Raw genomic sequence first — 144179 nt, forward strand, 5'->3', positions numbered from 1 at the left:
TTGGGAGGCTGAGGCAGGGGAATCACTTGAACCTGGGAGGTGGAAATTGCGGTGAGCTGAGACTGCATCATTGCACTCCAGCCCTGGGGAACAAGAGCAAAACTCCATCTCAAAAAAAATAAACAAATAAGAGAGGAAAGAAGTCTGCATTCCTTTGTTTTTAACTCTTTAGGAATATTTAGTAAAAATTCTTAGGACTTTGGGGATTTTGACTGAAAAGCTGCATATATTCACTTTTTAGTGACAAAATCAGCCTGTGGCATTGTCAGAACACCACAAGGCATACCCACTCACACTTCTTTTCATCTCAGCCGATGATTTCACTTTCTAATCCTATACCGTAAACAGTTAAGATCTAGTGTGCTGAGCTCTTCAGAGTGGGAAGTATAGGTTCCTTGTAAACAGAAGCAGGGTCTCTGATTTAGGATTGGTGGGGAGGGAAGACTTCCTGGAGGAAGTGACATCTTCACCAAAAGAATTTGGTTAGACTTCAATGAGAGGTCAGGGCAAGGTTGAGGGAAGAGGCCCAGAACTGAAAAACTATGACAGATTTCGGCACCGGAAGTAAATTCAATTGGATTGGAGGGTGCGTCATTCTATTTTAATTTCATGTACAGCACTTGTCACTTTCCGATCATTTCTTGTTTACTGTCTGTTCTTCTACCCTCAGCCCCTCACACAGGAGGCCTGGCCTGCTGATTGCTCAGTGACTGGCACAGATATGTGTTAATCTTTCCTGAGGGCCAGCCTTGTGTCAGATCCTGTTCTAAGTGCTTCCCTCGCTCCCCACCCCCTCCATTTAACAAAATTCTACCTCTTTAGAGCTGGCTCAAATGCTTTCTTCTCTATGAAACCTCCCCTGTCTTTTTTCCTCACTCCTACTCTCAGAATTAGTTACTTCTTTCAGAGTTCCCTCAGCTATTGATCTTTCCTTGCAGCATCAATTTAATTATGCATAGTGTTAGTTTGCGGTTTCCTTGTCTCCTCCACTCCTCATTAAGTTTTAAATCATATGAAGACAGTGCATTTTTACGTGTCTCTGTAAGCCCTACAACACGTTGGGCAGGCTTTTATACAAAAAACGGGGCTCAAAAATATTTTGAATAAATGAATTAGGGAGAGGTCCATGAACGCCCTCCACTCCCACCCTAATCCTCAGAGCAATACTTCAAAAATCTGACCATTTCAACCTTATTGAAGGCCGATCTTCATTCTGAGAATATAATTCTAACTCCTAAGCACGACGGTGACCTCAGGGCGCTGTGTGAACCTGCACCCACACCCCGTCCAACCACGTCCGTCCCTACACCTCCTCTAAAAAAACTTCACTGCTTGTGGTGGCCTGCACGACCCGCTGTACTGATTCATGCTACAAGGCTTTTGCGTCAACTGCTCCCTCTGTCTGGAATGTCCTTTCTATTTTCCTTGCCTGGCCCGATTCAGGAGGGCAAGCTTTCCTTCTTCGAATCCATGCCCTGATTAAGAACTTTTTAAAAAGTACTAAGTATAAAGTTTATATGGTGCTCCTCCATTTATGTGATGAAAAATGAAAACAACACTAAAGCGTAAAATGTAATTTTTAAAATGTCACACAACTTTACATGCATGCTAGATTTAGAACAACGTCTGTATTTACGGTGTTCTCTGTCTCCACACGCCTCTAACTCTGCAGACGCCCTTAAGAGTGTCTATCGGATCACCCTCAGGTGATCCTCTTCTCGGCTTTTCAGGCACAATCCTATCTCAACATTCACCATCTTAAGATGAGCAGACTGCAAATTTGCCTTTCCCACCAGGGTGGGAGCTGCTGAAGTGGCGAGAACAGCGTTTCCGTCGATCGAGCGCCAGACCACCAGTCAGCTCCAGGCCTATTTTGAGTGAAAGTAAAAGTTCCTCCCTAGACAGCCAGGGCAGTTCTTTAAAAAGCGGCTCCCTTCCCACACAGGAAATACGACTGGTTCGCCTCTATCTAAGGGTTGGCGCTGGGATAAGAGTGAAATATCAGCTGGCCCAGAACAAGGAGATTCTCTGAATTCCCGGACACAATAACGTGACCAAGCGCCGAGACTCCAAGGAAAACTAGCCGAGTCAGCGCGGCTGAGGAAATTACTGACACCGGAAGTCACGTGAGCGACTTCCCCTGAAATCACTATCTCGGCGGTCGACTATTCAGCTTTGCAGGCGCCTCTGGCGGGCTTCGCTGAGATCCGTTCTTTCGGTGCTCGACTTGCCCGTGCTGCTGCCGCCGCCGAAGGAGGGGCAAAGCTCAAGATGGCGGACAAAACGCCAGGCGGCTCTCAGAAGGCCAGTTCAAAGGTAATTTCTGACAGGATTTCGTAAGTCAGCGGATCTACCTCTGTTGTGTGGGGCCTACAGACGCTTCTGGTCTGCGAGAGGCGATTGGGATTGGGGTCTGTGTTCTGGTCGCGACGGTAGGCCCGGGCGCCGCCGCACTGTGGTGCGCAGGCTGAGGCCTGGTATCTCCCCTTAGTCCCAGCCTGGATTCAGCTCGAGACTGGCGTGCCCAGGGGGTGGTGGCGTGAGCACTTCGGCCCGCGCTTGGCATTGGAGTGAATTCAGATTGAGGTCCGAAGCCGTGAAAACGCTCCCCTGTATCTCAGTTTCCTGCGGCCCGAGGCCGCCAGACAGCGTCTGGGAGAGAGGCGGGAATCGATTCCCGGTGCTTAAGTGCTCCTTTTTTCTGGGTTTTGGATCTCAGTCACTTCCGGCCTCCCTGTTTCCCTTCAGGGAATAAATAATCTCTAGGGTCGCCAGCTGTGAGGGGAAGACCACTAGGGCAGAGACGCGGGGTGGGAAATGTAGAGGCGGGAGCCACTCTCCTTTGCAGGGCTGCATAGCCAAGGTTAATGTACACTCTACACGTGGTCTTTACCTTACGGGAAGTAAAAAGCACTTTTGAGGGTAAAGGATTCGTGGACTCTTTCTTCATGTCGCGTGATCCACTGAAAAGAGAAGCCCCGTCAACTTGTAAGCTACGTACGATTAGTAAATTGCATTTGTGTTTACTGGGAACCTTGTGCACGTACTGTAAAACCAGTGAGCTGTGGTAGTTTAGCATTAGTAGGGTTGGGTTCTTAGTTGCCATCTTGGGCAGGACATTTAATCGTTTTTTGCTTTGGATTTCTCGTCTCGAACGTATTAAAAGTAATGGGTACTGCCGCGAGGTAGTTAAACTTCCGATGCTAATGCAAGGAAGTGTGTAACACTTAAAGTTTCTAAGGACTGTTATATCTTAAAGAGTGTGTGTGATTAGAAATCGGTTATTAGAAAGTTGCGTTTACGGTAGGAGAGACCCTTGCGTTTACAGTTCTGAGAAACATAACTCGTTTTCTGTTTTCTACTTGTTTTCTCAGTTTCTAGTAATCCAGCTGTTTATGCCAATTAGTGAATGATGTACACCAAAATAATTAGTTCATAATTAGTAATGGGCTTACTAGATATCCTTTAATTAGATAAAAACGTGGTAAGGGGTCAGTTTTGGCTGCTTTACAAGGTACTGTTTACTCTGTGTCATTTATTTCCCTCCCCAGTACATTTCCTCTTCTCCCCTTCTTTTGGGGAGAAGGGAATAGTGAGGTAACTCGCTCTACCAACTCTTCTCAACAGACTCATGACGAGAACAGGGCCACTTACTGTTAGGGAGCTATTACTAAAGCTAGCTACATTCATAACACGTCATGTATAAACCTCACAATTTTTGTTTCTTCTCAAAGTAATATTTTAAGTATACACTACTTGAGGTCTTGTATACATTGAAAACGTTTCAATGTCTGTGTTCAGGCTTCCTTCTAAAATTGTACTTCTCGTGATTGTGAGTGTATGGCTGTTCCCTAAAGATAAATTCTTGGGTTATCTAGTAATCTTTTCTGTTTATATTGCCTTAGATTATAATTTGTTGATGGTATTAACAGATTTCTTACTGATGTCTGTAAAAGGAATCAGGATATCTTAACTAACTTGGAGGCTGCATAATATAGTGGGAAGATTATGAATTTTGTTAACAAAAAAGATTTGGGTTCAAATCCTGACTTGGTAATTAATTATATTTGCGATAATATTAAGGCAGATGCTTAAACTGTGGAGCCTCAATTTCCTCATTTGTAATATGGATATAATTTTTTTTACAAGGTTGATATAAGGATTAAATGAACTAATGTCTATAAAGTACATAATAGATCTTAGTTTCTTTCCCCTCTCCTTTTTTGTTCTTAGAAGAAATAAAAAGTTCTTTGCTTTCAAAATGTCAGGATAAATTTTAATCCTGTGATTTGGGATCTGTCATAATGACTGCTCAGATAGCTGCTTTTTACTTCTAATACAGAGTTTATTAGAGAAAGTGTAAGGTCACTTTGGCTAATACTACAGTATTTGGAATTTCTAGCCTTTGATCTCTGGTTTGATTTCCCTTCTTCTGGAGAGAACAAATGAGTGGCTTGTATTTTACAGTACAGATGGAGTGAGCAGTTATTTCTGTTTCATGATTCGTCGTTTTCTTTGGTAGTTAAATTACCATTAGTATGGATAGGGATGCTTATTCTAGACATTGGGAAAATGTTAATTTTAAAATGTACAATATGGCAAAATTATTAACATTTCTTAATTATAAAAAGATTAAATTAGATAACCTCTACAACTCTCCTAGTTTTTTGTTTGTTTGTTTGTTTGTTGTTTTCGTTTTTTGAGATGGAATCTTACCCTGTCGCCCAGGCTGGAGTGCAGTGGCGCTGCAACCTCTGTCTCCCGGGTTCAAGCGATTCTTCTGCCTCAGCCTCCCTAGTAGCTGGGACTACAGGTGCCTGGCTAATTTTTGTATTTTTAGAGAGACGGGGTTTCACAATGTTGGCCAGGCTGGTCTCGATCTCCTGACTCGTGATCCACCCGCCTTGGCCTCCCAAAGTGCTAGGATTACAGGCTTGAGCCACTGCACCTGGCCTCTATTTTTAAAATGATATTTTATGTATGTATATTTGAATGACTTACCTTTATTCATAATTTTCTTTACTGAAGAGACCCTTATGCCCTTTAATTTCCTTTGTAATTTTGCTGTACATTGCATTTTAGAGCCCGGCAGATGTAGACATTCAATAAATGTTTTAGAAATGAGCTAAAATTTTCCTATGCATTCGTTTATCACTAGTCTAAAATATTTCTTAGTTGGGGAGGAGTGTTGATGTTATGCTGTAGCTTTGATTTTGAGAGGAGAGAGAGTGAGCCTTTGTTTGCTTATAAAATTGTTAAACATATTTCCTTAGAATTTAATTTATAAAAAATTATTTTTGACTGTCAGTTGTTTGCTCAGCAAAATTAGGATATGAAGAAAATTTCGTATTTTCTTTCCTTCTGCAGTCTTCTGTGCTGGTAGTACTGCTAATATAATGGAATTATGTGCCCTACTGTTTCTCTCTGTGACTATGACTTTTTTTTTCTTTTTTTGCCATATCGCCAAAAATTGAGTTAGAGAGGTGAATGGATAAAATGGAAAATACCCCTGGCTTCCTTGGACATCCAGTGCTAAATTGCTTTGGGAACTGTTTTGATTGACTGCCTTTGCTGACTAACAAAAAGTATCACTTCTAAGAAATAAGTAAAATGAGGATCTATTCAAGGCTTGTGAACTTTAGGTATTTATTACTCCAGTTTTCATCTTTTGTGGTACCTGAAAGTTTATGAAAAGGTCCACACAAAATAACAAACCTTGAAAATTAGGCTTTTCAGTATTTGCCAGTTTTAGTTTAAACCGAATCTTTATTATGATATGGTTCTAACCTTATCTTAAAATGTAAGGTAGGTTTTTTTGGTAGAAGGTTTTGTTTTGGTCTGGAAGGTAGAACTGAACTGAACTTCTGTTTTCTCGATTGATACTTTTTCTAAACTTGAGCCTGCAGTACTGGTGCTGGAATATGCCTGTTGATATGGTTTTAAAAATAATTTATGTTTTTCTGGATTGAATTGATTGTTTTCTGAAAGTCCAATTTTTTTTTTTTTTTTTTGAGACAGTGTTTTCTGAAAGTCCAGTTTTTGTTTTTGAAACGGAGTCTCGCTCTGTCGCCAGGCTGGAGTGCCCTGGCGCAATCTTAACTCACTGCAATCTCTACCACCCAGGTTCAAGCTATTCTCCTGCCTCAGCCTCCTGAGTAGCTGAGACTACAGGTGCATGCCGCCATGCCTGACTAATTTTTTGTATTTGTAGTAGATACGAGGTTTCACCTTCTTAGCCAGAATGGTCTCGATCTCCTGACTTGGTGATCTGCCCGCCTTGGCTTCCCAGAGTGCTGGGATTACAGGTGTGCGCCACCACGCCCGGCCCTGAAAGTCCAGTTTTTATTTTCACTTTTTGGTTTTTATTTCTGAAGCTTTGTTTTCCTTAGGAAGTAAACCTAAGAAAGATACCCATTTGCCTTACTGGATATTGTTGAAAGAAGAGCTCATTTAGTATGCAAGTTGAAAACATCTACCCCTCTACCCCCCACCATTTTTTACAAGGAGCATCATTTTTGGAATAAAAAGAAAAACTTGCTACAAGATATTAAATCAAAAACAGTAATATTGCAGACTATTATTCTAGTATAGGTAGTTTTAACATTTTATTGTACATCTGCCGTGTGCTGGATATTTTGTTGAAATAACATTTTTGAAAGCAAGATACGTTTGTCCGTAGCCCTTGAGGCTAATCGTAGTGTTAGACATCTATTCCCTGATTTTAATTTTTTTCACAAGGCCCTTTCTCAGTTTAGATAAACTATAGGTTGTTCAAAGTGTACTTACAACTTCTCATATAGTATTCGTAGTGTTTTGAATAATTTAAAAAATCATTTTAGGTTTGTTATTTAACTTTATTTACATAGTGCTTATATTAATGGTTTTGTAAAGTTTTTTTTTTTGAAAGATGGATACCTTGATTTGACTTGGATAGTGGTACTAAGCTAGGTAGCTGTTGTTAATGGACAGTGTAGTATGTTGACAGTGTGGAGTGTAATTTTGTTTGGTGGTAGATACTTGTTCTGACAAGTCAAGTATACTGAGACTGTCACTTGCCAGATCTTTTGCTTGATGTTGAATTAGAAAATGTTAAATCAGAATATATTCATTTTTGAGGAGCATGCTGTCTAGTTGAGAGACAATACAGTATGCTTCCTGTGGGAGAGATTGTTAAACTTGTGGAGATGAAAGTTGCTGCTCTTAGAGGGTGAGAGAAGAAACATGGGAGATTAGGAGACAGATACGGGAATGGAGAGCTTACTAGGTGGAATGGCGGTGGTGGAGGAATGTTGCTGTGGATAGCTTGCTAATTTGGAAACTTAGATATGGGGCTTTCACTTGAAGTAAAGTTGGAGCAGCCAGAAGAAAATTAGTTTTGTTCTCAGCCAGCAAGCTATAGGGCCACAGGTAGTGTAGTTCTCTTCACTTTCATCCCCTTAGCAGCCATCACAATGATCTTTCTTCCTTTTGGATTTTCTTGCTGTCCCTCCCCACATTTGTACTGTCTGCTTTCTCTGCCCTAAAATAAATTTCTCTTGGGTATGCTACTTTATTGCCTCAAACTTCCCTTAGTCTGCCTTTTCGTTTCTTGCTTTTGTGTCTTTTTTCTTTTCCTCCTTTGCTCTCCTCTCCTCTCCTTTTTCCTTTTTCTTTTCCTTTCTCCCCAGAGATGGGGGTTCTTGCTGTGTTGCCCAGGCTGGTCTTGAACTCCTGGCCTCAAGCAATCATCCCATCTCAGCCTCCCGAATAGCTGAGATTACAGATGTGAGCTACTACATCCAGCTGCTTTTGGGTCCTTTCATTTGGACAAGGAGTTGTGCCGTAGACTTCAGGAGATCTTTAAGCATCATTGGTTTGTGTTCTTCAGTTAAAAAGCCAAACTCAAGACGAATGTATAGTTCACTTCCAGGTTAAGGAGAAGGAGAGGCTCAGCTTCTGAAATAGTGCTGTATTTACTGTTTACCTTGACTGTTAGCTTTAGAAATTGATTATTCTTTTAAAAAGTGTGTTAACTACTGTTTGAACTATTTTTAAGCCTTAAAAAGTTCTGTGCTGAATGCTATGTAGCTATAGGTGTGTATCAGTGGAAAATGGTTTGCAGTAATTGTGGTTAGTGACATCTTAGGCTAATTGAAATCAGCTGTTGCATTGTCCCTCACCATGCTATTATTACTCTATTTGCAAATTTATCAAATAGTGTTATTTTGAAAGCTGATGTATTTCCCTTTGGAATTTTGAGCTATTGAATGAAATTGTATTAAGTATGTAAATAAATTTGAGTATCATTGACATTATCTTAACAGTGAATTTTCCCATCCAGTAATATGAATCTTTTGAAAAGGTGACTCGAGTAGCTGAATTTTTCCTAAAGTTTTTGTTTTCTTCACAAGGGTTATATACATTTCTTAAATTGGTTTCTAGATGTTTTATATTTTTTTGTTGCTTTTATGATTAGGATGTTTTTGTTACCTAGCAAGTTAATATTGGTATATTAGAAGGCAGTTAATTTTTTTTTTTCAGTCCGTCAGCCTCTTGACTGAACTTGTTTTTCTTTTGTAACAGTATTTATTGTTTTGGATTTTTAAATTTCTAGATCATTGTAAATTGATACATTTCAAGGTATGTTTCAGTGTGTTTCATAGTTAATAAATACTAAACATTTTCTTCTTTCATACCATCTTGACTTTTAAGAAAGATTAGCTGCAAGAAGAAAATGAGGGTGGACACAAAAGGTGGGGACAGAAAAACCATGGACAGGAAGAATGAGTTGGGGCTGGGTGTGGTGACTCACAGCTGTAATCCTAGCACTTTCAGAGGTTGAGGTGGACAGATCACCCTGAGGTCAGGAGTTCGAGACCAGCCTGGCCAACATGATGAAACCCCATCTCTACTAAAAATACAAAAATTAGCCTGGTGTGGTGGCACTTTCCTGTAATCTCAGCTACCCAGGAGGCTGAGGAAGGAGAATCATGGAACTAGGGAGGCGGAGGCTGCAGTGAGCCGAGATCTCGCCACGGCGACAGAGTGAGACTGTCTCAAAAAAAAGTAAGGATGAGATGGGAGGTGTCCCAGTGAGTGGTTGTCCTGGGCTGATTTTTGTCTACGCTAATGCTCAATACAGTGGAGTTCAGAGGAGTAAATTGATTCAGTGTAAAAATCTTACCAGCTGTTCTTAGCCTTTTGTTTGGACAGTGTAAATAAAACAATACTGTATGGATCTATATTAATCTTCCTGATTTGCTCTGTTTTAAGTAACATACGAATCTTCAATTTTCTCTTAAATTAATATTTTATCTTACACTTTATGTGACATCTGGAACTGGGAGTTGGGGTCAGATGAGATATTTGTGATCTCAAGATTCTTGATTTCATTTGAACACTTAACACTTAAATATATAAATAAAAACAAGTAAAATCTCACTACCCTATACCCTCAAAAATAAAGCTCAGTGACAGTTATATTTTGGATCTCCAAGTAAAAATTACAGAAAGATAGCATACATTATTTAATTAATAGCCTTGCAGCTTGTTGTCTTTGTCTTTACATGCATAGTGAAAACAAATTATTGCATACCATGTGTAATCTGATATGTAGATCAATTAACAAAAGTTGAAATTTTAACAGTTGACATTGCTGGAACATATAATATGAACTCTTTCTCATGCCACCAGGCAGCCTGTGACATGCTGTAGAATCATCCCCCTTAAAATTAAATGGTGCCTTGTTGGTGATTTGATAATGTTTTCTTGAACTTCCTGCAGAATTTGTATCCTTTAATAGCAAGGATTTATATGTGGGTTTCTTTATGTGACTTTGGGTGGTTAGAGAAAGGAAGAGAGTTCTTATGCTGTGGATCAAGAAGTTGCTGGCAGTGCTGTGGCAGTAAACAGTGCATCTATGATTAGGAAGAGCTTTTGCATAAAACTTCTGTTGTAAAAATGGTGATTAGGTTTCCAGTGTATACTATGAAGAGGTAGTTGTGCCTCATACATATTCCACTGGCGTTTATATCATATTTTTGGAAATATGAAGGCTGAATTTTAAAAAAATTACTTACCCATTTACTTTGTATCACAACTGCCTTTGCTCAGTTTTATTAGCTGAGGAGAAATTGGCTGGAAGTTAGGAGAGATTAAGTTTGCAAAACATGAGAGACATGGTTTCTTAGTATAAGATATTTTGAAAATACTGATTTTTATTTTTAATGCTTGTAGACGAGATCATCAGATGTTCATTCATCTGGATCTTCAGATGCACATGTGAGTATAAAAGGCAATCTTTCTCTTTTTTCCTTTAAAATTTAATTTATCCTCATATATAACCCCACATCAATGATTTTACTTGACAAATAAGTACAATTATATTGTATGTGCTTTTTTTCTTTTACTGTTTTTTCTAGGCGCCTTCCTTTTTTGTATGTTCTGCTTGCGTAAGTTAGCCCTCTCAAGCCATGTTAGAAAGCTAGTATGTATATTTTCTTATTTTTATTGTGTAAAAATCTGTACACATGTAAGTATGTGTACTTATATATTGACTATGGGATGGCATTATACACACATTTTTCTCACTGCATAGAACATGTGTTGGAAATCCCTGTAGGTAAACTGTTATAACTCTAAGCTGTTCTTTTTTAAGGCATCATAATGTTCTGTGGTGGGGAGGTGCAGTTGTTAAGAAATAACAAATAGGCATATATTTTTCGTTTAAAGCCTTTGGATAACATTTTGGATAGATAATACTGCAAAAGTATTTCTTTATATATGTTATTACAGCATTGTTCAAAGTGTAGTCTGAAGACCCCGGGAGTCACTGAGAATCTGTGAGAAGGGTCTGTGAATTAAAAACTAATTTTGTAATAATACTAAGGCATTATTTATGCCTTTTTCACTGTTTTGGCATTTGCAGGAACGCAAATGTAGCTGGAGGTGCAAAAGCATTTGGTGGGTAAACTGTTGGCACTTGAGCACAAATCAAGGCAGTGACACCAGAATATACTTGTCATTATATTCTTCCCCACCAGACAGAGTAATTTCACTTAAGAGACTAGCATAATTAGAAATAATTTTTACTGCTTGGTGAAGCTATAAAAATTACTATTATTTTACTGTTTTAGTACATCAAGCAGTAAACATTATTACTATTGTCTTGATCTTTTGTATAGTTTGTCTTAATATTCTGTGTGATAAAATAAGAAGTACGTATAACACTTACGCTTACCAAAATGTGATGTTTGAGTTGAGAAATGAAACTACCTGCTTTTTTCATGAAACACCATTTTTACTTGGAAATGACTGACAGGCAAACTATGGTCAATCAGACTTGGGTATTTTGGCAGACATTTTCTTGAAAATGAAGGTAATGAACCTGTTACTTCAAGGAAAATAACTATTACCAACATAAAATTCAGGCTTGTGAGTTAGAGTTATTGAAAACTTCCCCTGGTTCTTAAGAACTTTTCTGATGAAATCAATGGTGATACTAAGGAATGGGATATTTTGATAATGTACAATGAAGTTTGTCAATATCTAACATGGCTTATTTCTGGTTTTCAGTGCTATATATGTATGTATGTGTGGTTTGTTTTTTCTCTTATTTTACTTTTCCTGAAGGTGGATGCATCTGGACCCTCAGATAGTGATATGCCAAGTCGGACACGACCTAAGAGTCCAAGAAAACATAATTATAGGAATGAAAGTGCCCGTGAAAGCCTTTGTGATTCTCCTCACCAGAATCTCTCAAGAGTGAGTATAGATAAGATAAGGTAAAGATAAGAAGGGATAGTTAATGATTTTAATTTGTCCTTGATTTAATTTAGTAGTTGAATATCTTGGTTTTGTACCTGTTTCATCTTATTCTATTTGAAAATAGCATTTTTTTTTTTTTTGTATTTGAAATTACAATAAACTCAAGTTTATTTAGAGAAATCGTTTTAGTTCAAATGTGAGATGTATTTCATTTTAGAGTTTTAAATTTTATTCAAAAAACAAAGTAGTGTTTGGATTTAAAATGGCTAATTGTCTATCTTTCCCCGCTTAAACATTTACTGAACCAAGTGCCAAATACCAGTTACTGGAAATGCGCAGATCATTGAAACTATTCTTGTTCCCAGAAGGCTTATAGTCTCACTTTGGGAAGCAAATAGGAGCAGGTGCTATTCACTCTGATAAGTGCAGTTCCCAGGGCAATACAGGAACACAGAGAAGGAGCTTCTTTACTTATAGATCTGCAAGACTTTTACTATATGTCAAGTAATTTTTTCTTGTGGTTAAATTTGTGACATATGATAACACAGTCATCACCAGCCAGTATTCACCACTGGTAAATTATTTTTCTTGTTTAGTATTTCTAGGCATAAATATATTTTTACTTTGCCTAGATTTATTTTACAAGAACCCGTTTTAAAATATCCTGTTTTTAGTTGCAATATTTTTCGTTTCTGCAAAAATTCTGTAAACTTTTTAATGATTGCTTATATTGTTTATTTGAATAAATACTCCATAGTTTCCTTAGCCACTTCTCTCGGGTATCTGAATTTAGTTCTTAGGGTATAAATAAAATTTAAGCATGGTAAGTTTTCCTTGTATTTCATTTAATTCATATATAATTTTGAGCTTTGTTTAAACTTTTGAAGTTGAAACCAAAGACACTGAATGATGGCAAAACGATTTTCTGTTTTGAGAAAATGTATTTTGAATCCGCTCGTGAAACCCAGTATTGACTTTTGGGTTATATGCTGCTTTATTTTTCTCAAAACGATTTTAATATAACTTAAAAATAGCAGCAGTGTTCCTCTTCCATTCTGCATCTCCCAAGAGCAAGGCTATTTAATGACCAGGGAATTAATTAATAAAGTCTTAATTTTGTAATTGGTTAACTTCTCATTTTAGTAGGAGAGACAGAAACCTTCAGATTTCAGTATTTTAGGTTTTATTTAATAAACATTTCCTACCTTTTAAGTTTATGAATCAAATGAGTAACTGATTGAACGAAAAGGTCTACAGACGATGTATTCAGGCTGTATTTCAGAAGAAAGTTGCTTCTAAGTTACATGAATGAAGAGTTCACTAAAATGTTTTATATTTAAAATTAGTTAATATAGTTTTACTTAAGCTGAAACGTAAAATATTGTAGGTGACACTTTAATCCCAGCAAATAATGAAATTATGTTCATAAATATCAGTATTATTGATGAAGAATGAGGTAATTTACCAAATTATAAAGAAGAAGTGATTTACAGTATGTGAAATGAGGGTTGTAGATGGTAAATTCCTGCCACTGGACAATGGAAATGTATGCCTCCCTTTGTCTACTTGAGGATCTGTGTTCTATCATTGCAACTTTTCCCCAGAAACATCTGTACTTTCCCTCCTCAAATGCCTTTATTCTTGTCCTAAGCATTAGTGTCTGTCTCTTCTATTTTTACCTTTTTATAAACATGACTTTTGCATGTTTTTGACCTTGAGCTATCGAATGAAGACATTCTTTGATGACTACTTAATATCAGAGTCAAGCAAGATAGGCACCTGATCCCCAGCTTTCCTTCACAATGAAATTCTTAAAAAATGCAGTCTATTCTGAAGACTGAGTTATCAGGTGATATGTATTAAAGTTTAAGATAGCATTAAGAATGTATATGTAAAGATAATGCTTTTTATTTCTTAGCCTCTTCTGGAAAACAAACTTAAAGCATTCAGTATTGGAAAAATGAGTACAGCTAAGCGAACTTTAAGTAAAAAGGAACAGGAAGAATTAAAGAAAAAGGTAATGTTGAAAATGTATTTTAAATTATCCTTGGAAATGAATGTGTCTAAGGGGTTAGTAAGTGTGTTAAAGGAATGTTTCCCAAAGATTCTTAACCTCTAGGATAATCTCAGCTCCACCTGTGAGTCAAATCTGTAATACAAGGTATATTCCTAGCAATCCAGCTTCTTGTTCCCTCACCCTGTTTCTTTTTTCTTTGTTATAGTTTTGGCTATTTTCTAATCTTTTTTTTTTGTATAAGTAAAGGGTGTGTGTGTGTGTGTGTGTGTGTGTGTGTGTACACATTGTATCCATTCCCCTTAGATTAATGATAGCATGCTTTATACAGTGCACTTTTTTCCAATTTTTTTAACTTAACATTATATCTCAGAAATAAGTATATTTCACAAGTAGATAGAAATACTCCTTATTCTTCTGTGGCTGTGTAGATATGTAGTCATTTATTCAACTAAAATTCTATTGAGGGCATTTATGTTTTGTTCTTTTGCCATTACAAATACTGCTGTTATGGATAATGTTATGCGTATGTTTGTTTTTATTGCTAGTGTTATCTTTGGAATATATTCTTATAGGTGAGATTTGGGGGTATGTACTTACAAATGAGATTACTGAGTTGAATGGTAAATGCATAAATGTAGTTTTTCTGTATTTGTCATTGTCAAAATGTTCTCTGTAGGGGCAGGAACATTTTGCATCCCTGTCAGTAATGTATGAATGAATGTTTCCCCATAGCAGTGCCAACAGTGAAGTTTCACCAATCTCCTACATGAAAAATGGTATCTTAGTGTAGTTTTAACTTTGCACTTCTCTCATTATGAGTAAAGTTTAACAGTTTTTCTTGTGCTTGTTTCTGTGAACTGTCTGCTCACATCTAAACCATTTTTTTTGTAAGTTATATTAACAGTTTGTTACACATGGTACGATTTTTTTTCTCACTTTGTTGATTGTTTTTTATTTTGCTGCTGGTGTTTTTCTTCATGCAAAAACTATTGTTGTACAATCAGATTTATCAGTCTTTCCCTATGATTTCTGGTTTTTCAGTTAAGTGTTTTGCACTACAAGCTTATAAAAGAATTTCCTCATGTTTTCCTCTAGTACTGTATGGTTTTGTTTTATAAGAATATTAAATTATTTTGTAGTTTATTCTGGTATATGGTGTGAAGAATAGATTCTTTTTTTTGTCTTTTTTCAGATAATTATTCAGTTATCCCATTATCATTTATCAAAAAGTTTATCTATTTCCCATTCATTTGAGATGCTTCTTTTATTGAACACTAAATTTCCACATGCTATTCGATTTTATTCTGTATTTTCTATTATGTTCCATTGGCCCTTCTTCTGTTCATACATGTTTTGGGGACATTTAGAATAATTGAAAATATCAAGATTCAGGCCGGGTGCGGTGGCTCACGCCTATAATCCCAGCACTTTGGGAGGCTGAGGCAGGTGGATCACGAGGTCAAGAGATCGAGACCATCCTGGTCAACATGGTGAAACCCCGTCTCTACTACAAATACAAAAATTAGCTGGGCATAGTGGCGCGTGCCTGTAGTCCCAGCTACTGGGGAGGCTGAGGCAGGAGAATTGCTTGAACCCAGGAGGCGGAGGTTGCAGTGAGCCGAGATCGCGCCATTGCACTTCAGCCTGGGTAACAAGAGCGAAACTCCATCTCAAAAAAAAAAAAAAAAAAAAAAAAAGAAAGAAAGAAAGATTCTTCTGAGCTTTCTTTTCTTTAATGCCACTTGTCAGTAGATATTGCTGCTTCAACTTCTAATACTCATGTTTTTGGTGATTTGAAAAATATTTATATTCACTCATGCCTTGGAAACTTGGTAAACATTACTAGCTTAATATGTTCTCATACAGTCAGTTGTCATACAGTTTGACACTTGAGTTGTCTCTAGACAAATTTACTAATTAGTCTATACTTACAGGTTCTTTTTCTGGTTCTACAAATTGCCAATAGATCATACAAAGGCTGCGCAGTGGGTCCTTTAAAAAAAACAAAAACTAAAACAAACAAATTGGCAGTAGAGGAACAAAGCCTCTCAATTTCATTAATATTTAATATCTGCTAAAGATTAGATGTTATTACATGTTAGGACTGCTTGACCTGGGAAGGGAGGGTTTTCATCCATATTATTCTTTGATGAATTTAACCCTATGTACATTAACAATTTTTGTATTGTGATATTAATATTTTCATGTGTATTTAGGAGGATGAAAAGGCAGCTGCTGAGATTTATGAGGAATTTCTTGCTGCTTTTGAAGGAAGTGATGGTAATAAGGTGAAAACATTTGTGCGAGGGGGTGTCGTTAATGCAGCTAAAGGTAAGTTTATAAAATATAACTACTAATAAAGTATAACTATTATAGTTTTTGAGCAAACCCCATTGAATAACTGCAGGTAGATAATTGTGGAAAGAAATACGATTGCTTTTGAATTTTACATTTTCTATCAGCACCCTCTAGTGGTTATATTAATTAGCAAGATAAATGGCCAAGTGTCAGCTAATGAGATATTGAAGCCAGATAGCTTATAAACATGTTTAGTTCCTTTCAAGTTTTAAGACAGCAAAGCACTAGTCAGAAGTTGTAATATGTGTCATCGTTTTGCCACAAAATGATTAAAATAGTATTATTGAGGTGATAATATTTGAATTTAATTTCATGTTTGTCAGTAGTGATACATCTTAATCCTAAAAGCATTTTACTAATTTTTACTTGTTTTCAAATAAAAAAGTAAAAAATGAAGCGAAATTAATTTTGAAACTTAGTATTTTAAATTTCAGAAGAACATGAAACAGATGAAAAAAGAGGTAAAATCTATAAGCCATCTTCAAGATTTGCAGATCAAAAAAATCCTCCAAATCAGTCTTCCAATGAAAGACCACCATCTCTTCTTGTGATAGAAACCAAAAAACCTGTAAGTCATACTCAAGTAATTGACCATTTATGTTCAGAGATGACACTGCCAATGATACTTCCACTATAAGCAAGACTTTGGCTTTTTGTTTTTCATTTTTGGTTGGGTTGGGGGTGATAGATGTTAAGTTTTGATGCTTTCTAACCCAGTAATTTACTTAGCTGAGACATAATGAATTAGGATACATAGATGATATTCTTTATGTTCTTTGAGCAGGGAACATTTGCTATTTATGCTCATAATATATTGCAAGTCAAACCTTGACTGTATTTTGGGTATAAATGTAAACCTGTGGGGTTGTCTTAAGCAATTCTGAACTGAGGTATTTAAATTATTAGTACGTGTAGTGTATGTTTCCCAGAACATTTATTTTTGGAACCTTCTGGGAATTACTGTCAGAATTGGTGACACTTAAAATATTTTCAGTGTTAGAAAAATATTTTTTCTTTGAGGGGTTAGTTTTCATGGGAGATGGTAGATAGATGTGGGTCTGTCATTTGGAGCCAAACGTGGTGAATAAATACTGCATTGAAAAGTAAGACTGGTTTTTCTCGTGTGGCTTAAAAAATAGCTCTAAAAGCAATGAAAAAGCCAGCTTTATTGAGATATAATTCATATACACTACTACAATTCACCTTTTTTTTTTTTTTTTTTTTTTGGGAGACAGCCTCACTCTGTCACTCAGGCTGGAGTACAGTGGTGTGATTGTGACTCCTGTAGCGTCAACCTCCTAGACGCAGGTGGTCCTCTCACCTCAGCCTCCTGAGGACCTGGGACTACAGGCAATGTAGTCCCATGCCCAGCTAAGTTTTTGGTATTTTTTGTGAAGATGGGGTTTCACCATTTTGCCCAGGCTGGTCTTGAACTCCTGGCCTCAAGCGATCTGCCCACCTTTGCCTCCCAAAGTGCTGGGATTACAAGTGCCTGGCCAAAATTTACCCTTTTAAAGTATACAATTGACTAGGTGCAGTGACTCACGCCTGTAATTCTAGCACTTTGGGAAGCTGAGAGTGGAGGATGGCTTGAGCACAGGAATTTGAGACCAGCCTGGGCAACATAGCAAGACTCCATCTTTACAAAAAGTAAAAAAAAAAAAAAAAAAATTATTTAAATAAATAAAGTGTACTATTAAGTGGTTTTTAAGTATATTCAAAATTGTGCAACTATCAACACTCTAATTTAAGAAAATTTTTAGCACCCCAAAAAGAAATCCCTACCCATTATCAGTCATTCCCACTTTTTTTTTTCTGTTGACTTCAGTCCCTGACAACCTACTAATCTACTTTCTGTATCTTGATTTGCCTGTTCTGGACCTTTTGTATGGATGGCATCACACAACATGTGGTCTTTTGTATCTGGCTTCATTACTTAGCATAACGTTTCATGGATCATCTTTGTTGTGGTGTGTGTCAGTACTTCATTCCTTTTTGTGGTGGAATAATATTCCATTTTATGGACATACCATATATTGTTTATCCATTACTTAATAGATGGATATTTGGATTGTTTCCATTTTTCTGCTATTAGAACTAATGCTGCTGTAAACATTCATGTATGGACTTTTTTGATGTGAACTTATGTTTTCAGTTCTCTTGGATATACACACACACACACACACACAAACTGAGAAGTGGAATTGCTGGGTCACATGGTAACTGTGTTTCCTTTTGAGATACTGCCAGTTTTCAAAAGTGGTTGTACCACTTTACAGTCCCACCAGTAATATATGAGGGTTCCATTTTTCTCATGTCGTACACTAACACTTTGAGACCTTGACCAACAAGGTGAAACCCTGTCTCTATTAAAAATACAAAATTAGCTGGGTGTGGTGGTGCATGCCTGTAATCCCAGCTACTCTGGAGGCTGAGGCAGGAGAATTGCTTGAACCTGGGAGGCGGAGGTTGCAGTGAGCTGAGATCGTGCCATTGCACTCCAGCCTGGGCAACAAGAGCGAAACTTCGTTTAAAAAAAAAAAAAAAAAAGGCCGGGTGCGGTGGCTCACGCCTGTAATCTCAGCACTTTGGGAGGCCAAGGCAGGCAGGTCACCTGAGGTCGGGAGTTTGAGACCAGCCTGACCAACATGGAGAAACCCCATCTCTACTAAAAATACAAAATTAGCTGGGCATGGTGGCGCCTGCCTGTAATCCCTGCTACTCAGGAGACTGAGGCAGGAGAATCGCTTGAACCCAGAAGGCGGATGTTGGGGTGAGCCGAGATTGCACTATTGCACTCCAGCCTGGGCAACGAGAGTGAAACTCTGTTTCAAAGAAAAAAAACAAAACAAAATTTTGTTTTAAAAGTTTATTTTAGTTATTTTCATGGGTGTAAAGTTGTACTTGATTGTGGTTTTGATTTGCACTTACTTGATGATATTGAGCATCTTTTCATGTGTTTATTGCCCATTTATAATCTTTTGGAGAAATGTCTATTCAAATACTTGGCCTGCTTTTTAATTGGGTTATTTGTATTTTTGTTGTTGAGCTGTAAGAGTATTTTACGTCTTCTTGAGTCAAGGTTTTTATCAGCTGTGTGATTTGCAGATGTTTTCTGTTCTCTGGGTTGTCTTTGCACTTTCTTGGTTGAAGCATGGAGATTTTAAACTTTAATGGAGTCCAATTTATCAGTTTTTGTTTCTTTGCTTTGTTACTTATGCTTTTGGTGTCATAGCTAAGAAACCATCACATAATTCAGGGTTATGAAGATTCATTCCTGTGTTTTTCTCCCAAAGTTTTATAGTTTTAGCTCCTACATTTAGATCCATGAACCATTTCGAGTTAATTTTGGAACATTTAGTAGATGGTATAAAGTAGAAGCCCAACTTCATTTTTCTACATGTGGATATTCAGTTGTCCAGGCACCATTTGTTGGAAAGATTATTCTTCCCTATTAAATTATGTTGGCACTTCTAAAAGAAGGATTCCAGAAGCAGCTTAAGAAGCAGTTTTAAATGAGGATTCCAAATATTTTACTTATTGTTCCACTAATTGATGTCCTCCGAAGGTGATTGTTTTGAAGAGGGTGTATTTTTGGCAGTTATTTTCCATGGCAGTTCAGTAACTACTTGTTCATTGATTTCCCTGACTGGTTGTCATTTTAATTGTTTAATTGTATTAATAATTTAATTGTTTGTTATTTTGGAGGAAGGAGAAGGGAAGTTCAGTCATAACAAAAGCATTCTTTCTTTTTAATTTAAATAATTAGAACATATAATTTGTACGGAAATGATATAAAAAGGCTTTTATTGAATCATTGGTTTTGCTTAACCTTTTGTTTGAAGTATAACTTGTCGTATCCTTTATAGCCACTTAAAAAAGGAGAGAAAGAAAAGAAAAAAAGCAATTTGGAACTCTTCAAAGAAGAATTAAAGCAGTAAGTTTTATAGTGTGGAGAATAATTATCATAGGTATATTGAGCTGATACATAAACAGATGCAAGTATAAAGAATATACTGTACCAGTTAGTTATTGTTAGCCAATTTTCTATGAGATTGTTTTAGATATTATGACGATATTTTGTGGGATATCTTTGAAAATAAATTAGCATTTAATCCATCACCTGGGTTGTTTGCATTATGAAGATTCAGTTCAATTGATGTATTTAATGTCCAGAGTCCTGTTTGCAGTGGAAGCAGTATACTCACTGGGATGGAAGTGTGGGGCAATCAGACTTAGCAAGAAACAGATTCAGTGGTTTTAGTGTTGAATTTTCTCCTCACCTTTAAAGTAGGCTTTGTATTCCATTGGTAGTGTGATATATCAGAAATTTGTTCATGGTGGTTGTATAGCTGAGGGACTCTCTAATCTTGGTTATCAGTACCAGTATTTAGTTATATATATTTCTAGTTATTTGATGATAGTAATTTGGTAAGTGCTATTCTTAAATGTGAATGAATAAATTTTGGCTCATTTTAAGTGATTGTAAATATTTTCAACAGAATTCAAGAAGAACGTGATGAGAGACATAAAACAAAAGGCAGATTAAGTCGATTTGAACCTCCTCAATCAGATTCTGACGGTCAGCGTCGTTCTAGTAAGTGACATTTATTTTTAATGTGTATGTTTTTGATTAATTACAGTAGTTCCCACCTTATCCATGGTGGGGGTTGCATTCCAAGGCCTATCAGTGGATACCTGAAACCATGGATATATACTATCCTTTTCCCTACATGTTCATAGCTGTAGTAAAATTTAATTTGTAAATTAGGCACAGTAAGAGATTAAGTAACAGAACAATAAGTAATAGAACAGTTATAACAATATACTGAAATAAAAATTATGTGTAATCTCAGCACTTTGGGAGGCTGAGGTGGGCAGATTACCTAAGATCAGGAGTTTGAGACCACCCTGGCCAACATGGTGAAACCCGGTCTCTACGAAAAATAGAAAATTAGTCGGGCATAGTGGTGCATGCCTATAATCCCAGCTACTTGGGAGGCTGAGGCAGAAGAATTGCTTGAACCTGGGAGCTGGAGGTTGCAGTGAGCCGAGATCATGCCATTGTACTCTATCCTGAGCTATAGATCGAGAGTCTCTCAAAAAAAAAAAAAAAAAAGTTACGTGAATACGTGAATGTGGTCTTTTTGTCTCTCAGAAATATCTTATTGTACCTTGGGTAACAAACTGGGAAAAACAGACGAGGATAAGAGGGGACTACTGTATTCTAAAAACTAGTAATTGTTTTCTTTCCTCCCTTTTAAGTGGACGCGCCTTCAAGGAGAAATAGATCATCTGGTGGTAATACAGTTTTTTGCTCTTTTTATTGTTAAATTGTCTCAACTTTATATTTTGCAGGTTATAATTATTTTTTTCTTTATTTCCCCAGTTCTTGATGATTACGCACCTGGCTCACATGATGTGGGAGATCCAAGCACTACTAATTTATACCTTGGAAACATTAATCCACAGGTAATGTTAAGTAAGATGAATATTGATATGCTTTATGCTTTTGGAAGAAAACTACTTTGTCAGTCAAACAAATAAAATCAAGATTCTGAAGCTGGCAAATCTGATGGAATTGGATAGTCTTTAGAGTTGTCTTGTAAACCTGAGACTTACTGGTATGCCCCAGATTGTCTTGCCACATATTCTTGTTTCCTCTTTTGGTAATGAGATTGAACTCTGAATTTGCAGTGTTTTACTAGGTACTGATTTTATTATTAAATTAGGGTATGACCGGTGATGACTAATATTATTTTGAGACTATCCACTTCTGATGCATACTTGTTTCCTTGTGGAATCCCTTTTTCTTCTCATAGTAGCAAACTACTCTTATAATAGATAAAATTTTATATTAATTCTTTTCCTTCATTGATGCTGTTGATTATGTTAATGGAGAATGTAGTAGTGGTAATACATGATAGACTGTTAATAAAAATTGTATTTTGCATTTTTGCTATTTGTTTCCTCTGCATTTGATTACATGGATAGTTGAGTGTTAGAAGGAGAACAGATGATTAGATCCTCTTTTTTCTTCATTGTCAATAAATATTTCCTCCTTAACTTAAATGTACTAACTACGCCTGCTTGAAAAATGTTACTAAGTGTCTAAATAACCATTATTATAAAACATCTTACTTAGATCCAGGACCTTGCAACAAAGGAAGATGAGGAGTAAAAGTGATTTTGATTTCTCCATCCACTGAGCTTCTCCACCCTGGCGTCTTAAATAAATAAACCAGAATATTTCTAGTGTGAAATGATTTATGAATGCCCCACGCGGGATTTTACTTGTGTAGAGTTCCTGGTACTTGAATGGAAAATTGTAGTATATTGCTATGTTGCTTTTAGTTTTGTAGAAACTACTTTGTTTTCTGAAAACAATTTTTTCTTTTTCCTTTTTTGCATAATAAAAATCTTTTACCCCTTTTAATAGATGAATGAAGAAATGCTGTGCCAAGAATTTGGAAGATTTGGACCGTTAGCCAGTGTGAAAATTATGTGGCCTAGAACTGATGAAGAAAGAGCCAGAGAGAGAAATTGTGGCTTTGTGGCCTTTATGAATAGAAGAGATGCTGAAAGAGCTTTAAAAAATTTGAATGGTAAGAATGTTTTTATTAACCATTTATACAATTCAGGTATTTCTTTGGTTTGGAAATGTATTTATAAAAACTAGGAAGGAATGGACCTGAAATGGAGGGGTTAAAATTAATATTATTTCAACTTACCAGAAAGATTTTATTTGGAAACTTAAGAGTTAACAAAGTGACCTTTCATTTCTTTCTTGTAGGAAAAATGATTATGTCTTTTGAAATGAAGTTAGGTTGGGGTAAAGCTGTACCTATTCCTCCACATCCAATATACATTCCGCCTTCTATGATGGAACATACGCTTCCCCCGCCTCCATCCGGACTGCCTTTTAATGCGCAGCCTAGAGAGCGGTTAAAAAACCCTAATGCTCCTATGTTACCACCACCTAAAAACAAAGAGGATTTTGAGAAGGTAATTTAAAAAATGGACATAAGCCTGAATCTAATTTGTAAATACTAAAGCTGTGGTAGTATTTCTTTTCAACAATTTTATAGAAAAAGTGTGTGTAATTCTGTTATGGCAACTTTTAAAGAAATAAGTAGATGTGTTCCCTGCCTTAGCCCATGGAAACCCTGTATTTGAAATACTAGGTCATATTTTTATTTGTGGCTACCATTCCTTTTTTGACCACTTAAGTTTTTTTTTTTCCTTTGTCCAGTGTTGTATCCAGATTTGCTTAACCGTAGTTTCTAAATTTACTTTGTTCTGAGAAAGTGATACTTTGTATTTGGTTAAGTGACATTTCAATTAGAAAGACTTCCTAAGTAGTTATTGTTTGGATGGCAGCTAGGTCTGAGGTATTAGAATATTTGAGAAGATTATGTGGTTTTGAAAAAAGCTAATCTAGTAAAAGCAAAGGGTGAGTATTTTCTTTTTAGTAAACATAAAACCAACTTAATTTCAAGTTATAATAATTTGTTGGTTCTATTATGAATTAATTACACTTAAAATGACAGGGCTGGTTTTAAAGGCTTGGGAACAAAGTAGCGAACTGTATGGTCAGGCAAACAGTTAATTATTTCACAAATTAAAATCTTTATCTGATAATTCTCAGTGTAGTACCTATTTCAGTGCATTGATGTGCATTCTGGCAGGAATGTTCTGATTCTTTGCATTTGGTGAACATTTATTGTTCACTGAACACATCCATTTGCATTTATGTAATTGCTTAGTGTATAATGACTTCAAATGCAGTGATTGCCTGCAAAACTTGTGATTAGATATGTAGTATTTTCAATGCATATGTATATTTTTGCTTGTTACTTGTTAACAATACTCACATATTCTATGTTTATTATCTGATGTGACTTCATATACAGACTCTGTCGCAAGCCATAGTCAAAGTGGTTATCCCAACAGAAAGGTACATGTTTTTCTTTATTATTACTGATCTAAATATAGACAATATCCCCTTCTGAATTTAAAAAGAAATGGTGTTGAGGAAAAGGTAGTATCTTGACTGAGCAATGGTTCCTTCCCAGTACTTTTTGGGGGGATGTGTCAAATTTAACTAACTTTTGTATACTTTGAAATTTTATGTCAGTATCTTTTTTGTTTTTATTGTTAGCACTGTAGGGAATGTTTATAGTTTGAGTAGTTAGAATGTATTTATTAGCTCTGATTTGGAGTCGTTGGTCTAATAATGATGGACTATTGCAATGGGAAAATAGATGTTTTAAATGTATTGTAAATTTCAGATTATATTACAGTTTGACCCAATCTGTTGTTAATTTTCTCTTGTTTTCTGAATTATCTGCATTTAATATATAACCTTGGTTTGAGTTCTCCTTACTGAAGGCATAGCTTTGTGTTTTTTTTTTTCCCCCAATTGATTTTAAGAAGAAATTCCTGTTACTGTCATGAACACTGGACATACTAGAAACTTTCTTTTCATGATAACAAAGATATTTGGAATTCTTTTATTTTCCTTTCTTCCTTTTTTTCCTCTTTCAACACACTATTAAAGCAGAAGAATTCATGCTGTAGGTATGCTCTTGCTCAGTCAAGCTAAGCCTTTTCCCAAACACAGGAACACAACACTGGTTGAATAATAAATGAACACAAAAGAATACCAAATTCTCTTTGACATTGGCCTTGGTGAGCAACACCAGCTGAACTGTCTGCGGCAGCGGGGGACCAGGAAAACATCATGGGATGGATTGGGAAAGTATACAGTTTTTGACCAGACATTGGTACGATCGACTCCAATAAATGTGGTTTTATTATAACTGAGAGACAATTTTTTTTTTTTGGTTGTTGTTGCCCAGAATAAGATAACTACCATTTTATAATGAAATAATGCACTTTAAACATACCATCTTTTTGTACTACACTGTTTTATTCTAATAGAAAAGTCACCATTTTTAAAATAAACAGAATCCCTTAAGGAAGAAGAATGTGATTACAATTCTTTAGTAATCTTGAAGTCAAATTGTAACAATTAATTGTCAGATTTTGATTTTAAATAATCATGAAACATTTTTAAAACACTTACAAACTTTTAATTTTCTAAAAATAGATTTATCGGTTACAAGCCTGTTTAAAACTATAGTGGGTATTTCACCACTGATAAAAGCATTCACAGGATAGTATTTTTGTAGCATTCAAAAAAAGCACATATCTAGTGTTAGCTTTATATGTGGCTCAGCTTATTTTTAAACAAAATTTTGAGAATGCGTTTTGCCGAAAATCTTCACTCACCATTAGGATGAATCCTTTGTTTTTAAACTTGCTAAACAATTTTTCTCTATCTTTAATACTGAAGTCAAGTTGCTTTTGACTTAATTCACACAAGTTTCTGGATGTGTAACATTTGTTCACCTAGTAATTAGTCTTATACATAAAATTTCCCGTAGCTTTAATTTGGCTCATATCCAGTGGGAGTTTTGGAATTGAATCATAACTTTACATTATCTCCCTTCCTTCAAAATAATGTCATTAACCATATGAATGCTGAAGAACTGCATGTTTGCAGAGCAATTACTTCTATGAAAGAAAAATAATTTTTAAATTAAAAATTAAGTAATGCTTTTAGTTTTTTTGTTTTAACAATTTGAGGTTGAATTAGTAGTTTCAAATGCATAGTTTCCCCTTTTTAAAGATTTAAACTGTGATGCAATTTTTTTTTTTACTTTAGGCTTAAATTTTTTTCACTATGTACAGATTTTCTTTGAAGTAGGTTTGCTTGAAAGCTATGAGAAAATAATTATAGTCATCATGAGATAGATTATTTTATTGTTCATGTACTCTGAAATAGGGCATTATAGGGCCAAAAAAGTCTGTCTTGTTTTGTAACTATATATTTATTTACATTCTAGCAGTTATATGAACATAATTTGATCTGGGAATGCTAAAGGTGTAATTTAGTGTGTGCCTGGTAGCAAGAGCCAATATCCTTTTGCTTTTCCCGATTGTTATTTGCCAACTGTATATGGTGGGGGACTGGTGAAATAAGAAATCAAAAGCAGCTTATAAATAAGCTGAGTCATTTTTGCTTGACACCATAATCAATGTCCAAAATTGTGTTTGGAGTCTAATAAAGTATCACGATTTAAGGACCCAGCTTCAGATTTAAAAATAAAGACTTACTATGAGTTCAGTCAGTAAAATGACTGTACTAAAAAATTACATATGTTTATTTTTGGCAAAATATTGGAAAATAATTGTTACAGAAGATGGGAAGGGCATCTCATCATGTGCCCCATTTTGCAATATTTTGGAAAGAGTAGTACTCCATTCACTTAAGGCTTTGGCAACATAATTTCTTTGTTGATTGATAGTGTATAGGCATATCAATCTCTGTTGTTTTGGAGGGAAAAAAATAATATACAGGCAGAATTATCCATTTCATGAATTGTGAACTAGTTTGAAGTGTGGTCCAAAGGGATGTTGCCTCATTAAAGGTTAGATTTAATAAAAACTCCATCTGGTCTATGTGTACCAGAAAAACACAGGAGTTGGATGGATTTTTTAAATTAAATCAGGCCTTAAACTTGTTAAATAGTTTTGCATTTTTATAAATTATAGCCATGGTTATAACATTTTAGTAGCACCACAAAAGTGCTTGGTTTAGGAATTTTTTTGTTTTAAACTGAGATAGTATATAACTATCTAGATGGGTGTAATAACATGCAGGCTCTTAAGTTACTGATTTTATATATTAATATTTGCAGCTTTCCAATTAGTTGTGATTTATAATTTAATGTTTTGCTTTTGGAAAATAAAATTAAGTGACATTTAGAAAATTAAATATTACTATGAGGCTGTATTGTGGTTTCCTACCCTCCTTCACCTTTCCATCCCCTCCCACTTCCCTACTCCCACTGCCCCACACCCTCTTAATGCACAAAGCATTAACATATGCTCCAGGTTACTTTTTTGGTATTAAATTTGGTGTTAGTCATCAGAATAATCATTTTCTGCACAATTATAGTAACTTAGGTCAAGTGTAGTTTTATATAGTGGTAGGTCTGAATCCATTTTCTTTAACTGTGTTGTTGTTGTAGGAATTTGCTCGCCCTGATACATCGAATGATAGAGTTTGTTGTACGTGAAGGGCCAATGTTTGAAGCTATGATTATGAACAGAGAAATCAACAATCCTATGTTCAGGTGTGCTTTTTTTTAAAAAAAAATATGTAACATAAAATTTCCCATTTTAACCATTTTTAAGTGTGGTATTGAGTACATTCACATTGCTGTGCAATGATCACCACCATCCATCTCCAGAACTTTTTTCATCTTCCACAACTGAAACTCTGTACCGGTAAAACTGTAACTCCTCAGTCCTCTGGCTCCTTAGCCCCTGACAACTGCCATTCTGCTTTCTGTCTCTTAGGAATTTGATTACTCTAGGTAAACTCATATGAGTATAATCATACAATATTTGTCCTTTTGTGACTGGCTTATTTCACTTAGCATAATGTCCTCGGGATTCATTTATATTATAGCATGTCTCGGGATTTCTTTTTAAGGCCAAATAATATTACATTGTATGTTTTTACCGTATTTTGTTTATCTTCAGGCATGCATTTTAAAACTACTTTTAATTTCTTGGAATTAAAAATATTTCCAGGAATAAAGTTCTAAAAGTATAGGATTAGTTCTGCAGTGGAATGAGAAGCAGTTTTAGTAATCAGAGTAGAATGTATTGAGACCAATTTTCTGTAAGATTTTGATTTGGTTAATTAAATAGTATTGTTTTTTAGCATTCTCTAGGATTTCATTATGCTTTTCAATGGAAGAATCATAAGTGAGATACAGTTGAACAAATGGGTTTTAAAAGAAATTGCTTAATCCTCTGAATTGTTATGGTATCCTAAGATACTAACACTTTTTAAATAGTGTAAAATCACTGCTTTTGTAATTATATATTGGGAAAATCTCTCCATTGCCAGATACAGTATCAGTAAAAATGATCATAAGACTCAGCATGATGCATGCCTTCTGAGTATTAATGTCAGTCACTTAGGCAGTCTAGGGCTGGGGTAAGGGAAAGGGGGTAGGTATCGAATGGCAGTGGGTGAGGTTCTCTTTAGGGATCTTTGTTTTATTTATAACTAAATAGGCAAATAGTATTTTTCATTTATTTATACTTAATTGAAGATAGCTCTTTTTTTTAAAAAGAATATGAAGTTTAATGTTTTCTTGTTTGTTTTGTTTAGGTTCTTATTTGAAAACCAGACACCAGCCCATGTTTACTATAGGTGGAAGCTTTATTCTATTCTGCAGGCAAGTATAATCAATTACTTTTTAAATTTTGACTCTGAGTTGTTAGACATTTATAATAACTCTAAATGTTTGTTAGGGAGATTCTCCAACTAAATGGCGGACGGAAGATTTTCGTATGTTCAAAAATGGATCTTTTTGGAGGCCACCACCATTAAATCCATACTTGCATGGAATGTCAGAAGAGCAAGAAACAGAAGCTTTTGTAGAGGAACCTAGTAAAAAGGGAGCCCTTAAGGAAGAGTAAGATATTTTTCATTTCTATTACATATTCAGAAAAAACACTGTAATGATTGCTTTAATCGTCATATTAAAATGTTAACCCTAAAATAAATTTTTTTTCACTTGTGAATGTTTAAAATAGTAACATCTTTCATCATGTGCTTTATAATTTTAAACATCTTAGCAAGTATAGGTGTGTGTCCTATTGTCCTTGACTTTTCTCCTGATAAAATTAGTGATGATCTCTTAAACATGATTGACTTCTTTCTTTAGCATTGGAGTACTTTAGATTCTTACAGAAACTATTTGGGGGTCCTCTAGAATTCGTACTTCTCTGAATGCAGCATAAAGAGGAAAAACTATTGTGTGGCTAGTGGCATCAGATGTTGGCTATGCAGAGCCTCTTCATGATAATTTTCACACTTCATTTGCCATGTATGGTGAGCTGTGAGATGGCTACCATGAAGTGTTTGCTATTATTGGTCTCACAGCAATTGTACAGTGCAGCTAGCTGATTTAAGAAGGAGAAACATATTTATTAAATGTTCAGAGGACATCCTATATACCTCATGGGGAAAAAAAAGGCTAAAAGCATTTTTAGAGTATAGAATTAAATATAGACATACCTAGTTTTATTGTGCTTTGACTCACTGTGCTCTAGAGATACAGTGTTTTTTATAAATTGAAAGTTTGTGGCAACCCTATGTCAAACAAGTCTGTTGGCATTATTTTTCGAACAGCATGTGCTTGCTTCATGTCTGTCACATTTTCATAATTCTCACAATAGCTCAAACTTTATCATTATTATTATATCTGTTATGATAATCAGTAATCTTTGATTATTTTGTGGCACCACAAACTGTGGTCATATAAGATGAACTTAAAGAAAAATGTGTATTCTGACTGCTTCAGTGACCAGCTGTTTTCCCATCATCTTTCCTTCTCTTTAGGCCTCACTATTTCCTTAGACACAATACATTTGGAATTAGGCCAATTAATAATCCCACAATGCCCTTAAGTATCCAAGTGAAAGGAGGAGTCTCACTTCTCTCACATTAAATCAAAAGCTAGAATGATTAAGCTTAGTTAGGAAGGCGTCTCAAAAGATGAGACAGGCTGAAAGCTAAGCCTCTTGCACCAAACAGTAAGCCACGTTATGAATGCAGAGGAAGAGTGTTTAAAGAAAACTAAAAGTACTGCTTCAGTGAACAAATGATTGATTAGGAAGCAAAAGTCTTATTACTGATAGAAAGTTTTGGTGGTCTGTATAGAAGATCATACCAGCCATAGCATTCTCTTATGCCAAAACCTAATCCTGAGCAAGGCTCAAACTCTCTTCAGTTCTTTGGAAACAGAGGTGAGGAAACTCCAGAAGAAAAATTTAAAGCTAGCAGAGATTGGTTCCTGAGGTTTAAGGAAAGAAGCCATCTTCATAATATAAAAGTTCAAGGTGAAGCAGTAAGTGCTGGTGTAGATGCTGTGGCAAATTATCCAGAAGATCTAAGGTCACTGATGAAGGTGGCTACACTTAATTACATTTTCACTGTAGACAAAATCGCCTTTTATTGTAAGAAAATGCCATTTAGAACTTACAGCTAGAGAGGGGAAGCCACTTCCTGGCTAAAAAGTTTCAAAGGACAGGCTAACTCTCTTATTAGGGGCTAATGCAGCTGGTAAGTTGAAGCCAGTGCTCATTTACTGTTCCAAAAATCCTAGGACCATTAAGAACTACACTAAATCCACTATGCCCGTGCTTTATAAATGGAACAACAAATCCTGGATGGCAGCATATCTGTTTATAGCATGGTTTACTGAATATTTTAAGCCCACTATTGAGACCTGCTCAGGAAAATGATTTTTTTTCAAAATACTACTGTTCATTGACAATGTGTCTGATCACCTAAGATCTCTGATAGAGATGTACAAAGAGATTAATGTTGTTTTCATGCCTGTTAACACATTATCCATTCTGTATCCCATTGATCAAGGAGTAATTCTGACCTTTAAGTCTTACTTGAGAAATATATTTTATAAGGCTCTAGCTGCCATAGATAGTGATTCCTCCAATGGGTCTGGGAAAAAGTCAGTTAGGAACCTTGTGGAAAGCATTTACCATTCCAAATACCATTAAGAACATTTGTGGGCCAGGTGCGATGGCCCAGACCTGTAATCCCAGCACTGTGGGAGGCTGAGGCAGGATAGCCTGAGACCAGGAGTTCAAGACAAGCCTGAGCAATATAGTGCGACCCTGTCTGTATTAAACATACATAAATAAAAATCTTAAAAATCCGTTTCAGTTTTTTCTTTGTATGTAAAATAAAGTCAACATTAACAGGAGGTTGGAAGAAGTTAATTCTCACCTTCATGGATGACTTTGAGGGATTCAAGACTTTAGTAGAGGAAGTAACTCCAGATATGGTAGAAATAGCAAGGGAACTAGAATTAGAAGTAGAGCCCAAAGACGCGACTGAATTGCTGTGATCTCATGATAAAACTTTAATATTAGAGTGAGGAGATATTTAGGGATGAGCAAATTAAGTGGTTTCTTGAGATGAAATCCACTTCTGATGAAAAAGCTGTGAACATTGTTGAAATGAAAGGATTTAGAATTTTACATAAACTTAGTTGATAAAGCAGTGCAGGGTTTGAGAGGATTGACTACAATTTGGAAAGAGGTTCTCCTCTGGGTAAAATGTTAACAAATAGCATCTCATGCTACAGAGAAATCCCCTGTGATGAGAAGTGTCACTTGATGCAGCAGACTTCATTGTTGTTTAAGAAATTGCTGCAGCCACCCTAACCTTAAGCTACCAACACCCTCATGAGTTAGCAGCCAGCAACACCGAGGCAAAACCTTCCACCAGCAAAAATATTATGACTTACAGAGCTCAGATGATTGTTAGCGTTTTTAACAAGAGAGCATTTTTAAAGTAACATATACATTTGTTTTTGGACAGACTGCTATTGCATACTTAATAGACTTACAATATGGTATAAACATAACTTTCATATGCACTGGCAAACCAAAAAACTTGTGTGATTTGCTATATTGAGATATTTTCTTTATTGCAGTGGTCTGGAACCGATCTCACAGTCTCTTTGAGATATGCCTGTATGAACTTTACTGCAATTTATAAATCTTAATACTTGTTGCATTGATTCATTGTTTATGAGAGCATTTGCCAGTGAAGTGCAATACTGTTTGAGTGTATTTGCTTCTGAAGGTATATGTTCATAATCACTGTAGTCCTAGGATTTGCAAACTCAGCTCATAGGTTAAATCTGGCCGCCTCCTGTTTTGGAAAATAAAGTTTTATTGGAATACAGCTAATCCTCTTTACATGTTGTCTGGCTGCTTTGGTGCTATACCAGCAGGGGAATAGAGATCATATGGCCTGTAAAGCCTAAAATAATTATATATATTTTTTGAGATGGAGTCTTGCTCTGTCACCCAGGCTGGAGTGCAGTGGCGCAATCTCAGCTCACTGCAACCTCTGCCTCCTGGCCGGGTTCAAGCAATTCTCCTGCCTCGGTCTCTTGAGTAGCTGGAATTACATGTGCCTGCCACCGTGCTTGGCTAATTTTTGTATTTTTAGTAGAGATGGGGTTTTACCATGTTGGCCAGGATGGCCTCATACTCCCGACCTTGTGATTCCACCTTGGCCTCCCAAAATGCTGGGATTACAGGCATGAGCCACTGTACCAGGCCAGTCTTTTCCTTTATAGAAAAAGTTAGTTTGTCCTAATCCCAGGCAAAAGTGCTAAAGTAATAGACTTCCTTCAAAGAAGGGGAGTAAAAAACATGAAAGTTCTTCAGTATCATGGGATGGTGGACTGGGGCACTCTTGAAGACTCTTGAAGAAATGCCCATACTTTTAAATTTACTTAATTTGTAAGCTGAAAACATCATTGGCATCTTTTAATAGTTGTACAGGGTATTCTTTCTTACATAAGTTCTTCAAAAAATTCTAACAATTTTGGGGGACACAACACAAATCAGACTTAATACATTACAGTCTTTAGATTTATTTTATGTAAGTAGATTTTAAAGAAATTAGTTTGTCAGCAAAACCTACAATGGCATTTGAAATTGCATCTAAATATTCATAAGTTAAAACAATTTATGTTCAGACAGAGGGATAAATTGGAAGAAATCTTACGGGGATTAACTCCAAGGAAAAATGATATTGGAGATGCAATGGTTTTCTGTCTTAATAATGCTGAAGCTGCTGAAGAAATAGTGGATTGCATTACTGAGTCATTGTCCATCTTAAAGACACCCCTTCCTAAAAAGGTATGTTATGAACATTTAATTAAGAAAAGGGGAGATAGCTGCCATCTTTTGGGATTAGAATTGGTTTTCTTTTTATACAAAGAACATGACTGATGAAATTTTTCCCATGCAGTTTTATGTTACTTCTGCTTGGAAATTTAGGTTCATTAACATAGAAGTTACAAACAAATTGAAATGTAAATGAATTAACAAATTTCATCCCTGCCGAAGTCATGGTAGTGGTGATACTGAGTTTCATGTAACTCTTCTAATTAGTAGCCATTATTAAATTATAGCTAAACATTAGGCTTATACTAATCTATTTTGTGTTATCTTTTGGTATTATAGATTGCCAGATTATATTTGGTTTCTGATGTTTTGTACAACTCTTCAGCCAAAGTTGCTAATGCTTCCTATTATAGAAAATTGTAAGTATAATGGTATTCCTGAAATAAAGTATTTAAGTTAGGTAAGGAGTTCAGAAAAGAGGATTGTTTTGTTAACATCCTCCAATAATAAGAAATATAGTCAGCCCTCCATATCTGTGGGTTCTGTATCTATATATTCAATCAACCACAAATTGAAAATATTTCAGAAAAAAAGTTCTGTCTGTACTGACTTTTTTCCTTGACATTTTTTAAACAATATAGTATGAAAACTCTACATAGCATTTATATTATATTAGGTACTATAAGTAACCTAGAGACGATTTAACAGATGGGAGGATGTGCATAGGTTACAGGTGAATACTAGGCCATTTTGCAATCAGGAACTTGAACATCTATGGATTTTGGTGTCCATGGGAGGCCTTGGAACCAATCCCCTCAGGGATACTGAGGGAAGACTAATTTGAATTTCTTCATGGTTTGTAGGTTGTTTTAAAAAATTGGCTTACACTTAAGCTAAATTACCAATTTTTGGGAAAGATTTTATATCACTTCCTTAGTTATTGACAGTAGAACAAATAGGTGGTGTTAAAGATAACTTTTTTTTATTGCGTATCTAGCTACTCGTATAATGAATAAATTGAAACAATGTATATACTGGCAAACATAAGAGACCAAAGACATACCATTAACTATTTATAGAGTGTATTCTCTTCTGATCCTCAGTATATTGATTTTAGTTCATTGTTAATGTTTCCTAAGGCAAAAGGAAATTATGTTGCTGTATTCTAATTAATGAATATCTCTTCTTCAGTACCCCAGAGCTCTCCTACTGTGTTTATTTTATGAATTAGGCACAGGGAAGCTTTTCCCTAGGAAGTGACTCTGAAAAGAAATTGAGCGATCTGGGTCCTACTCTTAGGTCTGCTATTAGTTTTTTTTTTTTTTTTTTTGCCTTGGATGAGTCACTTTTCTAAGATTTCTGTTTCATAAAATAAATTGGACTAGATAGTTCAATGTATCCTAGGTGTAAAGTTCCTTGCTAATAAAGGGAGCTAATACTTAGGACTGTTGGGGAGTTTGTAGGAGAAAAATTTAGAGTATTAAGAGTTAAGGCAATTGAGCTAATGGTTTTAAACACCTAGTTCTTGATTTTTAATACATTTTCGACTAATTTGTAAGTATTTTAAGTTCAGGAGGGGTTTTCATTGTCTAGCATACTGAAAGAGAAAGGAATTTTAAACAGATTTTATTTCAAAGAATGCATTATTTGAATTTCAGTTTTGAAACAAAGTTATGTCAGATATTTTCAGACCTCAATGCCACCTATCGTACAATTCAAGGTCATTTACAATCTGAAAACTTTAAGGTACGTTTATTGTTTTACTATTTTTGCCCTAGTGTTTTGAATGAATGGGGGGTCAAATATGAGACATAAATTTAAAACTTAGATGTTACAGAAATTACTGTTTTAATATTCTGTCATTTTTGTTTTTATCAAAAAATCAAAAATTTTAAAGATACTTTGTCAGGTGTTTAATTTTAGTTTTAAGTATTATTTAAATATTATAAATGTTAGTCTTTTTTCATAAAACATCCAGAAGAATCACTTGTTTTGTAATGGTATATGTTGTTTGGCTGGATTAAAGACATACATTTTAATCATGTTTAGAAAGTGTATTCTGTTACCAATTTTTTAATGACTTCTTAAGCTGTAGATCAGTGTTAAAAGCCAAGTGGAGTACTTTACTTATAATTGAATAAATAAATGTGCTTTCATGGAAAGAAGACATTGTTAAGAAAAATTTTTAGTTTGGGAAGATGCCTGACCATTTTTATACTCCCATTTTAAAAGTTTTTGACCTTAAATTTTGATGTAAGTTAGAATTTAAAAAAAAGTTGAGGGAAGATAAAGAGTAAAGTGTTACCTAGAATTAGGAAGTACTTCATTGGACCATAAGGGATTCGGGTCAAAACTTGGCTACTTAGGTTTCCAGTTTTCACAAGTTTCTATGTAAGTGTTTCCTGGAATGTGGCTCTTGTGTAGTACTAATGGTATGGGAGCTGACCTTAGGTGATAAAGAGCAGATAGTTACTGTTTATTTTTCATTTTATTTATTTTTGGGTTTTTTTTTCTTTTAACTAGAAGGTGATATTAATTTTTTTTAAATATGGTAATGACATATAATTATTTTCTTTAAAGTTTAAAAAAATTGTCAGTTTCAAGGCAAATTTAGCAAATCTTGATGGTGATTCTCATGAACTGAAATTTGAGACACATAGCCCAAAATAAAAATTTGTTGTCTGTTTCCTGTTTATTTAGCAACGGGTAATGACTTGCTTCAGAGCATGGGAAGATTGGGCAATTTATCCAGAACCATTTTTGATCAAACTACAAAATATTTTCTTAGGACTTGTAAATATTATTGAAGAAAAGGAAACAGAGGTAGGCACTGTGTATATGGTTTTTAAAATTTGTATCTGGGATGGAGGTTTCTTGGTGATGTGCTATGTTACATATGTGAAGTACATTTCTTTGTGAAAAATGCTATTGTTTACCACTAAATAGTGGGCTTTTACTGTTGGAACCCAGGAGTCAAAAATTACATATAACAGAAATTCTCTATCTTGTGTCCTTATGTGAAAATTGATGAGTAGTGTTTTTATTTAATGATACAAGATTTATGGGCCAGGCGCGGTGGCTCACACCTGTAATCCCAGCACTTTGGGAGGCCGAGGCGGGTGAATCACGAGGTCAACAGATCGAGACCATCCTGGTCAACATGGTGAAACCCCGTCTCTACTAAAAATACAAAAAATTAGCTGGGCATGGTGGCGCGTGCCTGTAATCCCAGCTACTCAGGAGACTGAGGCAGGAGAATTGCCTGAACCCAGGAGGCGGAGGTTGCGGTGAGCCGAGATCGTGCCATTGCACTCCAGCCTGGGTAACAAGAGCGAAACTCCATCTCAAAAAAAGAAAAAAAAAGATTTATGATATATTATTAATAGCGGGAAAAAAGCATTTAATAGAGCAATATATATAACATGACTTTATTTTGTTAAAGATAGCTATAGAAGTAATATGTGTATGAAAAGATGCATCACATAATAGCAGATAATATACATCACTATTCTGGTTTTTTTTTTTTTAACCTCCTAAATTATTACTGAATCCTTCATCTTTAATTCTGCCTTGCTAGTCAGCTATTATGTTTTCACTTTCACTCCTGCAGGATCTTCCTAATTGGCCTTACTGTTGCAACCCACATAGTCCATGTTTCAGTTTCTTAAATGTGTGTTGCCACCTACCATTGGCCTTTATACATGTTCTTTCCTCTTTCTGGGACTTCTCTTTACCTGAGACCCTTTAGATTGCAGCTCAAGCATAAACTTAGAGAGCCTTCTCTGACGTCTTTCAGTGAAACTTACTATGCTAATAGTATGATATGCCTTTTTGCTGTAGCAGTTATCATAGTTACAGATAAGTATATATTGTTGTGATTATCTGATTTCCTGGTTGCCACCCCCTGCCCAAAACAACAACAAAAACCTTTACCAGGCTCTATAACAGAGAACCCAAACTTGTTTTTACTCATCATTTCCTCACATGGTACCTGGCACCAGTGAGCACTTGGCAAACATTAAATAAATACACAACTGACTACTCTTTTAGCAAAGTGGAAGATAGAATATATTCTTACTATGTTCTTACATCGTACCTTGGAGTGTGGGTATCCAGGTATGTTGGCTTGGCTGGATTACAAATTAATCTTATAAGCAATGTGACTTCAGCAAGCAAAGGAAAATGTTATAATAATACACATTTCTATAGGATGTACCAGATGACCTTGATGGTGCCCCCATTGAGGAAGAGCTTGATGGTGCACCTCTGGAAGATGTAGATGGAATTCCTATTGATGCTACTCCCATTGATGATCTTGATGGAGTCCCTATAAAAAGTCTTGATGATGATCTTGATGGAGTGCCTTGTAAGTTCCAATTTCAAACCGATTAAATCTAGCTAATAAGTTTGGTTACCAAAACTTGAATTTCCCATACATGCTGATGTGAAAAAAGGTTATAGTTTCTCATTAAGGTATCAAATTATTAACTTTTTTATTTCTGATTTTTTAAAATTCTAATACCCAGTAATACATTTATTTGTATTAATAAATATATTAGAAGCCTTTTTTCTGATCACATTTTATTGGGACAATCAGCCTCCTATAAATATTAGTAGGTTTTTCTTTTTGTCTTAATTGTCAGAAAATTATAAGCAAAATCTTATGCTCAATTATGCATAATCCTAGGTATCTGGTTTTATCAGTTCTGTATTTATTGTTAATTTTTCTAACTTAACTTCAGTTTTCCTAGCTGCTTAAAATCATTTTGAAAATAGCAACTATACACAGCCCTTTGGTACATTTGAATTATATGTTTAAATATTGAATAATGTATGCAGTTGTGTATTTTAAACATTAGGTAAAGGTATTAAAGATTTGTTTTACTTCTCAACTTCTTCACTTGCTTGATACATTACTAACCTGTATTTTCTTAATTAATACAGAATTTTGCCATCAGATGCAGAGAATTGGTTTAGTCATAGTCCTTGTTCTTAGTATTACTGTTTGTTCATCTATGTCCTTATTTTACTTTGCTTTTTAATAATATAGTGAATACCAATGAACCTAATACTTGGGGTCATCCCCTAGTCATCAGGGTTAATGGCTTATCTTTCCCTAATAGTGGATGCAACCGAAGACTCAAAGAAGAATGAGCCTATATTTAAAGTTGCCCCATCAAAATGGGAAGCTGTGGATGAATCTGAATTGGAAGCACAGGGTAAGTAAAAGTAAAATAAATACTTTAAAATTAAGTACTTAGAAATTAATTATTGGTGTGCTTATATATATATAATTTCCTTTTATGTTTTATAACATGTTTTAACCTTAATACTCAATGTTACTGTATTTCGTGTCTAGTGTACACTTTTATTGTGGTTGGTGTTGCTGTTACAATTTTCTTAGGTCCTTCAGTTTGGAAGCTTTGAGAGTAATAAGATACCACTGCATTAGGTTAAGCCATTTTAGTAGCAAACATAGATGGGAAGCTGTACCTATGTAGAAATGTACAGAGGTCAGTTTCAGAGAAACCAAGCTTTGACCAAGCTTTGACTCTCGCATAATGCTAGACTGATTATATGCCATTTAGATCTGCCTTTCACACTTACTTAGACCTGTATCCTAGTGCTAATAATCTGTAATTGTTACTATTTATAGGTTTAATGAAATACATCTTAACATTCAGCACAGAAATAAGAATGGCATTATTCGTCACTTCATGAATTTGAATTATAGTGTTGGTGTGATGAAAGAGATTTGGCACATAGAAATAGCTATTTAGAGAATTGATAAACATAGATTAAAAAAAACTTCTGTAATACAAACTTTTCAGTTCTAAAGCTTGAGCTTCCACTGTGCTACTGCAAAAATGCTAGTTTACCTCATGGAATTACATCCTTCTTTTTCTTCCATTCAGCTGTTACAACTTCTAAATGGGAATTATTTGACCAGCATGAAGAATCAGAAGAAGAAGAAAATCAAAAGTAAGAATCTAAGTTTCAAATATACTGTTTCTTGTTCATATACACTCCCCTTTTCATGTAGTTGAAATAATAGCAAAGTGGAAAACTTAACTGTTAAAAAAAATTGTGAGAGGATCATTTTTAGTTCTCCATTGGTTTTCCAGTGAATAAAAGAGCTTTTGTTTTCTGGTCTTGATGCATCTGGTTTCATTTTGCTTTTGAGTTTTTTATGCTAGGTTACATTCTCACTGTGTAGTACTAATTGATCAACTGCATTTGTTTCAAACATTTGCCATCAAATACTGTTTTGGGCTCCACAAAAAGTGGTTTTTAAAATGTGAGTAGGAAAGGTTATACTCCTTTTCTTTTGGATTGTACATTGCTAAGAAAAATATTGCATTAGGGAGATTGTGTTATTTAAATGTAAACCTTTCAGAAGAACTAAGAATGAATACAGAGGGGAAAAAAAAACATTTCTTTTGAAATATGGAGAAAGAATAATTTTGATTTTGCTGTTTGTTAATCACCCCAAAATTGTTTTTGTATTTGACACTGATTGTAGGCATCTCTGCTCTCAAATTCTTTTGCAAATTTGCATTGGTAGTTTTTAGGAAGTGCTTGACACTTTTTAAAATTGCAATGGGAGTTGTTTTTTTTTTTTAATGAGTAGGAAGAGATGGTATCACAAACACAAAGCACAGGTTTCTGTCTTTATAAATTTTGCATTCTTTTATTGTTTTCAAATAAGAGAGCTGGTGTATCCTAGCACAATATGGGCATTTGTGTGGATTTAATAAATGGGCATTTGGATTGTTGGGAAAATGTGATCAATCCCCAGGTTATAGAAACACAGTTTGATATGATGGTAAAAACTTGTCTACAATGATGTTTTTCCAGAAATGTTGGTATGATCAGAACAAGTCAGCAGTGATGATGACAAAATATTTACAAAATATAGATGTGGCTTGCTATTAGAAATAGCTATCTGAGGCTGTTTAGGAATGCACAAATTGGGAACAGTTTAGTTCAGTTTACTTTAAAAAAGTGATTTTCTGAACCCTTATGTTCATGATCCTATCATTAGCTACATCTTACCATTTTAGAATCACTGCTTTAAAAGTAGTATATGTACTCATCAAAATAATTGTTTAATTTGGGAGGAAGGCAAAGTAGAAAAGCCATTGAATTGAAAAAAAGTATTGTTTCATTAGTTTTATTTCTATAAAGGTATTAGTGTTTTTGGCGTAAAACTGAAATTTGTGTTAATGTTTGGAATGTGAATACATTTTAGCATGGATGTTGGAATAATCATACGTTGATGGAAGCCTGGATCACTAGGAGTATAATTTTAGATTTTTCATTTTTCTTAGGAATTCCAAATAAATCATAATAATGTAAAAAAGTAGAAAGTACAAAGCAAGGGAAAAAAACCTTTCGCATACAGCTTCTGATCCTTGAAATTTTATCATGCCTCACTACTACTCTCTAGTGGCTGAATCAGAAATGCCTCTTTACTTAAGGCTGATTTTGTAACTAGTAATTACTGTATTTTGTGGCAATATTGTGATTTGTGGCAGAAATGTGATTTAAAAAAAGCACGTTTTGAAGAAAAGTTACAAAAGCAGTTTCATTTGTACTGAATACTGTATGAATTTAGAATCTTGAACTTGCATGTCTTTTAAAAAAAGAACGAGAGGAATAAGCTGGGATAAGATTTGAACCTCGAATTGTGACTAAAGCTAAGGCCAAAACCAGTTAAGAAAAACTGCTTAGGCCTTGAAAAAATTATAGTAGTAATTAAAAATATTTGCATATTTTAAATCATGAATAGAGCTAATTTTAAAAGTTTTAAGTAATATGGTTAAATGTTTAATGTTCAGCCATCTAGACCTTTCTGTGTAAATAAAAACATGGATAGCTATTTGAACATAAATGATGTAATACTATTGTACATACTGTTGTGACACCTTTATCATTTTAATTCCATCTATTTACCTGTTCTGTATTCATCCATGATTAAAATGGTATTATTCCATTTTAATCCATCTATTTACCTGTTCTGTATTCATCTATGATTGAAAACAGACATTTAGGTAAACATACAAGAATGTTTACTAAGGAATATTTGAAATTGCCAAAAAAAAAAAAAAAAGTAACAGACTAGAATTGGTTAAGTAATCAATATCTGCTATATTATTGATTCATAGTAACTGTGACTCAGTTTAATGAAATCACTTCCTTATTGACTCTTAGAATAATTCTTCAGTAAACATCCCTGTTTACATAAACACACATACACTTCAGCAATTTAAAAGCATCTGAAACACTTGTAAAATTTTATGTACCATAAATCAGGAAATTCTTGTGTTTTAAAAAACTTAAAAACTGTATTAGGAAATTTCTGACAAATTAATGAGATATGTTAGGTAAAAATATTCTTTTTTCCCAAAAAGAATATTTTTAAACTGTTGTTTTTGACTTTTCCTAATACTAATATTATAGGTATTGAGTTGTACCTATACAGCGATATTAATGATTTGTGGAGTTCTGAAGATGAAGTTAGTAAAACACTTTAGTAATGTCTAGAAAGGGCCAGTGGGTGAGAAATTTAAAAGTTAGTATCAGATTTTTCTCAGTACTATATCTTTTCTGATTCAGAATTGACTGCACTTTCTTTTTATCTGCCTGGCTTAAATTTTTCTCTCATACAATGAAAGTCTTATTATATTAAACTTTATTTAAATTTTATTTGGAAAGAATTGATTATAACTGTTTTTACATTATGAGGAATAATTCTACATGTATATTAAAAAGAATCTTTCTGCTTATTGTAGAATATACTTAGTACCCAAATACTAACCATAGAAGGGCTTGCAAGGTTCAAGTTTCAAAGGCAAAATAGCGTTTGTTCTGTTATGCCAGTAATGTTGTTATCACAGTCAACATTGTTTGTAAGGAATTTTGTTTGTATATACATAAACATTCTGAGTTTGTTTGTACATGGGCATCTTGTTTTGCCCAGATTTATTTGACAATAATACACACACACACACACACACACACACACACACACACCCCACCTAGTCCCAGAACATAAAACATTTTTTTTTAAACCCATTAATTCTTTGTGCTTCAGAAACACTTCGTTACTCCTGTACTAGTATTGATGACTGACCAGCTTTACACATAGTTGCCTGTTTGTGTTTCCACTAGACTGCTTCTGGACGGACAGGAAAGTTTTTCTTCTTTGTATCCTAAGTGACTTACTCATGACTGTCTTTCAGGTTTTTATTTTCTTCTTGTCTGACTCAGAACCAGTGCAACTTTCAGAATCAACTAAAATGTGAATACTTATATTTGCTAATATATGAAATGTATACATTGCTTTATTGTTAAGGTTATGTGCTAAACAGATAAGGTCTTTACTAGCTGCATTGATTATTTCCTAATAACTCTGTGACTCAAGCTCATGTGTTTTCTAGATTGATTATAGGCTCTGCTGAAATTATTAAAGGCACACATAAATCTTTTTTTATTTTTTTAAATTTTCATTTTAATAGTTTTTGAGGTACAAGTGGTTTTGGGTTACATGGATATTTAGTGGTGATTACTGAGATTTTGGTGTACCTGTCACCTGAGCAGTATACACTGTACCCAATATATAGTCTTTATTCCTCAGCCCCTCCTATCCTTCCAAGTCCCAGGAGTCCCTTGTATCATTCTTATGCCTTTGCATCCTTGTAGCTTAACTCTCACTTATAAATGAGAACGTTTAATATTTGTGAATATTGTTACTCACAATATGAGTGAAGTAACTCAGGAATGGAAAACATAAAGCTTCTTGAAATCACTCTGAACTGTGAAGTATGCAGAAACTGTTGATTATTCATTTCATTTAACTGGTACAAGGAAAGTTTGTTGCAAATGAAAGGCACACAGATAACATTAACGTAAGCAGAATCTATTAAAGTATGCTTATGTTGAAGCTCAAACTTTTTCTGTGGAGGAAAGAAGTGTTTTATAAAATTGTCTATAAAATATTGATGGAATATTTTGCAAAACATGCTTGAGGTATAAATTGTATTATGTTTTGCTTATGTTATTTAAGCTCTAAGACAGTGAAAAATAAAATATGTGGACTGTAAAATATGGTACACTCTTGCTGCCTTGACATACAGTGTATTCTGCTTATTTCTAAAGTCAAGAAGAAGAAAGTGAAGATGAAGAAGATACTCAAAGTTCCAAATCTGAAGAACATCATTTGTACTCTAACCCAATCAAAGAAGAAATGACTGAGTCCAAGTTCTCTAAGTACTCTGAAATGAGTGAGGAGAAACGAGCCAAACTTCGTGAAATTGAGGTTAGTGTTGCAGTGAAAAATAAATTACACTTTACTGGCTTTTCACTTTCTCCACCAAACTGAGCTTCCTCTTTGCATCATACTTTAGTATATACTGTTCCCTCTGTCTGCTTAGAACTCCTCATACCAGGTGACTTTTCTTCAGGCCGCTTAGTTCAACAATCTGTTCACTCACAGTATCCTTTTCTTACCCTTTTGGATTTGCTTGCTTCTTTCTGTTTATTTCTTTGTGATTTTACATGTATTGTGGGGTATGTATGTGAATGTGTATTTTTTTCGTTTGCTTACCTGCTTGCTTGCTTATTTAATGTCTCTTTTCCCCATTAGGCTGCACTTTCTATGAGGGGAAAAGACTATGTCTGTTTTCTCTTCATCATTGTTATCTCTAATACATGGCACATAGGAGATCCTCTGAAGAAATGGATTCTAATATATATAGATTTTATATATATGTACACACATATATAATACATTATGTGTTATACTGTGAGAAATCCATTTCATTTGAGTGTTGATAGTATGTAACTAGAAAGAAGTAAAATATTTTCTGGCATATTCTAGTTATGTTTACATTTTATTATATTAGGCTCATTTTTAATGTCTGTACCTGTAATATGGAGGAGAGTAGACATTGAGTGGGTCTTAATACTAAAAGGTGGGGGAATGTGCAGAAGAGCCCAAACTACCTCAGGCAGACATTTCCCTCCCTTTTCCCCCCCCTCCCCTGTCCATTTTTTGTTATTATTGTTGTTGGTGGTGTTGTTTGGAGATAGGGTGTTTCTCGGAGTGCTGTGGTGTGACCTTAGCTCACTGCAATGTTATACTACCAGGCTAAAGGGATTCTCCCACGTCAGCCTCATGAGTAGCTAGGTCTACAGATGTGCACCACCAAGCCCCCCAACTAATTTTTTTTTTTTTTTTAATAGAGGTTAGGTCTCACTGTGTTGCCCAGGCTGGTCTCGCCTTCTCCTTTTTAAATGCCTTTTGTTTTGTCCAGAGCTATTTGGACATGTCAGAGAGCGACGGGCTTTGTAATGCCCTCAAGGGGATGAAATATTCCCAGTAAATGCTAGCAGTAGTTTAGCAGTCGGTCTCGAACCTCAAAAGAATTTATGAGAGTGAATTTTCATACTCTGTACATTCATCGAACAGTATTTTTGAATGCCCGCGTATGTCAGTACTGTTTCCCTTGCTAACTTACGATACCTGTCACATTAGTTACCTCACTGCCACTTCTCCACATAGTCACTGTTGGGCTGATACAAGTTCTTGCCCACCTCTTTATCAGACATCACCAAACTGAAAAGTAAACAGAGACAACATTTTGTTTTAACCTTATATATAGTCAGCATGGTGTCATTTATAAGTAGAAATGAAGGATTTTCAGAGTTGATTAGTTGATTTATTTTTTCCTGGGATGTATTCGTATACATTTTAAATATGATTTTTAGGGGGATAAGATGTGTGTCAGTGAACACTCTCACCTGTGCACCTTTTCATCCTATACATGCCCCTCTTTTACTCCTCTCACCTTACTAAACGCTCTGCCTTGAGTAGAAACAGACTTGAGTTAAATAAAAATATATTTTCTTGATAATAAAAGCTATTCCCTTATAAATGCCCGACTGTTCAGAATGTTTTATTTCCTTATTAACTTGAAGAGAGGAAACCATATTATTTAGCCTTTTTCTGTTAACTTAGGTGGTTTTTATAAACCTTATTCTTTCCATATATGTGACACACGTGCATGCACATTGCATACATACACATATGCATACATTTTCATACTTTATGTGCTCTTTTGTAATCTGACCTCTTCTTTGTGTATTCAGTGATTATTTCTTCTGGTTTCATAGTGACTGCCTCTCACGACTTAGTTGTCTTTCTGTGATTTGGACTGTGAACTAAGTCCTGATTTTAAAATGTATATCTTGGTTTCATTTTAGAATTATCTAATACTTCTCCCATATATCCTTTGAGAGATTTAGTCATAATGGAATAAAATTTCACAACAGGTGGCAAACTTGGACTAGAACTCAGGGCTGATGAGCAAACTAGGGCTTTTCCTAGCTCTCTTCTCTGCCCCTAAATTTGGATATCCATTTCTAGATTTAGAATCCAGTGAGTACTAACCCTTTTATTGGAGAACCATTAAATAAAGAATAAAGTTCTAAATTAGTTTCTTCAATTAGTTCTATTATATACTATGGTATATATACTATAATTTTCCATCCCCACTTGTGTCCTAATAAAGATACCTATAGCTGAACATTTTTAAGCATAGAATAAACAAAAAACAAATGATTCGTGTTACAAAATTCTAACATCTTTTGTAAAAGCACAAAAATCTTGTAGCTATATGATATTGTGGTGGCCAGAAGCAAGTTCTTAATCTTTCAGATACCACTGAGAGCAGTGCCTAGGTTGGAGTTACCTTTTCTCGTTCTACTATTGTCCCCATTTCTATCAACAAGGTTGGAAGAGTAGAATAGTGGGTGAGGAACCAAGTGAAGGTCTTCTGTCTTGTTGGAAGAGAGAGATCACGTTCTTTCCTCTTGCCTGGGGAAAGAGTGAATAGTTGAGTTGGAAGGTGATACCTGTGTGAGGCCTGAAGGCAACAAGTGATGGATGGTTAACAAGCCATTGCATGGGCCACTTCGTTTTGTGTTGAGACCCTTGATCATTTGTTTTCTGTGTGCCTTGGACTTGTGCTTGAGCCTCAGTTAGACTATATCAGCAGGAACTATAAGTAGGGATTGTATAGTGATTTTTAAATAGATTATCTTAGGAATCCCTTTTCTCCCCTAAATAACATTCAGGTCTGTTGTTTGACTCTTGGACACTTAACTCTTAAACTTATTTTCTACAAATACATTCTGTAGAAGAGTCATCTTGGTCATGAGGGGCTTCACACAGTGATGAACTTAGTTGTTTATGTTGCCCACCCCACACCCCGTTGCTTTCTCAGCCTTCCATCTTGTCTTTTAAATGTAGTCATCCTTAAAACACACCGACTTTTAGAGAGCTTTGAAAGAAGAGAAGGAGAGAACATCAAAGCTCTGGTTATAAAAGATTCTGATTATAGAAGTGAAAATATGTCTGAAATCCCAACACTTTGAGAGGCTGACATGGGCAGATTACTTGAGGTTAGGAGTTTGAGACCAGCTTGGCCAACATGGTCAAACCCCGTGTTGACCATACAAAAGTTAGCCAGCCATGGAGGCTGATGTAGGAGAATCGCTTGAACCCAGGAGACTCTGGGAGGTGGAGATTGCAGTGAGCTGAGATAGCTGCCACTGCATTCCAGTCTGGGTGACAAAGTGAGATATCATCTCAAACAATAAATAATTTCTTTTTTTAAAGTGAAAATAGATGGTAAAAGGACAAAATTGGAGAACTTATAAGTAACATTCATGAAGTCAAAAATAGTGAAAATACCGCTTGGGGCCAGGCATGGTGGCTGACGCCTATAATCCCAGCACTTTGGGAGGCCGAGATGGATAGATCAGTTGAGGTCAGGAGTTCAAGACCAACCCAGCCAACATGGCAAAACCCTGTCTCTACTTAAAAAACATACAAAAATTAGCCACTTGAGAAGCTGAGGTGGGAGAATCGCTTGAACCTTGGAGGTGGAGGTTGCAGTGAGCCAAGATTGTGCCACTGCTGACAGAGTGAGACTCTATCTCAAAAAGGAAAAGAAAAGAAAAAATACCACTTGGAATGGGGTGGGAAATGTTTTTGTAGCTTGTTTCTATTCTGTTGGAAAGACTAATTTATAGTAAAGGGATTAAAAAGCAAATGAGGTCTTGTTTTTGAAGTATAAATAGTATGCTATAGCAGCATTTAGTCCATTTAAAGGACATACCAGTGTCTGAATAAAACAGGATAAAATGTTAGCATCTACAGGAATTTCATTAGACAAGAATGCTTCCTCTTTCTCTTTGAGTGGAACGATATTGAGCAGATTGGCAGCCCAGTGGTACCATCCAAGATCCATGTGCTTTCTACAACTTGGAGGATCTTCCAGGTCCTTTCACCTTATTTGCCCTCCTTTAGAATTCAAGAAGAAGGTATTTTCACCCTTGTAAATTTTTTGGATAATTTAAACTCCTCTAAGCCTTAGGGTAGTTTTTATTTTAACCACTTTGTGGAGTCTTTATTTTTAAATTCAAAATAAATCATGCATTTATTCTTTTTACTATTTTTATATAGTACAAAATTTTTAGATACTTAAACCTCCAGAATAAAAAGTAAAATTCTCACTTATTGCAAGTTTTTTTCTCTCCCTGTAACTGAATTTACTAGTTTTCTCAGATCTTTATGCGTTGCAATATATAGGTGTATTATATGTATCTGTTCATGTGTTAGCCAGAAATCTCTGGGTAAACACGTAGTTGTTCTGCTTTTACAAACAATGTTGCAATGAGTATCTTGTACAAATACCTTTGTGAACTTATATAGGTATCCTGAAGGATAAAAATAAGAGATGGATGTTTTTCTGGTCTGGTTTTTTTTTTGTTTGTTTGTTTGTTTTTTGAGATGGAGTTTTGTTCTTGTTGCCCAGGCTGAAGTGCAGTGGTGCGATCTCAGCTCACTGCAACCTCTGCCTCCCGGGTTCAGGCAGTTCTCCTGCCTCAGCCTCCTGAGTAGCTGGCATTACAGGCATGCGACACCACGGCCAGCTGATGTTATATTTTTAGTAGAGATGGGATTTCTTCATGTTGGTCAGGCTGGTCTCGAACGCCCAATCTCATCATCCACCCACCTCGGCTTCTCAAAGTGCTAGGATTACAGGTTTGAGCCTCTGTGCCTGGCCTAGTCTGTTTTAATCAGTATTTACTCTTATTGTCTTATAAAGTACTCTCCAAATATGATTTAACCTTTTCTTTGTGATTTGAGGTCTGGTGATTGCACTGTGAGTGAAACCTTCAGACTGTGTGCACTTTTGTGTGTTTGGTCTTACACGAGCTGAACCAGAATGTCATGGCCCCCTACCCCTGCCTCTTTTTTAAAGATGTTTATCTGTGTTCTGTTGACTCTAATATCTTGCTGGTAACCTTGCTTTAGCAACCTTGCTTTTCTAATTTATGGAACCAGATACCAAATTTTTTATAATTGTATTGAGAGAATAAATGGCTTCTTACAGCCATGAAGCCTGTTTCGTGGTTTTTGAGTCCTCTCGTGATCACAGAAAGCTCCTATCTGATCAGTTGACTTTTGCGTAGTTGGGCTTATTTGACAAGTGGCCCTCAGGTGAGGTTGTATTTTGACTGAGTACTAATTAGTTATTATGCTGTAGAAAAGAAGCAAAACAGTGCTTGAGAAGCTAGAATGATGAAAATACTTATTTTTAAAATGTTTAATTTCACAGCTCAAAGTTATGAAGTTTCAGGATGAACTGGAATCTGGAAAAAGACCTAAAAAACCAGGCCAGAGTTTTCAGGAGCAAGTAGAACACTACAGAGATAAACTTCTTCAACGAGTAAGAAATAAATATACCCAATAATACACATTTTTTTGAAGTTATTTATTTGACTTCCTAGAATATTGGTATACTCAAAGGTGATTTCAAATTGCGTCCTTTGTGTGAATTTTAGAAACATTTGAAATTTGATATTTTGAAAGCATTTCATTTTGAAAAGGAGTTGAAAGGCAGCAGCACACTTTTATTCTGGGTCCTACCTGTGGACAAGAAGATTAATTCTGCTAAAAGCATGCTTTCAAAACTGGAAAACCCTCAGGATGAGTCATATTTGTGACAGGGAGACACCAACAACCCTGAGAGGTGGTACAGAAAGAAAAAGATGGAGGCAGAGTTTGGGAAGTTCTGATGTTGAGAAGTTTATTTCATTTCCCATGGTTTCCATGGAGGGACAGCAAGTGGTAGAATACTTCATTGGTGAGTTCTGAGTGTTTGAGGGACTTTATATTCTCATGTATCATAAAATATATAGGAATATGCAGAGAATTTTAGAACCAGGAATCCCAGGAATTTTGTTGGGACTGCTATTGAAAAAAAAAAACCACCCCAATAATAGATTATATAGAAACTGAAATAGGAAAAGAGCCATAAAAAGGGAACGTATAATCATTATGAAGCTGTTAAGGTACAAAACTGGCAATGGGGAGCAGTCTGGTAAAGCAACAGTGGTGCTGCTCAGACCTATGAAATTCTGGTGCTGCTCTCCTAGGCCAGTCACTGCAGCTTGCTTTTTCTCTGAAACTGGGTTGATATTTCCAATTTTGTAAGATTGTGAGTTAGATAACAGCTACTATTATTACTGTTACTCTTTGTTAGAGAATTAGAATGTTTAAAATATTACATGTATTTTATTTGTATTATGGTTCCTATAAAATAGGCATCTCAATCAGGAAATCATTTTCATTATCAATCAGGAAAATGCAACCTACAGGTCACCAGAGGAAGTCAGTCTCCTCAGCAGCACTCTTTAAAAGTTGCATTCTGTATATTTGGAAGAAATATAAGTAAGAGTTTGTAAAAGATGCTACTTACCTATTCTCCATGGGTCCCTTTGGAAATGCTGGCAGGTTATTGATCTGCATAGAAGATTACACCTTGAGATGGTCACTAGTCCTGATGGTAGCAAGCACAAAATGAATAATACTTATATTACCACTTTAGTCTCCTTGCGCTCTATGATTATAATAGGAGAGAAGGAATAAGGTCCTTGCCTGATTCTGTATATAGTTGTATTAGAACACAGCCATGCACATTGACTTGAGTATTTTATATGTGGCTTCCACTCTGCTGTGGCAGAGTTGAGTAGTTGTGACAGAGACTGTATGTGGCCCACAGAGAGTATTTACTGTATACTGGCTCTGTTCAAAAAGTGTTTGTCAACTTCTGGAATAGGCACTTTTCACCTTTTAAAAATTAGAAGAATCAACTAACACATTAACACATAGCTTTCTTGATGCATATAAATCAGAGAAGTTAAATTCCTGTTAGTGAAGAACTAAGTTAGTTTTGTGGATTTATTTTCTGTAGTCACTCCTTTAATTATATACAGAAATCAGAATTTCAAATGAGAAGTGGCAGTTGTAGCATCTGGGGATAAATTTTTGTTTGTTTGTTTGTTTATACAATTGTAGAGTCATGTAGTCAGTTTGTATTTTTTATAAGTTAGGATTTAAAAACTGCGGTGTAATTGGTACTTGTTTCCCACTAACAGAATTTTGATGGAAGATTATTGTGAATAACCATTTTCCTTTTCCAGGCTTTTTTCTTTGGTAATAGCTCTTTTTGATTAAATCAACTTGCTTATAGTTAGAGGGATCACTTTCTACTGACTTTTTTTGTAACTTACGATAGAAAGGGCAGTACATTGTTAGCTTTTTCTGATTCGAATTTTTCGGCAGGTGGAACAGTGTGGGAAGAGCTCTGACTCTACAGCTTGGTCTCAAATTCTGACTTTACTCTCTTGTGTGACCATGGACGTGATGTTTAATCTTTCTGAGTCTCCATTTTCATTTCTAGAATGAGGATAATAGTAATTTTCTTAGGGATGCTTTAAATGATTACATGAAATGGTCTGTGGAAAGTTGTTTAGTACATTGTTTGGCTTATGGTAAGCACTCAGTAAATGTTTAGCTGCTGTTGCTAGGATTAGTTTTATTCAGTATAAGCAGAAGAAATGACTAGTTTTTTTGGAGGAGTAGATTTTGTTTTTTTAAAACAGTATTGTACTTTAGTAATTTAAGAAATTATTTTCTATAAGAGAAAATATCGTTATATAAATGAGATCGTTATATAAACCCAGATTAATATTTTTAAACAACTTAATATTTTCTTTAAAAAATAACAGGAGAAAGAGAAAGAGTTAGAAAGAGAACGAGAAAGAGACAAGAAAGATAAGGAAAAATTGGAATCTCGCTCCAAAGACAAGAAAGAAAAAGATGAGTGTACTCCAACAAGGAAGGAAAGGTATACCATTTTTCATATTTAATGTATATACTGGTTTCAGGATTTGCAATGGTGTTTTATAATATTTTCATCATTGATGACAGCAAACTGGAAGTGTTTGTTCATGATAAACTTGTTTGAATCCTGCCTGCAGGAGGCAGAAGTAGCTGATAAGTGGGGCACTTAGTTGGCACTTGACTTAGTTAACTGGGGCATCATGCCTTTACATGGTTTATATGGTATCCTTAGCCTTAGTTCAGTGTGAGAATTCAGTTACAGTATTAGATATCAAACCTGAGGCTTAAGTAACAAAACAACTTGCTAGATCTTCCTTGTTGCATCCAGTCTTAAGTATTTTTTCCAGTCTCTGTGCTGAGGCTGCTACTTGTAAACTTGAGTCTCAGTCTTATCTTGAAAGGAGATTGTATACATAGGCCTTAGCTCACTTCAAGTCTTCTTTCTAATGAAAAGCATTTCTCTTTGTTTTTATTTTTTACTCTCACAGTTCCTAAATCTCTGATTTAGTAAAGAAAATTGCAGAACTGAGGGTTTCCTAATAAAAAGACCAAGCAATTGTAAATAAAAGTCTAGCTTAGTCACACTACAGATGTTTACAAATAACGAGTTATGCCAATTGGTTAAAAATCTGACCTTTTTTTGTCTTTTATTACTATTTTGACATAATTTTAGATTTTAGGAAAGTTGCAAGAATAGTATAATTGATAGATAGCCTTCACCCACATTACCCAAATGTTGAAGTATTTCTACTTTTGCTTTATTCTTCCTCTTCTGTCCCACCTCCAACCATTTAAGAATAATTTGCCAACATGATGCCCCATTCTCTTAACCACATTCATTTAACCACAATAAAAATAACAGTTTAGGAAATTAACATTTAAAAAAACTGATATTCAATCCAGAGACCTTAATTAAATTTTGCCAATTGTTTCAGTAATATCTTTTATTGCAAAAAGAAAATCCAATTTAGTTGAATTCATTTGTTGTCTCTTGGCAGCCTATCTTTAAGACTTACTTGTTCTTGCTACAAAGGACTTTGAATATTGTTAAAAGTAGCATTACATGGTTAGTGAGAACAAAAGTTAAAGTAAGCTGGTAGGAATTAATAGCTAATTTAGTAAAGGAAAATGAATACCTGATCCTTTGCTCATTTATGGAATGTTTTGGGGGCTTTGTTCCATAGGAAGAGGCGACACAGTACATCCCCCAGCCCATCTCGCAGTAGCAGTGGTAGACGAGTGAAATCCCCATCACCAAAATCGGAGCGATCAGAGCGTTCAGAAAGATCTCATAAAGAGAGCTCACGGTCCAGGTCATCTCACAAAGATTCTCCTAGAGATGTTAGCAAAAAAGCCAAAAGGTAAATGCAAGTCATTTTTGCTAATATTTCAGATACCAATTTCCTTGTCATTTCACCAGCTTTTGAAAATAATTTGGTTGGCATACTTTTTTTTTTTTAAGGATTTTAGAAAACCAAAGACATACACTTTCATTTTTGGTTATTCCTTCCCACCTCCTCATCCCAATCTCTTTCATGACTGAAGTACAAGGCTTCCAACAAGTGAGGACCAGCCAAGAATTTTAAACATCATATCCAATGTTTCCTGTGGAATAGGGTTAGCTGCTTTACTTTTCATTCTGTTCTTTACTTTCTATAGAATATTCTTTGATTTTTGTCAAAGCTGAAAGAAACACACATTTTTTTTTTCCCCATAGCAATATTATTAGCAAGTTCTTGGGTAGAGATTTTTGGAAATACATATTACAAATACCATTTTTAAAGTATGTAGTATTTTATATACTTTTTTAGTTCCAGAAAAATGATTCAGAAATGTTTTATTTATCTGGTGATACATTGAGGAATTTTCCTGAGAGCTAAAACTGCTTTATGTGCTAGTACTTTATTATTATAACTATTTTTAGTAAAATCTTTGTAGAATAGATAGCCTTCTCCTTTTCTAAATGGCACCTGCATATATATGTATGTGTTATATATGTATGTGTATATATATGTATATTTATTGATTAGAGTAATCTTCATGAATAGCACTTAAAAAATTACAGTGTCTTAAATGATACCATTGAATGATACTGCAGTAGTTGTTTGCTTTAAGATGATAAACTTCAAAGCTGCTGTGTTTTTTAAATTTTGTGAATGATCTTAAGTGCAACTTTGAACTTTATCTTGTAGATTAAAGGTTCAAATTTGGGGATTAACAGTCATTTGAGGAGCTTGTTAAAAATGCAGATTCTCAGTTCCCACTTATAGAGATTTTGATTCAGTAGAGCAGTGGTAAGGCACACAAATCTGTCTTTATAAACAAGTGCTCTACTGGTGATCATTGATGCAGTGCATAGTAAGTACAAAATAAATACGTTTGTGTGTATGTACAATAGACAGAGTTTAAATTTTAGAAGTTTTTTGTCTTCAGTGATTTTTCACTGTGCTCTGTTAAAGATAATTTTTGATAGTTTAAGGATAATCAGTTTTGATCACATGAATACTTTGATCAATTGGGATTTTTTTGTTTGTTTCCTTAGATCACCATCTGGTTCAAGGACACCTAAAAGGTCTAGGCGGTCACGATCTAGATCCCCTAAAAAATCAGGGAAGAAGTCCAGATCCCAGTCCAGATCTCCACACAGGTCTCATAAAAAGTCAAAGAAAAACAAACACTGACGTAAATTTTTAAGATGCTGTCACTTATTGGAAATGCCATTTGTTTTGTGCCTGAATGGTCTGTTTTTTAAAAAAACAAAAAGAAAAAATCAAATGAAAGAGCATTCCTGGGGTTTTTTGTTTGTTTGTTTGTGAATGCATGTGTAAACTCATGAGTAACTGCATCTGTAGATCTGTCATTGTTTTATATTGTGTAAATTACTTTCATTGTGGCTATTTCTCAAGGTGAAATTTTATTGTGCTAATGAATTTCATCAGAAATGTGTATAATGGATCTGCTGGCAGTAGTAGTATTTTGTTTAGGATGTTGTGACTTAGCAAAAATAATACAGACATCTTCCCCCCTTTTGTAGCTTTGACAATTTGAATTAGATTTCAAATAAAATCTGAACAGAAAACTATAATGTTGTTTTTTTGCCCCACTGGTGATACTGAGTCCCTTAAAGTCCTACTGAGTTTCGCACTACTGTTGTGTTTCATATACCTAATGCACTTTATAAGCTCCAGTGTTCAAGTAGCTTAAGTTTTATATTTACAAAGATGACTATCCAAATTAAGGGACCTGAAACTCCTATTTGATGGTTTGCTAACCATTTTCTTTGATAAGTTTCTCTTGGGTAATACTAATACCCGGATATCAAAGACTAGGTAGATATGGCATGGTGTTTTGTTAGTGGGATGCCTGGATAAAACATTTTTTCACAGAAGCAATATGTATTCCATACATCCAGCCCATGTTGTGAGTAACTACTTACTTTTAGGGGAAAATTAAATATCTTCTTCATTTCCTCTTCTATCATGAAAGAAGTTTATTTGTAAAAGAAATTTTCTAACAAGGTTTGGCCATAGGATTCTCTTGTATGATAGTTGACTTTTTATAATCTTCTGTAGCCTGTCTTTCAAACACTGGCATCAAAATATTTTTTTACAAGTTTCTGTTTAAACAGCTTAGTTGGTTTCCTCCTCACCCCCAAGAGACTTGGGTTTAGTTATAGCTTTAAGTAAAATTTTAAAATAAAATGTTTTTCAGGAAACTTAGTATCTAATGGTTTATAAATTCAAGGTTCAAAAAGTTGATTTAAACCATTTGCAGAGTTGAACTCTATTATGAAAATAAATTTGCTACGGTATGAGGAAGAAATAAAACTTGTGTAATGGTGGTCGTAATATTGCTACGATTATAATAAAGGGTTATGTAGAATTGAACTGACACTATTATTTGTGAATCTTGATTTCAGTTTTTTATGTAGGTACTTTATACAGTGGTTTGGTTTTTTTTTCTCCTCCCTAAAAGAGAAAGTGGAAAATATTCTAACAATGGATTATTTTGATTTAGTTTGCTTTTTAATAAAATCTTTTCAACTTGTTTTACTTAATCTTGCCTAGTCACAAATTAAGATGCTGTATCCATGATTTGGAGAGCAGCTATATTAGCTGAGCAGTGAGATACACTATTTCCAAACTGTGCACACCTATAATAGCTTTGGAAATGAGCCAGTCACTGTTTGACTTAATGGTTCTTATCAGCATGCAAATATTGCTTGAAAGTTATTTCCTTATCATTCACTGTTTTGTTAGTCCATTTTGTTAGGAAACATTAATTCCTAAGATTTGTTCAGAATAATGAAAAGTGAACATTTGGTGCTGATACTCAAAAACCTATAAATGTAGACATTTAAAAAGTAACATTTTTTTCTCCCCTGTTCATTGCTTGGGAGCATGGAATTTTATAACTACCTTACTTTGCAAAAATAATGGTAGTGTTGAATTGGTGGTGATTTTGGCATTCCATCTTACACTGGTATCTAGTATAGGCTTAGAAAAAATTGGTCAGGTGATTTTTCCAGTCAAGTTGCAAGGGGTGCTTATTTCTCTCTCTTTCAAAAAAAGACATCCTGGAGAAGCAGGATTGAGTAAAAAATTTTAGGTCAGTTTTGGGTGCTTATTTGTAGTATTTCTCCTACTGCAGTGGAGTTTAGCAGTTCTTTTTATGTGGATTCAGATACATATCATAGTTTATCTTATAGTGGGTGAAACTGACTTTGTTTTGTGAGGATTTCTTAGGCCCGATAGAATATATATTCTGTGAAGTTTGTTCATGTAAGTATTAGATTGTATTGGATTTTTTTTTCTTGAATTGCAAATGGTATTATTAGATAGGTTAATTCCAGTTTTACTTCATGACATAATATCTAGAGTAAACCTACTTAATAACCCCATGGATTCTATGAAAGTTTAATGGGATCAGAAATTGGTGACTTATAAGGGGGAAGATATTCTACCATGTTTTTAAAATAGTTCATTATTCATGTTTCTTGTCTAAAGAACACTTGAGTTACAGAGCAAAATTTCTATAGGTTGATTAGAATGTTCATAAGCATGGTCTTCCAGTTACAGGAAAGACCATGTTCCATCTATAGACACCTACTGTCCTCTACCATAGCCACATGCCAGAGTGGTTATCCATGATTCTTATAAAGGGCGTGACTTAGGCTCTTTACCCTCCAACTTAATGTTTATATATAGGGATTGTTTACTAGGTTAATGACTTTAACTCCCCTCTTTTCTATAGGTGAGAGAAAATGAGTAAGTGTTGGTCTGTTTCTTACCAAAGAGAGATAGACTTATGATGGAAAATGATCATGTCTGTGAATTTCATCTTTGATATTATAGTTCTTTATTACAGATAGTAAGCATATAGGAATTTCTGAGCTATAACATGTTGAGAAGTTAGAAATTAAAGAACTAACACAGCAAAAAGTGCTGACTCAAAAGATGCTCTTGTTTGGCTCAGAATGTTTTTGGCTTTTCTGCTAAAGGTGGCAGAAATTACACAGATCTGATTTTTCTTTTTTGAGACGGAGTCTCCCTCTGCCGCCCAGGCTGGAGTGCAGTGGCATGATCTTGGCTCACTGAAACCTCTGCCTCCTGGGTTCAAGCGATTCTCCTGCCTCAGCCTCCTGAATAGCTGGGACTACAGGCGCCCACCACCATGCATAGCTAATTTTTTGTATTTTTAGTAGAGACGGGGTTTCACTGTGTTAGCCAGGATGGTCTTGATCTCCTGACCTCGTGATCTACCTGCCTCGGCCTCCCAAAGTGCTGGGATTAACAGGCGTGAGCCACCATGCCTGGCCTTGATTTTTCTTTATTACAGACCATTCTTGTGGGCTTACCCTGAGTCTTTTAACCCAATTACTGAATCTTAGAGAGAATACTTGCTTATTTATGACTTACGTAGTTCCCCCAAAATTTTAATATTCTTGAGCACTTGGAAATACTTTTGAGAAATTTTAACCATGATTAAATTTAGGTTTATTAGAAATATTCTGTACATATTTGCCTCCATGGTGGCATAAGTTCTGAAAAATTATATGACCGTGACAATAGTTTATCATCATTATCATTCATAATAAGGGTAAATAAATCTCTCTATTGCCAAAGTGACTTAAACTGTTCTGATGACCACACAGTGTGATTTCTTTAGCAGAGAAGGTTGGTTTTAAAAATAAATAATGCCACTTTTCTAAGATTGTACAGTTTAAAAATAAAGTTTGTTATTTTTGTTTATTGTTTTCCTCTTCTATTACGTTTTAGTGAAAAGCCTAATCACAGGAAATTGTGCAGATACTAGTGAAGATACTAGTATAAGTTTAAAGGAACATGTGACTATAAAAATCTCACATTTACAAAGTGCTTGGTCTCTTCATATTTCACACGCATGTTTTAGAATAGATTTTAAGGAGTGTTTAATTCATTATCCTTTTGACTTTTAAAATTTTTGTTATCAACTTCCTAGGACTTATAATATACAAATAAGTACAAATCCCAGGGGAAGTGTTACGATGATAGACTAAAAGGTGGGAATGTGCTGCTGTTCCGTGAGCCTTGTTCATTGTTGAAAATTTGATGCCTCTGTTTATTCAGTACCACCTCATGGAGCTTCAATGTAAATGGATTATATGTATAATTGGTAATTTGTATAGTTTTGTAGATTGTAGATTAAATGCACTCATCATGTCACATGTAATTGTGCTTGGAGTATTTGTGTTTTATTCTTTTACTTCAATGGGTTCTTGTCTGTTACATCTCTGGTGATTTGAAATATCAGGAAAGACAGTTTGTCAGAAGTTAGAATAATATAGTTGAAATCAGCTTGGCTAAAATATTCTACAGTAAGACAATTTCTTTTGGGTGAATCGATTCTTATAATTCAGTTACTTTTGATGTAAGGATTAGGTTTATTGTTGAGCTGCTTTCCAGATCAGACTGTCACTTTTTAGTTTTTCTACATAAAGATTATATAGTTGCAAACAAAGCTTGTGAAATTTCCCTTTTGTTGCTTCTTTTAATTACTTTAATAAAAGTACATTGTTTTCATAGCAAACTTAGACTGTTCATGTAATTTTCTCCATATTGTTTTTCCAATGCAAGCTCAGTAAATATCTAGTTTTTCAGCAGCTTTCTCTCAAGTGAAATAAGTGATGTGACATGTTTATCAGTTATGGTTAAAATGTTACTACATCTTACATGTTGAAACTATGATCAGATATTTTCATGCCAGATGGTTCTCTTGGTTAGGAAATTTCATTTCCTTGTTGGTTCCCTTTTTAAAAAGTTACTCTGTTTATTTCATTGAGAAAAATTGTCAACATTGTACAAAAGTAAAATAGTACAGTGAACATTACATACCATCAACCTGCAGATAACAACTTAGATGTATCTCTAAATATTTTGTTTTTAAAACATACCTGCAGTGTCATTGTCATATTAACAAATCATTCTATCTTATTTAAAAAGACAGTTATTTTAATTGTGATAAAATACTCATAACAAAATTTGCCTCTTAGCAAAGTGATGTTAGGTATACTCATATGATTATGCAGCCAATTTCCAGAACTTTTTTGTCTTGCAAAATTGAAACTCTGTACCCATTAAACAACTCATTTCCCTCTTCCTCCCCTGTCTCTCAATCTCATCATTCTACTTTCTGTTTCTGAGTTTGAGTACTCTAGATACAGCATATAATTGAAATCATACAGTATTTGTCTTTTTTTGCGACTGCCTTATTTCACTTAGCATATCATCGAGGTTCATCCATGTTACAGCATATGTATATTGTTTCCTTTGTAAAGCCCACTGTTTCTTTGAAGTTTCTATTTTCTTATGGAATTTGAAAATGATTTAGCCAAAGTGGTTCATTAGTATTTTCTATTTTGAGTAAAACTTCAAAAGAGAACATATAATACCAAGTGTATATGCCAACTACTCCACTTTAACTATTTTCACTTTTTGTGCTCTCTATTCTCTTTAATGGTTACATATGATGTACTTTGATATCAACCCTTCATAGCATAGGGTACAAAATATACTTTTGAAGCAAACTGATTTTGAAATTGTAGTGAATTGGTACTATTAATTACCATACTTGAATGCTTTTTTAGTTTTATTTATTGCCTGATGAAAAGTAAACTTAAAATTTTAACATGTAGTAAACTCAGTGATTGGATTAAATATTCATTTTTGTCACAGAGAAAGGAAAAATAGCTTTTTTGATTTTTTTTCCAAGTTATTTTCTCCCATCCTTAGGAAATATGGTGTATCAAATTGTTTGGGAATAAATAACTTACTTTTTGATTTCCAAATGAGATTTGGCATGGCACAGTGTTGAAGGAAGAGGAAAGGCCTGGGCTGTGGAGTCACATTTGGATTTGTATACCAGCCATTTGTCTCTACTAGCTGTGTGATCTTCTGAAATCTTTTTTTTTATCACCTATAAAGTGGGGATATTAACCTTGAATGGTTATTGAAAGGATGAAAGTACATGTACATGGCACACAGTTGTCATACAGTGGTGCTTAAATAAATATTCAGTATTCCTAAAAACTAATGGTGGGAACATGTTATAACTAAAACAAGATAAAGAATAACATTATAATTCCATAGCATTGATACCTTTAAAAGATTTCTTTATGTTTGATTTGTATTCCGTTAACAGATTCTATAAATTTAAAGTTGGTGATAATGTTGGCATATATATTGCATATAGAATACCACTTTGTAATCTGCTTTCCCAGTATTTTAGATGACATTTAATTCTTCCTCTCCTATGAGAAAAACTCTTACATAGATTTTAAAATATACTTTTTATTAATTGTCATTTATTATTGTGAATTCCACTAACAAAGTTCCTGGAAGGAGGAATCCCATATAGGAAAATCTAAATGTAAACAGTTGAAATAGGGGATATGTGGAAAAAGCCTGGAGAAAAGTGTAAAGTATGATGAAGCACTGGATTCTTTGTCCAAGTTCAAAGTAAAAGAAAAATCTGTACAGATTATCAGAGTAGAGCAGCAGTATGCAATTTTTACAAAATGGGTGGACAGAAAACAGTATCCTGTAAGAAAATTAAGAAGAGAGCTAGTATTGTGAGTACAATTGAATTCCCATATTTTGTGTGTATTTGCAAATTACAGTTTATATTTTCAGATTATGCAAGAATAAGAAATGTACCCTAAAATTACTTTTAGAATACAGAGTTCAAACTCTGCGGAATTTGAAAAGGAAATTACAGTTTAAATTCAATTCAGAATCAACCACTTTTTAGTAACGTCCTTGGACACATGAAGTTCTTTGGCGTTCTCACAGCTGCACAAACTAGAATAGCACAACTTTGATTAAAAATACTATTTGAGTCCTCCATATAGCTGAAACATTGACTTTGGGAAAGAATAAGCGCCTTGCTATATAGTTAGCTACCTAGGCCACTAAACGTTCTTATTACATGAGGGTGGTATTAGATGATTGATATTGTTTGGATGTTTATCCCCTCCAAATCTCATGTTGAAATGGAGTATTTCCAGTGTTGAAGGTGGGGCCTAGTTGGAGGTGTTTGGATCATGAAGGCACATCCCTCATGAATGGCTCGGTGTGGTGGTAGTTCACGTGAGTTCTGGTTGCTTGAAAGAGGATGGCACCTTCCCCCTCTCTTTTGTTCCTGCTCTTCCCGTATAATATGCCTGTTCTCCCTTTACCTTCCACCATGATTGTGAGCTTCCTGAGGCCCTGACCAGAAGCAGATGCCAGCACCATGATTCCTATACAGCATGCAAAACCGTGAGCCAGAATAAACCTCTTTTCTTTATAAATTGCTCAGCTTTGGGTATTTCTTTAGAGCAATGCAAAATGGCCTAATTATTTTTGTTTCAGCATATTTTGTTTTATTGCACTGTGCAATAGCTATTGGATGTGAGGGGTTTATTAAGAACACTTAGGAAAATGCTTTTCAGATGGCTTTTGGCCATGCTAACATTTTAATAAAGGATCTGTCATATCCTTCATTTCTAGGAAAGTAAGCAGTCTCACAGGATGTAGAAAGGTATCAAAAACCAAAAAAAAAAAAATTCTAAGTAGCTATTTTATATTTTCTAATCACAATAGCATTTAGCTAACAACTTAAACTGTAAATTTCAAAATTACATATTATGTATAGCTTACATATTTCATAGAATGCTTATCCTTAGCTTTGGATACATCCTATCTTATTTTAAGAATGTGTTCTCCCCAGAAAATATTAAGCATGTCTAATTCTGTGCCAAATACTATATATGTGTAAGTTCCACAAAGTAAAAATATCAAATATTTCTCAAGAGACATCTAAAAATACTGTTTTAATTTTGAACTGATTTCCCTGAAAATGTGTAATTTGACTTAAATAGCAGGTATGTTAGAGAAAGTCTCTATGCAGGGAATGATCTTTGTACTTGTTTGTTCTCATGACTGACATGACATGGAACTTGTAAAGACTCAGAATATTCTTTATTTGCATGTATTTTGTAATAAAAGTGTATTTTGTCTATATTACATAATAAAACCATGACTAATATATGAAAAATGAGAGAACAGTTTGGTATTAAGATAATTACCGTCCACTGTATATTTCAGAGCCTATAATGCCATTCATAAGTTTCAGAATTCAACTATCTAGATCAGTTAGTGTATTTCTAGAATAGTTTATCTTAAAACATTATTCATGACTATCAATCAGCATATATACTCGTACTGTCCTCCCAATGAATGAAATTGGGAGCACAGTATCAGTATATGTGCTGATTGAATTTCAAGTTCCATAGTGAAATTCAAAGTATAGCTACACAGATCACCACTTCATAGCTTTTCTTGTGTCTTGTATATGTCCGTATATAACTTGGATTATAGGGAAAAAGCCTTGAAGTTATTTTTAGTGTACTCCTACCTACCCTTCTTTATTCCAACCTTGGGCCCTTTGTCAGTTTATATTGATATGTCCTTGCATAGCACCCACTGGGGATCCAAGGACCCCTGAGGGCCTTGCAAAGCTTATGACTGTATGGAAAATGGTTTACCTCTGGTGAAACAGACCCTTTTGATGAAAATAGAGGAGGATGTAATCAACTTTTGAAGAAAATAGAGAACTTGCCCTGCCCTACTTGCCTCTTCTGATTGCCATGCAATGCATTTATTCTCCCCACTTTTTCTCTGCAACCTTGAGTTCTTTCCTTGCAGAGTATTGGAGAGAAGGTAAATGTGATCAGCTGCCTGGTCTTGGGTAAGATGATATTTCTCTCTGTTAAGTTTGTACAGGTCCTTACTTTTGACTGAAACACTGCCCAATGCAAAAAGAAAGACTGGGGCAAAGAGGTGAAATATTAGATATAATTACTTTCATAATATTATATGTAAATGAATCTAGTTGCCAAACCTCAGGATCTTTGAGTTCTTCAGATATTTTGTGTGGAATGTGATTTTTTCTGTAGATTAATTTTGGACTGTGATCATCTTTAATGAGTCCAGATGAGCTCATACAGGGCTTGAAAAAAAGTTGACAGAAGCAGAGTGCCTCCTTGAAAACCTGGCTCTTCGTACTATGTGGCCCAGCGGGACTTGCCCAACCATAGAACAAAATACCTGGACTCCAGAGACCCAAAGACTCCCTTCAGCCTTCAACCATTGCAAGACAATCATTTACCAGCTGAGTGGTCTCAGTCAAGATGTTTAACCAAGGTCTTTTGAGCCCATTTTCTCATTTGCAGCCTTTACAGGATTCTTCAACAAGTTGACCTCCTATTATGCACCAGGTACTGGTGATACATGGTGGTGAATAGAACAGAAAAAGTCCTTACTGTCTTGGGACTTACATACAAATGGGAGGAGCCAGACAGAAATTTGAACAAGGTAATTTCAGATGGTAAAACGTACTGAAAAACAATAGGGTGGTAGGATAGAAAGTGAGGGAGGGGTACTTTTCTTAGATAGCGTGGTCAAGGAGAAACACTGTTGATGAGGTTGCTAGGGCACCAAGTGTTCCAGGCCAAAGGTGCTGGAAGTAAGCATGTTTAGAGGGAGACCATGTTGGCATGTTGAGAAATGGAAAGCAGTCAGTGAGGTTCAAGTGCAGTGAGGAAAGAACAGTGTAGTGTAAGATGAGGTTAGGTAGGGCTTGACTTTTTTTTTTATAGTTACCAGTTACTTGTGTGTGTGTGTGTGTGTGTGTGTGTGTGTGTGTATATACATTTTTTTTTTAATTGCATTTTAGGTTTTGGGGTACATGTGAAGAACATGCAAGATTATTGCATAAGTACACACATGGCAGCGTGATTTGCTGCCTTCCTCCCCTTCACCTATATCTGGCGTTTCTCCCCATGCTATCTCTCCGCAACTCCCCACCCCCGCTCTCCCTCCCCTATTTCCCCCCAACAGACCCCAGTGTGTGATGCTCCCCTCCCTGTGTCCCTGTGGTCTCATTGTTCAACACCCACCTATGAGTGAGAACATGCAGTGTTTGATTTTCTGTTCTTGTGTCAGTTTGCTGAGAATGCTGGTTTCCAGGTTCATCCATGTCCCTACAAAGGACACGAACTCATCGTTTTTGATGGCTGCATAATATTCCATGGTGTATATGTGCCACATTTACCCTGTCCAGTCTATCATTGATGGGCATTTGGGTTGGTTCCAGGTCTTTGCTATTGTAAACTGTGCTGCAGTGAACATTTGTGTGCATGTGTCCTTACAGTAGAATGATTTATAATCCTTTGGATATATACCCAGTAATAAGATTGCTGGGTCAAATGGAATTTCTGTTTCTAGGTTCTTGAGGGATCGCCACACTGTCTTCCACAATGGTTGAACTAATTTACACTCCCACCAACAGTGTAAAAGTGTTCCTATTTCTCCACATCCTCTCCAGCATCTGTTGTCTCCAGATTTTTTAATGATCGCCATTCTAACTGGCGTGAGATGGTATCTCAATGTGGTTTTGATTTGCATTTCTCTAATGACCAGTGAAGATGAGTACTTTTTCATATGTTTGTTGACCTCATGTATGTCTTCTTTTGTAAAGTGTCTGTTCATACCCTTTGCCCACTTTTGAATGGGCTTGTTTGTTTTTTTCTTGTAAATCTGTTTTAGTTCCTTGTAAATTCTGGATATCAGCCCTTTGTCAGATGGGTAGACTGCAAAAATTTTTTCCCATTCTGTTGGTTGTTGATTCACTTCAATGACTGTTTCTTTTGCCGTGCAGAAGCTGTGGAGTTTGATTAGGTCCCATTTGTCTATTTTGGCCTTTGTTGCCAGTGCTTTTGGTGTTTTGGTCATGAAGTCCTTGCCTACGCCTCTGTCCTGAATGGTTTTGCCTAGATTTTCTTCTAGGGTTTTTATGGTGTTAGGTCTTATGTTTAAGTCTTTAATCCACCTGGAGTTAATTTTAGTGTAAGGTGTCAGGAAGGGGTCCAGTTTTTGCTTTCTGTACACGGCTAACCAGTTTTCCCAACACCATTTATTAAACAGGGAATCCTTTCCCCATTGCTTGTTTTTGTCAGGTTTGTCAAAGAGCGTATGGTTGTAGATATGTTGTGTTGCGTCCGAGGCCTCTGTTCTGTTCCCTTGGTCTATATCTCTGTTTTGGTACCAGTACCATGCTATTTTGATTACTGTAGCCTTGTAGTATAGTTTGAAGTCTGGTAATGTGATGCCTCCCGCTTTGTTCTTTTTGCTTAGAATTGACTTGGCTATGCGGGGTCTCTTTTGGTTCCATATGAAGTTTAAGGTGTTTTTTTCCAGTTCTGTGAAGAAGGTCATTCATAGCTTGATGGGGATAGCGTTGAATCTGTAAATTACTTTGGGGAGTATGGCCATTTTCACGATATTGATTCTTCCTAACCATGAACATGGAATGTTTCTCCATCTGTTTGTGTCCTCTCTTATTTTGTTGAGCAGTGGTTTGTAGTTCTCCTTGAAGAGGTCCTTTACGTTCCCTGTTAGTTGTATTCCTAGGTATTTTATTCTCTTTGTAGCAATTGTCAATGGGAGTTCATTATTGATTTGGCTCTCTTTAAGTCTGTTATTGGTGTATAGGAATGCTTGTGATTTTTGCACATTGATTTTGTATCCTGAGACTTTGCTGAAGTTGCTTATCAGTTTCAGGAGATTTTGGGCTGAGACGATGGGGTCTTCTAGATATACAATCATGTCGTCTGCAAATAGAGACAATTTGACTTCCTCCTTTCCTAACTGAATACCCTTTATTTCTTTTTCTTGCCTGATTGCTCTGGCTAGAACTTCCAGTACTATATTGAATAGGAGTGGTGAGAGAGGGCATCCTTGTCTAGTGCCTGATTTCAAAGGGAATGCTTCCAGTTTTTGCCCATTCAGTATGATATTGGCTGTTGGTTTGTCGTAAATAGCTTTTATTATTTTGAGATATGTTCCGTCGATACCTAGTTTATTGAGGGTTTTTTGCATAAAGGGCTGTTGAATTTTGTCAAAGGCCTTCTCTGCATCAATTGAGATCATCATGTGGTTTTTGTCTTTGGTTCTGTTTATGTGGTGAATTACGTTTATACACTTGCGTATGTTGAACTAGCCTTGCATCCCCGGGATGAATCCTACTTGATCATGGTGGATAAGCTTTTTGATGTGCTGTTGCAATCGGCTTGCCAGTATTTTATTGAAGATTTTTGCATCTATGTTCATCATGGATATTGGCCTGAAGTTTTCTTTTCTTGTTGAGTCTCTGCCAGGTTTTGGTATCAGGATGATGTTGGTTTTATAAAATGATTTGGGAAGGATTCCCTCTTTTTGGATTACTTGGAATAGTTTCAGAAGGAATGGTACCAGCTCCTCTTTGTATGTCTGGTAGAATTCAGCTGTGAACCCATCTGGACCTGGGCTTTTTTTGGGTGGTAGGCTCTAAAATGCTGCCTCAACTTCTGCCGTTGTTATTGGTGTATTCAGGGTTTTGACTTCTTCCTGGTTTAGGTTTGGGAGGATGCAAGTGTCCAGGAATTTATTCATTTATTTTTAAGCAAGGGAGTGAGTGACCTGATGTAGTTTCAAAAGACACTTCAGCTGCTGTACAGAGACAGAATGGGAGAAGGACAAGAGGAGAAACAGGGAAACCATTTAGGAGGTTCTTGGCTGTGAAGATTAAATGGGATCATATAAATACAGTATCTAGCATGCCCCAAGAACATAGCAGCTGTCTAATAAATAATTTAACTCTTCATCATTTCCTTGTATCTTGTGATTCCTTTCCCTGCAGCAGAGGTTATATTCACCCTAAGATTAACTTCACTTGACTGCTGTCATACAGAAATCAAACCAGTAGATGATCAGGACATTAGCACTCCTGTAGCTCTTAGGCTGGTATAGGAGGAAATTATAAATTATGTAGACTATAGAAGCATTCTTTAATGTCTTTAGTTCACTGCCATCCACTGTACAATTACCTACTGCACTGTAGAGTGTTAACAGATGTTACTTGGAAAAAGGAGTTGTATGGTCAACTAAGTTGGGGAATTCTGGGCTAAATAGGCTTCTTTATAGCAGTACATCTCAGAACCTTGAGTATGTACTGTATATCCCCAGGCGGGAGACATTATGTATTTTCCAAACACAACTGATCTCAGGGGTCTAAGGTTCCACAAAATACTTTGGAAAACACTTTAGAATTAGGATTGGGCGACTTTGTTTTCAGAGTCTGATGATGTAATTAATGGGTTGGCTATGTGTGTCAGGGTCTTTTGGTACAAACAGCAGAGACCATCTCTAGCTAAATCAAGAAAAAAGGAGTTCATTGGAAGCCTATGGAGTCTCAGAGAATTGACAGTGCATCTGGAAAGCCAGATGTGGGAATCAGCAGGACAGGAGACGGGCAGGATAAGGAAGCCAGAATCACAGGTGGGGGCAGTCTGGCCAGGCTTCACCCTTCAGCCTCTCTTCTGTCTATCTTCTGGAGGTTCCAGTTATAGGAAGGGGGCACGTGATGGACCTAGCTTTTCATTTTACAAACTTTTAGAAAATGTAACTTTAATGACTACAAATGATCATTTACTGTAGGTTACTTTGCCAAGACACCGTTGTTAGAAACTGAGTTGCTTCCCTTTTTTTCTTTTCTAAGTAATGCCATGATGAACATCATGATGCAGAACATTTTTGTTTTCATTCATTTAAAAATTATTGGAATTGTTGGGTCAAAGAATATAAACATTTCAAAGCCTATGTGATGCATGTTGCCAACTTGCCTTCCAAAAATGTACCGTTTTTGAAATCCTCTAATGTGGGGAATGGGTGTTTCACTGCATCTTTGCCAGCACTGGGAATTTGTGACACGTCATTTAAAAAAGTAATTCAAATTGGATGCAGTTACTTGCTCCCAGCTGGGAAGATTTCTGGGATATATAAAACAGGGAAATTTTGGCAGGCCATAAAGATGACTGAAGTAACTGGTCTAGTCATCCGAAGAAATTTGTGGGTCTAAAACAATCCCATCTGCACATGCCATACTGCATGTTAGCCCTGTCCCTAGATCACAGATGCCTTTTGACAACCAAGACAGAAGGCCAAAGAATCCCAGTATGAATCTATTGTAACTGAGTTTTTTTTTAAATACCTCTGTGCTATTTTTAGAAAAGAGAAATTGTATAATATAAACTTAAATGTAAGTCTTTGGGTATCTTCAACTGTTTTCAGTTTTTATATGTAATTTTAGCAGGTTAGTGTTTGTGTGTGTGTAAGTGTATGAGTGTGGGGCTATGTCATGGGATGAGGATTGGGGAAGATAGATGGGAAGACATTTCTGATAAATTTTTAAAAATCAAGCCAAACTGGCTGGGTGCAGTGGCTCATGCCTGTAATCCCAACATTTTGGGAGGCCAAGGCAGACGGATCACTTGAGGTCAGGAGTTTGAGACCAGCCTGGTCAACATGGTAAAAGCCTGTCTCCACTAAAAAATACAAAAATTAACCGGCTGTGGTGGCGTGCACCTGTAATCCCAGCTACTTGGGAGGCCAAGGTGGGAGAATTGATTGTGCCTGGGAGGCAGAGGTTACAGTGAGCCAAGATCACACCACTTCAATCCAGCCTGGGCAACAGAGTGACACCCTGTCTCAAAAAAGAAAAAATAGTAATCAAGTGTCCTCTTCCAGACAAGGGGCCACCTAAGAAACATTTTTCTACTGTTTGAACTACTACTACTACTACTATTATAGAAACATTTTTCTATTTGCTGGCATATGGTTACAGGGAACCTTGTCCTCCCCTGTGACTCTTCAGCTGGAATGCTGTGGGATCCTCCTGCACCGGGAGTTAATCTGAAACTGGACCTTAATGTTCTTGTCCTCTAAATCTTATCTTGTGAATCGTACCTCCCCTAAGCTTCCCACCCCCATCATCATGGGTGAAGAGACATCTCTCACCTTCTGGGCCAAGGAGGAGCCCAGGCTTTTAGTGTGGGTTTGTCCCTTTCCCAACAAGAGTCAGGTTAGGAGTGAACCTCCCTTAAGCCTCTACCTCCGTCACCAAAGGTCAAGAAGAGACCTTCACTAATTAAAAACTGTTATGAGAAAACTACAGACACTCAGCCCTCCCTTCTCTCCTTTTCCCCCTCACAACTTCTCAGAACCCCTCCTATGTTATTTTCCTACATTCAACCAAGAATTAGCCCAGTCCTTCATCTCAGGACATGCCAGTTATCACGAGAAGCCCAGACACAGGTTACGCCTCACCTCCGACATTCTCATATCCTGTTCTTAGCAAAATGCTTTATATCTTCAACCTCCTTTCTGAATGTTCCTATTACCTTCTGGTGTGATATCTGGACTCTGAATTTTAGAGGAGAACTGGGGAAGGCTTGTGACCTCCATGTATAATCATGCTTGGAAGTTTTGAGTTCCCATGTGCAGGTGCAGCTAAAAGGCTCCCTCCCTTTCCGTAATAGACATTGAGGTCTTCATGGATCAGGTAGTCCCATGCGACTATGATTTCAAGGGTGATGAAAGATCCTAGACAAATTCCAGGGCATTTTCTGGACACATGCGTTTAAACTGGGTCAAAGCATCGTGTTACCTAGTACATAAGACAGGAATACACTCAGGAGCTAATGCATTTGCATTCAAAAGGGGGCCTATTGTCTCCAGAATGACTCTGGGTCAGAGTCAGGCAACTTGGGTTCTTTCATTAATTGGCTGTATGAGCTTGGGCAATTTACTATCCTTGTACATCATTTTCCTTGAGTCAAATCACTGTTTCCCAGATACCAGTCCACTGACCAGCTACATCAGAATCTTACGGGGTGCTCTCAGAACTCACACTGCAAGCCCCTACCTCTGAGATTCTGGTTCAGTAGGTCTGAGTGGGGCCTAGGACCTGATTATATATTTTTTCTTTTAATTATGGAAAATTCAAACATATACAAAAGTAGAAAGACTAGTATAACATGATATCCACATCCACTTTAATTTGTACTAAAATGCCATATAAGCTGGGTGCGGTGGCTCATGTCTGTAATTACAGCACTTTGGGAGGCTGAGGCGGATGGATCTTGTATGAGGTCAGGGGTTTGAGACCAGCCTGACCAACATGGAAACCCGGTCTCCTCTTAAAAATACAAAAATTAGCCGGGTGTGGTAGCACAATGCACCTGTAATCCTAGCTACTTGGGAGGCTGAGGCAGGAGAATTGCTTGAACCCAGGTGGCGGAGGTTGCTGTGAGCCAACATTGCGCCATTGCACTCCAGCCTGGGTGACAGAGACTCCGTCTCAAAATAAATAAAATTGCATAATACATATTTTAATTGTACACATTTTTGTATGTTTCTCTATAAGACATAGACTTAAAAGTATCCATAATACCATTAAGCACCAGAAAAATTAACAGTGGGTACTTAATATTATCAAAATCCTATTAGTGTTTGTTCTCAAATCCACAGTTGTCTTACAGGGTTTTTTGTTGTTTTTTTTTTTTCAGTTTGTTTGAAGTATTTCAAATCCCATGCATTATGATTGGTTAATATATCTCTTAAGTGACTTTTAACCTATTGATGTCCCTCAGTTTCATTTTTTTCCCCCTTTAAACTTGTTACAGAGACTGGGTGGTTTGTCCACGAGACTTTTCCAGAGTCTGGATTTTGCTGAAAACCACACCCACTGCCCCCCTCCCTGGGTTTATTTTTTGTAGATCAGTAATTTGATTAGAAGTTTGATCAGATTTAGGTTCAAAAATTTTGGCAAGACTACTTCATAGATCATACACACTTCTTCAGGGCCACATAACGTCTGCTTGTGTCTCTGTGACATTTATAGCCATGGATCATCATTGCCTGAGTTCCCCAATTCATTAGGGTCACAACTGGTGATTCCTAAATTTATCATTTCTTTTTCCCTATTACTTGATGATAGTACAGAGAAACTTCCTCACCTACTATTGACTTACTCCACAGTACAGTTCATGTAAGAAAGGCAGCCTCAATGCTTGACTTTTCTCCTTTATTTTCCAGTTTTCAATGTCACTTTCATGCTGGGATATTACTACTGTTCTCTAAAGTGACCACTAAAGTTTCATTATTATTTCTAATATTATTGTAACCTCATGGATTTTAATGTATTTGATGTGCTTTAATCCATCACAGTTCTTATCCTTAGAATTCCCCTCTTTGGCCAATGAGAGCCTCCTCAAGTTGGCTCTTGAAGTCCCTTTGACACATGACATTACTCTTTCATAGCTTGTTTTCTGAAATGACAAATTCTCCAGGCGCATCTTGTACATTTTTTACTCCAGACCTAAAACAACCATTTCTCCAAGGAGCTTTAGTGGAACTCATATTATTAAAAGACTCTTCAGGTAATTCTGATGTGCAGCCACATTTGGGAACTGCTAGGCATCTGAAGTTCGTTCCAACTCCCACATAGCTGTTTTGTTTTGTTTGTTCCTCTTGCTAATTAAAGTGCCGAACATATATTTGAAATGATGGTTAAACACTAATATGAAATGAAAAAATACTTCAATGACATATTCTTTTTCTCTGTGCACTGCACTTTAAATTGGTACAGCGTTTTCAATGCAATTTGACCAAATGTATCATGCTTTAAATCTTTTCATACACTTTGACCCAGAAATCCAACTTTTAGAAATCTGGTCTAAGGAAATATATTTTTTTTTATTTCGAGACAAGGTCTCACTCTTGCCCAGGCTGGAGTTCAGTGGCACACACAGCTCACTGCAACCTCGACCTCCCCTGGCTAAAATGACTCTCCCACCTCAGCCTCCTGAGTAGCTCTGACTACAGGCATGTACCACCACACCCGACTAAATTTTGCATTTGTTTTGTTTGTAGAGACAAGGTCTCCCTACATTGCCCAGGCTGGTCTCGAACTACTGGGTTCAAGCAGTCCTCCCGCCTCAGCCTCCCAAAGTTCTAGGATTATAGGTGTGAGCCACCATACCTGGCAGGAAACAATTTTTAAAATACAGAAAAAGGCATGCATCAGAGCTTATTTGAAAATTGTAAAACATTAGACATAGCTCTAATATCCAAAAATGGGGAGCAGTTTGTAAGATTGCTAAGAATGTACTGGAAGGAATATTATGATGCCATTAAATGATGCCTGGGAGGACTATGCAGCTGGTTGCAAAATTGTATTTATGATACTATGTTAAAATATGCATATGGAAAAATGTTTAAGGTGGAGTATAGAAAAATGATAGTAGTAGGTTAGTAAACTCTACAGATGATTTTTCCCTACACTCTGTTCTTTTCCACAATTTTTCCAAAAATTACTTAAAACCTAAGATTCTATAATTCTGTGATATTACACGATTAACTGACTTGCAGTCCTTTGTCATTTAGAAAGAACAGGACTTAGGAAAGGAAAGGGCATGGAGCATAAGTTAGAGCCCAAAGTTTGGGGCATTACCTGGGGAGTAATGGGACTGGAGGAGGAAGCGCTGGGCTCAGAAAGGCCCGTGGGCATGACATGGACACCACTCTGCCTCCCCTGAAGTTTTCCCTGAGCGCATGTCTTTGTTATGCTTATCAACTCATCAGCTACCAGCAGGGGCTTGGAATCTCTGAAAGTTCCTTGGTCTCCCTCTTGGACATCAGGCCATTTCCTCACTGGGAGTACTGTGGATTCATTTTCACACCAAGAACATCAATGAATGCAGCTTGCTGGGGATGACTGTCCGGCCTGGCATGCTAAGGAATTTGGTAACCAAGGGAATCAATAACAAATTTGTTTGCACTTGTACTTCTAATGATTTAGACTTTGAACAAGCTCCTTTGGATTGTGTTTATTGGTATATAAGGCATCTTTTCTCCAACCCTTCCTCACATCTGGAAGCCTTTCCCTGGCTCTCTCTCTCTTGACTGGAGGTGGTGCCTGAGGTGAAGCTGAGTGGGAGGAAGGACAGAAGCCCGGGACTGCTAGCACCCTCCCAGGCCCCTTTGACCCCTGTCTGGTGGCATCTACTCCACTTAGCACCCTAGCATTGCATCCTCATGGGAGCAATGATGGTTGACGGGTAAGGACAACAAGGCAGACGGGAGCCACATTACAGAGGACTTGGAATGCCAGGCTGAGAATTGTGGACTTTCTTCTGTAAGAGCCACAAGGGGCTTTTAAGCAAAGGAGTGATGTGATCTGACATATAATTAGGAGAACCACTCTGGTGCAGACTGGTGAAGACACTGTTGTGAGGTGAAACCAGTGTGAGGGCTGCCAAAGCCAGGCCAGGTAAAAGGTCACAGGTAGTAATATGGTAGAATGGTAGTAACATCCCAGCATGAGAGTGACAGAGCTGGTTGTAGCAGAGAGGATGGGATGGATTCAGCCGTGGAGAAAAAGGATGCCGTTAGTTACCAAATTCTGTTGCCTTTTCCTACTTGGCATGTGGCTGCTGTAACAACCACAAACATAGTGGCTTGAAACAACATCTGTTTGTTTTCTTCCAGTTCTTAGAGGTCAGAAGTCTGAAAGTGCTGGCAGAACTGCTTTCTCACGGGGGCTTCAGGAGAGAATCCCTTTCATTGTTGTTTCCAGTTTCAAGAGACCACTTGCATTCCCGGAGTGGAGCTCCTTCTTCTGTTTTCAAGGACAGTCACTCCAACCTGTTTCTGTCTTCACATCTTGTTTTTGTTTGTTTGTTTGTTTGGCTCTCTTTCCCCACCTGTATAACCAAGTATCATCTCATACTAAGACTCTTACCTTAATCATTCCTGCAAAGGTCCCTTTGGTACTTAAGGCAACGTACTCACAGGTTCACATGGAGATGAAGACATGGACATTTTGGGGAGCACTTATTTTGTCTACGAAACCATTCTTCCCAGTCCGGCAGGAGGAATGGGATCTCTTTTTCAGGCCCGGTCCGTAAAACCTCCCTGGTCTTCCAAGGTCTTTCCTTTTCTCTGTGCCGAAGACCCAGAGGGGAAGCAGAGCCAAAAAAAAATGGGGGTGTCTGGGGCTCTGGATGACCAAGCAGAGGGCTGGCTATTCACCATCTGAAATTTTCACTTTGCAGTTTGTACACTCTAAATTTTTAACATTTTTATTATCTCATATTATTTCTAAGTATGTGTAGATTTTTTTTTTTTTTTTGAGACAGTTTCACTTTGTCAGTCAGGCTCCTGGAGTGCAGTGGCACGATCTCGGCTCACTGCAGCCTCTACCTCTTGGGTTCAAACAATTCTCTTGCCTCAGCCTCTCAAGTAGCTGGGACTACAGGCGCCCACCACCACACCCAGCTAATTTTTGTATTTTTAGTAGAGATGGGGTTTCACCATGTTGGCCAGGATGGTTTTGATCTACTGACCTCATGATCCACCCCCACTTGGCCTCCCAAAGTACTGGAATTACAGGCCTGAGCCACCGTGCCCGGCTGTATGTGTAGAATTTAAAAATACCACCGAGGAACATACACATTGAGCCTAGTTCAGTGAAGAAGAAGCCTCTGTGTTAAGCCGCTATTTAGTCAAGATAAAAATTAGGCTTGGAGTCTCCCTTGGAACTCTCTGTCTTTGAGGTGTCAAGTGGGCATCCTAGTCCATATCCAAAGTCCAAATGTGAAAGTAAGAATACATCTGCTACCTCAGGGTGAAAAAATTAATAAGGCAAAAGATCTAAAAGAAATTTTGGCTGGTGTGGTGGCTCATGCCTGTAATCCCAGCACTTTGGGAGGCCAAGGTGGGTGGATCACCTGAGGTCAGGAGTTCGAGACCAGCCTGGCCAACATGGTGAAACCCCGTCTCTACCAAAAATATAAAAATAAAAGAAATATATATATATATATATATATATATAATATTTAGCTGGGTGTTATAGTGGCTGCCTGTAATCCCAGCTACCTGGGAGGCTGAGGCAGGAGAATTGCTTGAGTCTGGGAGGCAGAGGTTGCAGTGAGTCAAGATCATGCCTTTGCTCTCCAGCCTGGGCGACAAGCAAGACTCCATCTCAAAAAAAAAAAAAAAAAAGAGGCCGGGCGCGGTGGCTCAAGCCTGTAATCCCAGCACTTTGGGAGGCCGAGGCGGGTGGATCACGAGGTCAAGAGATCGAGACCATCCTGGTCAACATGGTGAAACCCCGTCTCTACTAATACAAAAAATTAGCTGGGCACGGTGGCGCGTGTCTGTAATCCCAGCTACTCAGGAGGCTGAGGCAGGAGAATTGCCTGAACCCAGGAGGCGGAGGTTGCGGTGAGCCGAGATCGCGCCATTGCGCTCCAGCCTGGGTATCAAGAGCGAAACTACGTCTCAAAAAAAAAAAAAAAAAAAAGAAAGAAAGAAAGTTCATAAATGCTTCTCCTCCTTTCTATTTTTTAGTTAGATTTTCATAGGAGCTGATTTCTGGGGAGAACAACATATTTCAGATGCAACAAATTCATCTGCACTCAGGCTTAGATTAGGTACCTGAGAGGCTTTGTGGCAGTGGGGGTGGAAAATGGCAGGGATGAGACCCTGATGAGGTAAGAGGGGAAGGGCTGGAGGAACAGGGTAGGGGTTTGGGGCAGCCCTCACTGCTGGCCGATGTTTCTGGATGAAAACAGCTTTGGTTAAGATCTGAAGTATTTTTTAATTCTACACATACTCAGAAATAATATGAGGTAATAAGAATATTAAAAATGTAGAGTGCATAAACTGTAAAGTGAAAATTCCCAGTGGCGATGGCAAACAAGTTTTTTTTTTTTTTTTTTTTTTTTTGAGACGGAGTTTCGCTCTTGTTACCCAGGCTGGAGTGCAATGGCGCAATCTCGGCTCACCGCAACCTCCGCCTCCTGGGTTCAGGCAATTCTCCTGCCTCAGCCTCCTGAGTAGCTGGGATTACAGGCATGCACCACCATGCCCAGCTAATTTTTTTGTATTTTTAGTAGAGACGGGGTTTCACCATGTTGACCAGGATGGTCTCGATCTCTTGACCTCGTGATCCACCCGCCTCGGCCTCCCAAAGTACTGGGATTACAGGCGTGAGACACCGCGCCCGGCGGCTAACAATTTTTTGTTCAGGTTTCCTGAATTGTTTTTCTGTTCATGTACACACACACACACACACACACACACACACACACACACGCCTCGTTTTCAACCTGCCTTTGATACTTACTAGATATTGCTATACTTCCTTATTATTACCTATAAATCTGTCTCATTCTTTAACTACTATTGACAGACATTTAAGCTGTTGTTATTTTTATTTTTTCTTATTACAAGCACCGTTAACAGTGAATAGGCTTTGAGCACTGGGAGAGCACTTCAGGGAATCTATCCACTGAAGAATAAATCTCTTTGAGTGAAATTGCTGCATTTAACAGGTATTTAACATTTCCTCCAAAAATATCATACCAATACCCTTTTCTTGAGGGGCAGAAGTTATAGAGTCAAGGAGGGGCTTGAAGCAGAGAGAAGACGGATACTTGTACGAAAACCTGAGGGAGGTCAGGCACGGTGGCTCGCGTCTGTAATTCCAGCACTTTGGGAGGCCGAGGTGGGCGGGTTACTTGAGGACAGGAGTTTGAGACTGGCCTGGCCAACATGGTGAAACCCCATCTCTACTAAAAATACAAAAATTAGCAGCTCAGCTGCCACTGCTGCTGCTGTCAGACTGGATTCTCGTCTGCCCCCGTCCCTGCATGGCTGACTAGCCAGACGGAGGGCACAGGCTGGGCCTGAGTGCAGAGGAGTCCTGGAATGCAGTGTTGGCTCCCCTTTGGCATCTCCAGCGGGATGTGGACTCTGCTCTCCTATTGGGGAAATTTCCAAATATGGGAAACTGATTTGGTCACTGGTATATGCTCAAATCTTTTGACCATTTCTTTCTTGGGTTGATAACTTGTTAACAAATATTTCTTTCTAAAAAATCCTTCTGCAACATCTATCTTTAGGAATTTCTGGGAAAAAAAGCATAAGAAGTGGAGAGCCAGCTTATCCTCAAGCCATACATTTAAAAGTAAGTATATACATTTCTCAGACTAAAATATTTATGGTCAGCTGTATGTCACACAGGGTTATTTGGAAAATTTTGGTGTGTAGAATTAATAAGGAGCCCTAGAATGCCTTGATCTCTCATTTTCTAGCTGTCAGGCATGATCCCAGAGGTGCAGGAAAAATAATTAAACAGTGGAGGAAAAAAAATCTCATTTGCTGTGTTTTGATTTTCAGAAAAGATACTGTTCTAAAAGCCATAACCTCAGGAAACTAAGAAATAGTTTCTTATTTTGAATCAATTACTTTAATCTGTTAGTTTTCCTGTAATTATAATAAAAACATTTAGCTGAGAGTGCATTGATCTGGTAGAGTTTCGTACCAATCGCTTTAAATTGCACAATCCCGTTCTTCCTACCACATCAGTTAAAATGTATTGAACATTCATTACAACCTATCATTAAGGAGATGTAGAAAGACCCAATCTTGAAGTGTTTAGCAATTAGGTAAAGTGGGTTGGTTCCCCCTGAGAGCGCAGCATTTAGCTACCACATTTCATGGAGGAGCAGGGCTGTTTAACCTCCCTGCCTATAAAGAAGTCAGGCAAGGCCCTCACCACTTTATTTCTGGCTTGATAATCTAGTCAAGCTCTTTCACACTTTCCTAATGTTTACATGCTGGATTTCCCTGCTGCCGGGGCCCACCACCATTCTATATTCTATTTTCTTTCTTACCATTCCCTATTCAAACTCCACACCTACCTGACAGCCCCTGGGCAGTGGCCTCCGTCAGCATGTTTTATGAGAAAGGGGAAGCAGCTGTCCTGTCCTTAGAGCCTCAAAAGACCAGTGTTAGCCAAATGCAAAACAAGAGAAAAGCCAGAAAGCTTCCAGATCAAGACAACAAAATCCAAAGATGCCTAGGGGGACTCCAGGCTTCTGGATGGAGTGGAATTTGCTAAAGTTAGAACAATTCTATGGTCCACTCTCAAGGAAATGCTTCCATTAGTTCAGTGATAGGCTTTCTTCCGGAAATCATGTAGACTTGCATCTGTGGACCCAGTGACCAATGTTGTGTGAAGAATTAGTTTCTGTGATCGTTAAGATCTGTTTGTTAAGATGTGAGTTTGTGGAACTGTTGTATTGAAAGATAGGAATCCTGAGGACTCATAAAAACAAACAAAACAACCCACATATTTTCGCTTTGGGAGGCTGAGGCTGGAGGATCACTTGCGCTTAGGAGTTTGAGACCAGCCTGGGCAACATAGTGCAACCCCTTGTCTACAAAAATTTTTTAAAAATTAGCCGGGCATGGTGGTATGCGCCTCTGGTTCCAGCTACTTGGGAGGCTGAGGAAGAAGGATCGCTTGAGCCCAAGAGGTCAAGACTGCAGTGAATTTGCAAGTCTTCTGTGAGGGGTCTATACCACCCTGTGAAATGTGGGAGTCCTTAACATCTATTGAGTCTTAGGTAGCTTTGACCAAAACTGACCCATTTCATCCTGTTGGGTCTCTGTATGCAAAATATCATTTTCATCACCATCATCATTATCATCATCACTACATTGCCCAACTTGTTTTGTATCATATTTAAGGTAGCTTTTGAGATTCCAAAAGCAAAATCGCATTAGAGAAAGTGGGTAGAGTTTTGGAAGTAGTGATGTAAAAAATAAAAAACAAGTATGGCTATATAAAAACAAGGTTAAAAACCACACATCAGCAGCGGGCCCAAATTTGGCTCTGAGCTTTCGAGTCAAAGCAGGAGGAGTCCAACTGGTCTTAGAATGAGCCAGAAGGACTTTCTTTCGGGGTCAGGTAATCAGTAGATTGTGATGATGACAGCATTTCTCATGTGTTTGAATAGTATTTTTAAAATCTAGAAAATTATAATGCTATTAATTTCCTCTATTGCTTATCCTTCCAAGAAGCTCCAACGTGAAATAAATGAACATGAAAATTCCCCAAAAGAACCAAATCTGCCCAATAGACACAAAATTATTTCTATCTTCCATGCGGAGTTGTGAGCTACTCTGCCTGTGAACATTGTTACAGAGGCTATTTTCAGTCAAGAGGAAGTAAGAGTCCTCTTGTGGTGAACAGCAGGTTTTGTTTTTTTGTGTTTTTTTTTGTAAGTTTCCTGAGGCCTCCCAAGCCATGTGGAACTGTGACTCAATGACACCTCCTTCCTTTATAAATTATCCAGTCTCAGGTATTTCTTTATAACAGTGTGAGAATGGAGTAACACAGTTCATAAATTAAATTGGGAAATGTTTCCTCTTTATTTCATGAGAGAGATTCTATAAGATTGCTGTTATTTCTTCCTTAAATGTTTGATGGAGTTCAGTGAGGCCATCTCTTCCAGGAGTCACCCATGTGAAAAAGTTGTGTTTTCTTTATTTTTTATTTTTATATTTATTTCATATATATATTTTGCCACGTTTTAGGTTTTGGGGTACATGTGAAGAACATGCAAGATTGTTGCATAGGTGCACACATGGTAATGTGGTTTGCTGCCTTCCTCCCCGTCACCTATATCTGGCATTTCTCCCCGTATTCTCTCTCCCCAACTCCCCACCCCCCCGCTGTCCCTCCCCTAGTTCCCCCCACAGACCCCAGTATGTGATGTTCCCCTCCCTGTGTCCATGTGTTTCATTGTTCAACACCCACCTATGAGTGAGAACATGCGGTGTTTGATTTTTGAACAGCAGTTTTTTTTTTTTTTTTTTTTTTTTTTTTTTTTTTTGAGACGGAGTTTCGCTCTTGATACCCAGGCTGGAGCGCAATGGCGCGATCTCGGCTCACCGCAATCTCCGCCTCCTGGGTTCAGGCAATTCTCCTGCCTCAGCCTCCTGAGTAGCTGGGATTACAGGCACGCGCCACCGTGCCCAGCTAATTTTTTGTATTAGTAGAGACGGGGTTTCACCATGTTGACCAGGATGGTCTCGATCTCTTGACCTCGTGATCCACCCGCCTCGGCCTCCCAAAGTGCTGGGATTACAGGCTTGAGCCACCGCGCCCGGCCTTGAACAGCAGTTTTTTAATGGGGTAGAATCCATTCCATAATCACATCCAAGGGGTGGGCATGGGATCCAAGCAGGCTGATGGGAATTCCCTCGCTGGAATTTGAATTGCAGAGTGATGCAGAGACAGAAAATGCCCGGATGTCATTCATCTAGTTCCTGCACCCCGGTGGGCTGCAGTCCAGTCTCTGAGGCCCCCTCCACCCCTGGCCAGACCCACTGGCCCTGTCCTTTGTGAGCTTGGACCTTCTGCCTTCTTCCCTCTCCTGTGAGACTACGGCCTCCCCGACCCCGCTCAGTCTTCTATAACATCTCTTTTTACTTACGATAATCAGAGACTCAGTTCCCGTTTCTTGCAACTCAAGTATTCTGACTGGTGTGCTCTCAATACAGTTTCAGAGTGGAGTACAGTCAGTGGGATGGTTTTAGGTGGCACACAAGGAACATTTACATTTCTCAGTTATGTAATTATTTTAATGCACATTGGGAAAAACTATAAACAGCCCATCAAACCCACAATGTCATGGGTATTATTGCTTAGAATGACTTCAATACATTTATTTAAGTCCAAAAGTGAGTCATTTAAAAGAAAAACACTACGTGATAGTACAGGTGTCCCCAGTTCTGGGGGAAAAACAATCTCAAATGTGCTGTGCAAATAGCTTGCAGCGGCCAAGAGGACGTCACATTTTTGTAAGAGAGGGAGAGCTAGATCTGAGTTTTGAGGACTTGCCTCCACCATCCTGGGACACAGTGAGAGACGAGTGGTTGGGGTGGTCAGAGCTGGGGAAGAACCTTCTGCCGTGGCCCAGAGAGAAGGACCAGGCATGGACTCGAGAGGAAGGGGTGGCTGCTCCAAGCCCCACACACGACCCTTCATCCTCCTCCTCCTTGGCTGGCGGGCATCAAGCAGATCCACCAAGGTCTGGGGGAGGAGGGACGCTTCGGGAGCCCTCCCTGGGTTTTTTTTTCTTTCTCCCTTTTCCCTTCTTCCTTCCCCCTTTCCTTCCCTTATCATTGAGTGTCCCCTATCCATCCCCCCTTCCTCCACCTGAGGCCTGTCTGGCTTCACTGGCTGAGCAGCCCAGGGTGGTGGCTATGGCAGGTGTGGGGCTTTGGAGGCCGCCCTGCCCTCAACAAGGGGACAGCTGTGGAGCACCACTCCAGTCCTGCAGCCTCTCAATGGAAACTCAGGCCATCAGGAGGCCCTCAGGCTGCTCTCTGATTTTCTTCCATTTGTTAACCTCTAAACTCAGGCCACAGATAAGGTGGAGGAGCCCCTAACACGTTTAGGCAGGCTCTTTCCCTGTCACCCCTCAACGCCCCCCGCCATACACTAACCTGGAGGTCGCCTGGGTACTTTGCTAAGTCACGGAATGGGGAGGGTCTGACCCTGTAGCTTCGAGCTGGAACACTCTCCCCCACCTACCTGGCTCTGGTCCCTGCTGGCTACCCATCCTTTCAGGGCACAGTGGATGCCGACCCCACAATTCCCAGTGGCTTCTTTAGCACAGACATTGTTCTGTCTATACCAAGACCCAGAATCTGTGCTAAAGATGCCACTGGTTTTATCGTGGGGCTTTATCTTTTTTTTCTATTTTTTTTGAGACTGAGTCTCGCTCTGTCACCCAGGCTGGAATGCAGTGGTGCCATCTTGGCTCACTGCAACCTCTGCCTCCCAGGTTCAAGTGATTCTCCTGCCTCAGCCTCTGGAGTAGCTGGGATTACAGATGCCTGAGTAGCTGGGATTACAGATGCCTGCCACCATACCCAGCTAATTTTTTGTATTTTTAGTCAAGACGGGGTTTCAGCATGTTGACCAGGCTGGTCTCAAACTCCTGACCTCAGGTGATCCACTTGCCTCGGCCTCCCAAAGTGCTGGGATTATAGGCGTGAGCCACTGTGCTGGCCTGTGGGGTTCTATCTTAATTCTGCCTTTAAGGACCTAATAAATCACTTTACCTCTAGTTCCTCAGCTATACAATTAGTGAGCTGTGTTATCTGAGCTCTGTGCCACTTATTTATGGTTGCTAACAAACCACCCCACACCTTAGTGGCTTAAAGCAACACTGGCTTGTGATTTCACAATCTTGTGGGTTGACTGGGCTGTTGTTAGCAGGCCTTGCCTGTGTGCACTCAACAGGTGGGTCAGCTGGGGGTGAGCTCATCTAGGACACCTGGGGCTCTCTCCCTCCACGTGGTCTTTCATCCTGGGCTTCTTCAGCCCACGGTGGCCACAGGTGTTCCGAGAGGATGAGGTTGGAAGCTGCAAGGCCGGTGAAGGTCCAAGCTCTGAGGCTGCGCAACCTCACTTCCGCTGAATTCTCTTGGTGAAAGCAGCAGACAAGACCGGCCCAGACACAAAGAGTGGAGAGGTGAGCTACACCCTGTGATAGACATGAGAGTGGCTGCAAACCCTGGCCCTGCCCCATGGGGCTTCCGTGGGTGTTGATGGGGTGCCTTTCATGGAATCCAAATCCTTTTTTATCCAGGCTGACAGCCTAATGCTTAAGCGTTCGACCGTGACCAGGTGTCCCACACACAGAAAACGTGTATATCCTGGCAGACACCTTCATCGTTCTTGTCCCATCTGTGTCCCGTTCATTCCTACCAAGACAGCCACTCTCTAGGAGAGCCCTGACCAAGAAAGAAGTTAGGTTCAGGTGTGTCCCACAGAGAGACACACAGGAGGCCACTCAACAAAACACGTGAGCTAACAGAAGCAGTGCATTCCACAGCCCAGGGAAGAGGGTGGCGCACCTCTCAGGACTGATAGGAAGTGGGGAGCTGTGGGGACAAGGGAGGCCCACCAGTGGGCGGGGAACGAGAGAGCATGGGTGACCTGCAGACCCATGTCTTTGGGGGTCCAGGGCATTACCTAGATGGGAGTTCCAATTGGTGTGTTCAGAGCAGGCAGTCACGAGTTCCCTGGAGTCCCGCTGTGCCTGAGAGGTGGCCACTGGGGCATATCTCCGCAGTGCATGTGTTGTGTCTGGTCAGTGGGGCGCATCAAGTAGGTTGTATCTAGCGGTCCCATGGGGAGGTGGTCACCAGGAGGTGGTTGTATGAGCCAGATATCTGAATTGACCACATTGAGGAAATGGGAGGAGTCAGAGAACTGGAAACTGTCGAGGGTGACTATGCCCTGCTGCTGGTGTGGGAAAGTGCTTAAAGCTGTGTTCAAAATGGACGCAGAACCAACACAAAATTATAGGAACTCACTACAAATGGCAAGGCAACTCATTGCATTTTTTGAGACAGGGTCTTGTTCTGTTGCCCAGGCTGGAGTGCAGTGATGCAATCACGGTTCACTGCAGCCTTAACCTCCTGGGCTCAAGCGATCCTCCCACCTCTGCCTCCTGAGTAGCTGGGACCACAGACATGCACCACCACTCCTGGATAATTTTTTTAAAACTTTTTTTTTTTTTTTTTTTGAGATGGAGTCTCGCTCTGTCACCCAGGCTGGAGTACAGTGGCGTGATCTCGGCTCACTGCAACTTCCACCTCATGGGTTCAAGCAGTTCTCTGCCTCAGCTTCCCAAGTAGCTGGGATTACAGGTGCCCACCAACACGTCCAGCTAATTTTTGTATTTTTAGTAGAGATGGGGTTTCACCATCTTGGCCAGGCTAGTCTTGAACTCCTGACCTCCTGATCTACCCGCCTCAGCCTCCCAAAGTGCTGGGATTACAGGCGTGAGGTATTGGCCACTGTGCCGCCAACTATGATTTGAGCCTTGTAGTAGAGATGTCATCTTTTTTAAAAAAAGTTTTTGCTTGTTAAAGAGAAATTTTTCAAACATGACAGCCTAATGCATTTTCCCTTAAATTCTCCCAGTTTCCTTTACTTCTATGAGATCATATCCAATGGCCAGTCTTTGGTTTATATAATATATATTGTATTTCATTTAATTTTGCTTGCTTAATTCTTTCATATGGAGTATGTAGGTGATAAATCCTTTGGTACTTGTTTGCCTGGAAATATCTCTATTTTACTCTAATATTTGGGCATAAAAATGTAGAAAATGATTATTCATTGGATGATTAAATATATCACATGATGGTCTTCCAGAGCCCAGTGCTGCTTTAAAAAAGCAGATTTTTGTTCCATTTTGATCATCTGATTTTTTTTTCTGGAAGCTTTTAAGATTTTCTTTTCATCCTTGGAGTCAGGAAATGTTAGCGGGATGTGTCTAGATGTGGGTATTTTTTTAAAATCTTGTTTGGAACTTGATGAACGTGTTTAATCTGAAAATTCATGTCTTCACATGAAAGTTCAGCGGCACTTCTTTTATTATCATTTTGATTATTTCTTCTCTTCAGGTATAATTGTACACTTTCACTAGAATTTACTATTAGATAGATGTCAAACTTTCTGAATATATTTTCTGTGACTCCAATTTTCTGCCATATTTTTTCTTTATTTTATTTTTCTTAGAGACTGGGGTCTTGCTGTGTTGCCCAGGCTGTACTCGAACTCCTGAGTTGAAGCAATTTTCCTACCTCAGCTTCCGGAGTGGCTGGGACAATAGGGACATATGACCATGCTTGACATATTTTTTCTTCCTTTCCTTTCTCTTTTTCTCTCTTTTTTTCTTTATTTTCTTTCTCTCTCTCTTGCTTTCTTCTGTATCTTTGGGAGACTTTAACTCTGTTTTTAAAATCAACAATTGGGTCTTTAATATTTCCCATTATTCCCTTTTAAAAAATTACTTTGGTGGTCATATTCAAATTGTTATGCTGTCTTTTTTTTTTTTTTCTGATTTATCATTTTCCACACACCCAGTAGCTGACATGAGTTTGCCTTTTGGATGTGGAGGTCTGAGTTTTCCTGAAATTGGAGGCTTGTGCTTTCTTGTGAGTGGGTGGAGCATGCGGAAGGCCAGCCTTCTGGCATATTGACAAGAAAAGCCAGGCAGGTGGCCAGGAGCCCCCCTTGCCAGTATGGAACCTCGCTCCTCCGTGGAGAGCTCCTGTTGCCAGCTGCCCTCTGTTTGTCCCAAACGCCTTCTCTGCATTCCGATGATTTGCTCCGGAGCAGCCCTGTGTACCTGGCAGAGCAAATCTACACCTTACACCTCACTTTGCTGTCTGGTACTGCCTTGTTCTCTCTCCTTTCTCGTTTCATGTCTGCTGCTGCAGCTGCTGCTGGCTTTCCTCATGGCTGGGGAAGGGAATGAAGTCCGCAGCTATCCTTGGTCCTCCATCAGGAGCCAGAAGGCTGCAAAGTTTTTATCTTGTGTTGTTCAAAACTCTGCTACAAAATCCTCCCTCATGAAAAACTTTCCCACCAAGAGTCTATCAAGTTCACCTGCGCGCTGTATCTCTATGGTAGCCAATACGCCTTGGCGTCTAGCTGCCCAATTAGCAGGAAGAAGATGCAGCTCCTGCACATTCTTTGGTTAATTAGATCTGCTATGCAATCATTCATTTGATGACCATCCTAATGAATCTAATAAAAGCCTCTTCTGAAGCCGTCTATTCTTTGTACCTTAAGTACTGTACCTTGCTCAGCTACGGTTGGCGCCAGAGCTAACAGACTCATTATCTTCCAAAGTCTGATGTCTGTTTTCAGGCTCCACTGGTTTCATTAGATACAAAATAAAATCACTACCTATTAAAATTGCATTAAAGCACTAACTTAAACTGACAAAAGCTTAGAAACATAGAGCCTGAGCTGTTGTTTGGCTTCCTAGAGATGGGAAATTCCTGCCTTTTGCAGACTGAGTGGATCAGGCCAGCCCGGACTTTATGGCCTAAATGTTCCATTTCCCTCGGCTTAAATGGGAGCTAGCAGTGCCAGCTGTCAATAAAATGACTTGGTTTCTCATCAAGCAGTGATTCAACTATATTTTAATGGTTCAGTGATGATTTTCTGATTTTCAGAATCAAATGAAGTAAATGAAAAGGTAAGAAGAGAGCTGGGCGCAGTGGCTCATGCTTGTACTTTGTACAAGTACTTTGGGAGGCTGAGGTGGGCAGATCTCGAGGTCAGGAGTTCGAGACCAGGCTGGCCAACATCGTGAAACCTCGTCTCTACTAAAAATACAAAAAATTAGCCAGGCGTGGTGACAGGTGCCTGTAATCCCAGCTACTTTGGAGGCCGAGGCAGCAGAATCGCTTGAACCCGGGAGGCAGAGATTTCAGTGAGCTGAGATTGTACCATTGTACTCCAGCCTGGGAGACAGAGTGAGATTCTGTCTCAAAAGAAAAGAAAAAATGGAAGACAGATGGTTTTCACATGCCACTGTAGTGCCTTCAGAAAAGATCATGAAAGGAAAAGTTGATGATTTGGGACTACCAATAAACAGGCCGGTAGAGTGGTTATACTTCTAGCATCAAATGGAATCAATGTTACTTTCTGCACAAATTTAAAAAACAAAAAACTTGTGGGGTGGTTCATACCTGTAGCCCCAGCACTTTGAGAGACTGAGGCAGGAGGATTGCTTGAGGCCAGGAGTTCAGGACCAGTGTGGGCAATGGAAATGTATCCCATTTCTACAAAAAAATTTAAAAATTACTCGGGTTTGGTGGTACACACTTGTGGTTCCAGCTATTCAGGAGGCTAAGGTGGGAGGATTACTTGAGTCCAGGAGTTTGAGGCTGCAATGATACATGATTGCACCGCAGCCTGGGTGACAGAGTGAAACTCCCACCAAAAATAATAAAAAACAAAAACCATACAAATGAACAGAACAATTTGGTTCTTGTTAAAAAAAAAAATAGGAAGAGAAGGTTAAGTGTCCATGGTTTTCCAAAACCAATATGTAACCCCATGTATGCAGGGGAGTGAGGCACAGTGGACATCTAGGGCAGGCTTTGGAAGTATGCAGCTGAGTTGGCAGCTGCACAGGGAGAAAGGCATTGGCTGAGAAAAGAACTCTGTTCCTGGTGTGGATCTTGTGACCTTCAGCTAGTCATTCTGTGGACTTTAGGTTTCTCATCTGTAAAATGGGCCTGTTACCAGCCAACTCTGTGTACAATGTGTGTACGTGTGTGCACATGTGTGCATGCATGGTCATGCCTGTGTGAGTGTGTGTATGCTTGTGACTTTTAAAAGCTTCCCTCCAAAGAAAATTGCCCCTCCCTAAATTGAGTACCACTGTTCTAAGCCATTCTTCCTGATGCAAGCTGGTAAACGCTCCCTTCCGATCTCACATTAGGAATTTTGTTTTGATTACCTTTAAAGACTCTTTGCAGCTCTGGCAGCTTCTGAATCTGTGCTTAGGAGGATGGAATGGTCTGTGCTCACTGTAAGGTATATTGCCGAGTTAAAATGAGGAAACTGAGGCCAGTGTGAGAAAATGAGAATCCAATTTATTCAGCTCTTGGGCGAGGTTTTGTGGTCCGGGAAGGGGCCAGAGAAGTCACACTGGGCTTCTCAGGGTGTGGAGTTTTATAGGGAGTGGAGGTAATTGATTGGTCTTTAGGGAAACAAAGAGCAGACAGTTTCATTGGTGAGGAGGGTTGATTGATTATTAGGGAAACAAAGAGCAGACAGTTTCATTGGTGAGGAGGGTTGATTGATTATTAGGGAAACAAAGAGCAGACAGTTTCATTGGTGAGGGGGTTTGATTGATTACTAGGGAAACAAAGAGCAGAGAGTTTCATTGGTGAGGGGAAGTCAAGGTGCTGATGGGGCAAGCTGCCATTGGTTGCCAGGTGGGACTACTGGTGGGCTGACCGACTGGGGAGGTCAATGTTAAGCTGCTGTTGGACAAATCTTTGGCGGGCTTTTTAAATTTTGAAGGGGTCGAGTGAGGAATGCAGGAGTGGGTGTGTGGAGCCTGCATAGAGAGACCAGATAGGAGTGGGTGTGGGGAGCCAGCATAGAGAGGCCAGCATGGGGAGAGATAAGTGTGTCAGCATGGAGAGGCCGGCACAGGGAGAGATAAGTGTGTCCATTTAACTCCTGGTGAGGCAGCCGGCCTTACACTCACAGACTTTGGAAGATAGAAAACTGCTTCTCTTCCTTCCTTCTTCCCACACTTCCTCATCCCCTGATCCCCCATGGAATCTATCAGCTGACTTCTAAGGCTGTGTCCCCAAGGCAGGAATCTGGGAGGTCACAGGACACTGTCCCTCACTGCAGCTTTCTGTGAGCCATAGCATTCTAGAGAAGTCATGCAGTTGAAGAATATAATTCAAAAATAGATAAACTGATAACAAAGCCACTGGCTATTGACCACTCATTGTGTGTCAGGCACTGTGCTAATTTCTTATACATACATTTCTTAAATCCTTATGATAACTAGTAAACATAATGATCCCATATTATAGAGGAGAACACAGACTCAGACAGGCTAAGGAATTTTCCCAAGGCCTCAGAGCTTCTAAGTGGCTGAGCCAGGATTGATGGCAAACAGAGTTGCTTGCCATCTGGCCAAAGAGGCATCATAGAGCAGACTGTTTTTCAAAATATGGGTTATAATCCATTAATACACCATGAAAATAATTCAGGGCTTAAGAATAGCATTTAAAATAGAGTAGAATGGAAAGTATCGCAGTGCATCTTATGCAACACGTAATATTGTTTTGTGAAATTTTGATGTGTGTTGTGTGGGTTGTGACATAAAATCAGCTTCTTACTGTGGGTAATTATAGAGTTTGCAAAACTCTAGTCTGGAGAAGTTAATGAATGAGATGGAATGAAAAAGGCAAGGTGTGGGGTGTTTGGGTATTTCCCCTGTAGAAATTGACCTTTTTTTTTTTTTTTTTTCAAAGTTTTATCATTTCAAATACCCTCTTTACATCTCTCAGTCTCTTTTCCTTTTGGTTCCTTCTTGTTCTAAAATCCTATGACCCTTTGAGAAACACAGGCAATTAATTTGTGTTCTGGCAGGGTAGAGAATGACACAGTCACTGGGCACCAGGAAGCTTTGCAGGGCACTTTTCAAGCTGGTTTTTCTGGGTAGAGGGACCAGCATCAACAAAGGCATGGAGAGGGGACTCCAGCTGCTCAGGAGTGGAGCGGTAAGAATGCTCAGTGCTTCCCATCCTGGGCACAGGAAGTTGAGGAAAATATTGCTGGCAGTGAAGAAATAATGAAATATTCAGATCAAGAGACTGGATTGATAAAAGTGCATTTAATTCTGGAGGTGCAATGCCTCAGAGACCAGGTAGGTAACCACGAAAGGGTGAAGTGGGCCTGGTAGGGGTGATGGTGAGTTACATACCATATGGGCCCTCTGTGGGGCAACCACTATTCAGCTCTAAAAGATTATCTTATGAAAATACAGGTCCTCAGTTGCTAGATCTGCAGATCTTTCAACATGAGCCAGAAATCTGAATTTTTACATTCAATCTCCTGACTTGCAATGTAGACAACTGTATTAGTTAAGACAAAGCTGCTATAACACATACGCCTCAAAATACAGAGTCTGTAAGAAGATAAAAGCAGTATCCCAGGCTGGCCGGGTAGCTGTGCTCCACATGGTCATTCGGGGACCGTGGCTCCTCCATTTGTTGCTCGGCCATAGGGCATTGTCCTCATCTACATGATCAAATCTGGGTCACAGGCTGTCTGTGTTCCCATGGCTCTCTTGAGGCCAGCCCTGAAGGAGCTGACAGTTAATGGAGGCCAGCCAACCACACTCTGCAGCTGGGCAGCACGGCCGTCCTTGAAGGGGTATCTAGGCAGCACACTTCTGTGTCTGTTACTAAATGGTCCATCATGTCAACAACTCTGTTTCTATATCATCATTTATGATAGTTACATAGACTTTGGTCATATGTATATAATCATCTGCTGCCTTGTTTTTGAACTTCTAGATCATTCCCCTTATTTGTTATTAGAAGCAACATTGTAATGAACATTCTTGACTAAAACTTCAGACGCATCCCTATTATTTTTGTTGCATATTTTCTCTCTCTCTTTTTATTTTTATTTTTTGAGATGGAGTCTGGCTCTGTTGCCCAGGCTGGAGTGCAATGGTGCAATCATGAACCACTGTAGCCTCCGCTTCCCAGGTTCAAGCAATTCTCATGCCTCAGCCTCCTGAGCAGTTGGGACTACAGGCACCTGCCACCACACCCGGCTAATTTTTGTGTTTTTAGTAGGGACAGGGTTTTACCATGTTGGCCAGGCTGGTCTTGAGCTCCTGACCTCAGGTAGTCTGCCTGCCTCAGCCTCCCAAAGTGCTGGGATCACAGGAGTGAGCCACCACGCCCAGCCTGTTGCACATATTTCTGAAGTAGAATGTTGGGCAGAGTATCAGTGTTTTTGCCTCCAATTTCTTTTTTCCCCTCCCTATTCCCCCTTCACTCCTTCCTTCTTTCCTTTCTTCCTTTCTCCTTCCCTTCGTTCTTCTCACTCCCTCTTCCCCTTCCTTTATTCTTTCCTTGTCTTATATTTTTTCCTTCTCTTTTTATTTCGTTTTGTCTAATAAAATACACATAAGAAAAGTGTGTAAAATGTACATTCTAATTAATACTGATAAATAATCATGTACCACCATCTAAGTCAACATATAACATTGTGAGTTTCCCCAAAGCACCCCCATATGACTTTCTCAATCCTACATTTTTTTCTCCTCTGTGTCAGAGGAAACCACTATCTGAGTTTTGTGGAAAGTGTTTCCTTGCCTTTTTAAAAATACAATTTTGTCATCTATGTATATATCCCCAAGCAATATGGTTTACTGTTACCTGTTTTTGAACTTCATATGAATGAGATAACACTCTATGTTTTGCTCCTTTTACTTAACACTGGAGTGGCAAAATTTATTCATGTATTTGTTTATCCACTAGTTCAGGGGTCCCCGACCTCTGGGCTGTAGACTGGTACCGGTCTGAGGCCCATTAGGAACTGGGCTGCACAGCAGGAGGTGAGCAGTGGGCTACTGACGGTACTGCCTGAGCTCCGCCTCCTGTCGGCAGCCTTAGATTCTCAAAGGAGAGCAAACCCTATTGTGAGCGGTGCATGTGAGGGATCTAGGTCGCGCACTCCTTATGAGAATCTAACTAATGCCTGATGATCTGAGATGAAACAGTTTTGAAACCAACACTCATCCCCAGCTGTGGAAAAACTGTCTTCCATGAAACCAGTCCCTGGTGCCGGAAAGATTGGGGACTGCTGCTCTAGTTAATTCTTTTCCATTTCATATTCCATCATTTGACTGCACAATGTATTTATTTTTGCTGTTTGGGTTTTATAAACAATGTAGTTTTGAAGGTTCTGATCTAAGCCTTCTGGTGCACATGTCCACAGATTCTCTAGTGAATATGCCCAATGAATGAGGAATAGTGAATGAGCCAGAATTGCTGGGTTTTAGGGTATCAAAATTCTCAAGTTTGCTAGGAAATGCCAAAACCATTTTTTCCAAAATAGCAATAATTTATGATTTCCACTAGCAGTGTATAAGAGTTCTCATTCTCACTAACAGTTGGCACTGCCAGATTTTTTACATTTTTGGCAACTTGGTGGTGTGTAGTATCTCTTTGTGGTTTTTGTTTTTATGTTTTTGAGGGATGAAGTTTCGCTCTTGTCGCCCAGGCTGGAGTGCAATGGTGCAATCTCGGCTGACTCCAACCTCCACTTTCTGGGTCCAAGTAATTCTCCTGCCTCAATCTCCTGAGGAGCTGGGATTACAGGCACTGGCCACCATACCCAGCTAAGTTTTGTATATTTAGTAGAGAAGAGGTTTCACCACGTTGTCCAGGCTGGTCTCGAACTCTTGACCTCAGATGATCTGCCCGCCTTGGCCTCCCAAAGTGCTGGGATTACAGGCGTGAGCCACGACGCCCAGCCTTCTTTGTTGTTTTTAATTTTACCTGCCTGATTACTAATATGATGGAGAACCTTTTCATGTCTATTGGCGATTTCATCTTCTTCCTTTGTGAAGATCTTCAAATCTTTTAAATATTTTCCTATTATGTTACCTGCCATTTTCTTATTGATCTGTGGAATTCTTTGTGTAATGTGGATAGAAGTCCTTTGTCACTTACATATATTGCAATATCTTCTGTCATTTCATGGTTTATCTTTCCACTAGTTCTTTTTTTTTTTTTTTTTTTGTAAAGATGGAGTCTCACTATATTGGGCAGACAGGTCTTGAACTCTGTCCTACTCAGGCTGTCTCTGTCCTGCCTTTTTTCAGTGCCTGCTTTGCCACAACTCAGGGTCCACATATATAATGGCAGCAGTGGCTCGTCTGGAGCAGCTGCTGCAAAGACTCCAGCTGCAGTGGTGGAGACACAGCTGGGGCTGCTTGCTTGGCAGAGCCAATGGGAGCCCTGCCCCGTTTTAAGTTGGTGAGGCAGGAGCCCTGCACTGCTGGGTACACTCCTGTAGCCACTCCCTGCACTCCTGTAGCCACCCAGCCATGGCTACAGACTCAGGCATCCCTGTGCTCTCGGGGTGCTGGGAAGACCCCTGGTGCTTCTGCAGGCTTGGAAGTGCCTGCTCCCACTGCCTGGCCTCTCCCTGCTCCTGGCGCCTGCTCCAGTTTTGCAGCAAACTGTGGCCAAGCCTGGATGCTGTCATAACCCGGCTGGGTGTGCGGGTGCTTGGGGTGGCACCGACATGCCAGCCTCCTGCTGCCTTGGCCCCCTCTGGACATTGGGTGCTGACGAGTATAAAAGGGAGGCTGAGCTAGGCCTGATGGTGGTCTGGCACAGGCCTGCAGGTGCCCCTCAGCATGAACAGCCTAGCCTGGGTGCTGTGAACAGTGGCAGGAAGCAGACAGGCTCCTGAGTGGAAAGGGGTCGGTTCCCAGTGAAACCTCACTTTTAAGCCAGGGATGGCCTGAAGCCTGGGGACCAGGCTGCCAGTTCTGTGGACTGGAATGAGAACTAATGGTTCTTTTTCTGGGCCAACCCATGGCCACCCATGGACTGACAGCACATACTTCCTTCCCTCTGAAACCTTTAACAAACAACCCCAGACTCAGCCAGGCTCGAGTAGATGACAGGACAATCTGCCTGTAGAGAAGAGCTACTCACTGTGGGTCTTCTCTCCGCTGAAGGCTGCAGAGACAACAGGATGACCTGCCTGCAGATAGGAGCTGCCCACTCCAGGTCTCCCCTCTTCTGAGGGCTCCAGAGATGTTGGAATGGACTGCCTGCAGATGGGAGCTACCCACTTTGAGTCTCTTGAGAATCGTACTGTTGCTCAATAAAGCACCTCTTCACCTTGCTCACCCTTCAGTTTTCTGTGTGTCTCATTCTTCCTGGACATGGGACAAGAGCTTGGGACCCACCAAATGGCAGGCTTGAAAGAGCTGTAACACAAACAGGGCTGAAACATGCGCCCCTGCTTGTCATGTTGTGGGCAATGAGAAAAAGAGAAGATGCAGAGAAGAGTTGCAGCCCTTTGGGGAGCCCAGACCTAGGAGCTCCCTAAGCCAGGGCTGTGCCACCCTCTTTGGGGCTCTGTGGTTCCTGGTGTCTCCAAGCTTCTTGGTGCCACCATGTTACCCGATGCCCACAGTGGAAGCTGCTTGCGGTACACCTGGTTCAGCTGCAGCCCTGGAGGGAATCAGTACCCAAACTAGTGCCTGGAGATGCCCACCTCACCACAGCTGGCATGCCTGGCTGTGTGCAGTAGCCAGACCCCATACTCGCTCACTCAAACACCCATTGCTGCCCTGTGCATGGCTTGCCCTTGGCAGGTGTGGGCTCTGGGCTGGTAGTGCGAGCTGAGCACAGCTCCAGGTCAAGTGGGTGGAATGAGCCCACTGGGACCAAGGAAAACTCAGACAAAGGCACCACCAGCCACAGAAGTTTCCAGCTACCAAAGTGACACCCCAAGGATTCTGAGACATACACATGAGTCTGTGATGGAGCTGCCTGTTCTAGTGTAGTCCGTGGTCAATTTTTTTGTTTCTGCAGTAATGTCATGTTGTCTTAATTAGGAGAGCTTTACATCAAGTTTTGATATCTGAAAAAGCAAGTCCTACTTTTTTTCTTTTGAGGTTCTCTTGGCTTTCCTTGGCCCTTCACATTATATATCCATTAACTTTTTTAGTCAATAGTGTGTTGATCTAAATAGGCAAGTTTGTCATTAGTGGAAGCAGAACATTCTTAGTAAAAAAAACTTTTTAAGATTTTGATTGTCATAGCAAATGGTCCTCTGGAAGAGGTGATACCAATATGTACTCCACTAGCAGGCTGTAACAAGATTTGAAATGGAAAATGACTATATCAGACTATATGTGTATTTTGTGGTTTAATTTGGGGAAAAATGTCTACTTCAAGCCTCTAGTATTTCTGAAAAACATACGTTGAATGTGAATCTTATTAGGCTTTGCCTGTTTGGTGAGTAAAAATGCCAAGCCTCATGAGAAGCAGAACGTATTTTCTCTTTTATTGTAACTGCATGGACAATACCTGCTATGGACTGAATCGTGTCCCCTCCAAATTCATATGTTGAAGTGCTGACCTCCAATGTGGTAGTATTCAGAGATAGGACCTCTGGGAGGTAATTAGGGTTAGCTAGGATCATGAGGGTGGGCCTGCATGATGGAATTAGTGGCTTTATAAGGAGAGAGAGAGAGAGAGCAGTCTCTTTACCACCTGAGGACAGAGAAGGTGGCTGCCTGCGAGCCATGAAGAGGACTCTTACCAGGAACTGAATCAGCAAGCAGCTTGAGCTTGGACTTCACAACCTTCAGAACTCTGAGAAATAAGTGCCTGTTGTTGAAGCCACCTAGCTTCTGGCATTTTGTTAGAGCAGCTCAAGCAGACTAATATAGTTCCCATGTAACTCTAAATTTAGAAAATAATTGATTATAAATTATTCTGAAAAGAAGGTCTAGATACACTTAAAAGCAAAGCAAAGTAAGAGTTTTTAAAAGTCTTAACAGAAGCAAACTGTATGCATATGTGGTTTACATAAGCACTTCCAAAGAATTCTCTGGTTTTGGATGCATAGAGATTGCTATCATATTTTGCAATGCTCATGAGCCAGGAATGGAAGTATTTAACATTAAGTTAATAAGAAAATAACATGAAAAAGTTGTTTAGTGAGCTGGAGTCAGAGCTCCAGGTTGAGTGAAACTGCTTTAGGTTTCATAGCCGTAAACACAAACCTTTAGGTACAGAGAAGCTAGTGACTGCAGGATTAATATTAGACATACAACCCTCAACCAAAACCCAAACTTAAAAGCCAACTAGTGGCTCCAATAAACAGTGTGGTTCATGACCTAGTATAAACCAAAAGGATGATTTGGCATGCAAGATGGGAAGCGTAATACGCAAATAAAAAGTCCACTTCAGCCTCCATAAACGACCAAACCGACTGCAGTCAAATCACATACAAATCGGGTGCTGTCTACTTAAATTGTGTAATTGGAACGCAGCACATGGGAGAGGAAATCATAGGGTAGAATTTGTGTTGCGCTAGGGAGACACTGAACCGAACCGCTAGAGGTTAGTGGAGCAGTTAAACTGAGAAAAGGTACAAAATCAATTTTACAGCCAGGATGTTTGTACATTCCTTCATTCATTCCCTCAGCAAATATTTGTTCAGCACACTCCATATGCAAAACACTCATGCTAAGTCCTGAAGTGGTTTTAAAGATGTACATGACGATACTAGAAAATGTTCACATTAATTTGTTATGCAGCAATATGTCTACCTTTGAATCATAATAGGTCCCATAATATATCACCCTTGTCTTTGAGAGACTTTTAATATCTGAGGCAGAGTTTCTTAAAGACTAGGAACCCTGCTACTTACTCATGAGATAGTTTTTAGGAGAATGAGAAATGATTTTCATTTTAGTTTGGGGCATTCTATCTTTAATGCTTTCTCTAGCTAATCTCCCCTCCTTAAAAAAAAAAAATAAAACAAGGAACATGTCTAAGCCTTTTATAGGCCATAGTCAAACTAGAATTTTGTGACTTTTCTGTTTTTGTTTTACTTTTTGGTTACTTTTCATTTCTGGAACATGATAATGGTTTCACTTTGTGGGGGTGGTATATAATTTTTATTTACAATAAACATAAATTAGGTCTTGAACAGTGAGTCAGATGAAAGAAAATATTAACAGGACAAGTGGAGTCTGCTCATGGTGAAAGAGAATGAAAGTGGTAGAGGAATGAATGACGTTTAGGAACTCATACAAAGAGAAATAAGACAAGCACATGCATCTCTATGACATAACTAACTCAGTGGTTCAGACATGAGCTACGGAAGGAGCTCTGGACGTTAGCCACCTCTTTTTCCTGTAGTAATTCTGTAAGTCTCCCTGGAGGAGGGTTTCTTTGGCTGGAGATTGGCATGGGACCAAGGGACTTTCCAAATGGGGGAAAAGACCACGAAAGGCTGAGAGTCAAGGTGTGTGCTGCTGCCATGGATGGTGGTTCCTCAACTGAAGTGTGCACAAGAATCAGCTGGACGGGGTTTCCAACAGGCTCCCAGTACCCAGCCTTGGACATATGACTTATGGGAGGAGGGGGAGTGTTTTAAACCTTATTTTGAGAAGGTCTTTGGATCACTTGAAAGAGACTATGACTGGAGAATAAACACAGAACTCGAGAGCAGAAAGAAGCTCTTGAGTGTGTACTCAGCATTCCTTTGGCCATCACTGGCTTGTGGTACCATTGGGCTAGCTCAGTTTATGTATCTCAGTTGCTTATGTATCATATGTGGCATGTTTGTATATCTCTTGTGTTACCCGTGAGGCTTACCTGCTTATTTGCTATGAACTAGGTGGCATTTCTGTGGGAGAAATAGGGAGGAGAATGCTTGACATGGGAGGATAGAGAGATTTTCTTTTCGTAGGTATCTGTTCAGACTCTCTGTATGAGCAGTGGTTAGGCATTCAGTGGTCCTTGGGAGATACTGAAATAAAGATGCTAAAATTCTGCTGGGCCTAGTTATTTATGGGCAAATTTAGTACTGTATGTTTAGTCTTCTTAAAATTTCCATCCTTCTCTCATGGGAGATATAAGGACTAGTATCTGCTTTGAAAGTAAGCAATGCAAGCTGATGACATTATCTGCCTTCCTTTGATAGCAAGAATCAGTGACGTGGGGGGTCTTGTAGGTAAATCAAGACTTTGAATCAGGAGGAACCACGGGATTAGAATAAATGTGAGCCCAAACAAATACAGTGCATATTCAGCACTTTGCTGTAAATAACCAGATGGATAATATTCTACTGGGGGATTACAGTGTGGGTAATTTAAAAGGATGTAAAAGATTGCTGACCCAGGCTGGGACCACGGGCAAGCTGTGGGCACGTCCGCAACTATTGAGCACTTATTTCTAAGGGTTTCCAGCAGAACGCAAGTAAACGACTGCCTGCCTAGGTGAAATGGGAGCTTCATAAGGGTCGTAAACACCAAGCTGATGGCCGTAGTGGCTGGCCAAATCCAGCTGTTTAAGAAACAATGCCATTCAGCCAAAATATAGCAACTGCCACCATCTCTCTTAGGTTCCTCTACACAGCACTCTATGCAGAAGGGGCACATTTGAGAAATGAATACCCAAGAGCCGTGATGTCATGACACCAGCAAAAATCTCCAAATATGTAAAGATGTTGTGGCTTCCACATCATTGTGGACAGAGCTAAACAAGCCAAAAGCTTCCAGAGCAGTGCCATGCATATTAACAGAGAAGAATTAATTTTCACCAGCAGGAGAGCGCTTCCTTCTGTCATCAGTGACTAGTATTCCTGCTTTGTTGGTGCTGCCACTCTGCCAAGCACAGTGTAAACCACAGAGTGTCATGATGTCGTCCATCAGATCTGCATCCTCTGGGCACAGGGTCCAGGCAGTGGTAATGGCCGTACATTTGCATGGCTCACTATAATGAGTATATAGTGATTAACTACAATGACAGGTCAAAATCACACCAGTCTCCTTGTTCTAGGCAGATGAGATACTGGGGAAAAAAGAAAGAAAATACCCATCATTAAAATAATGATGGGAAAATAAATCTAGATTAACCCAGGTGCTTGTCATAAAAATCAAAACAATATCTCACTACAATAAATTCATAATTTTTTATGTTGCATAAACATTTCATCAAACCAATTAGATCCTGAAATAACAAATGGGACATTGGCTGGAGATTAAGAAAACAACATATTTTCATAGAAAGACTAGGGGGTTTAGGTATTTGTTGAATTAGAATTTGACCTGTGGCGTTACAATGCAGATTGTCTCCAAAACTGTAAGTGGGGCATGGATTTGCAGAAGAGACTTTTCTGCATAATAAGTTGTGTCCTAACAATAAAATCTTGCATAAAAATCGACAGCTAACAAGGCAAAGGCAAAGAAACAGTTCCCCAAATCAACAAAACATTTTGTGCTCTAGAAATGGATGTGACAGAAACTGTACTTGAGCTGAAAGGTTGTTCCTTTGAAGTAAGTAGAACTACATGTAATGTTGTGACTGAGAAGAGAGAGACCTGTAGAAGGATGAAGATAGATCATCTGAAAACGAATGAGATGTTACATTTTGAACAAAAAATGCATCCAACTTTTCAGCATGTAACTAGGCAAGATCAGAGTCAAAATATAAAGAGTTGACTTAAAACTTTGTGAATATGGCCGGGTGCGGTGGCTTACGTCTGTAATCCCGGCACTTTGGGATGCCAAGGTGGGCGGACCACCTGATGTCAGCCTAACCAGCATGGTGAAACCCCGCCTCTACTAAAAATATGAAAATGAGCTGGGCATGGTGGTGGGTACCTGTAATCCCAACTACTCAGAAAGCTGAGGCAGGAGAATCGCTTGAACCTGGGAGGCAGAGGTTGCAGTCAGCTGGCATTATGCCACTGCACTCCAGCCTGGGTGACAGAGCAAGACTCTGTCTCAAAGAAAAAAAAAAAAACTGGGAATTCGGAACTCAGCAACTGTGATAGATGATGGAAGGGGAAAGAGACTAATAATAAAACTGAGGAGATGCAGAATGAAACCGACTACATTGAGTGCTACTTTATTCAGTGTTTTCCCTGTTGGATTTTTTATCCTGTGATAGCAAATGATGTCTGTCTGAAATTGTAGGTTCCAGTTCACTCACCAATACACCATAGAAATTACACACATAAGCACAGAGATCACCTGTGGAAAATGCCATGTCTCTGCATAATAGTTTGTAAGTTACAAGGATAAGAGCTAACATTGCCTAGGATAGAATTTGCTTCCGTGTATGGCAGCATGCACTGTGAGACTCATGACGTGCCCAGAGCACTTGTCTTTCTTCATACAGAACCAATGTCACAATGTGTTACTGCTGTAATGAAGTGTGGCTATGATTTCTTTTTCTTTCTGGTTAATGCAAATAAAGCAGCTATTTCTGTTGCTTTTGGTAAATGTGGAGGTAGAAAGGTGATGGGCTAATATGGGGAATTTTTTTTTTTTTTTTTTTTTTTGAGACGGAGTTTCGCTCTTGTTACCCAGGCTGGAGTGCAATGGCGCGATCTCGGCTCACCGCAACCTCCGCCTCCTGGGTTCAGGTAATTCTCCTGCCTCAGCCTCCTGAGTAGCTGGGATTACAGGCACACGCCACCATGCCTAGCTAATTTTTTGTATTTTTAGTAGAGACGGGGTTTCACCTTGTTGACCAGGATGGTCTCGATCTCTTGACCTCGTGATCCACCTGCCTCGGCCTCCCAAAGTGCTGGGATTACAGGCGTGAGCTAATATGGGGAATTTTTAAGCATTATTTTACTTATTTTCACAGGCCCTCATACAGTTGTACAGGTTATATCCTGCACCAAATCTCCAGTGGTGCAGTGAATGCCACTGAAATCCAGCCTGCATCTGCCCTCTGCTTGTATACCCTGGTGTGGGCCTGCATAGGAGAGAGGAGGGAGACACATCTCTCTCTTTTTAAAAAAGTATTATGAAGTAATTTATTATTTTATATTATGATGCCATTATTCTTTATTTTTTTTTTTTTTGAGATGGAATCTCACTCTGTTGTCCAGGCTGGAGTGCAATGGTGCAACCTCCGCCTCCTAGGTCCAAGTGATTCTTCCATCTCAGCCACCCGAGTAGCTGGGACTACAGGTGCCTGCCACCACACCTGGCTAATTTTTTTGTATTTTTAGTAGAGACAGGGTTTCACTATGTTGGCCAGGCTGGTCTCAAACTCTTGACCTCAAGCGATCTGCCTGACAGCCTCCCAAAGTGCTGAGATTACAGGTGTGAGCCATCACACCCAGTCCATTCTTTAATTTCAAGTTTTATTTTAGATTCAGGGGGTACATGTAGGTTTGTTACATGGTACATTGTGTGATGCTGAGCTTTGGGGTATGAATGATCCCATGACCCAGGTAGTGAACATAGTAACTGATAGGTAGTTTTTCAGCCCTTGTCTCCCTTTCTCTCCCCACATAGTAGTAATCCCAGGTATCTACTGTTGCCATCTTTATGTCCATATGTGCCCAGTATTTAGCTTTCACATGTGAGAACATGCAGTATTTGGTTTTCTGTTCTTATATTAATTCACTTAAGATAACGGCCTCTAGCTGCTTCCATATTGCTGCAAAAGACACGACTGTGTTCTTTTTATGGCTGTGTAGTATTCCATGGGATACACCCACCACATTTTCTTTAACCAATCCACTGTTGATAGATTCCTACTTTGATTCCTTGTCTTTGCTTGTGCTTTGACGAACATATGAGTGCATGTGTCTTTCTGGTGGAATGGTTTATTTTCCTTAGGATATATACCAAGTAATGGGATTGCTGCGTCAAATGGTAGTTCTGTTTTAAGTTGCTTGAGAAGGCTCCACACTGCTTTCCACAGTGGCTGAACTAATTTATACTACCACTGAGAGTGGCAGGAGGCGGCTCTCTCTCTCTCTGTCTAATAAATTACTCTTCCACAAAAATCTTTGACTCCACAATTTTATTCAGATGGTAAACTCACTGCTCCTCTGGGGCTCCTTTCCCCGTTCTTTGGGGTTAGGCCAAGAACCTACGAGCTCTGGGTATTCCCCCAGTAACATCTGTGGTGAGTCAGCAAGGAGGCGTCGGACTTCAGAGCAGTGAGTGGTACCGGACCCCTTTCACTTGCTAATCTGTCCTTTCCCTTCTTTTAAATTCGTTAAGGAGGTAGAAACTGGGCATCTGTCGGCCATTTAAGAGTGACTAGTGCAGCTGCCGGACTTAAAGACACGGGCGGGTGTCAGGTTTTCTGGGAAAGGGCTTTCTAACAACCCCCGGCTCTTCAGAAATGGGAGCGTTGGTTAGCCCCGAACCAGCTTCCCTTTCTTACTGTTCTTTCTTTCTCTGGGCCAAGCCAAGGGTTGGTAGGAGGAAAGGGCAATGGTCCCAAACTCCCGGTTCAGTCCAGTTGAGGCTGTGGCCTTGCTTAGGCCTCCTAAGAAAAAGCTCCCTATGTGAGCCATGCCCAGCCTTTCAGACCCCAACCTCCTGGGTCCAGATATCCATGAGGCAAACTTCTTCCTGGCTCTTTCCTTTAAGATATTTCCTATACATGAGGCTATTACTCTTCTTGCTAGGACTTTGAGGTTCTTGGGGTGGCAGTCCAGGGATTCTTGCCCATGGTGCCCTCGGTCTTATGCCTATGAGGACCTCCTACAGTCTAAATACACAGGGCCAGTTCCCTTAGTCCATTGTGCTGGGTTATGTCCTAATAGAGCCAGAGTCTATCAGTGGGTACTGAAGGCTATAGGACATTTTGATGTTTGTCACCTGCAATTTCCCATTCCAATAGAATCTGATAATGTACAATTTGTCTTGCCTAGGATTGGCTCTCTGTATGGCAGAACTTGTCTATCTAGAATACCATAGGCAGTCCTGGTCTGAGGCTCAAATAGTTAATTATAGGCCCCACATCCCTAGGGCATATTCCTATGATGGAGAGTGGGGTGGGGGAGAAGGTTCGGTCGGAGGGCATTGTTCTGGCCTCGGCCATGCCCCCAGCCATTACCTTCTTTAAGATTGTTGTGCTTGGAGGCCCTTCTCAAGCAGTTTATTCTCCTGGGGCAGTTTTATGGTCAGGCCTATGTTAATTAAACTCTTGCTGGGGAATGTTGGCACCCATCGCCCAAGGCTGGCCTAGTTCTTCAAGGATGCACTGGTATATGGCCACTAAAGTAATAAGGGTCCTGACTAATAGAATAATCCCTAGATTTGGACTTCCTCACTGTCTTCAAAGCAGTAACGGCCCTGCCTTCAAAGTGGCGGTGACCCAAGGAATTTCCAAAGTGTTAGGAATACAGTATCATCTCCATTGTGCTTGGAGGCCTCAGTCCTCAGGGAAAGTGGAGAAGATGAATGAAATTCTTAAGACACACTTAAAGAAACTGGCACAGGAAACCCACCTCTCGTGGCCTTCTCTATTATCAATAGCACTCTTAAGGGCTTGAAACTGGCCTGAGAAAATAGGACTCAGCCCCTGTGAGACGCTTTATGGATGGCCCTTTCTTACTCACGATCTTGTATTAGACAAGGAAACAGCAGATCTAATAAAAAATATAACCTCCTTGGCTAAGTACGAACAGGCTCTTAGGACCTTACCTGAAGGACACCTAGGGAAGAGGGAAAGAGTCGTCCTGCCCTGAAGACCTAGTGCTTGTTAAGTCTCGCCCCTCAGTCTCTCCTTCTCTAGGCCCATCCTGGGAAGGATCGTTTTTGGTTATTCTCTCTACCCCAACGGCAGTTAAGGTGGTGGGAACTGATTGGTGGATTCATTACACTCGGCTGAAGCCTTGGCCACCTCCTGAAGACAATCATAGGCCCTCCACTCCACAGCCTGAAGTTCCAGGAGACAACGCTTCATACACCTGTGAGGCTTTAGAGGACCTACATTTGTTCTTCCGACGAAATCCCCAGGAAAGTAACTACTCATGATTCTAACTTACATCTGGGATTAACAGGACTATCACTCTTAACTTTACAATTTGCGACTGAACTCTATGCGGTCGCCCCTACGGACTGGCCTACATCTCATAAACTGTCCTTATCCGTGGCTTACTCTCCTCTTCTGCCTCTGATATTATCACTCCCTCACGATGACCTCTCTTGTGGTTCTCATTATCTTCTCTTTAGCCCCACTCCTCCTGTCAACTTGTGCACACCCTACAGGTAACTGTAAAGCTCAAAGTACTAGCTAGAACCTTCCTGGAAGAGGCGCTCATGATTTCTCACTCCAAGACTGGTTCCAGAGGTACCGTCAACCACCTCCTTCTTTCGTATCATACACGTATATGCACAAAAATTGCTATACCTCTGCTTCCCTGTGCACATACAACTCACACACCTACTGGATGGGAACAATAACTGGGCCTAACTGTCCAGCTGCTAAGGGAACCACCACCTGCTGGACATATTTCACCCACATCGGAATGTCAGATGGGGATGGAGTTCAAGATCAGGCACAGGAACAACATCATCAGGAAGTAGTCTCTAGTCTAAGCAAACTGCAAAGTACCCCCAGTCCCTACAAGGGCCTGGATCTTTCTAAGTTACATGAGATCCTTTGTACACACTCTCGTATACTCAGCTTATTTAACACCATCCTCACAGGAATACATGAGGCTGCCTCCAACAATCCTGACTGTCGGATGTGCCTTCCACTATGCTTCAAACTATATATCCCGGTTCCAGTTCCACACTCACGGAACGTAACTAACTCTCTCTCAAATCATATGGGGCTCATAGGTCTCTTGGTCACCAATCCACAAATTCCATCTACCTCAAACTTCACTAGTATGAATTCTACTAACAACTCCAATGCTTCCCTGTGCCAAAACTGGGTTGCCTTATCGCCAGGCCTCAACTACCTAGCACCAGGCTTATTCTTTGTTTGTGGCACCTCGGCTTACTGCTGCCTGAATAATACCCCTCTGGAAATATGCCTCCTCTCCTTCCTAGTGCTCCCCATGACAATCTACACTGACTCTCAGATGCAGAGTCCTCTCTTGCCAAGGCCACACCATACTCAAACCCCAATTATCCCTTTCATAGTCGGCGGTGGGGCAGAATGATAGAAGGACTTGGTACTGGCATTGGAGGAATTACTACCTCTGCTCAGTTTTACTATCAGCTATCTCAGGAGTTAAATGATGACATGGAAAAAGTTGCCGATTCTCTCGCAGCCCTGTAAAAGTGGCTTAACTCTTTAGCTGCCATGGCTCTTCAAAATAGAAGGGTCCTGGATCTGCTAACAGGAGAGCAAGGAGGAACCTGTCTCTTTTTAGAAGAATGCTGCTACTTTGTAAACCAATCAGGTATTGTCTTAAACAAAATTAAAGAACTCAGGGATAAATCAAATGCAGGGCTAAAGACCTCCAAGAAACAGGATCGTGGAGCTTGTTTAACAACTGCCTGTCCTGGCTCTACCCTCTTCTAGGCCGGTTTATAACCATTCTATTATTGCTGGCCTTCAAGCCTCTCATCTTTAACCTTCTTGTCAAATTGGTTTCTTCTAGAATTGAGGCCATAAGGCTACAAATGGTCCGCCAAATGGAACCCCGGATGTCTTTGGCTCATGAGTTCTATCACGGACCTCTGGATCAACCTGCACCCCTGAAAGACTCCCTCTGGAGGAAACCCTAACTGCAGGGCCCCTTCTATGCCCCAATTCAGCAGGAAGTAGTTAGAGAGCGATCAATGCCCATGTCTCAACAACAGTTGGACTTTCCTGTTTAGAGGGGGGACTGAGGGACTGTGTTAAAGAAACTTCTCTCCCCAGGTCCGCTAGGGGAGGGGTTTCAAGTGCAGGAATTTCCCAGCTCCCTGCCTTAGGTGGCTGGGGCTCTTTGAACACCTCCTCCATGCAGGCCAGGTAAAATTCTTTGTCTGATCTTCCTACATGTGGGAAAGCCAGGTGGGGCTCTTTTGTCCCAAATTCCTGCCAAAAGCTCTGGGAGGAGGAGGCTCTGTAACTTAGGGTTGTAGACCAAATAGCCAATCCGGTATCAGAGTCAAAGATCAATCACACTGGAGGAAGTTTGAAAGAACTCCTCTCACTGGACAAGAACATGAATGGGGAGGGAATAACTCAAGGGTTAAAACTTCAGCTGCTCCTACATGAATGGATTTCCCTCTCTGGGTTTTCCTTCCACAATAGCATGGGAGCTGTCTTCTGTTTATCTATCTGTCTGTCTGTCTATCTATCTATCTATCTATCTATCTATCTATCTATCTAATAAATCACTCTTCTGCAAAACTCTTTGGGTCCATGATTTTATTCAGATGGTAAACTCACTGTGCCTCTGGGATCCCTTTCCTCATTCTTTGGGGTTAGAGAGGATAAGAACCTACAAGCTGGGTACTCCCCTGGTAACAGGACTTCTGACCCCTCTCTCCCTGTGCAAACTGGTAAAGGAATGGTAAAGATCACTGTAAAGTTTTGAAAAAACTGCATGAGGTCTCCATCTTGTTTTACATCCTTGGGAGCTTGACCTTGTAACTCTGTGGCAGTACTTTTTTTTGGTCTCTGCCATTTTACAATGGCAGTCCAAGTTCAGTTCTGGCTTAGGAAATGAGTACTTTCTAGTTAATGTCTCCCCTCCGTGAACAGCTTCCAGCTTCCTTAAGTCTTCCTTTGTTTGAGCTGCCTTTAAAGATTCTAGATTTTGTAAAAACTGCTTAGCACCTATTTGAAATTACCTTGTACGCTCGTGGTGAAGTCATAACCTTAGTTGAGGCTTGCTGGTTTCACCTGTAAGGTTACTTTTGGTAAAGTTCAAAAGCTAGAAATATTGGCCACTTTGCTAAAGTTGAGTAACAAGGGATTTAGAAGGATTTTCTTAAAGAGTGTTATGGTTAAAAGCTTAACTAACAGTAGATATCTAAGCTATAGGTATATTTAAAAGATCTTTATGTTTTTTTCTCTTCTTGGATCTTGTGTTGCTGGAAAATGTTTTTTCTCTTCAGTTGACTGAATTATTTTTCTCCATTTAATCTTGCCACTCAGTGCACACACAAGAAGCCCTAAGGTAACTTCTGAGAGCATAGGACTACTTGGGAAAAACAGAGAAACTCTACAGACTCTGTTTAGGTAAAAATACCTCTGTTTTCCTCATGACATCCCAGGAATTAAAAGCAGATATATCCCTCTCAAAATCTGTTCTTGTCTTCCAGCTATGCCTGTTTGTTAGGCCCTAGAAACTGCATGGTTTCCTAGCCCTGTTTCTTTAAGGACTCCACCCTCCAATTAGGAGATTGGCAAATGAAAAATCTTACAACTACTAGATCTTCTTCTATGTAGTTATATATGTGTTGTATGCGTGATGTTTATAAAAAAGAACTCAAGTGCTGAGATTACAGGCTTCTCAAAAAAAAAAAAAAATCTCTAATTGATTGGCCTAAAGAAAAATAAGCACTTAGATCAAATTTTTTTTTGAAGAATCCAAATAAAAGCTATAATGCCTTTTAGTTCATGTGACTTTAATCCTTGAGAAATAAAAACAGCTTTAAAGATAATTGGTAAAATACAAATGTCTTCAAAATGTAAATATGTGGTGTAAATTATGGAGGTCAGACACTAGGTTTCCTAAATGTTTTAAGGTTGTAAACTGCTTCTTTGGCTTTTGAAAATTTGTTCAACTTGCCTGCTTTACAATTTGGTAAGGCTTGGGGACATGGAGTTAACCACACCCCTAACTACGCTGGGAAGCATCAGATCTTAGCTTCACCTAGCACATAATTAAAATAACTTACCAGGTTTTACATTAAAATTAAAAATTGCTAAGAGTTACCATTATAACATGTAATTGAGACTGTTGAAATTAGGTTTACATGCAAGGTGTGTAAGAAAAGTAAAACATGTTAGTAAAGAGTATAAGAAGGCATGAAAATATAGATTTTTGCCTAGTTTAGAGGGTTAAAAGTTTTTTTGAGATAGAGTCTTGCTCTGTTGCCAGGCTGCAGTGTGCTGTGGCATGATACCAGCTCACTGCAACCTCTGCCTCCTGGGTTCAAGCAATTCTTCTGCTTCAGCCTCCCGAGCACCTGGGACTACAGGTGTGTGCCGCCATGCCCTGCTAATTTTTGTATTTTTAGTAGAGACGGGGTTTTACCATGGCCAGGATGGTCTTGATCTCTTGAGCTTGTAATACACCTGCCTCAGCCTCCCAAAGTGCTGGGATTACAGGCAGGAGCCACCACACCAAGCCGAAAGATTGTTTTAAATTAAATAAGATAAAGCTAAAGGCTTAACCAAGTTGTGGAAGGTTTGTAAAATTTAATCTTGTAAGAGAAACTCTATGTATGAACATATTGACTAAATTCAAAAGGATACTATGTGGTTTTTCAATAAATTGAGCATTGAAATAAAAGCACAACAAGATTTTCTTAAGGCAGTAATCTGCTCTTTAACAAAAATTATAAAGAATTATAAAAGATCTATAAGAATCTCACCTTATGACCAAACTAGTTAAGTTAGGATATAATTATTTATAATGTTTTAGTACAAAATTGTGGTTGACGTTAATAGCAGACTAATGCAAGGGCACAATTAGACTTTCTTCTGAACAAGACTTTCATGTAATAGTAAAATTAATGAAAGGTTTTGCCTTTTAAAAAATTCTTGAGTCATCATTTTGGCTAAATGACTTGTGGTAACCTGGAATTTTATTTCATGCTATCAAGTGTTTTGAACCTTTAGCATGTTTGATAGGCTTCCCAAAATCAAATTTCAGCTTCAAAATTGTCTTTTCTAATCCCTAACTTTTGGATGCTACCCAGGGCCCCTAAGGCATCCAAAAGAGAGGCAAATAGGATTATTTGATGTGTTTATTTATGTGGGATTGCCAAAATAAAAATAAGGTTTAACCTTCTTCAGGTTATATTTTAGTGAATAATATTAATATATATCCCAAAATTGTATGGGATTTCTAAAATTATAATGTCTGAGTATATGCTATCGATTATAATTAAGGTCATTATGTTAAGTTATTGTAAACCCCATAAATAAACAAATTCCTTTGTCAATCATATTTTTGACTGTGACTACCCAAAGACATTGTGTCATTCACAGACAATTGCTGCCTTGTTTTGTTTCTTTTCAAACTATGGTTTATTATCAGCTATAAGACTTTGACAGGTGATTTCAAATGGAGGTTTTTGATAGAGCTTTGGAGATTATAACTTTGAAATAGAGGAAAATATACAGGACTCATGAAGAGCTGAAATGTTCATGAATATCAAGCCAACAAGAGTAACTGAATGGACTGAAATAATATAAAACCTAAGGAATCTTTTTAAACTTTTTGCTTGAAACATTGCTGATCTTTGTTTTGTTTTAAGACCCAAGGAAAGTTTTCTTTTGAAGTATCTACAGCTTTTAACAATTGAGTAAGCTATACTCCTATGAACAAAATTTGACATATATTTGTTTCTCTGTGCCTGGTTTCTCTAGAATTTGGAAACTATTTGTTGAGTATTCTTAACTATGGCAACATAGCTATTTGCATCAGTACAATCAGTAAGAATCCATTTTGTTTTGTAGTAGGATGCAATTGGAGAACCTGGTTATTTTGCCAAGGCTTTGACTGGAAAGGGCATGCTTCCCTTTAAAACAAGCTTGACTTGAAAAGCCAATAAAAGCCTCTTGGGAAAACTGGCCTCATACCTTCTCTACCTAGTCCCTATGCATGGTTCCTAACCTGTGGTGAATAAAGAATGTCAGTTTCTAGCAGGCCCAGGAGCCCCATATTATCTTGAGACCTCAAGAAGAGAGGAATTTATTCTGGGCATAGTGGCTCATGCCTGTAATCCCAGCACTTTGGGAGGCCAAGGTGGGTGGATCACTTGAGGTTAGGAGTTCAAGACAAGCCTGGCCAAAATGGTGAAGCCTGTCTCTACTAAAAATAAGAAAAAGTTAGCTGGGCATGGTGGAACACACCTGCAGTCTCAGCTACTCAGGAGACTGAGGTAGGAGAATCGCTTGAACTCAGGAGGCAGAGATTGCAGTAAACCAAGATTGTATCACTGCACTCTAGCCTGGGCAACAGAGCGAGACTCCATCTCAAAAAAAAAGGAGAGAGGAATTTACCCAACTCATAGGTATTTGAGGGTACAAACTCATGGCTGGGCTTAGCTTTAAAAGGTCTTATCTGAGATTCATGAGCGAAGTTCCATCAAAGCCAGTTTTTTTTTGACAGAATCTCGCTCTGTTGCCCAAGCTGGAGTGCAATGGCATGATCTCGGCTCACTGCAACCTCCACCTCCTGGGTTCAAGCAGTTCTCCTGCCTCAGCCTCCCTTGTAGCAGTGAGTACAGATGCCCACCACCACACTCACCTGTTTTTTTGGTATTTTTAGTAGAGACAGGGTTTCACCATGTTGGTCAGGCTGGTCTTGAACTCCTGACCTCAAGGCGATCCACCCGCCTCGGACTCCCAAAGTGCTGGAATTTCAGAATTTTGAATGTCCATGGGTAATGTAAATATTTGGGTCAATATTCTAGTTCTGGGCAATTATCTTGCAAATCCTGTCAGGTGACAGTAAATACGGTGTGGTACGAGAGCTCAGGAATGGCTGAATACAGATACAAGCTATAACACAGGTAAGCTGGGGCATGCCAGCATGACCAAGTGGGGCCTGGGAGGGGTGTCGCTGGCTGGAGATCCCTGGCTTGCAAAATGACCAAGAAGAAAAATCCTACATCACTACCAACAGTATACAAGCATTTCCTTTTCTCTGGAGCCTTGCCAATATCTGCTATTTTTTGACTTTTTAATAATGGCCTATTCTGGACCCTTCTCTCTAATTTTCACAAGTACATTGCATGGGCTAGCAGCTGCTCCAGAAGAAGCCTCTACTATCCACCTGATAAACTCATACAACAGAAAAGGCAGGGGGGCTCAGTTCACCCACCTGGATAACACTGAGTTATTTACTGTGGAGGTTTACTCAACATTAAATACTCATGTGGCTGCTACCCTGCTTCCAAACTTGAATGTGGACCGATCACTCAGAGATCTTGTTAAAATGCAGATTCTGACAATGAGGGCTAGGCCCCTAAGATTCTGCAGTTCTAGCAAGCTCTCAGTTGACTCCAGTTCAGCTGATCCACTGACTACAGTTTGGATAGCAAGGCCAAGTCGATGTCAAGGACAATGAAACTCACAGGTAAACTGGCTGTGAAGGGCCTCTTCCTCTCTGCTGATAACTGAAATCTCTCCATCTTTCTGCCCTTACAAACCTCAACCAGATTCCTCCCTGCCCCTCAAAAGGACCTCACCAAACCAAGTCCCCAATGTCCTTATCAAGAAAGGGGTAAAGAAAGTGATTAGCATCTCTTTCTCGTAGATCCTGAATTTTCCTTTTAACTGGTTTTGTCTCTTCTCTAGGAAAAAGAGGCTCTTAGCCCTGTGCTTTCCCTGGGGGTTGGGGCGGGAATTATTATTTCCTAACCACTCAGTGCCGTGCCATGACATGTGCTTTACCTCTGAGTTCTCTCCAGGTTTCCTCGCCATTCTATGAGACAGGTATTAGCTCTGTATTACAGATGGGGAAAACTGAGGCCTGAAGAGATTATGGATCTTTTCCAAGAACACAGAACCAGAAAGTAAACCTGCTGGGAATTAAATCTAGGGTTGATTCCAAATTCTGTACCTGAGCCGATCTTGTTTCTAAATTTCAAGGAACTTAATTTTTTCTTCTGTCGATAAAGAGATTTTTCAATTGGCAACCTTTTAAATCTGATTCTGCAGTACCTGATGTAGAAATGACATTGAAGGCATGGGGGTATTACAGTAGACATCGCTTTATTTGTTTTGAACAGAATTCTATTACTGCAGAGCCATATGAATGTCTCTTGGAGTTTCTACTAATGTGACATTTTCTCTGCTTCCTCATGACAGTTTATTTTGGTGACTGGTTATTTATTTATTTATTTATTTGAAATAGAGTCTTGTTCTCTCACCCAGGCTGGAGTGCACTGGCATGATCTTGGCTTACTGCAACCTCTGGCCCCTTAAGCGATTCTCCTGCCTCAGCCTCCTGGGTAGCTGGGACTACAGGTGCCTGCCACCACACCCGGCTAATTTTTGTATTTTTAGTAGAGAAGAGGTTTCACCATGTTGGCCAGGCTGATCTTGAAGTCCTGACCTCAGGTGATCTGCCCGCTTCTGCCTCCCAAAGTGCTGGGATTACAGATGTGAGCCACCACACTGGGGCTGGTTACTTATTTTTAAAGCATTTCTGATCATCTACTAAAAGCTCAGTGTTGAAGCTTCTTGAGGCTTTCAAATGTTGTATTTCAGAATACAGTGAGGCTCATCTCTCCTGAGCCATTAGGACCAGGTTGGAGAGCAGCCGGGAATGTTCACAGTGCAGGGGGATGGCCATCTCTGTGAGTGGGTACAAGGAGGTCTGGCCTCTAAGCACCCAGTAGTCAGGGGCAGGCCCCCATGGAGAGAACAGGCTTGCTCCAGGGAGGAATTCCCACAAGCTGGAGCTCCAGACAGAGGTGAGGGTCAGTGGTCAGAGCAAGCACACTGGACAGGGCCAGTTTCAATCCTATCTGGTGGGTTATAACTCATGAATCATGGGAAACAGAGGGGAGAGCCCAGTGAAAAACTGAAATAATTTTCAAAATGCTTTAAGACCACTTTCTAGTTGAGGATAGCGCAAAATGCAGCTTCTACTGCTGTTGGGAAGGTTTGGCATGGAGCTGTGGAAAGGGGTGACAGAAACTAAGTCTCTTGTTTCTCTGCAGGAGTTTCTCCAAGAAGCCTCTTCCTAGAAGCTAGTCATCTCTACTTACTTTGGCATGAAAATAGCTTTGCAAAGCATGCTCAGATGAATCAGCAGGCCAGACCTTCAGAGTGGTGCATATAGTCCACACTAAATTGCCTTTAGTGAACTGAGCATTGATGTTGTGCCATTTGATTGCATTGATTTGGTTTATAGGAACCAGCACATCCCTAGCTGACTCTACAGTTGTTTTTATTGTAGAGATATATTTAAGAACATAGTCTACTTTCTATAGCACATAATTCTTTTATAAGAGGCTAGAGTAATTCAGTCAATAAATATGTATTGAGCACTTATATGCCAGACACTGTGCTATTCCCTTTATTGGGAATAAAGCAGTGAATAAAGAAATCACATGAGTGAAGCTCACATTATTGAAGGAATATGATTTTTTTTCTTGAGTCCCTATGTCAGGCAAAGCTGTGAATCTCTTAAGCAATTTTCCAATTTTTGTTTTTTTTTTTTTTGAGACAGGGTCTCACTCTGCCACCCAGACTGGAGTGCACTGGTGAGATCTTGGCTCACTGCAACCTCTGCCTCCCACTTGAAGTGGTTCAAGCAATTCTCCCACCTCAGTCTCCCAAGTAGCTGGGGTTATAGGCATGCACCACCATGCCTGGCTAATGTTTGAATTTTTTGTAGAGACAGGATTTCACCATGTTAGCCAGGCTGGTCTCAAATTTCTGACCTCAAGTGATCTGCCTGCCTTGGCCTCCCAAAATGTTGGGATTACAGGCGTGAGCCATCATGTCCAGCCAATTTTCTTTTTTTACTATGATTACTGGGAAACTCAAAGCTGTTTTGTTGTTGTTCACCTCTAGCAAATGCAAAACCTTATGGAATGAATTGTTACACAGACCATACCCCTGGATTTATGTTATTTTCCCTTTAATAATTTTGTTTTGTTTTTTTCTTTGTGAACCATCTCACATACCTAGTATCTTTAAAAAAAAAAAAAAAAAAAGATATGGGGGCTATAACTAAATAATAGCAAAAGAACCCAGAAAGTCCTTGGGACAGACTTCAGGAGATCATGATGATGAGATGCGGTTTCCGGAAGTAAATCCAATGAGAAGCATATACTTGGTATTGTAAAGGCAATCTTGGCTGTCAGGGGTCACAAGGGAGCAGCCCAGCCAGTGACAGTGATGATCAAGCCCAAGGAAAGGTGTGAATGGTGAGGCCACTGATGTTGATGTGGGGCTGAGACAGAGTCCTTAGGATGACTGGCTCTCTAGAAACCAGAATTTAAAAGTGGGGATTCAAAGAGAAAGCCCCGTTGTAAGGACAGATGGAGAACAAGGCACAGGGATAAAAGCATGAATGAAACCAAATCTGTAATTAGGCAGAGCCAGCCTACCAATTAGAATTTTTTTTTTTTCTTGAGATAGAGTCTTGCTCTGTCACCCAGGCTGGTGTACAGTGGCACAATCTCGGCTTCACTGCAACCTTCGCCTCCCAGGTTCAAGTGATTCTTCTGCCTCAGCCTCCCACGTAACTGGGATTACAGGTGTGTGCCACGACGCCTGGCTAATATTTTTGTGTTTTTAGGAGAGAAAGGGTTTCTCAATGTTGGTCAGGCTGGTCTCAAACTCTTGACCTCAAGTGATCCACCCAGCTTGGCCTCCCAAAGTGCTGAGATTATAGGCGTGAGCCACTGTGCCTAGCCAGAAAGTTTTGATTGTAAATAACAGAAATTGACTATGAGGAAAATAAGTGGGAGGAGAAAGGGATTTGGGGAAGCATTTGGGGTAGCTCACAGACTTTAAAGAAAGAACAAACAATAGTCTTAAAAGGGGTAGGGTCCCATCTGAGAGAATAACGAGCCATTGATTTAGCGCTCTGCTGTTGGCACGAGAGGGCAGCAACCATTTTCCTTCTTAATGAATCTCTCTGCTAAAGATTCAGATTGCCTGACACACAGCAGGAGCTCAATTCATATAGGATGACCGAATGAGTGACTGAGTGAATGAATGAATGAATGGAACTTTCATGGAGAGAACATCTAATTGGTTGAGCTTGGGTCATGTACCTGCCCCGTGAGAGGAGGGGAGGAGCACTTTGGCTGAAGGTCCCATCAAATCCATGTACAATAGGATGCATTGGTTCAGATACTTTTTCTACAGAAAAGAAGAATGGATATGGGGCAGGCAGAACCCAATAGGATGCCTACCCCAGGGAACAGAGCAATGGATGGCAGACTAGAGAAGTCAGTGGTTACAGCTGTGGTGGCGGAGCATCTCCTGGTCCAGCGAGCTAGCTCCTGTTCTCTAATATCTGGAAGGAAAAAACTGCAAGCAGCAGCCACAGGCTTTGTTACCAACCTTCAAGGCTGGGGTGAGACCTCGGAAGTAGACAGCTGGGCTAGGTCTCAAAGGTGAAGATGCAGAAAGGTTGAGGAAGTCCAGGGGGAGTCTGGGGAGGAGAGGGTGACGTTTGAACAAAGATAACACCAGAGCGACACATTTAGAAATTAGCTACATACGTTCTTAGAGAAGCAAACCTGTGTGCCCTTCTCCCATAACATTCTTTTTGTGCTTCTCCTTTGTTTTCTTTTTCTTATTCCCCCTCCCTGCCCCCTGCTGCCGCCGCCGCCTCCTCCGTTTTTGATACAGAGTCTTGCTCTATCAGGCTGGAGTGCAGCGGCACCTACATAGTTTGCTTCAGCCTTGAACTTCTGGGCTGAAGTGAGCCTACCACCTCAGCCTCCAGAGTACCTAGCACTACAGGCCTGTGCCACAATGCCCAGCTAATTTTTAATATATTTTTTAATAGAGATAGGGGTAAGGGGTGGTGGGAGGGTATTGGGCGGCGGGTCTCACTATGTTGTTCTGTCTGGTCTCAAACTCCTGGGCTCAAGCGATCCTCTTGCCTTGGTCTCTCAAAGTGCTAGGATTACAGGAGTGGGCCACTGTGCCCAATCTGTGTTTCTTAACAAATTGCTTTTTAAAGTCTATGTTAAGGAAACCTCTTCAGGTTTTGTAAACCAGGCACATCCCAATCAGGTAGACAGCATAATCACGTTCGCTGGGCTGGACCGCATCTGCACTCAGGGCTTCTGCACTTGTAGTATGGTCTGCATGCAATTCTCATCCCTTAGTTTTCATCTGGCTGTGTCCTCATTCTTTTCAAGGGTCACCTCCCCTTTGCAAACCTCACTTTCTTAATTTAAAGTAGCTACTTCCAGTCATTCTCCATCACATTAATCTATTTTATTTCCCCTATAGTACTTACCATTCTCTAAAATAATCTTATTTGTTTAAATGTGTGTGCACTGAATATCTCCCACTCTAGGTAAACTGCATGAGGATAGGGTCCAGGCCTGTCTCTTTCACTCCTGCATCCCACATAGCTAGACGAGCACCTGGCACATTGTAGGTGTTTACTAAATATTTATTGTCATCCTTATATTCCTGGGATAAACCCAAATTGGTTCTCATTTATTGTCATTTGTTTTGCTGATATTTTATTTAAGAGTTTTACGTATGTATTGGCCAGGTGCAGTGGCTGATGCCTGTAATCCCAGAACTTTGGGAGGCCAAGGCGGATGTATCACCTGAGGTCAGGATTTCGAGACCAGCCTGGCCAACATGGCGAAAACCCATCTCTACTAAAAAAATACAAAAATTAGCTGGGTGTGGTGGTGTGTGTCTGCAGTCCCAGCTACTCGGGAGGCTGCACCTCAAAAAAAAAAAAGAGTTATATATATATATTAATCAGAGAACAGGAACAAATTTCTTCTCTCAAATCACTCTGTAGTTATCATCCCCTTTAAATGAGGAGATACTTCCTCTTGTTCTCTTCTCTGATAGAGATGAGATCGAAACAATCTAGTTCTTGAAAGTTTGGTGGACTCTCCTTTAAATCTCTCTGGGCTTGTTTTTCTCATGGGAAGATTTTAAATGACATCAGTTTATTATCACAAAAATATTCAGGTAATAGTGTTGTTATAATTTATAAGTACTTTTTTCTTTTTTTTCTTTCTTTTTTTTTTTTGTAAGAGTCTCATTCTGTCACCCAGGCTGGAGTATAGTGGTGCAATCTCAGCTCACTGCAACCTCTGCCTTCTGGGTTCAAGCGATTCTCCTGCCTCAGGCTCCCGAGTGGCTGGGACTACAGGTGTGCACCATCATGCCAGGCTAATTTTTGTATTTTTATTTTTAGTAGACACAGGGTTTCAGGCTGGTCTCGAACTCCTGACCTCAGGTCATCTGCCCGCCTCAACCTCCCAAAGTGCCAGGATTACAGGCATGAGCTCAGCCTCTTTTTTTTGAGACTGGGTCTCACTCTGTTGTCCAGGTTGGAGTGCAGTGGCACCATCGTGGCTTGCTGCAGCCTTGACCTCCTGGGCTCAGGTGATTCTCCCACCTCAGTCTCCCGAGTTGCTGGGACTACAGGCATGCACTGCCACATGAGGCTAATGTTTTCGTAGTTTTTGTAGAGATAGGGTTTTGTTGTGTTGCCCAGGTTGGTCTCAAACTCCTGGGCTCAAGTGATATGTCCACCTTGGCCTCCCAAAGTGTTGGGATTACAGGCGTGAGCCACCATGCCTGGCCATTAAGTAGTCTTATTTCTTTTTGAAATTGTTAAAGCAAGTTTTTTTTTCTTTCTTTTAGAACTTTATCATTTCATCTAAGTTTCTAAACTAAATTAAGTACAGTGGTTACTGTTGGAGGTTTTTGGGCTGTGTAATGGGTTCATACATATTCATTATATTAAAACATAGGACATTTAAAAGGGTCACCCTCGGACTAATGATGGCAGCATACCTGAAATCAAGGATTATGAGAAACCTGAATCTATAACCTCAAGTTCTGTTGAAAATGCATATTTGTTCAAAATACGAGGGAATCAATCTATCTTGGTGCCTAGGGGCAAACGTTTTCCAAAGGTGAATCTTCTAGGACTCACACGGATAGGCCCAAATGGGAACTGCTCAGGTAACTCAGCCTTGCATCTTTCCCCAGTTCAGACTCTGGAAGAAGGTCCTTGAAGATCTCTTGTCATTTTCCACAGTCTGGGTACTGGGCCTACAGCACCCAATAAGGTTAGGCCCCCTATTTGTCCAGGATTACACAAAAGGCAGCAGAGAAGACACACACTGAAGGAGCATCCTGTGGGGGATGGAGTTGTGACAAACTAAACGGTGAGCTGAAATTAAGGCTAGCCCTATGGCATGACTGGCTCTTGTGCAAGTGACATTATGTGACATATATGCAAGTGACATTATGTGACATATTTTAGCATAGTAATGATCCAGATAGATCATTACTATGCTAAAATAAGTAGATTAAAATGAAAGGAATTTCCAAACAAATTTGAGAAGGAAGGCATGATCAAGTTTTCAGATGTCATTAGCTGTAACCAAGTTCAGAATTAATCACTACACCATGCAAAATGGGAAAATACTTGCAAACGAGAAGAGGGTGGAGATGCCAGAACCTATAAATTTATGCCAGCTGAGCACTCACTGGCGGGGCGTCTGGCAATTGGATTTACTACTTTGCCAACACCAGTAAAGTGTTACGAAATTGTGACAAAACTGTTTCTATGCAAACAATTGTTTTTATAAAGGGTCCCTACATCTACTAATGCAATTAAGTTTTTTTTCTGGGTAAGCACAAAGCCAGAAACTAATGAAAAATATTAGAAATTATTTTTCTTGGAATCATGTTGAATATTGAGATTTACTTTCCTCCCCAAACCCCTCTCTCTCCCATCAGTCTTTTCATGCACCAGTGTAACTTTAGTTTTCATGGGAAAAGAGGTGACCGAAGAAGGGGCAGGGGCATTTGAGAGAGCAGGCCAAGGGAGGCTGGGGATCCAGAAAAGGAAACATGGGGGTCGTTCAGCTAAACTCTGCCACTTTCATCTTTTTGTTGTTGTTGTTGAGGCAGTTTCGCTCTTGTTGCCCAGGCTGGAGTGCAATGGCAGATCTCGGCTCACTGCAACCTCTGCCTCCTGGGTTCAAGCCATTCTCCTGTCTCAGCCTCCCCAGTAGCTGGGATTACAGGCACATGACACCACGCCTGGCTAATTTTTGTATTTTTAGTAGAGACTAGGTTTCCTCATATTGGTCAGGCTGGTCTCGAACTCCTGATCTCAGGTGATCTGCCCGCCTCGGCCTCCCAAAATGCTGGGATTACAGACGTGAGCCACCGTGCCTGGCCCACCTTCATCTGTTAACAGGGATTGTTGCCTCTGTCTCGACCCGCTCCCAAAGGCAATGCTGTGTGCGCCCTCTGATACTCAACTACTCAATTTCTGGAGGCTGTTACAGCTGTCCCCATTATACAGATGAAGTTGAAGCTATGGCTTAGCGTTCTTGGGGAGGGAGAGAGGGAGTGAAGAGAGGTGGAGAGAGAAGCTTTTCCTCAGAACCTATTCCTCACAACCTATTTGAGAAAGCTGGATATAAAATTTGAGCTCTACTGTCCCTGTCCCAATCCCCCCTCCCCGGGAGAAAAAATTAGCTGAACTTTACTCGTGACATTATGAATTTTTTTCTGGAAAACAAGGATAAATCAGGTTCTTTGAACATTTTTCTCCCCTGAAACTGAATCCGTAAAAAGAGAGTTAAAAACCCATGGAAAACCAGCGAAGTCACTTTTCAAGTCTTTGTACTCAAGGGATTCTGTAAGACTCAGGGAAGAATAACGGCGCAAACAGCAATATTTCAATTTCAGAACAGTCCTCTGGCAGAAAAGTCTGCCCAAAATGGTACAAAGATAATTGTGCATTAACTTTGATAAATTTCTAAAAACTCTATCGGGACAGGAGGCAACAAAACTCCTCCAGATCAGCGAGTGCTGTTTATCAGCGGGCGCTGAGCCTCAGGACCCGCAGCGATTCCCTTTTCGGCACTTGGAGGCCTGAACTCAGGTCTAATCCTCCGTGTGCGCGCTCTGATACTCAACCACTGTCAATCTCCGGAGGCTGTTATAACTGTCCGCATTCTACAGATGAAGTTGAGGCTACAGCTTAGTGTTCTTGGGTAGGGATGTGGGAGGAGGGGCGAGAAGCTTTTCCTCATAACCTTAAAAATACCTAAACCCAAAGCAACTGAAAAATGATTTTCTTTCAACAATGGTGTTTCCTTTGGGGTCAAGTTCTTTGATCTCATCTACAAAACCTAGAAGCGGGACAAGTATTTCACTGCAAATTAGAACAGGGCGTTCCCCTCCCCCATCACCCCAATTCCACGTCAATCACAGTGGACGCAGCACCGCGAGCGGAAATGCGGAGCATCTGCGGGGGGCGCAATGAAACGAGCGCAGCCCCGGCCAGATGTCCAGTAAAGCGGGAAGACGCCCCGCCGGCACACCCTTCCGGAAAACTGAAGCGTCTCCCCTGACCCCCAAGGTCAGAAAGATTTATTACTTCCTCCGAGAGAGAGCAGCCACAGACCGCTAGAGAGGGCGGGCGGGGTGTCGGAAGCCAGGGAACGGCGTTCCGCTTCTTCCCACCGCTTCGGGGCGCGGGGGTGTCCTCAGTGCTCGGAGAGGCTGGCAGCTTTGGCCCCGAGGGAAGCGTGGAGCTGACGGCCGACCGGGGATTTCTGCCCAAACTTTATCATCAACTCTTTCTGAGAGCAAAAACATGAGGCCGAGTCCGTCAGCTGCACGCAGAATCCGAGTCTCTGGCAGCTTTCGGCACCGAGGCTCTCCAAATCCCGCGTTCGCATCCCAGCGCTTTGCGCGCAGAGAGCTACGCCCTCGGACCCGTGGACCGCGACCCCAGCGCGTCGCGGTAAAGCGGGTCGCATCTCCAGCCCGCGAGGGGCGGCGGTGGGAGCCGGCGCGGCGTTGGGGGCGGGGGCGGGGCCGGCGAAGTGGGAGGGCTGCGCGGCGGAGGGGAGGAGCCGCGGCGATAGACGGCGGCGCGCACCAACCGGGCGCCGGCTGGCAGGAGCCGCACAGAGGCTGGCCCGAGCGCGTTGCGGGCGCCCGGCGTAGGGGGAGTCTGGTAGCAGCATCCTCCTGGGCGCCGCTTTCGCGCGGCGGCGGCGGCGGGGTCTTTCTCTGCTTACATACCTCGTTGGCCAGGAGCTGCTGGTACCGGGGGCGGGGCGGGCCGCGCTAAAGACCTGGGTTCCCTTACCTAGAGCTCTGTGTTCAGGGTCCTTTGGGCCAGTCGGAGGCTGCGGAGCGGCGGGGGTTGCCTGTGCTGGCTGCCCGGGCATCCTCCGTCTGATGGAAGCAGCCGCCGCCGCCGCCGTTGCGGAGTTGTTCTGTGCCCGGTCCACCGCCGCCAGAGAGATGGGAAAATTCGCCGCGCGGAGGCCAAAAGCGAGAAGGGTTGCGCCGCTATTCCGGGAGCTGGGTCCCCTATGAGCCACCCCCAGCCAGCTTCGTTCCCCCGAGCAAGGCAGGAAGCTGCGGTCCGGAGAGAGCGGAGGAGACGTCGCTGGAGCCGGGTCGCGCCGGGTTCGCTGGAGCGCGGTGCGGGGCTCCGGGCCGGGGAAAGTTTTTCTTCCCGAGCCGCAGGGCACCCGCTGCCCGGAAACTCTGCTCAGGGATAAGTCGGCTGAGTCCCGCGGCCCCTCAAAGGCGCGGGGACCCCCCAGCGGAAGCGAGAGAGGGCGAAATCGAGGAACGAGTGATAGCCTGACAGTCCGCCGGGCGGTGATCCAGTGCCGCTCTCGGGCGCGCCCCTGGCTCCAGGTGAGCGGAGGAGCCGGGCTGAACCAAGGGTGGGCGTTACTTAGCAGGAGGCTGGGAGGGAGATTGGGGCGCACTCTCTCACTCTGCTTCCGCTCGCAGGTCCTTCCCGGAGCCGCTGCCATGGGAGAGTCAGCCTCGGGCGCTGGGGACCAGCCGCCGCGCCCGCCTCGGAGTCGCGGCCCGAGTCCCGGCGCCCGCAGCCAGCCCGCTGCATCCCCTTCCCGGGCTGCAGGGCTGCCTCCGCCGCGCTGCCGGCCCGGATTGTGCCTGTGATGAGCCGCAGCCCGCCGCGAGCTCTGCCCCCAGGCGCGCTCCCCCGGCTGCTCCAGGCTGCGCCTGCAGCCGCGCCGCGTGCCCTGCTCCCGCAGTGGCCCCGGCGCCCAGGACGCCGCTGGCCCGCGTCCCCTCTCGGAATGAAGGTGTTCCGCAGGAAGGCGCTGGTGCTGTGTGCGGGCTATGCGCTGCTGCTGGTGCTCACCATGCTCAACCTCCTGGACTACAAGTGGCACAAGGAGCCGCTGCAGCAGTGCAACCCCGACGGGCCGCTGGGTGCCGCAGCGGGGGCAGCTGGAGGCAGCTGGGGGCGCCCGGGACCGCCTCCGGCTGTCCCACCCCGCGCTCATACCCGCTTGGACCTCCGCACTCCTTACCGCCCTCCTGCTGCCGCCGTCTGGGCGGCTCCTGCAGCCGCGGGAGGGATGGCGGGGGTTGCAGCTCCTCCGGGCAATGGCACTCGGGGCACCGGGGGCGTCGGGGACAAGCGGCAGCTGGTGTACGTGTTCACCACGTGGCGCTCGGGTTCGTCGTTCTTTGGCGAGCTATTCAACCAGAATCCCGAGGTGTTCTTTCTCTATGAGCCAGTGTGGCATGTATGGCAAAAACTATATCCAGGAGACGCTGTTTCCCTGCAGGGGGCAGCGCGGGACATGCTGAGCGCTCTGTACCGCTGCGACCTCTCTGTCTTCCAGCTGTATAGCCCCGCGGGCAGCGGGGGGCGCAACCTCACCACGCTGGGCATCTTTGGCGCAGCCACCAACAAGGTGGTGTGTTCGTCGCCACTCTGCCCCGCCTACCGCAAGGAGGTCGTGGGGTTGGTGGACGACCGCGTGTGCAAGAAGTGCCCGCCGCAGCGCTTGGCGCGTTTCGAGGAGGAGTGCCGCAAGTACCGCACACTAGTTATCAAGGGTGTGCGCGTCTTCGATGTGGCGGTGTTGGCGCCACTGCTACGAGACCCGGCCCTGGACCTCAAGGTCATCCACCTGGTGCGTGATCCTCGTGCGGTGGCGAGCTCACGCATCCGCTCACGTCATGGCCTCATCCGTGAGAGCCTACAGGTGGTGCGCAGCCGAGACCCACGAGCTCACCGCATGCCTTTCCTGGAGGCCGCGGGCCACAAGCTTGGCGCCAAGAAGGAGGGTGTGGGCGGCCCGGCTGACTACCACGCTCTGGGCGCTATGGAGGTCATCTGCAATAGCATGGCTAAGACGCTGCAGACAGCCCTGCAGCCCCCCGACTGGCTGCAGGGCCACTACTTGGTGGTGCGGTACGAGGACCTGGTGGGAGACCCCGTCAAGACACTACGGAGAGTGTACGATTTTGTGGGACTGTTGGTGAGCCCCGAAATGGAGCAGTTTGCCCTCAACATGACCAGTGGCTCGGGCTCCTCCTCCAAGCCTTTCGTGGTATCTGCACGCAATGCCACGCAGGCCGCCAACGCCTGGCGGACCGCCCTCACCTTCCAGCAGATCAAACAGGTGGAGGAGTTTTGCTACCAGCCCATGGCCATCCTGGGCTACGAGCGGGTTAACAGCCCTGAGGAGGTCAAAGACCTCAGCAAGACCCTGCTTCGGAAGCCCCGTCTCTGAAAGGGGTTCCTGGGAGACCTGATGCCCTGTGGTAATACCTATAAAGAGGATTGTAGTGTGTTTAAACAAACACAATCCAGACTCAAATGGAAGAAACCCACATATTCTATTATAGATACATAAATAACCACACAGACACTTGCTGTCAATGTTTTGAGTCAGTGCATTTCAAGGAACAGCCACAAAACACACACACACCCCTCAGAAAAGGCAAGACTTGAACGTTCTGACCAGGTGCCCCTCTTCTTTCCTTTGCCTTCTCCCATCCCGTTTCTCCTGTTTCTTACCCTGTCCCCTACCTGCCTTCCATTTTGAAGTGGGATGCTCATGAAATCAAGTTCCAGTAACCCAAATCTTGTTTACAAAATTTTCGTGGTATCTGTGAACATGTTAAGAGTAATTTGGATATGGATGTGGGGGTGGGGGTGGAGAAAGGGGAAGTGGTCCAGGAACAAAAAGCCCCACTGGGCATGATAAACCAAGGAGGCGTTCTTCTAAAGTAGACTTTTGTGTAAAAAGCAGAGGTTACATGTGAGTATTAATAAAGAAGATAATAAATAATATTCTTTTTTATATTTGCCTCCATTACTTTGGATTCATCTGTATAACTTGTCCTCAGCTTCAGATAGAATCTCCTTCCCCTCTCTCATTTCCCTTTTTCCAGTCTCTTTCCTGAAAGGCAGCTAAACTGAGTGGGGGGGATTTTTGCCTCCTTGGTAATAATCTGGGGGAATGTTTTCTCACATGTAAATCTCAGCCTGTCAGGTGCCCAGGAATGAAGCAAATCTTTGAACTCTAAAGGCAGAAACCAAACAGGGCAGTGGAAGAAAAAGCACATACTGATTTCTTCAACTTTGAACACAGAAAGGAAGAAGCAACCCCTTCAGGACTTGAAGGCATTTGCTTTTCATTCCTCTTGTGTTAAGATGAGGAACCTTGAAGCAGAGACTAATGTTTTGGTTCTGAGGTTGGTTCAGAAGAAGGATTTTTTTTAAAAAGTACGTAGTTTGTAAAAGTTCTGATGATTAGAACACAGACCTCAGGAAGTAGCATGAACATATTGCTGGCAATGGTAGCAGCTTCTTTGGTTAGCAAAGTGACAGAAGTATCTGGAGTGTTTTTCTGACTCTGACACAGTATGTGGAGGTGGATGAAGGCAGCGAAGTTTCATCTGAGAACTGTAAGGGCTTTCCCTCTTCTTCCTTGCTTCCCATTTAAATGAATGCAGGAGAGAATATGAATTTATAACGCTTTACTTGGGATGCCTGTGGAATATGTTGCTTTTCTTTATCATGTTTCCTAAAAGTAAATTTGCAAAGAAAGTAACATGCTGCAGACAGTATAAGGCTTCAGCCAAGAGCTTCTTTTAGATATGAAAATGAATTGTGGTAAAGAGGAAATGAAAATGAACTAGTATGTAGGATTTTGAAATTTGGTATTTTCCAAGGAGAAAACCATTAAATTTTCCAGTAGCGGTTATGATGTTGTTGTGCCCTGAACCCATTTGGTACTGAAACATTCTGCAGAATGTTATACTATGAGAAGAAATTATAAAACCCAAATGGGAACAACAGACTGTGGTTGTATATTACAGTAAATACAGTACAAATTCATGGTTTTACTATAATTTTTTATGAGAATTTTGAAAGCCAATATGTATAGGTTAATGCTGAGAATTTTAGGGAAAAGATGATAAAAATAGTATGTACGTGGGGAATATTTTAAGATGATTCTAAGTATAATTACCATTGCAATGTGAAATCTAACTACATTGGTAAGAATTCCAAGATAAAGAAGCATAGAGGTTTAAAAAAGAGTGTATTTAGAAATGGATTTTACAACACAATCTAGAATGATTATTTCTTGATTTACTAAAGTAGTTTTTGGTATTATGTTTCTGAAGCCAGACTACAGCTATACTACATTAATCATATTTTCCATATTTTTGTGGTAGTGCCTATGCTGAATTTTCTTTAACAGCAGTCCAATATTTGTAATAGCTTTAAGAATACTTTAAAATTAAATGAACAAAATAAATATTAATGTTGGATGACTATCGATGAAACAGATTTAACAGGAAATTGGGAGAGCAGCATTGAAAAGCAACCATCCTAAATAACCATTTATAAACAAATTTTGCGTGGCATTAGAATCAGCTCTTATCAATCACTGTGAAATTCATGCCTAGTTGTTGAATGAAGGATTTTTAAGCAGTTGAATTCATTCTTCTTTCAGCATATCTAAGGACTTGGACCATGTTAAAGTAGAATGATGATGTTTTTGGATCTTGTATTTTAAACAATATTAGATGCTAGACAGTCTTTGCAGCTGCCAGAGCATTTGTGGCCTCTGCTTACATGAAATTTTAAGCTAAACACCAACAGATCCTCTGCTTGCTCTGTTTGAACAGGGTTTCCGTTCGTAATCCACTTGTTTTGTAGCAGCTGCATTCTCTCCACCCTGCCACTCCTGTGCTCTGTAATTTGAAAAGGTGAATTGTTTCTCCTGGAGATTTGTACCTTGCTGCCTTCTAGGAAAGTGAGACAGGTGTTGTTCCCACTAAGGGCTGAGATAGTCATATCAGTGACACTCAGCTTCCGAAGGTTTGAGAAGGAGAGAGATGCATTTTTGGTGTTAACAAGCTTCTGTCAGCCCCTAGCGCAAGCAGACCTGTGCTATGACAAATTGCAACAGAGCCTGTGACCATTTTTGAGGCAGCAAATATGAAAGAGATCTTTTCACATTTCCCAAGCTGGCAATATGTCCGTCAGCAGGAGAAAATATTCTTTAGAGCAGGTTGTCAGAGTGATTTTCATTTTCAAATTCTGCTCAGTTGATAGCACGCCTGACTTACTCCTTGACTTTGGAATGCCTTTGTTAATCAGGAAGCTGTATTTATAAAACAAAGTTTACCCAGTGCATTTAGTCAACAAATTTGAGTTTGGAACAAGGCAGAGGCACAGGGTGGGGGCTTAAGTTTCAAGGAGCTCAGAGCCACTCAAAGACCTCATTCAGACAGACAGTGGATACCTTGCAGGCAGGGACCAGAGCAAATCTCTACCCTTTAGTGTCCACCACATAGTGCATGATAAATATTTATTAAATAAGCAAATGAAATATGCAACTGTCAAATTTTGAAAATGGGAGGGAGAGAGTGGAAGAATGTATTACCCGTCTGGAAAATGCCAGCCTGTTCAGTAAAGTTTGCTGAAGGAAATAAGCCATAGGCTCTATTTAGGTGGGGAGAGTGAGCAATAGGAATATCTTCAGGATTTCCAGGGCAACAATTCATAGACTAATATATCCCACCAATGAATTAGAAAAAAATGCAGAATTTCTGAATGTGGAGAGGTAAACGTTTCGAAGTAAGGAATTTCTTACTGTTTTCCCAGTTGCATGAACACCTTAAGGGTGGGGATCAGAACATACTCGCAGAGAAAATGTTGTCCAGGTGTCTAAGGGAGGGCTAAAAAGTTGTTTATTTTTACAGAAGTCACGTGGCACTTGTTTTGAGTGCTGTGAATATATAGTTTGATGGACTGTGATGTATTAGGTTGGTGCAAGTGTGATTGCAGTTTTTGTCATTGAAAGTAATGGCAAAAGCTGCAGTGAAACCTGCAGTTACATTTGCACCCACCTCATAGATTTTCTGCAGCTGTAGGAATGGTTTCTTTCAGGAAGTCTGTCCTATTGTGGATGCTGAATGAGACAGTGGCTGCCTGTTCCCATGCATTTCTGCTTGGCCACAGCCAGTTCTGTCCAGGATTTCTGTTGCACACGGTACAGTTGCAGCTGGATTACCTGATTGATTTGAAATTAATGTGAATTTGGGGGAGGCTATTAAATTAATATTCCTTAGGTCTTGAAACCCAGACTCTAGAGATGACTCTAGGAAGAGCAAGAGGGAAACGAAAAGGCGTGTCTCATCATGTAGACATGGTAAATAAGGACAAGTTGTCACTTTACCATCCTCCACCAACTTTCTTCCCTACACACAACACACATGCACACACACATACAATTGAGTTTCTGCATTGTCTTGAAGAGATCTGGATGAGAGAATGTTCTAATCCCAGTCAACAGATATGTGGTGAGACACACTTTTGATCTCAGGCTTCTGGAGAGTGAGTGGCCAATTGTTATGTTAGGAAGTGTGACAGTGCTGTGTCAGGATCCAGTGGGGTTAGGTAGAAAATGACAACCACGATTTGAGGAATGACTTGAGGTGTGTGATGCGATGTCCCGAGGTAAATGCGTAGTTTACAGACCCCTTTTGTCCCTCACCTTGAGGAGACCCTTTTCAAATCTGTCACAGCTAAGAAAACAGTTTGTTTAGATACTTTCCCTGCTTTCTGGACATTCAGTTGCTACTTTTGCAATTCAAATATGAGCCACTGAACTGCTCAGGTACAGGCTTTGGTACAAGCATTTAATAATTGGAATTACAGGGCCTGACTTTTATTACATCTGATGCATTTCTGCACATCCTTAATCAAATTATGCTAAGAAAATGTTTAACTTTGTGTAACACATTAAGTTCATGGAATTGGAAACTGTATGAACCAGTGTTAGGGATAGGGGGTGGGTAGTATTGTTTACAAATGAAGGAGCTTTGAAGGAGCAGGAGCCTGTCTGTACATGTGGTAACAGGATGATAAAGGATGGCCAAGGATAAACCCTAACTTGTGGTCACAGCAGTTATCTGTAATCAAATGTCAAAAGTATTTTTGAGCTTCTTGAACTTTCAGGTTTGTAATAGTCACCCTGCCAAGTGAATGGCAATGAAAATGATCACTGGGACTAAAAGCTATACTGAGAACCAGTTTGTAATGGCTCCCATCCCAGGTGTAAAAACAGGGCTTGATAGAAATTCACCTTGAAGCAGTCTTCTAGACAGGATCAACTACATAATTTGCAGGGCTCAGTGCAAAATGAAAATGCAGTGCCCTTGTTGAAAAAACTGTTAAGCCTTTCAAGATGGCAGCCGCAGAGGATGAAACCAAGTATGGGGTCCTTCTGAGTGTGGTGGCATCCTGTGTAACTGTGCAGGTTGTATGTCCCCGAAGCTGGTCTTGTCTCCAGATGCAGAGGATGAAATGTCTAGCTATAGGAGACAGGAAATAATGGTGTCCTACAAATTTTTGGAAAATGAGTGCAAAGGTGTGAGTTATTGTGTGTAACTATAATGAAAGCAAAGATAAGCAAGTGCGCTTTGCATGATGAAATTCCAAAGAGGTCAGCATACACATGACAAATAATCCTTGATGATTGCAGCAAGAGATTAACGATGCCCCCTCAATCATTGGTTGGGCTTGAGAACACTCAGGATTGATCCAGCTGGAGACTGAGAGAGCATGTGCTGTTCCTGGGATTCTTCTCACAAGAACAGGTCAGATGTCCTGCAGAAGGAAAAACATGGTGTCCTTGTCCTCCAGCCATTCCCTTCCTTCTGTAACTTTTGTAGGGCTCTCCCTTGATTTGCATAGTGTGTAGTAGAGACAGAAAGTCTGTGCATGGAAAAGCAAAAGGTCAAGTCACAATAAGCTCAAGGAGTAAATGTACAAGATGTGCAAACCGATACGCCTCTTTGTTAAGTGTATTCAGCTAAGACTTTTTTAAAATCACAGGCTTGATATGTCCCAGCTTCCTCCACATAACTTCTCCACTCTCTCTACTGCACTCTCTGCCTCGCACTTCTTCTTCACTTTGTGAATCTCATTATTGAAGACCCTGGATCTTTTTGAAACTTTTATTCATCAGCCCCACTCCAAGATGCAGAAGTGCTTTTCTGTCCTCCTATTCCCCCGATGCCTCCTGCATAGATCTGTCAGTGTGTGCCGCTACAGATTGGAATTATTTGTTTATAGGCCCATTTCCTCTCCTAGGCTAGATCTCTCAGGAGAGAAATGACTAGGTCTTATTTGTGCGTGCATGTGTCTCCCCAATACCATAGCAGTGTCTGTGAAAGGTAGACCTTTTAGTAAGCTAAATAAAAGATGTAGCCCCAGAAGCCAGAACAGAAGGGATTGAGGGATAGATACTTAGAGAGGCTTTAGAGTTAGTACAACTAATTTCCACCATGTCCTGGACTTCATATGTAATGGCGCAGACAGAAGCTGAAAAAGCAAGGCAAATTAGTATAGACAAAAAGGAATACCAAATAATGCCCATGGAAGGCCTCAAATGTCTTTCCACATTCATATTTCAAAAAGAGAAACAAATTGAAGCCCCTAAATGAAAGGTAACAACTGAATTACAGTCCAGCACATTTATTTATTTATTTATTTATTTTTGAGATGGAGTCTCTCTCACGAGGCTGGAGTGCAGTGGTGTGATCTTGGCTCACTGCAACCTCCGCCTCCTGGGTTCAAGAGATTCCCCTGTCTCAGCTTCCCGAGTAGCTGGGACTACAGGCACATGCCCCAACACCCAGCTAATGGTTTGTATTTTAGTAGAGACAGGGTTTCACCATGTTGGCCAGGATGGTTTCTATCTCCTGACCTTGTGATCTGCCCGCCTTGGCCCCCCAAAGTGCTGGGATTACAGGTGTGAGCCACTGTGCCCGGCCTCCCACTCATTTTTTAAGAGTTGAGTCGGAAAATGTATTACTGTTATGAAGGCTGAGGCTGTATATCTTTTTTACATGTAGAGGTCATGGCCAGTATGATTATCTTTTAACCATTTCAGGAACTGAAAAAAAATTTAAGAAACAATGTAGAGGTCTAAATATTACATTTCCATTTTCAGATGTCCCAGTTGCTCTGGCAAACTCCCAGTCTTTCTATGAATGAACTAGCTCCTGGGAGGAATTAAAATCTCTCATTTCTCCTACTGGTGTTCAGAATTTTTACATGCAGGATGGTATTACATTATTCATTTCTAAAGGAAAATAGGAATGAAAACACATCTTCTTTCTGAGATAATAACATTCATATCAATAGTTTTTAGTCCTGTTATTTAGCCAGACCTACTTGCTGGTGAGACCAATATTCTCCCAAGATGTGGGTTCTGAGTTCACATTATTTAGGTTAAGTCTTCACTTCTCATTTATATTTTCACATTTCCCAAGTGACTTCTTCATGTGCTGTGCTCTTTATAACTTTCTATTACCATTTTCATTTCAGTTTCAAATGCCCTAAATAGCAGGAATGAGGATGTGCCAGTCACTGTGCAAAGCATTTTATAAGTGTGATTCCGTTGGATTCTCATCACAATTCTATGAAATAGGAATCATTATGGTCCCCATTTTACGGAAGGGAATATAGAAGGTTCAGATGGGTAATTTTCCTAGGTCACACAGCTAATGCATGGCAAAGTCTCTCTCTTTTTGCTTGATACATCAGACTACCCTGTTTCCATTTAAGGGATACTAACAAAATAGCAAACCCTTTTTGTCCCAGTCAATGCTTTCTGAGAAACGTGCTGAATGCCTGCAGCATTATGCCTTCAGCCAGGGAACAGGTGTTATTGGTATCTTTAAAGATGTATTTTTGTGCTGCAAAAAAAAGTAATTGTTAGTTTAAGTTCCTTTGGCCAAATTTCCTCTTAGAATGACTTTTGTTTAGCAAAACACTGTAACAGGCTGTTTTAGTGGTGGAAAGAAGCTCTGTAAAGAACCCAAACAGGAAATTTGGGGGTTGGGGGAAGGAGAGCTTGAAAGGAGTGGGGAAGAGGAAAAGGGTCGAGTAACAGGGAACAAACAAGACAGGATGCTGGAGCCTAAGAGGGGAGATCACAGCAGCTCTCTCCAGAAGAGAAGAGACTGGCCAATGACTGAAAGAGCCAGGGCCCAGGGTTGAGTTGTTTGCTCACCTGTGCTGCCATATAGCCAGCTTGGTTGCTCCAAACGTCCAGTAAAGGTGCCCACCTAGCCTTGAGTGAGTGGTGCTTTGAAAGTTGAAGCGATCAAGGTATTAGGAACTGGCATGTTTTTGCCCCATTGCCGAGTGGAATGACATGGGGCAAAAACATGCCAGTTCCTACAGGGAGGTGAAAGGTAGAGAGGCAAATGCAAGTTCGCCAGAAGGAACTCGGGAGGTACAGTTGGTCCATGGGAGTGTTGGTTTACCCCAAGGGGGAGGGAGGGAAGTTTCTCCCCAACTGTGAGATGATGATTCTAGGCAATCTTGTTTAAATTTTACAGGGCAAGGTGGCCTCATCAAAGCTTAAGGAGCAGGGGATGTCTAGGAGGCTAATATACAACTTGTGATTCTAAAGGCTACACAGGCAGGACTCAGTGAGCAGGTGGAGACGTAGCAAAGTTAGGAAATGTTGGCATGCCATAACAGCTGTTGTGATAGTGTCAGCTCAGTCATTTACAAGTGTGGAAACTGAGGTGCAGACAGGCTGAGGGATGTACTCAGCATCCCATTCCTAGTTAGAGAAAGAGCACAAACTAGAAATTACAGCCTCTGATTCCCAGTCCGGAGCTCTCTGACATGCTCTCACCCTGAGACTTTTTATTTCCTTGGTTCCTGCCCATGTTTTGGTCATTCCAGTATTTATCAATGTCTTTATGGAATCTCTGGGGATCAGAGAAGAAGTGCCCTTTGGGATTTTCATCAAGCTTTAGTAGGAGATGAGGTTGAAACTAAAGAAGACGGCTGAATAGGGTCTGAGAGTGTCAGTTCAGGTTTTTTGGTGCACAATGGACTTGACTAGATTGAGAAAATCAGGAAATTAACTGAAAAAGATGGGAGAGTCCACAGAATTGAAGAACAGCTGAGGAACCAGGTGGGATTCTCTGGTTTCCTCCCTCCCTCCCTCCCCCAATCCTTCTGTCCCTTCCTTCCCTCTTCCTTCTGTCTTTCTTTCCCCTTCCTCCTTCCCTCTCTTTATTTGCTGTCCTTCACACATTTAGAATTCAGAGTCCTGGAAGAGAGAGTTGGATCAGCTGAGGCTGATGTTTGTGCCTTGGCACCTGAGCAAGATACTTTGCCTAATAGTCAGGTGTTTGTGCCTTGGCACCTGAGCAAGATACTTTGACTAATAGTCCCACCAATCTGCACACAATGTGGGCAAGTGATTTTCCACAAGAAAATCAGGCTGCGATTACCAAAAGTGGGGGATGCCAGGTGGTCTTAACCTAATAAATGTCTTCTGTATTCATTAATATATTTTATTATTATTCTCCTGCTACCTTGACTAATTGGGGGTGATTTTCTTTAGAGTCCACTACATGTAAGATTTTTCACTCTGCATTGCTATGTTAAAATGGAGGCAGAGATATGCCTCAATAGTTAATTGGGCCACCATGCTTGTTGGATATAAATAAGACCGTTCACTTACTTAGTCTTAAGTAATGCAGATAAATGGGACACCAGATGGAATTCATGTAGTGAAATTCATGCAGATACTGTATTTTGTGATATGCTTTTTTTCAGGTTTTAATGATCATGCCACCTTACACTTTTATAATGCTTTGTCAGTTTACCAAGTACAGCAGATATTGCTGATTTCCCACCCACTGTCCATTCCCCGCTTCCTTCTTATTCACAGAATCTTGATTTTGTTCAGGGAGGCAATATGCTCAGCTAAAAATATTTCCCAGTTTCCCTTGTAGGTAGAAATGATCATGCAACAGCCAATGAAATGTAAATGGAAGTCTGCTGGGGATATCTGGGTAAGTTTTCTATATCTGATATAGACAGAGCTTTTTCTTGCCTGTTTTGTCCTTTTTCTTTCTTTTTTTCTGGCTGCTCTGCAGATTGAGTATGGAAGTGGGGTCTATACCTTGTGACTGAGAGGGAGCCAGGGGTAAAAGCTGCTTGCAGAAAGACAGAGGAGCCAGGGCTATCGATGACATCATGAAGCCACCTCATCAGCGTGGACCACTGGTCTCCAGAATACCTGTGCTGTGGGAACAGTAAACACCTACTTGTTTAAGCTGTTGCTGCCAACTTTGTTACTCACAGCCAAATACAGTCCTAATGAATATAATAAATATTCTCATTAATATTTTATTAGATTATTCGAAACTTATGATTACTGGCAGAAGTAGGATTATGATCTTTTATAGAAGAAACTGAAACTCAGAGAAGCTAAGTGGCTTGTTCAAGGTCACAAATTTGGTATATATCAGAGTCAATGCCCAATTTAGTGTTCTTTCTATTCAGCCAGTGGTTCTCAGCTGGATGTGGGACTGTCCCTGCAATCTGGTTTGGGGGAAGATTGGGAGACAGCCTTTGGAATTTTTTGTTTTCTGTGACTAGGGAATGGGACTGGCATTTAGTGGGCTGGAAGCAATAATGCTGAATGTTCTGCCATGCTCAGGACAGTCCCACATAATGAAGAATTGTCCTGCTCCAAATGTTAATAGTGGTCCCCTTGAGAAATACTGAGCTAAATTAAGCCAAAGAAAATTACACACTGACTCAGAACTGAGAATAAGGCTGCTGCATAATGATACTTAATAAATGTTAATAAATGATATCACCAAGGTTGTCATCAGAACCATCATTGCTATTTTGGACATTTGTGGCTATAATGAATTTAAAGGTTGCATGATTTTTTTTTCTAGCTACATTCTGCTTTTGTTCAGGTGTGGAGAAAATGGATAGTTGGATCATGAGTTATGGATGGGGAAAAAGTAGGGGAAATATTGGACTGGAACTTTCTATGAAATCAGATATTTGAAATATATATATATGGTTCTGGTATGAAAGAATGCAGAAATTTAGTGGGTAAGAATTCTTGACACCTACATTTCCCAAGTGGTGAGGTTGTCACTGATCAAGAACAAGAGTAGCTGTGTTGAATCAGAGCATGAAGATTATAAGAAGCTGAAAGTCCAGGATGTCAAATGGGTTCCTAAAATGGATATCAAAGTCATGAGTAATGGTAGTAAGGGTCACGGTGGAGAGGAAATCATTGATCTGAGCACGCAAATCTTGCAGTTGTCCTTGGTTTTGAAGATGGCACTGTCCTGTCCTACAACTTGTTTGGTCTTTTCTTGTCCCAATGCATAAACCAGCTCATTATTGCATCTGTTTGTTCAATGCTTGTGGAAGCTTCTATTCTAGCCCACACCAACATCTCCTTTCTCTGAGCACAAATTAGCACTCAGCTGCACAGTCTTTTGTTTTGGCCTCAAATTATTTGATGTGTGTCAGTCTGGTCTATAGGCCAATTTAATCTCCTTAGGAGCAATTAAACCACACGTTTCACTTCTTATCTCCTGCACAGGAAGCAGTGAATGAACTATTTCTGAAATGACTGATTTACACCATAGCGAAGGTAAGGGTGGAGGAGAGTTGTTTTAAAAGCCCCCAAGAAACCAATCAGCAGTTCTTTCCAGACTGGCACTGTGTGCACTTTGCCACTTTGCCCTGTATCTGGGGAGACACACACACGCACGCACACGCACGCACATGCACGCACATGCACACTGATAGTGTTTATCAGGTACCAGTGTCTTTCTCCATGCCCTCATTGCTCCCTGCTCATGCTTCTAAAACACCTCTTAGTGCTGACTGTGGGATTCTAGCTGCCCGGCATCCAAGCCCTGATTTTCTTTTGGGAATCCATGTCTCCTGCTTCTTTGCATGTGGTTCTGTTGGAGCTAACTCCACACACAACTTTAGTGTTTGCCATGCTGACTTTCCCAAGACCAAAGTGATCGGCTAAGGACTGAACATGTGTCCCAATTAGAGCCAATAAGACACCTTGAGATTTTTGCTTAGGTTTAGGAGGATAGGCAGGCATTCTTATTTAAAGAGGAGAAGACTTAAGGACTGGTATCCATGTTGCCTCTAGAAGAGAGTCGAATTGCAAGAAACAGAGCCAAAAGATACGGAGAGAGAAACCATGTACTGGTGGACAAAGGGAAGCTAGATTCTGGTGAAGTCATTCTAGCCCTGCTAAAAGGGGCCTGAAGTCAGCCTTACCCCTGGTTGCAATTAGAGGAGCCAGTTACATTTCCTTTTTGTTTGAGCCACTTTAGACGGGATATTTTCTTCCTTAAAATGCAAAGAATCTCAACAAGTGCAGAATTTACCCAGTGCATTATAAGCTGTTTCACCTATTACAGGACAAGCTCCTGTAAGGCAGGGTTCTTATCTGTGTGCCTTCAGCAGAAGGCACAGTGTCTGGAATGTGGGATGCCTCCAAGCCATGTTTATTTCATTGTATATGGAATGGTCTCATTTTACAGCATTGCTCTTCAAAGTAGGGTCCTCAGACCAGCAGTATCAGCCCCTCTCTAGACTGCCAGATCGTAATCTGCATTTATTTATTTATTTTTGGAGATAGAGTCTCACCCAGGCTGGGGTGCAGTGGCACGATCATAGCTCACTGCAGCCTTGAAGCCCTGGGCTCAAGCGATCCTTCCATCTACATTTCAATAAGATGCTCAGGTAATTCCTATGCTTTTGGAAAGGATTGATCTACAGACTTATAGTCAATTTCATTTTGCAAACATCTAGCCTGGAGTGGTTGTGCTGGCATAAAGAGCACCACCTCAGTTCAGTATTCTGACTGCATTTTAAGACTCTCACTGGTAGGCATCTTGCCTATAGGATTCCACAAATGTACAGATAAAGATGCTTAGAAAGCCAGGTGTGGCATCTGCAGTAGTCCAGTCCCCCAGAGTGAGGGAGGTGAAAGACCCCCACAGCTTCACCATGGTTGCCTGGATCCCTTCCTGGCACCATGTCCTGGCAGCCTGCCAAAGGACTGAGCATTTATTTACTTATGAATATGTTAACAACCCACTAGATTCTTGGTTTGGGGAGCCTGGAGAAGGCTAAGTGATACCTGAATTCTGTCACAGTCTAGGGAATAATACATGTTAAAATGAATTCTGGGCTTCCATCCTGCAGCATTTTAGCCATGTGGCTGAGTGCAGAATTCGATTTTTAGAGTCTTTTCGAGCATATAATATTAGGAGGGATGCAGGCAAACAAGCATTATATTAAGCACATAGAAAAAGACTAATATTTCCGTTTCTAAGCTTGTTTTTGGGTGATGAGAAAGTTTGTTTGTCAGACCCCCTACAAATTACGTTAGCTATAATGACAATGTAAAACTATTCTTTTCTGATTTCTGGTCATCCCCTTTAGTATGAATATATTTCTACCCTAAGAGTTTTACACCCAGCTATAACACATTAATTTTGAGTGAATTTGAATTAATTTTGAGTGAAAAACAGGGTCTTATGTAAAGAACAGACATGCATGTTTCCATACATATGCATATTGACTAAATGATTTGCACAACTTTTAATAATGTGAGGCAGAAAGAATGAGTCATTTCTTTTTTGTAACTTAAGAATTTGCTTAAAAATGCATGGTAGGAAGCTTCAAGCTGGGGGCAGGAGAGGAACACGTTCCTATCCCTTGTAGCTGCGGTTTGCTCTCCTGGAGTGGGAGTGATGACTAACAGCATTGTCTCTGTGGGGATATGGTCCTGGCATTGCCATCGGCAGTTGCCCTTCCAGGCTTTTCAAGCCATCTGCAGTAACTTCTGTCTTCTGGTCATCATTTCTTCCAGTCCCCAGTCTACAGATTGTGGATGAGTTTTCTGAGTTACAGTAATGTTATGATTCCCCTTCCCCCCAAAAAAATATCAGGGGACTTCCAGGAGGTGTTAATTGCTTATAGATGGTTACCTCACCACTCTGATGAAAATATTCCACTTGTGGTAACTTGCATTTTAATATCCAACATGTTACTCTTTGTTTCTTTGTGGCAGGGTTAAGTACCTTCATTTATATAATTTTTGACAGCCAGAATGGTCTATAACTCCAATAAATGGCAGAGAACAAAATTACCACATATTAAACAGGACCACACTAGACTTGGGGTATCCTGGAGGAGCATGCACTGGGCAAGGGTAATTTCTACAGCTGGCCACCCTGGCTCTCACCACTGAGTGTGGAGGAAAATTCACAGAGCATGGCAATAGATGGTTAGCTATCCATTATATCTAGCTGTCTAGATACATGCACACTCAGGCTCGCACAAACATGCATGTGCGTGTGTTTATAAGGAGGTTATCTCACAAACAAATAGCATTTTAACATATCAGAGCTGTGCAAGGTGAGGCTAAACAAGGCTTGAATACACTTAATGGCCAGCTGGTGCAAATGAATGCATTTTTGCTCAGGGGGAGGTACCAGTCCTTTTAGATTGGCTAAGATGATGGTTTGTTCACTCCTTTTATTGAGGTGGAGTCTTGCTCTTGTCACCCACGCTGGAGTGCAATGGTGTGATCTCTGCTCACTGCATCCTCTGCCTCCTGGTTCAAGTGATTTTCCTGCCTCAGCCTCCCGAATAGCTGGGATTACAGGTGCCTGCCACCAGGCCTGGCAAATTTTGTATTTTTAGTAGAGACAGGGTTTCACCATGTTGGCCAGGCTGGTCTTGAACTTCCAACCTCAAGTGATCCGCCTGCCTTGGTCTCCCAAAGTGCTGGGATTACAGGCATGAGCCACCGTGCCTGGCTGTTTGTTCACTTTTAAAAAGCAACTTTCTATTTGCAGTGAATGAGTAGAATATATTTTCCTTCCTTTGACATCCAGAGGATGATTGTTTGCAATCTTGATGTAGGGCCCTGCTCTAGCTACTGTGCTATGCGTATACTTAGTCCTCACAGTGATCCTCTAAGATAGCCACTGCTCATATCCTTGTCTACTGACGAGGCACAGAGAGGAGGAATGACCTGCTTAAGGCCACACAGCTAGTAATTGGTACAGCCAGTCCATTTCATTCCAGAGCCCATGCTCTTACTATTCAACTTTATTTTCCAGTTAAAGAGGTTAGGCCAGGCACAGTGATTTATACCTGTAATCCCAGCACTTTGGGAGGCCAAGGCAGGAGCATCACTTGAGGTCAGGAGTTCAAGACCAGCCTGGTCAACTAGTGAGCCCTTATCTCTACAAAAAAAAAAAAAAAAAAAGAAAAGAAAAGAAAAGAAAAATTAGTTGGCCGTGGTGGCATGTGCCTGTGGTTTCAGCTACTTGGGAGGCTGAGGTGGGAGGATCACTAGGAGTTTGATGCTGCAGTGAGCTATGATCACATAACTGCTGCACTCCAGCCTGGGTGACACAGTGAGACCCTGATTCAAAAAAGAAAAAAGAAAAAGAGTTTATAGTTCTTCTCATTTTAGATTGACATGGCTACACTGCCTACTGTCAAGTTAAAAACGTATAATAGGTCTGGTTATTTGCCAAGAAGAAAACATCACAAAACTCCTTCTCATATGTGGATAATAATTTTTGATTTCAATCATTATCATATATCATCTATATTTTGAAACCAGTGAGCCATGTTAACAGAAATGTCCTGTCTAGGGGCATGGGAAAAGGAACCATTTCCATTTTGGTGCAATTTAGAATCAGCTACCTGGAATGATTAGGAAGACTATGTACTTATATTCTTAATCAGAAGTACAACCACAGGACCTCAGTGACCCTATTGTTAGTCAAACATGGATATCATTTTTTAGAGATCAGGTCCTCAAGGCCTTATGAAGACATCCTGTGATGTTCAGAGTAGGTTGGGGAAACCCCCCCAAAAAACTCCAAACCTGTCACCTTCCACGGTATTATGTACTTAAAATAAGGATAAAGACATTGCTTATGTGCCTGTGTGACAACTATTACTATTTCATGTGATAACTCTGTGCTCACTGTCAAAGGGGACAGCCACAGGACATAGAGGTTTTGCCTCTCCCAGAAAGTACACTGAGTCTCACTGGCCTGTTGAACAGCCAGTAAGAGACAAGAAGTGAGGGAGGTATTGATGAATAGAGGTGTTACCAGCTGGTGACATCGCAGTCTAGTATGGGCCAAGGACCCAGAATGATCTGTGGACTTTTTAACATCCTTATGAAAGAGTTCTTGGGTGCCCCTTAACTTTCCCCAAGTATTCAGAGGAAACATTGTATGTTTTTCAATGGCCTCTCTTTCCAGATGGTGCTCTCTGATGAGAAAACACTGTCATGTACCAGCTAGAGACCACTCTGAACCCTGTTTTGTAATGTTTATGTAGTTGGCAAGAAAATTAAATGAGAGGAAACTCCTGGCATTTCCCAACACCTAGAATGCTTGGTATACTAATACTGAAAGAACTCTACCTTCTTCACACAAACCAGAGCAAACCCTCAATCCACTAACTTTTGTTTAAAATTCTGTTTTGAAAGTGAGGAAAATAGCATTAAGCAAAGAAACGAAGGTAAAACAGAAACTCTAAGCCCAGTACCAGAGTTAGGATTAGATTTCGGATTAGATTACTTTTAATAGAGTATGCTTAGCACATGATTACTTCTCTCTGTTCTTCCATACGAGCTTGATATTTTTCTCTCTCTTCCTCTTTGTGGAATCTTGGGCAAGGAAAACAACCAAAAACCATATCCTTCACTCTCCTTACTGAAATAAACAAAAACAAACCTCAAATCCACAAACATAAATTTAAGACTTTGATTTGGAACTAAAGGAAATGGTATTAAGAAAAAAAAATTACTGTTTTGGTTGAAATGCTCTTTCTTAGCTCACACAGTTTTGCCTAAGGCTCATGGGGCACCAAAGGATAAATTAATGTGGAAAAAAAAAATCAAAGGCTTTTAACATTAAATGGGCTTTTCATGTTCATAAGCCATCTGTGCTGTGACTTCGACCAGCAGAGTCCTGATGCTGCCACACCAACTCTCCTTGCTCAGGAAGTGCACAGGTGCCATCCTGAGTCCAGAGATAGCTCCTGGTCTGGCCAATTTCCTTACAGGAAGTGTCAGTGATGGGTCCCTGTCATCCTCCTACTCAGCCAGGCAGAAACATAAGTCAGGAGCAGGAAAAGCATTCCCAGGCCCACCACATCTGAAGTCCTTTCTCTCATAAGCAGATGGTTTGATTCCACTGGTACCTTCTCTATTACCTGCCTGGGTCTGGAGTGGAGTGGTCATATTTATGTTGAGAATATTCTTCCACTGGGCAAAACTTCAGTAGCCTGGAAATTCAAATACAGATTCTCAAAAGTATGTACTTGATAATTCAGCAGAAATTTAAAGAGCTGTAATGTACAAGGGACACAGACATATTCTCTGTCCTCTTGGAATGTATGTTGCAGTAGGAGAGAGACTAACAAACACTTCAGGGACAGTGTGACAAATGCCACTGTAAGATAAATTCAAGGAAGGAGGAGGAGCCAATCTCTACTGGATGGTAGGGAAGGGATACTCAAGGAGGCTTCACAGAGAAAGTAACGTCTCTCTTGGGACCTGAAAGATGAAACCAGAATTCCCTTAAGTGGTGGGGTTGGGGCCCAGGTTAGGGTACCAGTTGGGAACAGTGAGTGCAAAGGCCTGGCAGAAGTCCAGTAGGGCTGGCATACAGAATGTGAGTGATTAAGCTGGAGAGATTGGCAGGATTCCTGGTGGCTTCTGAATTGCATTCTCCCCTTCATCTATAGTCACAGGACCACCAAGTTTTAGAGAGGCATGTGTCTGCCCAGAATAAAGACTACATTTCCCAGCCCCCCTTGCAACTGGATGTGGTCCATGTCCGAGTTCTGGCCAGTGAGAAGAAAACAGCAGTTATGTGTATATTCTCAGAGCTGTGTCCTTAAGGGTGCGTCCTTCCTCCTTGCCTTTTCCACTTCCTGCTGACTGGAATGTGGATGAGGTCAGAAGCCTCCAGGAATGGCCCCACCCCAAGACAGGAGCTGGGTCCTGATACTGAAGACATCTTACAGTCATGGACTGCTCATGTTCAGATGGTTCTGTGAGAGAAAAAGAAACTTCTGCCTTATTTAAGTTACTGGTAATTTGGATCTCTTTATAGCAGTTAGATCTCTGTCCTAAATAATTCACAAGGTCAGCTGGGGCCGGATATTTTTTCCTTCCATTTGAATAGTGTGCTTGTTGAGTGCCCACTCTGTGAAGGCATTGTGTGAGGGGCTGGGGTTACAGTGGTGACCGCGGTGGACCGAGTGCCTCTAGTGAGGCTTTCTAAGAAAAAAAAAAAATGGTGATGATGAAGATGATGATTAGAATAGCCAACGTTTATCAAGAGTTTTCTCTGTGCCAGAAAAGTGCTTTACACATGATTTCAGGTAATCCTCACAATAGCCTTATGACTTAACTGCTATTATTTGCCCTGGTTTATAAATGCAGAATGAAGAGGTTAAGGAACTTGTCCAAAGCCGCAAGGCTGTTCTCTATTTTGAGAGCAGTTGCAAATAGGGTGGAGTTGAAGCATCTGTGGGTGGTAACGGTTTGGCTCTATATTGCCACTCAAATCCCACCTCCAATTGTAATTCCCAGGTACGGAGGAGGGACCTGGAGGGAGGTGATTGGATCGTGGGGTTGGTTTCCTCCATGCTGTTCTCGTGATAAGTGAGCCAGTTCTCACGAGATCTGATGGCTTTAAAAATGTCAGTCAGTGTTCCCTGCTCGCACTCTGTCTCCCCTGCCACCGTGGAACACGTGCCTTGCTTCACCTTTGCCTTCAGCCATGATTGTAAGTTTCTCGAGGCCTCTCCAGCCGTGCCGAACTGTGAGTCAATCAAGCCTCTTTTGTTTGTCAATTATCCAGTCTCAAGCGGTAGTCCTTATACCGGTGTGAAAACTGACTAGTGCTCAAAGGTATGCGGTAAGATTGTCAGGTTAATGCAGGGACTAGGTTTTATCGGAACCCTCAAACCCTCCAGTCACCACTGTCCCCTATTTGTGGCTGACTTCCTCGCTCTTTGATGGACCGTATGGTCTGATCTCTACACAGCTGATTCTAATAACACTCTGCCCCTAATTGAAAACTCCAAGCATAACCTCAGCCAGAACCACTAAAAACACTTTATTTTTTAATGCTTGATTTTAAAATAATTTCAGATTTACAAAAAATTGTAAGAATAGTTAAAAGAATTCCCATACCCCTTTCAACCAAGAGCCTCCAAATGTTAACATTTCATACAACCGTAGTAAAACTGTAAAATAATAAAAAAAAAAATTGATGTAATACTATTATGTAAATCTGGAGACTTGATTCACATTTCTCCAGTTGTCCCTCTAATATCCTCTTTCTGGTCCAGAATTCAATTCAGGATAACATGTCACATTTATTTGTTATGTCTCCTTAGTTTCTTTTAATATGTGACAGCTTACTCCTCCGTTTTTGCCTTTCATGACCTTGACACTTTTGAAAGTACTGGCCAGTTATTTTGTGGAATATCCCTTAATTAGGGTTTGTCTAATGCTTCGTAATTATTAGATTCAGGTTATGCATTTTGACAAGAACATCACAGAAGTGATGTGTCCTTCTTTGTGCAACACATGAGGAGGCACATGATAACTGGCAATATTAACTCTGACAACTATGTTCCCCTTTAATAAGTATTTTATGGGGAGATACTTTGAGACCATGTAAATATCTTGTTTTTCATGCTTGTGCCCATTAATTTTAGCATCCACTGATCATTCTTGCCTGGAACAATTATTTTGGTAACTGTCAAATGATAATTTTGTATTTCCATCATTCTTTCTACACTTATTAATTAAAATTCTACAAGGAATAGTTTTCCTTTCTCTCTCATTTATTTGTTTATTCAATTAGTTATTTGAATAAATATGTATTTGAGTACTATTTTTAAATACATTAAAAACACTATTAAAATATGTATTTAAAAATCCATCCGTACTATTTAAAATACATGTTTAAAATAGTATTTAAAATAGTGTGGACAGATTACTGTATTTTATTCTATCTATTCTATATAATATAGTCACCAATTACTATGATTATTTCTTTTATTGTTAAAATTGTCCCAGATTTGGCCAGTTAGTTCCTGTGCATTCTGACATACCTCAACATTTTTTGACCATTTCTTATTTTTAGGGGTGTAATATGGCCCAAAGTTATCTTTTACTTTTCTTTCTTTGTCTGGGAATCAGTCATTATTCTAAAGAGCCTGAATTCCTTTTTATTGGAGAATGGTATTTAGAAATTTACATCTGGATGATGTATCTGGTCATTCAACCATAACAATTATCTCTATACAAGAGAGTTTTGTTAGGTGTTGCCATTCTTTATTTTTCATTCTTTCCTCTCAGTTGTCTCTTTATTATCAACTTGTTTTTATGGCCTGTAAAGTATTAAAACATAAACTACTATTCTAATAGAAATTTCAGTGTGTGTGTATATATATATATAAAAAACTGTTTTTTAGCAAACGTTTATTGAATATTTACTGTTCTAACAATTTATTTACTTGTGAGTACCAACATTTATTTCTGCCACAGCTGAAAATAGAGCAGATTATGGATAATACAACTCTGATTATATACTTGTATGTTTTGGTGTGAATGTATCTATTCAGTTCCTTATCAACTGGTTAGCTCTGTCCATTTTCTCAATCTACTGGTCAGTTTAGTGGAGCAAAAATCAGCTTGGCTACTTGTTTGGCACTGTTAGATCTTAATTAACTACACTTTTTCATTTTTTTAAAACCATTGTGCTATTGTGTACATACAACTTTAGTTAAAAATTCAGTTTCCCAGTTGGTAATACATCTGCCAAGATGGTTGAATCATACCAAATCTCAGCAGAGCTGATACACTGGAACACCCATTTTCCTGAGGGATATCATGGAGTTATATGCATAGTCAACAGGTAATTTATGAACTCTAAGGCCACATCTTTCAGTGCAAAAGCTAATCTGTTCTGTTTTGGTGAAGGATGTCTCTATTTCATTTTCTATGGATTCCTCATCAAAATCACTCTATACATCAAACAGGAGTGCAGTGAGATATCCTTGGAACATGATTCAATCATGTTGATTTAGTCAACAACTTCCCTAGGGCTAATACAGTTAGAGTAATCATATAAATCAGAACACCTAATTCTTCTTATCTATAATGTCAAAGACTTTTCTACATTGTGTTTGATGTAGTTGGTGCAAATGATAGATTAAGAAGGCAAAATGCAAGATTTCAAGAGACGTTAGGAGGAATTCTATATATTTTCATAACAATGCATTTTTTTTGGAGTTGCTGTTGCTTCCAGCTAGTTCTTCAAAAGATGAGTAGTTTCTGAAATGATCAAACTTGGCTTGTTATAATAAAAATAGTTATTGTTCGGGAGATACGTCTGAACTGGATGTATACCAGACTTTACAATGGCACTGTCCTTCCAAAGGGAAGGACATCTACAACAGGCTTGGAAAAGACACTCAGATATATCTCTATTACTTCTTGTGCATTTGGAATGGCTCTTTCAACAGAACCATGCTTCTTATGTAGTTCTATCCTTATAATTGTGTTCTGAAAAAATAAGACCCATTCAAGTCTTCCTCTCTAGCCTCCCAAGACACAACATGATACCATTTGGAAGCCACTTGGGAGCATCATGTCTTCACTGAAGCCCCGGATGTAGAGGAAGTCAACTTCCCTCATCCCAGCCTATGGAGACTCATCTTCCTATTGGCTCCTGCTGCCCAAACTGGTTGCCTCAGCTCCAATTCCCCTTTGTGGATTACCCTCAAGGGAAGGTACTGTTGCCAGCATAGGAGGTATGGGGCAGGGGGAAACTTGTGACTGATCCAGATGAGCCTACTTGGCAACAGGGTGTATGATTCCTCAGTATTTCTTAAAAACTCAACAAACAACCTGATGTTTGCCAAACACCTTCTCAGAACTCCTAACTGCTTCCCCGCCACGTATGCTTCCACTTTGATTCAGTGTGTGGTTGCCCTTTGTAATTGTCCTGGAGAATTCAAAAGGGGGTTCTATAGATCAGTTCTTGTACCTAGAAAACCAGTACTTCTATTTCCCTCCTCTCTTGGGATTGTGTGCCCATATGATCCCCCAACAGGACATCCATTTCTTCAGTAAGGTGGCCATTTTCTGTAGAAGAGACATGCCCATATTCTGCCCTGGAGTACTAGACCATCTGCTGGAGAAATGCTGCTGTGAGAAGATCTGATGTGCTTGGACCTACTTCAGTGATGAAGGAAAGGAACATGGCACAGCCTCACCACAGGGCCTTTGCACTTGCAGCACCCTCTCCCTGGCATGCTTTTTACTGAGATCTCTGCATTTTGCCACACATTTCTCAGCTTAAACATCCTCTCCTCTCAGAGCCTTCTCTGACTACATGGGTACTCTTTTTTTCCATCCCCCCATTTTATTTTCTTCACTGTCTGATACTCTGTTGGTTCATTTGTTTACTTGACACATGGAGCTAGAACGGGAGCCCCTTTAGAGCAGGGACCTTGCCCATTTTGGTCATGACCGTTCCCAGGGTCAGTGCAGGAATAACAAATCTGTCTTACAACAAGTCTGCAATGCCTGTGTCAATTAATATATGAAACTATCACCTTTACCTAGAAGAAACAAGTCTAGTCTGGGTGAGGTGGCTCGCACCTATAATCCCAGCACTTGGGGAGGCCAAAGCAGGAGAAGTG

The 144179-nt window shown here is 40.0% G+C and overlaps 2 protein-coding genes across 4 annotated transcripts; both read left to right on the forward strand.

Annotated features, from left to right (window-relative positions):
• Nucleotides 1-2230: 2230 nt before the first annotated feature.
• Nucleotides 2231-58274, forward strand: U2SURP (U2 snRNP associated SURP domain containing). 3 transcript variants are annotated; one of them, XM_012437106.2, is made up of 28 exons: nt 2231-2316; nt 10216-10260; nt 11611-11742; nt 13664-13762; nt 15979-16093; nt 16555-16688; nt 19990-20057; nt 20623-20717; nt 21386-21421; nt 21510-21592; nt 22560-22725; nt 22914-23125; nt 24034-24077; nt 27220-27324; nt 28377-28443; nt 28520-28683; nt 32794-32956; nt 33284-33363; nt 34603-34690; nt 35645-35767; nt 37154-37310; nt 38068-38163; nt 38860-38926; nt 43106-43265; nt 48637-48747; nt 51092-51210; nt 52391-52567; nt 53749-58274. In XM_012437106.2, the coding sequence occupies exons 1-28, from the start codon at nt 2272-2274 to the stop codon at nt 53885-53887; spliced, it is 3090 nt and encodes a 1029-aa protein (XP_012292529.2). In that variant the 5' UTR covers nt 2231-2271; the 3' UTR covers nt 53888-58274. The 3 variants fall into 3 exon arrangements, with proteins under 3 accessions (XP_012292529.2, XP_012292530.2, XP_064234852.1); XM_012437107.2 differs by having other exon boundaries at nt 21386-21418; XM_064378782.1 differs by lacking the exons at nt 2231-2316; nt 10216-10260; nt 11611-11742; ... (7 more) ...; nt 22560-22725; nt 24034-24077 and having other exon boundaries at nt 22989-23125.
• A 60905-nt stretch (nt 58275-119179) lies between these two features.
• Nucleotides 119180-122364, forward strand: CHST2 (carbohydrate sulfotransferase 2). The gene is made up of 2 exons (XM_012437153.3): nt 119180-119926; nt 120026-122364. The coding sequence occupies exon 2, from the start codon at nt 120199-120201 to the stop codon at nt 121789-121791; it is 1593 nt and encodes a 530-aa protein (XP_012292576.1). The 5' UTR covers nt 119180-119926; nt 120026-120198; the 3' UTR covers nt 121792-122364.
• Nucleotides 122365-144179: the final 21815 nt, after the last annotated feature.

This window comes from Aotus nancymaae, unplaced genomic scaffold (assembly GCF_030222135.1).
Source record: "Aotus nancymaae isolate 86718 unplaced genomic scaffold, 86718_ANA_hifiasm-v0.15.2.pri h1tg000019l, whole genome shotgun sequence".
Taxonomy (NCBI): Eukaryota; Metazoa; Chordata; class Mammalia; order Primates; family Aotidae; genus Aotus; species Aotus nancymaae.

Coding starts and splice junctions, on each gene's coding strand:
- U2SURP (XM_012437106.2), top strand. CDS start 2,272: ATGGCGGACAAAACGCCAGGCGGCTCTCAGAAGGCCAGTTCAAAG. Junction 21,593..22,559: donor TTGGAAACATTAATCCACAG/GTAATGTTAAGT, acceptor CCCTTTTAATAG/ATGAATGAAGAAATGCTGTG. Junction 48,748..51,091: donor GAGATAAACTTCTTCAACGA/GTAAGAAATAAA, acceptor AAAAAATAACAG/GAGAAAGAGAAAGAGTTAGA.
- CHST2 (XM_012437153.3), top strand. CDS start 120,199: ATGAGCCGCAGCCCGCCGCGAGCTCTGCCCCCAGGCGCGCTCCCCCGG.